Here is a 144,179-nt window from a genome sequence, read left to right as displayed (position 1 = left end):
TTTGATGGGATTCCTCACAGACTAAGACAGGACCTGGGCTGAAAGACCCCATGCTTTGGCTCTTCTACTTCAGATCTGGACTTCCCTCTCTGAATAATTACTTGAATATAATTGCATTTTGTTCGTAAAGACGAATTAACAGACTTACTTTTCTACTGATTTGAAAAAGAAGGAGATCTAGTCCTTTTAATCATGACACAAGAAAACACTGACTTTTTAGTTAGCCTTTTTCTTTAAACCATGAATAAAACATTTCAGAGCTAAGGCAAGACAGAATTATTAACATAATGTTATTTCTAGTTGTGAATTCAATGCATTTTTTAATTAACTGGAATTCTCAGCTTCTTGTCCAAGTGGCTAAATCTCTCCTTACTCCAGAGGTGAAACATACTAAAACAACAAATTGGTTTAAAATGTTTTTTTCCTAGTAACTGACTACATACACATTTTTTCCTCTGCTCAGTGTGGTTGAGTCTGAATGAATCTCATTCCAAGGGAAAAAACATTGCAGTTGTCCGGACATTGGCAGACTTTTAGTTGTGTTAAATGGAGTCTGCCTAGACTACTTGTTACATAAAAAAATGTTTAACTCAAACCCTCTAAAAAGAAGATTGCTATTTCTTTGCTTATGAACACTATAATACTATATATAATTCTTATAATACTGTAAATATCCCACTATAAAATATAAACTCTATGAGACTGAAAGTATTTCTCAGTGTTTTGGTTTTTGTGTCTCCTATCCTACTGTGGCTTCTTAGCATGTGTTGTGTTAAAACCTCTTCATTTTTATCATTATCTTTGTTAGAAATAAATTTTGTTAATAGACATATCATAATTAGTATTATAGCATATGGTACTAGTAGTTTATTTTCTTGTTAAAGATGCTATGTATTTTATAAACTGCCTCTATTAAAAAGATGAGTCTTTACCTGTTTTGCTTAGGATTTCAGAAATTTAGTGACTAAATTGGACTTTATATAATCCCTTGATTCCTGAGGAACAATTAGTTATTACTCCCATCACAAGCCCATCTCTCTGGTGCTGGTTACATTCATAAAATTAAAATGCCTCTTAGTCCATCTCAACACATCTGCCAAATAATAAAAATATTAGAGTAGCATTGTGCGCCTGTCAGCCTACTTTGACTTTGTATAATCACACATTTTTTTAAAAGGCAGTTTTATACTATTAAATTGATTACTTGGCTACTATTTCCATTAGGATTGCCCAGTTCTTGGTAAATTCCATGCTATTTTCCTTTGAGACTAATTATTTTTTGCACAGTGAACAACACAAGAAACACAGTGAAGAATACAAGAAATATAGGCAACATGAGGGATTCTGATAGCATGGAAAATGCTGTCAAGGTGCAGTTTTGATGTACTTTTTTGAAGATCAATTGAAGTACTACAAGTGGGAAAGAAGCAGATAAACTTTTAATTGTAACAGAATTCATTGTTGTTATAAAAAAACTTCCAAGCAGCTTGAGAAATAAAACCTTAATGTCATTTTATGATAGTAAAATAAGAAAAAATAATATAACATTTTAAAATCTTCTCTCCTTTTTGCATGTTTTTTCAGAAGTTCTTTATGACATAAGCCTTCACATTTTCCTGGAAGACCCTCATTGAGCTGTTTGTTAGTCTAAGTTGTTGCTCTATATTGTCTGCATATCCTCAGTCACAATTGTACTTGACACCAGCATGGTGTCAGATCCCTCTTAGCCTCACACAAGATGGTGCTGAGGCACCAAGTTGGTCTCTGACCACTGTAGTGTCTTGCTGAACCTTTTATTCCTTTATTTCCTGTATCTTTGTGCCCTTTTTTTTTTTATAATTCTGAGAGTCGTCCTCACTGTTACACAAAACCAAAACTCTTTTTTATATTCTCCAACCAGTTTAAATGTAAGCATATGGTCTTTGTTCATATAAATGCCAAAACTTAACTTGGTTGCACACTCTGAAGATAGGCAGCGCCCCTTACCCTCACCTTTGTTGGATACAAAACAAATACTGACGCCAGTCCTGATCTCTGTCACAAAGTGCGCCAAACATTCTTATTTTGTCCAAAAGTGATAGTTTGCTAAGACACATCATACAGGCTGACATAACCCTTCTGAAGTCGCATTAGGTAAATTAATAACCTTGAACAAGGTTACTAGTTAAGTCAGGAGACATGAAAAAGCCATTATGGGCTTCCAGCATGTTTTTGCTAGTTTTTAGGTTCCTCATTGACTGCAGCAAAGACCAAAGCTTAAATAAAGTCTTAGGGGGAACTAAGTCTGGGGTCATCACATTACACAGAAGGAGGTTTGAAAAATACCTAGGAAAGGGCTTTAAAGGAAGTTTAGGCCTGCAGGTATGGTTTCATCTCATGCTAAAACATGTTTCTAGACACGTTCACCTCTAGGGTGACAGAGGCAATCAGAGATACAGAGCTACAGCCAAGGTTTTTCAGGTTACAGTTCCACTGGGGATGAAAGGGTCTAATGGACAGAAATACTGTGGAATTTCTTTCTAACTCTTTTGCACTAAAGCATTAAACTCAGCATCTCCTAAGCAGTAGATTGAGTCTAAGCTTGAATTCTTCAGCCCAACAGGCACTTATGAATACTTCTTTTTCTGTAGTTTTCTTACATTCCCAAGATCCCAGACTCACTCCTACTTTGAGGTCCAGTTTAGTAACCCCTACACACAAAACCCCCACAAACATAAGAAGCATAAATCTTGACATCTACCTTGATTTCTTTAACATTTTTAGATAACTGCACCTCATATACTTTCCCCATTTTTAACTGTAACCACAATGAAATACCTGCCAAGTCCCTGTAATCACTATAGAACAAAACTGACACTAGAGTTTGACAAGCTCTTTCTTATAGTTTGTAAGTCTTAATTGCATGTATCAAAATTATATATCACAAATTAAATTACTTTTTTCCTGTTTTTTTAGTTTCAAAACCAAGTAGAATGGATAAATATCCCTGTTAGAGGGGGTTATTTAATGCAAATGATTTGCATTTCCAGTATTTCTTTAAATACATATTCAAAAGCACCTAACACTGGAAAAAAATTGTTTTAAACTGTGTTGGAGTGAATTAACTTGTTTTAGAAACACTGCTCCCACTAGATCTTCATGAACTATGTTTTGTGAAAATATATGGAAAATTTTTCGTATCAGAGGTTTTGAATGCTCAGCATAGGTTGTTCTGAGAAATCTGACTCATAAAGGCTTCTTATACTCTGTGAATGTTGGGCATATTAGGATGCTGGAAACAATATAAAAAATGTTAAATAATGTTTTAAAAAATGTAGCATTTGTAGGGTTTTCCTGCAATGAATTTTAAATGTAAAAATCTGTAGCAAAAGATCAAACTTTGGTCTTTATACATGGTCACTGCTGAAGACAGGAGACACAGCTACATGGATTTTTGGTTTAGCACAGTGTGGTCCTTTACAGATTCACATTAATTTGAATGAAATAGCTAGAGATTTAACTGTTCAATATTATTCTTCTAGTACATCACAAGTATTTTTTGTAGAAGAGTCTGTGTTGCAATAGTGGTATACACTAAGAAAAGAGATCTTATCCTGCAAAGTTTTAGAGTATTTGCTATAGGTGGGAGAACAGTACCTGCTAGAAGAGTGGCTTGCCCCACCAGCTGGCTCATATGCATAAGCTGAACACGATTGTTTGGCTACAAAGAGAGGAAAAGAATTAAGGAGTATAATAAGAAAGCAGTAAATGTAATATTGCAGCATTGCATGGTTTGCTGTTCTTTGTGAAATGGGGTGCAGCCACAAGAATCATTAATCCTCTCTAATTCTTTCCCAATCTTGATGTTACAGAAGTGGTGGGACTAGAACTAATGGAATCTGGGAATGGATATTAATTCTCCTTTTGTAATTTCCTTTTTAATTTGTCTTCAGTAAATTACTGTTGCATACAAAAGAGGAAATGAGACTTCTACAAGATCTAAAACAAACAACGATGTTAAAAACAGAGATTAAGCAGCTCATAAGAATGAAGAACTGTTCAAGCAGAAGTCATTTTATATCTCAAATGAGAAATGTCTCAGATTTATGTCAATCCAAGACAAAGAATTTTCTTTCCTTTATATATGCCTTTGTTGGTTCCTAAAGTGCCAGAAAACCACTACCATTTTTCCTCCTTTCTATTCACCCCAGTATTCTCCAATAAGCACAATGACCCTTATATCTACAACCAAATCTTTCCTCTCAGTCAATTTGCCAAAATTCAAAAAGATGACATGGAATAACTTGGTCTGAGTAGCTCTGTGATCTTTCTTTTAAGCTTTTGTCCCAAAAGACTACGTATCATCCAGTTCATTTGTTATGTTATGTTTAATTCAACCTTTTTCCTGGGAGTCAGCTCTGTTCTGAGAACTTTTGCCTGACCCAGCTAGCAGCTGGGGGTAGGCAGTCAGGGGTTAGAAGTTAGAAGAACAAGCCAAGAGGACGTCTGATCAGTGATGCCTTCACAGCTCCTTTCCTTTTTGCCATATCCAGCATCAGACAAGCAGAAGATATTGGATACAATAATGCGGATTATCAGGAGACTGATGCACTCTATGGTGGCCTTGAACAGCTATAAATGAGAGAGACAGAAGATTTCAGGTTCTGGTGGGCATGCTGTTACAGGATCTGGAGACAGCAGTGTGGATGCCAGCAGCTATTCTGAGTTTCTCAGCCACATTCTATCCCTTGTGTTCCTGGTGCCAGAATCCAGCAGACAGAATCCCACCAACAAATCATTCCCTTAGGTGCTGGCCCTTCCAGACAAACTAACCAAGGGCTCAGAGTAGTTGTGTTAGAGCTAATTTTCTTGGCACTTATGCTGAAGCTAGGGTTGCACCTAAGCAAGATAGGCTTTTTCATGTAGATGCATTGGCTTTGCAGGGTATATATTACTATTGCTTAAAAAAATGCATTTCTGCAATAAAAATGGGGACTGCAATAACTGGGATTGCATGGAGATTTACAGGTGTTTATAATATCTGGCCTTCCACCAGTCCCTTTCTCCAACTTCTAACTGGTGGTTGAATGGGCTCTTAGCTGGTGCAGCAGGCTGGCTGGGGCTCCCTAGGCTAGAAAGCAAATAGTGGGGTGGCAGCAGTGAGACTGACACTGCCACAGTGAGCATTAGTAGGCACAATAGTGAGTGGCAGTGTGCTTTTAACCTATGGGCTGGTGACTCAAGGTAGGAAGGAGAATGGTACCTGCTATTCAAATTCCTCTGTGTCTGAGACACACAGGAGAATGGTACAACACTGGGTTTAATCCAGAGAGTGAAGTTGAAGAAGATCCCAGTGCAGCTGATGCCTTTGATAGTGGTGCCAGTGAGTTCTCCCCAGTGGCCCTGTAGAGCTTGCAGGCCTGCAGAAAGGTAACACGTGTTTGCACAACATGTTCGATGAGGGATGGTCTTACTGCCTGGATATGAGCCAGCAGTAAGCACTCGCAGCCCAGAAAGCCAACTGAATCCTGGGCAGCATCAAAAGCAGGGCGGGCAGCAGGGTAATGAAGGTGATTCTGTCTCTGCTCTGCTCTCATGAGACCCCACCTGGAACACTGCATCCAGGTTTGGGGCCCCCAACCCAAGAAAGATGTGGAGCTGTTGGAGCAGGTCCAGAGGAGAGCCAGGACAATGATCAGAAGGCTGAGGCACCTTTCCTGCGAGGAAAGGCTGAGAGAACTGAGATTGTTCTGAAGAAGAGCCTGTAGCATTGGGAAAAGTGGTAGTGGTTTTAAATTAAAAGATGTTAGATTCAAATTAGACATAAGGAAGAAAGTGTTTACGAGGAGAGTGCTGAAGCACTGGCACAGGTTGCCCAGACAGTTGGGAGGTGCCCCACCCCTGGCAACATTCAAAGTCAGGGTGGATGGGGCTCTGAACAACCTGATCTACTTGGGACATGTCAGGGGGGTTGGGCTAGACGACCTTTAAAGGCCTTTCCAACCCAGACCAGTCTATGACTCTCTGATACTTTAATTCTATGCAAAGTTCTTAGAGCCATTTAGCTCTAGCTGGGGCTCAGATGATTTTGGAAGATTCAAACATCATTTTAATACCGAAAATTATGCATCTTTTGCATATTTCCAAGCCCACTTCTACCTTTTTCCTTTGATTAGGTGAGCTTTGTAGAAGAGATATGGTGGCTGTCCTCAGAGGCAGGCTATTCATGTCTTTTACCCATAAAGTTACGGGCTGCATTCTGTGTGCCTGGTCTCACAGACCCTATTAAATGGGAACCCTAGCCTGACTCTAAACGCAGAGGTCCTAGATGCCACAGTTATCCATAATGTTCTGATGAACTGTTTTCCCCATTTGTTTTCTAATACACATTTCTAATACGCTTTATACAAATAGCAATTATTTGCTTTATGTCACGTTATGCTTATGCTCATCAACTGTATTTAGTAAGAAGAATATGCAAGGGATGTACCTGGAGGAAGCCTAAAAGATAGCTGAGGAGGAATCATTTACAAGAGCATGTAGTGAGAGGACAAGGAGGAACGTTTTCAAACTGAAAGACAGTAGGTTTAGATTAGATAATAGGAAAAAATGCTTTAATGTGAGGGTGGTGGGGTACTGCAACAGGCTGCCCAGAGAAGTTGTGGATGTCTCATCACTGGAAGGGTTTAAGGCCAGGTTGGATGGAGCTTTGAGCAACCTGGTCTAGTGTAAAATGTCCCTGTCCACAGCAGAGGAGTTGGACTAAATGCTCTTTAAGGTCCCTGTCCACACAGGCCGTTCTATGATATATTTTGGGATTCTTTAAAATGTTGCTTGTGTCATTGCATTGATCATTCAGATCAGGGTTTCGTTGCACTGATCATTTAGATCAGGGTTTTCAACCAGAAAGTTCATGTCAAAAGAACAGGAGGATTTTGGAAATGTCAGTTTAGGGTTGTGGAAACGGAATACAAGGATTATAAAGGTGAAAATAATTGCGTCCTAGATAGCATAATTTCTTTCACTCTGAGAAAGCAAATTACAAAACATGCTTACACCTAAAGACTGAATCAATTAAAAAATGGAATTAAACACTGAAACAAGAGTTGTCACTCTGATAGTTCTATCGTATTTTGTCTTTAGTTGGAGGTTTAAAATATGCTTTTGTTCATGGAAAAAGCCCAGGGCCATGGCTCAAAAAGGCAGCTCTTTAATTAGATTTAATATGAGTGGACAAAATACACTGTAATGGCTTAGACAAGGTTCACATAGGTAGCAGAGATATTGAGAGGTCATAGACATGAAAAGGAATTAAAGAAGTTTTTACTTTAAATAAACCTGAAGAATTATTTAAAGAGTTTGTTGCTTAATCATTGATGTTTTGAAAATATTTGATAGAATATAAAATATTGTATCATGGACCCTAGTTCCTAAAAAGGTATCAACACCTTTGGTTGTGTTACAACTCCTTTTGTTTGTGTTATATCAGTTTCTGCTGTATGGAAGACTTGCTTCTTGATAGACATTTGCCTAACCACTGATAGAAGATTCTTACCCTTATTTCAGACTGATTTGAAGAATTCCGTAATAATTCTACTCTTTGTTACAACCGTGTGCACAGTTTCATGGGCTGCATTGATACTATCCCACCAAAATGGATGCTATCAAATTACTGAATACTAAGAAGATCTTTCTGACCAAGACACGAAATATTTAGTATAAAATAAAAAAGGAACAAAGTTTAATTTACTTTTTGAGTTCAGGTGAAACATAAATCATCTAATTATATTTGAAATCTCAAAGGTGTCAAAACCTATTTTCTATTAAGATTTCTCACATTTTTTTGTAGACTCATGAGATCTGAACATTTAATTGTTTTACCTGACTTTTGCATTTTCCCTTTCATAGATCCCTAAGATGCAGCTGCTTCTTTTAACTAGAAGATTCTACCAAAAGCAGGTAAGTGTGCCCTACTGGATAATTAGAAAAGTCAAAATGAATGCTACAATGCCAGTAAATGAAGAGATGTTAAAAAAAAACAACAAACAACCAAAAAACAAAACAAAAAAACAGCAGACAAGGAACAGAACAACCGAAATAACAATAATAAAGATTTTCCAGCTTGGGACTTTTTTCAAACTAAAAGCACCTATGTACATTTTAAAGACCCCTCATCTGAAAAAGAAACCCCGAATCAGTCAGATGTAATAGTCAATGAGTGTCAAAAGGACAAATAGATTTGTTGGACTACACAGTGAAGCATTAGAAAGCTGAATGTAATGTTACAGGTTAAAAAATCCGTTCTTAAGAATAAGGAGTTTGAATTTGTGTGGGCTTAGTAATGGGCAATTCTTTCAAAGTTTACTTATTGCATATTTATTTATTGCATATTTTCTGTTACTCTTTAGTATGCACAGTATTTTGGAAGTTGTGGAATTACTTTTTTTCTCAGTCCTTTATCTACTTAAGAATATCAATTCATACTAATAACCATTAAATCTTGCTCTTTTCCCTCTGTTGCCTTCAGGAGCAGCTCAGCAGGAACATGCATTTTTATGAATGTTCTTCTGTCTTTCACCTCTAGAAAAGAAAAGGGGAAATAAAGAAACTGCAATTACTTTGTACCAACTGTAGCAATGCCAGAAATCTTTGTAATCTAAATTACTTTCTTCTGTGTGTGAAAACAGTTAATAGCGACTCCCTGTAGCTAACAGCAGTATAAGCGCTGGAGCAGAATATTAAACAGTCATATCTCTTTGTGGAATACAGAGTTTTTTTAGTCCACAAAGCTAGCAGTACTGTACCTGTGACCCTCTGTCTCCCACGCACATGTCTGAAACTGTTGCCATATGCAGAGATGTCAAAATGGTGCCTTTTGGCTTTGCTTCATGCATGAGTCTGATTAATAAACTTACAAGTCTAACTAAAAAAGGCTTATTGCTATGAGAGCTGAGCTATAGGGTATCAGAACATCACCTACTTTTATCAGAAGAATTTGTTATTGATAGTTTCCTTACTGTGAACTCAGCAAGAAAATGAAGGTTAATATAAAAAACTACAGTGTTATAATTTTCTGGTTAACAGAAACAAACATGGTGTATAACCTGGTAAAACAGAGGACAAAGTCAGTAAATAATTTCATGGTTGTTACTGCATTTAGAGGTGGAGTTAATTGCTTTGCTAACAAAGTAAACAGAATCATAACCAGCAATATATTCGTCTAATTGCATCTCATGTGTTACTCATGACATACTTGGAAGGAGATCCTGAACCTTAATGATGCAATTTTGTCTAAATAACTGACATGATAGATTTAACAAAACTTCTTATCCTGTAATATAGTATTAGCACCCAGAATCCTCTGCATTTTGTTACACTACAGAGATTCATTCATTAAGATGTTGAAAATTCTTGAACAATTTGGAATATCTTTATTTCTTTTCCCTTGGAGAATTTTTTAACCATTTTTAAAAATGTTATTTGGTTGCTCCCTTCTGCATTGCAGTAGAGATGAGTTTTTCCCAGACAAAGGAATCTGAATATTGGAAAGGCACTTAGGAAGTGAGAAAAATTTTTCTTTTATCTTTATAATAAATTATAATAGGTGAATAAGTGGTTTTGTCATTTGGAGTCTGGAGATTATCAGTGGGGACAAGTAGCCTTCTAGATTATCAGTAGGAACAGCTATGTCAACTGAAAAATATCAGAAGAGAATGCATAAACACCACTAATGAAGAAGTCCAAGCAATCTGTTGCAACAGTGCTGCTGTCATTATCCACAAAATTTCATTGTTAATTGACCCCCTGGCTCTGTTTTGAACCACTAAAATGGCTTCCGTCACAGGTAATCTCTTCCACGGGTGGCAAGCGCTAAAACAGCATCAACACTGGCTTTAGCACCACTTGACACTTGGCTTCAGCACCACTGAGCAGTGCTGGTCCCTCTTTCATCTAGTGGTGTAGACATAACAAGAGACTTAGAGCTGCCCAAAGGTAAGCAGCCAGTGTCTTGATTTTCACCTAACCTCGGTGTTAGCCTCAAGCTTGTCCGAGCTTGCTCCTGCATCTTGTTCACAACACTTCAAGATGTACAGGTGAGAAGTGCTGTTCGAGTGCTAAATGTTGACTAATTACTATTACTACAAACATTGCAAGGCTTGCTTGGTGGGGGTGTTCAGTGTAAGGGCCCTAATCACAGATGATGAGAGATGAGTGGGAAATGACATGGATTCCTGTGGAGTGGTGTATTACAGTACAGAAAATGCTTTATTTTTCACCTCCTAAAAACCTAACTGGTCTGTGTTATCGTTTATCATCCTGTAATTGCAAGTCCTTTCAAAGGAAAATAGTTGCTCTTTTTGGATTGGTATGAAAGTGCGCGTTTAGAAAGGACCTAATGTGAAATTGCGATAACAGAGGAAAGTAGAAGGAAACCTGTTGGGGTTCCTCCCCCCTGGCGTGGGGTCCGGGGGGAGGGGACCCTGGAGTAGAGGCACGGTCTGCAGGGTTTCCCTACTCCCTGGTCAATCCTGTTCCCCATTGGTTGTTTCGTGTTTCCCAGCCCAGGAAGGACCCTGGTGGTCCCGTGATTAAGGGTTCTTCGGCTGGACCCCAGCCATGTGGCTAGAGAACAGAGATCTCTAAAACATCTACCAAGAATTGGTCCCTATTTCTTTTCTACAGGCCTTGCTGTCTATACATGTTGCAGAAATCCCCGCTGCAACAGAAACCCGAGTGACATACTCCCTTCTTAGAGAGCTTGAGCTTCCTATATGAAAATCAACATAACTAACCTTAACATGAGCTATACATACACTGTGCAGATGCTAGCATCCCAACTACAGAATGCTACTATGCAAACACAATTAATGACCATGCAATGTGCCTCCATATTGAATTGGGACTGAATTCCAGATGCAAAACAGAAAGAAAGTTTTAAATATGTCTTTGTATTTAACAAAGCTGCAGTTCTGGGATTGTCTGGAAAAAACAACAGAAAAGAGAGAGAGGCTTATAATGGAAGTACTTATATGTACATCGAAATAGTTTGCTCCAGAATCTAATGAAATGGAGAATTGTGCTAAATGTGTTTATGTTACTCTTCTCTCCACTTTCTCTCTGGTTGGTTTTGTATACATCAGTCTGTTGAGGAGCTGGTTTTCTTCACATAATATCTTAACAGTGACTTAATGAGCAACAATGGAAGGTGAGACACTGCAGAATTTAGGATAATTAGTGCTGCTGCTCCATGTCAGCATATCCTAAAACATGATAATCTGTTTATGTGAAGGTCTTAGAACAAAATATTTTTTAAGAATATGAACACCTACAGAAGAAAAGTATATTATAAAAGGCCCATTTTGAGTTCAAAAAGGCTAAGTGAAGAAATAAAGATATGTAAGTTCTCAAAAGTACTACCAAGAAAAGTCAGAAGGCTGATTACATATGCCAAAAATACAACCAAATAAAATAGAAGAGCGCATGCTGATGTTAAGGAAATAAATGTTTCCTTAGGGCAATGTAGGTAGAGATTGTTTAGTGCCAAATGGAAAAAAAAATCTCTACTTCTTTTGTTACTTTGTTCACTTCCCTGTAATTTTACATATTGAATTTAATGTTGTTAGACCTTGTGCTCTTGCCATAAGAGGTCTAATTGTGAATTAAAAGGCATGCCTGTAAGCATTTTGCAGAGGAGTATGCATTGAAATTCACAAACATGCATTCTCATTACTTTCAGTGTTGTATACTTATAGGAAACTGGGTCTTACACCCCCACCAAAACCAACCTGTATATTCTAATATTCTATTCCATATTCAATAGCGCTTAAGAGTGACACCAGAGCTGTAAAGGCAATATTTCTGTCTTTAGAAGCTGATGTTAGTAAAACTGGGAACTTTTACATGTAGAGAAAGTCTGTAGAGCCAGAACAACAATTTGTCCTTCTGACAGCTGCTGTCAATTCATGAGATGCGCAGTGTGCCTACAGCAGTCATGGAAAGCAGTGATGTCAGCAGGACCAAGCCAGCTCCCACCTGGCCTTCTCACACAGGCAGTCTATCACTTTTGGCAGTGGAGCAGAGAATCTGCTTGAAATTCCAAGCAGAAGGGAAATACCAGCCCAAAACATTTTCATTTTTGTAATTTTTTTTCTTCCTTGAAAGACAATTTATGGATAGGAGATGAGCACAGGCTATACTACAGATAAAGCTTTTATCTCACTTTTCCCAGATATTAGTATTCCTGGTGTATCCTGAAAGGGAACTCAGAAGTTTTTGACTGTTTCATCTGAGGCACCTCATAAACAAATTTAACAGTCCTTGCTGCGTAAGTAGGCAAATTGAAATGCTTGTCAATGTTTTTTAATAGATTTGTTTCAGTAGAAGAAAATGAACCTGAAAATCATCCATCAGTCCTTTTGATTTTCAGTCCTTTTGATTTCAGTCCTTGAATTCACTATGAATGAAAAGTGACAGGAGCTGCCACTCTAGGGACGCATTCCAGAAACTTCATTCTTAATTTTCCTCCCTTTACTGTGTTTCCTCTTGTTTAAATTTTGGTGGGAGGCTGAAGAGAGAAGAGGGGTGATTGGCTAAGGCAACAAGGATAAACCACATCTTAGGTCAGTACAAATCTTTATTAAAGGAAATTGTAACATAGTTGCTCTAAGTGGGGATGTCATTCCAGCCATATGGACTAACTTTCTGTGCTGTTCCATCTGTTCCTGCCCTTCAAATTGTATTCTTTCTCCCAAGATTCATACACATCTTTACATTTCCATACTAGAAATTAATATGTTTCACTTCAGCTCTTTTTTTTTCCCCTTAGAATTTTTTTTTTTTTTCACAAATGTGATGTCCAGTTTTCATTTGAAATATGTTGCTTTTTCCCCTAGAATTTTTGGTTTTTTGGTCATCAAACAATTTCTACTGTATTGTGCTGCCACTTTCAGTCTTCCTTACATCATGGTTTATTCTTCTTAAACATGGTCCATGGAGTTGTGGCTGGGTTTTCTGGCTGGGTTTTTGTCATCAGTTTATCATCACTACAGGCTGCTAAGAGCTTGTTCTTTGATTACAGAACTGCTTGCTCTTTGCCATGTGACTTCTCTAAGCATGGTTTCTTGACATAATTTTACTTCAGAAATACATATTCACTTGTTGTGCATCCCATTCTCCTATAAAAAGAGGACTTTTTGTACAACAGATGCTTTGCTAAGTGCTTCACTGTGCCTTTTCTGTTGCATTTTCATAGAATTTTCTGTTACAGATAATTGATGAGCTGAAACATACTTTATACTTTCATCTGAGGTGTCTAAGACTTGGCATGAGGAACAAAATAATTAATATTTATGGTACTAAAAAAACAATTCTAAGCAGTGCATTCAGAAATTTAGTTTGGCCCAGTACATTTACTAGGGAATGGGTCTAAAGAATTATGATGTGAAAATTTAATTTGGAGACCTTGATAAGGGTATGTTTCATCTCTGTCTAACTGCAAAGCTTTCTCACATAAAAATTGTTTTGATTTTATTAGGCAGATTATGACAGCTGCTGAGGTCAGCAGTGGTAGCAACTGAGTGTCTACAGCCAGAGAGTGTGATTGAATCCCTTCCCCAAGGAGCAGTGGAAATACAGTCTGCAGGCCAATCATCTTGATAGGTGCAGGCATTCTTCCAAGCACAAGAGAAATTTTGAAATACTAGGGGCTAGAGGTAAAGTAGGGAGATGATTAGAAGATAAATAGCCTTTAGATGAGATCAGGCAATTTTTTTTGGTATTGCTCTTGAAATCAACTGTTCCTCTGGACATATAAAATTAATTTCATCCTGAAATAGCACTGAACCCAGGTAAGTAGCTGAAATGTGTCATGCAAACTCTTTTACTTTGGTCCTATTCTCCCTCTTTTAAAAGATATTTTATCTACAGGTGAAATAGCATAACATAGATTCAATAGGCTGTCTAAGTGTAGAGTCCTCTGCCTTATGTATAGGAGTGGCTTAAGGCAAAAAATATCTGGCCATGGCTCAAACCCATGCTAACTGCTTTTATTAGAAGGCCGGTTTACCAAAATTGTAGGGCTACTCAAAGCAAATCCCTACAGAGCTGTATGAGAGGTGCACAGAAGCACTTATCCTGGCAGTATCAGAGTTTATCAGTGCTGGCCCTGGAAGAAAGGCAGAGGAGCCACCCATGGGCATGTGTGCGAGAATATTTTAACTGCTGCCATTCCTGTGCCAGATGGGTGTGCCCAGCCCTCTCTGGAAACTGGGTAGCCCATCTGGCTTTCTGAGGGAGAGAGTGTTTGTCACGGTCACAGTGTTATCAGCATATATTCGGTCACTGGTGTAGCTACACAGCCTCTGCACAAGGGCTGGCTTCAACCTGAGTACAGGTGGAACAGAATGTTCTCTTGACTACTGGGGGACCTATTCCTAAAACACCTACATATAACAAGCGGAAGACAAAGAAGTCTGAAATATAAGTAGCTTGTAAAACAGGAGAAGTAACCATAGCTTTCCAGTTATTTCATTTCCATTTTCTTCTGCTAGACATAACTTTTAATGTTTTTCTAAACCAATTTGCACACAAACTCTAAATAGCTGGGCTGTTACTGTCTGGTGGCTTCCATGAGACAAAAGGCTTGGTTCTTTTTGAAGTTACTTGGTGAAAGAGCTTTTTCTTGGAAATTAATGATCACCTATCAGGGCCCAGAAGCAACTTAGAGAAGAGAAATTTTCTTGAGTTTTGGAGGTTTGTGTGGTCCCCAGACATGGTCTAGACCATCACTCACAGTGCTACCAGACTCAGACTTGGTATTACTGTTAAAAGAAGTTTTGTACGATAATATTTGTACTGTCACAAAGCAGTTGAAAAGCAATCAGGCTTGATCACTGATAATTTTGTAAAAGCTGTGTATTCATTCACTTCTTTCCCACTTCCTCTCTGTAGCTAAATATTTTGACATAGAGATACCATATCTCTACCATTTTACTATGTCACTTTTTAGTCTTAGACTTGATTTCCATATGTCACAGAACAATCCAGCAATTACTCATTGTTATTTATATGTTAAGGTGTTGCATTACTCGCTACCACTCACATATTGGAAATAGAAACACCTCTGAGTACAGTTTAGTCTATGTTGTTAAGAGCAACCCACATTTTCATTTTGGACTTTAAGAATCTGGGGATTTCAGAAGTAATTTTCTTGATTGCCTGGGTTCTTTATAACAGTACTTTTCTCATACACAGATTTACACCTCTGTCATGATGGCTTTTTCTCTGAAGAAATTAAAAATTATACAGTTGTAGAGAGACCATTAAAGTAGACCTCCTCTTAAAGCTAAGTGGATATCTTTCTAAGTGGTTTGATTTTTCTACCATATACACCATGGTAGATATTTTACCAATGTGAGTTGACTTTATCAGCAGTAGCAGCTTGTAGTAGATAGTACTCTCTGCTTCCAGTGGAATAGTGAGAGTACAAAAACTCAGAAAGCCAGCAGATTCTTTCTCACTTTTTGCTCCTTTGGTGTCATCTGTTCCTTCTCTCTAGCTTTTAGCTAGCAGACAGGAAATCCTTGCATAGTGAGCAGAAGCACTTCCTGAATTTTTTTCCTCCTTCCTTTGTCCTCAGCTGAGAGGAAGTGCTGCTCTCAGGTAGATTCTCTACTCACCAGCTACTCTGGAATGGGAAATAACCTTACAGACATTTGTTTGATAGGCACATGAAACAGCAGGGAAGATTTATGAAACAGTAGATTAGCATATGAGTACCAAGTAAGGATATTATTTTGTTTTGCAAGTAATGTTCTTCTTACTGCTTCTGCCTCATTTTCGTCTTGAGGTAGTCCATATAAAAATCCAGGAAAATAAGTGTTTCAGATTCTGAGGCTGCACATAATAAAACTGTGACTCGATAGCCATCATTGCTATCAGTTACCTGCTGGCCATCACACAATGTTAAACATGTGACAGACCAAGAGAATGCTGAATTCTCGCTGTACAGTGTATTGACATGGAAGACTGTGACTTTCTTAAGGAGAAGACTTTTTTGCTGTGTTGAGGTTGTTAGATTCAAAGTAATGCTGATTCAGAACAATTGTCGTAGCTTCCTGGGCTCATTAGATCTCTTTAGGGTTGGTATTGAAGAGAAGGCTGTTTTGACAGTGGTTTTTGACAAGTTGTCCCTCTTTATTTTGAGGCACATTCCTCAGTTTTAGACCTCTGTTTCCTATTTTATATTTTTAACTCGTTAAAAGGGTTGTGGCTGCCCAGGAAGTGGTATTTAAAAGACCTGTGCTTAGGGACATTGACACTGATCATGCTGTAATTATGCCTCTCTGGAAGGGAGAGATCTTTTAAAGTCCTTGCCAGGAGTTCGAGAGACAAACGGGACTCTCAGCCTTTACTGCTTCTTGATAGTTGTTTATTAAGTGTTATCAGAGTCACTAGCATGATCCAGACATAGCACAAAGCAGAGAATACAGGAGAAAGCCAAATTATCAAGATTACATGGCCTTTTTAAAGGTAAATCAACCAATGGTTACTAAAAACGTACATTATTTTTACTTTTCTGCCAATTATTTAGTAACACAGCCAGGAACTGTGGAATTCTTTGCCCAGTCATCCCAAACTACTTTTACTGCAGAATATGGAGTAGTAGAAGAAGAAGGAGAAGGTTTGGAGAACAACAATAATCCTCCATTTTGATGTTTTTTGCTTTTGTCTATTTACTACATTAACAAACCCAAAACCTCTAAATTTTTCACCCTGTGACATAGTACCTCATACCTTACACAGTAGTCTGTCACCTAATTTACACTAGTGTAGTTTCTAGTTCTTCTCTAAGAGTAGGCAGTTTTTTCCAAGGACAGAGGTCAAAACCAGTGTTGTTCAAGAGGGTAAAATGCTTCAAAACAGGCAGAGAAATATTCTCTGCACTCTGGGTTCCCACAGGACATGATTTAGTGGTAGACTTGGCATTGTTAGGTGTATGGTTGCACTCAGTGATATTGTGTCCTTTCCAACATAAAGGATTCTGCAATTTTGTGATGCTAGGTTTTCATTTGTCTACCTCAATTTTCTTTGTAAATTGTTCAGGCTTCATAACTAAGGTTAATCTGAAAAACTGAATATGTATGTCTTCCTCTCCTTATAATCAATTACTAAGCTGAGTTTCCTGTCATCTGAATGAACAGTCAAGTGTTATACTGAGTTGCCTAGGCATTAATTGTAAGCACTAACAGTCCCATGGTATTCTGTTTTTTAACTATTAAGAAAAGCCGTATCACTGGCAACTGAAACTTCCATCGTTTTTGAATTCAACCATGCAACTCGGTTTTGTTGAATTTTCTTTTAAAACTGCTGGTCTGTGCAATCTACTAAAAAGCAATGAGGAAACTGCTTCAACATGGGACTTGAACATCTGCCTGAGAATAAGCATTCAGTAATTCCACTGATTACAATTAAAGGGTTCACATGTTTAAACACATTTTAAGTGCTCTTTTGAGGGGTACACATGTTTTAAACAGATATAACTCAACTACCAAGTATATAACAATAGGTCTAGAGATCCTTATAATTAGACTTATTAAAACAAATTAATTAAGTCTATTTTTGCCTAGGTGATGTAATTTCCCAGACTGTGTTTCTAGTCTTTTCCCCTTCAGTACAATAAAATCAGCATTGGATTTCCCCAGATTTCTCATGACAGCCTTATAGGGGTTTTGCTTTGTTAAATCCACTTTCTGACTTTACAGTGTTCAGGTGCTGCCTACTTGTCTTTCTACAAAAAGCCACAAGGAATTTAATTAACTTATTTAAATGTGCTTGTTATCTAGACTCAGAAAGGCCTCCTACTTGTTGCCAAAACCAGGTAATCATTTAGGATTTACCCTCCAAGTTGTCATGCAGGGCAGCCTACAACTGCAGAAACAAGCAGGGATTTCACTTAGAATGATTCATGTATGCCATATGCTACCTTTACTTGGAACTGCGATTTTTGGCATGGGGTGCTCTGTTTTTGTTCTTTAATGTCAGCTTCCCCATCTGCACACACCCCCAAATCCCAGGACATCTGAAGGCATTCCTACCTGTGTGATATTTTAAGAGGAAAATATGGAAGAAATAGGACATATGTCCGATTCATGGAAAATTGTAATATTTTAAAAGTGTATATACTTATTCCATCTGTACTTCTTGAGCTGAATACATTTTTCAGCTGAATACAATTCTCAGTCTTTCATATTTTTAAATTTAGGATGCTACTCAAACTATAACAATCAATGTCTGCAGAAATGTTGCTTATAAATGTCTATTATTTTTTAGTACCTAAACAATTTTCTAGTTTCAGAACATTGTTTATTACTATTTTAATTTGCATTCAGTGATCATAGAATAACCTCACAGAAGTCTATATCTAGTTAGAAAAATGTGCTACCCTTCTCAGCTACCTGCATAATTCATTTGCTGCCATTTGCTTCCTCTGGAGTGTGTTGGGCATGGCTAGAAACTGCAGAGGTGGGCTCTAGAAACATCTGTTTATTTTCACTGTCTCCATTTACATAAAATAGGTTGATGTTTCCTCTCATAAAACCCTGCTTTCTGGAGGCCTCTGCAGTTGCGAAATGTGCGCAAGTGGAGAGGCCAGGCTGAGATTCCCCAGCCCATGAGAGTCACTTCAACAAATTGTCTCCTGGGTGTTGTCTTCTGCTTGGGAGGCTGCAAATGCTACAAACTTGATGGGTGGTCTGATGAAATTTGATGACTACTTCTCAGTAAATGAGACCAGGTATCGACCTTGATCATTGAATGTGATTACTGGTGTCAGGTTCATATAGTTTCAAAGTACCTTCACCATATAAACCTGAAATTTTGCGAAGTTTTTTATTAAACCTGCCTCACTGAAAATGGAATCAGAGGGTAAATCACCTAGAGAGGGAAAAAAAATTTGTTTTTTCTTACTTCAAATAAAACACAAAAGGTTACAATTACATGCAATTATGAAAACTAAGCTGTACATAGCATGTGTAAAAGTGATTAATTAAAGGTCTGTAAGTTGCTGTACCAAGAAAAGCCCACACAAATAATTAGATATCAAGCTGCCTTTCCACAAAGAATGCGTGATACACAATCTCCTATTTTCCTCTTTTCTTCCACATCACCTTGGCTTAAGGTGTATTTTTTGAGGAAAGCATGAACAGAGCGGACAATTTTGGTTTTCATTGAATGATGACTTTCAGGTATTTTGCACTCTGTAGTTTTGATTAATATATTTAGCAAAAAACACCAACCAATAGAAGTTTACAATGAAACAGTGATAGAAACTGTTTGGAAATTAAGAAAGTGGCTCCATCAGGAAATTAGTCATAGTCAGAGTCTGGAAGGAAAAAAATTAAACGTCAAAAAGGTTTTAAAATTCAGGTGCTTTTGGTGTAACTTAAAACCCTCCTACATACTCACAGCAAGGCAAGTATCATAATGCAAGTAATTCATTTGGTTGGAAATAAAGCTGCTCTTGAATTATTTTAAATCACCTGAAAAAAATCAGTCTTGAAATAATCTGAAAGTCACTGGAAAACTCTTCTGGCCTCTCCAAACTCACCTGAGTCTGATATATAGAAGACGCAAGTATTAAACTCTCCAGGCTTAGAAGAAAGGTTTCTTTATAGAGTGAACACAGCCAGTAATAATTTGTGCAGTTGGATTCAAATTACAGCAGTTTTCACAGTTCAGTTGATTTTATACAAAGCCAAGGAGCTTGATCAAAATGGAATTTCTTTCCTGTCTTCACTAGGCAACGGCTTGACATTTGCTCCTTGCTTGCTTTTTTCTCACTGTTTTACACTGTCTTCTGCAGTTACATCTTTTGACTTCTCGCTATGTTTGTCTTCCTTATGTTTGTCTTCTGAGTGCATTTCATTTCTGGGTTTCTCTTTAATTTTAAAATCCTTTTAATTTTTTTTTTTTAAAGATGGGCTTCCTGGGGACATATATTCCCCTGGACTGCTTCAACTTTGAAGGACTTTCAGTTTCTTCATCAAAACTGCCCTTTTGAAATGCAGCATAACCTTCCATTCTTTTTTCTTTCTTAAATCTCATCCTCCTTTTTGTCATCAGATACTATATCTGGAGGCTCACACAAGCTGTCATGAGGTGGTGAAAGCTCAGTGGTGCTGTTCAATCCAGGGAATATTGTAGGACTGATTCCTTCAGAGCTGGGAGCACGAGCAGTGCTCCCATTGTTCCGACAGCGTTCACTAGGGCTGCTAGTGAGAAGCAGGAAGCACTAGGCCATTCTGGTTCCCTGATATAAAAGTGAAATCTTCTGCCACCTGTAAGTGACACTGCTGGAGTCCTGCTCTCGATGGCACAGTATCTCCCCTTCGGCCTGACACGTGGGGCGTTGCCTAACACCCCTTTCCACCTCCACTGCCTGGCTGTGAGGATGGTGAAGGGCCTTGAGGGGAAGCCGTGTGAGGAGTGGCTGAGGGCACCTGGTCTGTTCAGCCTGGAGGAGACTGAGGGGACACCTCATTCTTTGCGAGGGGAAGAGGTGGGGCAGGCACTGCTCTGTTCTCTGTGGTGAGCAGTGATAGGACCTGATGGAATGGCCGGAGGATGAATCAGGGGAGGTTCGGGTTGAATATCAGGAAAAAGTTCTTCACCCAGAGGGTGATTGGGCACTGGAACAGGCTCCCCAGGGAAGCGGTCACAACACCAAGCCTGACAGAGTTCAAGAGGCATTTGGACAATGATCTTGGGCACATGGTATGACTCTTGGGGATTGTTCTGTGCAGGGCCAGCAGTGGGGCTTGATGATCCTTGTGGGTCCCTTCTAACTCAGCTTATTGTGAGTAATTCTGAGATAATTTCTGCCAATCTCACCTCTTTATTTTTTCCTTGCTTGCTAGACACCTATTCATACTGTGTGTAATAACCCCACTGAATGTGTGGATCATACTTTCTAAATGTTTTGTAATAGCTTGAAGCCACCATCAGCTGAAGGGCAATTTACAGTAATTAGGTGTAGCAGTAGGGAGGAAATCTTCTTTGTGTGCAATCCACAGAGACAGGTTCTCAACAGGTCTAACTTCTTTCATTTGAAGCAGAATACATCCTGCAGTGAAAATCCTGAACATGTTAATCATTGCTTCTGACAATTTTTTTTCACCTACATTAAAACTAGAAATTAGCATTTTCCCATCAGCCTTCTAAAGTCACTGCTTTTTTACAAGGAACAGATTATGGTTTTATAAAATCATCCATAAAACCAAAATTCTGTTTGCACAGATTTTTTGGTTGAGTTGGACACTCAGTACTCTGAATTCTCAAAAAAGATGCAGGTTCACTTCTCATACACAGCCCTCATTGCCCTCGCATTGAAATATGGGTAGGCCTCTGCACAAAATAATCACTGACTTTTTACATTCTGGAAACAGTTGTCTCCTCTTTTTTCCTATTTTCCCTAAACAGTTATTATTTTGCAGGGTTGGGTAATAAGCTAAACAATAGTTTTGAATCTTTGCATTAACCAGCTTTTAGGGGAAAATCATCATGAATGAAAAGTACGCAAGACCTATTTTACTTTGAAAAAAACCCTATAAATGTTCATTTATATTTTAAACTTCAAAATAAAGGTAAATAAAGATTGATTTGTGGGGAAAAGAAATAGAAAAAAATTGTAGAAAGTGGAAAAAATTTTCTACGTACCTATAAGAATTTAAAACATAAGGTAGACTAAGATTTTATCTCACAATTTCTGTCTAAAACACAAAGAAAATAGTATTCTGAGGCACTTCACATGCCTTTTGGAGAACAGAAGATACATGTGGTGAGGTGAAATCCTTTTCTCTTGAAAATTTCCTTGAAAAATTGTGTACTTCCCGTATTTCCTACCTCATTTTATATTGATCATGAACGTTCCTGCATACCTGGGAAATAAGACACACATTTTTCATTTTAATCTGTGAATGAATTCTATTCTATTTGAGGGAAGCCAGTAAAGGACAATCACCTCATTACCATTACAAAGAACACTGTCTTTATTCTTCAGCAGTCTGACTCTGAACCTAAATCTTCTCTATACAAAGGAGCTTTGAAGAAATAGGTGGACATTTGGTTTTAGTTACACAACTATTTCAATAGCAGTAGAAAATGACTGGAATTTACTGAGCCAAAGAGAAGATACGATTTCTGAGGTAGACTTTAAAAAAGACTCAACAGGAGTTACACCATAGTCACATATGTTAGTAGTAAATATTTAATTAAGGAAAAATATTCTGCTCTCTGCCTTGTATTAAATTACCTTGCTCTAACAAGAGTACCAAACTGACTCTGAATAAAAACTCATAGAGAAAACTTCTAAAGAATTAAGGAAGGTATCCGTGGATTAATACAACTTTTTTCACTTATATAGTCCTGCCCTAACTTTGTAAAAGCAGCAGGCTAGATGGCCAGGCTGTGGTAATATGACTGTGCCCAGAGACTGAAATTTGTCTCCTGAAAACCTCAAAATGTTATGTAGGCCTGGGGCATCCCCAGAAAACACCCTCACTGATAAAAAACTCAGCTAGAAGTCAAATATTATATTATCTAGTATATCTACCTTTGATATTTTCTTGAGAATTCAATAAAACATGTAGAAATAATTTAAATCTATGGTTGTATTGGAGTGCTCCAGAAATATGAGATCTGGAACAAAAATTTCACTGGGGGCTACGGGCATAAGCTGCTGCCAGGTTACTTCACCAGTTTGAAGCCTTAGGAGAACAGTTCCAAATCTTGTGGAGGCTGAAAAGTAACAACAAATATGTCACAACACAGACATGACCTTTCTAGTAGGACATGACCTCAATGACATTCACAAGAATAGTTCTAGACTGAACTACAGTTTAAACATTACTGTCCTTATTTCTCCCTGTTTTTCAGGTCATCTCCACAGTGTAAAACACGGTTAATTCTTTGAATCAAAAAATACAACAAAGTCTTGATAAAACAACCCCTTATAAAATAAGTGAAACCAAAGTCTGCCAATTAGACATTACTAATATTTAGGTTGTTTAATGCCAGATTTTTCATTTTAAGCTCATTTCTATTTTTAATGCAATCTAATGACTACATGCTCACTGTTGCTCCTTTCTTGTATAAGTATTACATCTGCTAATGCTAATAAATATTGCATTCACTTACAACAATAAATGTGTCTTAGTGGACTAATTTACTCTCTGTTGGGGTATTTCCAAATTGATGATTTTTACTAACATTAATGAAATTGCTACATCCAGTGTCAGGGGAGGCCTTGACAAAAATGACAGCCTGAAGTAGTGTACATTTTCATCATGTAAATTTAAAATGTAAATTTAAGAATACAGCTCAAAGAGCTAACTAAATTAACCTTGGCATCTGCAAAATTCAAAAGTTGTATGAACCTCTTGACTTCTCTGCTACACAGTCACCACGTGAAACTCAGCCTTGCTGGTTTTCTTAGTTCCTCATGCTTTCGCATAACAAATTGTGCAAAATTAATCTACCTCTAGTTGCTAAAAACAAATTTTATCAATTCTGAAATGAACAGAATAGTCATCTGTACAGAAACAACATATAACAAGTATATATGTAGGCATTAAGGCATGAGGTTTCTCAGAGAATTATATTTAAGTTAGCAATAGCATATTTTGCTATACCTCATTGAGTTTTTATAGGTTGTTTGGTTTTTTTAAAGTTCGCAGTCTTCTGTCATCCAAATATGGTACATTAACTCCATAAATGTCACCAAAGAACTGCACTCGGGCAGGAACTGTGGTCCATGCAAGGTAGGTGTTCTGTGGGTCACTTCCTTTAATAATGCTTTGCTTCTATATCTCCATCTGCAATTTACAGAAGTCCTATATCTACACATACAAGTCTGGGAATAGCAGTCCCTTGCTGTTACTGAATTTCTGGGTGTCTTCAGTTGCTAAAAAAGACGGATTTATAAAGGTGTTTCTATCTATTGTATGAAATGCCGATGGAAATACCTTTAAAAGTCATGACAAAGACAATATATATAATACTAATGAGTTAATAGTCATATTGATTTTTTTTCAAAAATAAACATGGACAGTCTTTAATTTCTAAATAACTTTCATAACTCAACAGAAAGGTTTTGACTGAGAATCCTTGTTCTCTTTATACTTCTGTGAAAAATATTATCTGACAGACTCAAGAAACAATCATGCCCTGACATTTGAATAGAGTCTCTGATCTTCAAGCTATACCTCTGAAATCCTTAGTTTTCTTTAACCAATATATCATCTCTATGACTTATCACTATACACAATTTAGACCTGGTACATATATTTCTATATGTATATTATTGTATAATTGTAGAGTGTATAAGCATTTATGGTTTTCCTACACTATTGACATCTTTCTTTTGGAAAGAGATCATGGAAGTTTCACAATCTTTTTGTGTGTAAAAGTAGGGCTTTGAATTTACTGGCTCACGTGCACTGTCTATTTTTGCTGATGAATTGCAATGTATTACCATAAATAAAATTAGAAAAATCAAGACTCCAGAGATGAAAACTACCTACCAAATCAAAGAATACCTTTTTGCATCTGTACCTGGCTCTGCACAATTTGTTATCCAGTATTCTAGGATTTCTTTGGTTTTGAAGGTCTACCATTTTTCTTGGGACCACGTTCCTCATGCCAGGTGATGAATTGTCAAGAGCTATCCCTTGTATGTCTCATACCCTTATACCCTTGTTATTTGAGCTAATATTTTGGAATTATATTTCTCTATACCATCCTAATTTCATGTCCATTTTTTCAAGCTGAAAAATTCTCAGATAAGCAGATAGAGGAAGAAGGGCAACTTTGCCCATGAGAATTGTGAAAAACCCCTTATCTTTAAAATTCCTTGGGGCACAGATTCTTTTTGAATCTATGGTTATCAGTGGTAAGGGTCATGGGATCTAATCCACAACTGAGTTCCTATGTAATATTTCAGAACAAATTAAAAATTACCTAATAAAAGTAGCAGTGTGTAAGAACAACTTTCAAAGTGGAGAGGTGTGTTACATAAGGTAGGAATTTTCCACTAAAGTGATTTTTACACTTCAGTTTGACATTAGTGAGCGGTGCTCAACCTACAGTATGCATAGCAGATCTATAGCAGAGGCTGTGTATGTCTTGGTGTTATTATCCTGACTGTTCAGCTGCAGTGCACAGAAACCTACTCAGTGATGTTTTACTGGTGAAGAAAAAGTGGGCATGGAGAATTATCAAAGTTCTAAATTCTAAATCACAAAACCGTAAGAATTTTATTTTAAAGCAAACCTTTTGCCCAGTTCCTTGGTAATGCCTATAATTTGCTACTAAATATAAATTCACTATTTTCATGTGTTGTCTTTTGTAAAACCTTTATAGTTATAATTCGTAAGTGGTTGTCCTCTATATAACTTACTTGAATTCCTGTATTTTTAGAGTTAACAGTTATACTTTGACTCAGCAGTGATTCAGCTGAATGATTCCTTTGGAATAACAATGATCATATATATTAAGCATATTTAATGTGATATTTTTTATTATACACTTATATTAAAAAAACATAAACCATGACTATATGCTGGGGATAAATGTGTTGCACTTTAGAATTTCTGGACAAAATTAAATATTATTACTATTTGATCTCTGAGAAAAATTGTAGACAATTTTTCTTTTGTAATTCTTTTCACTAGTCACATCCAGAAAAGTATGTAGTTATGTAGGGGCATCTAACTATTCATATTACAATGCCACATTTACTGCAAAATTTCTCCAGTAGTTGCAGTGTAAACATGGTTGTGATGGCTTTTCCTGGTCCTAAAATCACGAGCCAGACACAGTTAGGAAAGTTAGGTGATAAAATGTGGTTATCTTTATAAAGGATCCTTTATGGTGCACGACACACGGAAATACACGCTGAAAATGCGCCGAAGATGCACACTGTAACATAAAGCAGCCACAACTTTATATGTTTAGCAAATTAGCATAACTGACAAGAATCCCCAATTAGAGACACATTTGATGAGGTAATTCCCCTTTGGTTCGGCTCTCCTCTGAAACTGCCACTTTAGATATTAACTGAACTTTGTTTATGAAAAGGTTCCTTGAGAAGCTGTTTTAACCTTGGTTCCCAGAGGAAGCAAGATTAGTATTGGAGCCTTTAGGAATGTGTTTTGCCTTTCTGTCTAACAGAGTAGGTGAAATGCTAGCTACAAATCCATTGTATTATACAATAATCGGCTACAGAGCTACAAACACATATAAAGAATATACAAAAGCAAAAAGGCAAAAATCAGTTTGGCACCAGTTGTACAGAATCAAATGGTGACTTATGAGATAAAACACATGGATAATCTGCTCCTCCACGTATCCTCTTAGGAGGTTATAGAGTAAAAATTAAAATGATACCTGAGCTCTTACAAAAAACTATGAAACACAAATTAAAATGCACCAGAGGCATCCAGGAGCAGGAGGACACAGAGTGAGTTCAAGAATGATTTCCTAGTCATATAAAGAGGTTCCATTCCCTGTCAAATCTGTCCTTTCCATTTGTGTGCTTGAGACCAAAATGAATAAGGAACCAGATGTCCCTTCCAAAATACATGGCTAAGAAAAAGGCTAACTGGTGAAAGAATCAGAAAGCTAAGATCCTGTTAGACCAAAAACATTGTTCTACTGCAACACATGTCTAATGTTCACTTGTGCCATCTGACAACCCTGCCTATTATACATATTACTTGGTTTGCTGTGTTTTCAGCAGCTAAAGCGATCTCCTTTCTTTTAAGAGAAGTGAAGTAACATGTATCTTTGCCAAATTTGGCACTTTGTTTAGTGTGGTTTTGGTACCCTGCTCAACACAAAGCACAGATGTGACATCTCCTTTTCGGCTCAAGTCTGGCTTGCTGCAACTACTGCTGTTCTTCCCTGTCCTGGAAGCACAGCCTCCATCAGTAGGCTGGGAATCCCACTGATGCCAGCAGTGGGTTTTAGTATCCCCTACAAAGGAAGGCTTAGCTGAAGCACCTGAGGAGAGAAACATGGATTTGTTTTGTAACAGAAAGGATGTGTTAGGGTCCCTCAGGTGAGAAAGAGAGAAAGAAATGGAATGTCTTATAGTTACTACAAGCAGAATAATTCACTGTCCTTGACGTGAAAACTAGTGATGTGAGACTTAGAGTATCCAAAATCCAAGTGAAACATCAGTGAACAAGTGAAACCCTGTGAACCTTATCTCCCTCAAAGAAACTGTCCCCATATGAAAGCTCTGTCTTTTTAACTTCCTTCAACTGAATTTTTTATAGCAAAATAGCAGTGGTTCTATGAAGTACAGTAGGGTATGTCCCCATGACACAAGTATAACCTTTTGAGTAGGATTTATTCACATAATACCTTGAAGCCTTTCTCATTTGGGAACAATCAGAGGAAAATCAGTGCAAAATGTCCAGCAGGCAATGGCTGTCTAATAGAAACCATTCAGTAACACCACCAAGGATGGTGTAGCACAGACTGCAGGCTCTTTCTCACTTCTCATTCAGCCAAGGAGCTACCTGCTCATGCTGCAGCGTTTCACTGGCATGGCAGAGCGGAGCACCGTGCCTCTCTGCTACAAGCTATGACCTGGTGAGATACAGACATACATTAAAGCACTTCCCCTCATCAAGTGCATAGCTAAGTTGAAATAGCAGTTTTTAATAGTATGAGAAAAATCTTTGAAAATAAAGAGTTTGTCAATATCTGGCTCATCCTTTATTTCTTCTCCCCTTTAATGACAAATGAAGGACAGCAGGGCTTTTTCTGCACTAAATATTTTTAATCTCCAGGTGATTTTTAAAGAAAGTTATATTACGAAGATAGCATTTTTAGGCAAAAATATTCTTTCTTTAAAAATGAATTTGTTATCGTCCACAATATTGCTTTTTAAATTTCCTGTGTACAGTAATAATATTAATCTCAAGATCTCCTTTTTTATTACAGTAAATTAATGGTTAAAATGTTCTAAAAATTTGCTTAAAAATTAATTCTGATTACAAAATGTGAAATTTATTTCAGTTTCTGCTTATACAATACAGTCTTGGAATTCATTTGCAGTATCTGGCCACCGGTTGTTTTTCAGTTAATTCATATCCGTTCTCATCTGCTTCTACATGAATGAACACTTATACACTTAAAATACCTGTAATATCACCAGAAATGTATCATCTGCTGTACTCTACTCTGATAAATATGGTGCCAAGAAGTCATGCCAACTTATCTTATTTTACCTTACCTTATCTGTTTATTTATCTATCCCTATACATATCTATGTATCTATCTCACTGCTGCCTTAATGGCAAGTATATTTCTCCGTAGAAGGGATGACAGTTAAGCACCTGTGTATTCAAGTAATTGCTTGCAACCAGAAGAGGCAGAAAGGGCCAGGATACAGCTGCTCATGAGTGAAAACAATGCTGAGTAAGCTCTAACTAATCACAGAGACTAGACTTCACTTTGTTCCTTATCCCACATCTATGAGGAAAAATCAAGGGCAAATGCCAGGATTAGTTTCTGACAGCAATTTTCAGTAATGCATGAATATCTAGCGTCCTATCAAAGTGCAAAAACACTTCTGAGTGAATGGCTAAAAATTATAATTAATGTGCTTTATTTTACCACTGTAAGTATAAAGCATATTTTTACATCTAGAGATATAGAATTGTTCAGTACAGCTGTATCACACTAAAGTCTTCTTTATGATGAGGAAATGACTTCTTACACTTCTGTTATGTTATTTTTAGGTCTCTACTATGATACAGTGGAGAAGAAAAAAAAGACATATTTTTTCTTTCTTATGGAATGATGCAAATTTGAGAGACAGAAGCCTACCTGGCTTATGTCTATTTAAAATAATTCTTCTAGTAGTTGTGGTTAATGGATCTACTCAATTCTGGAAGCATGTGGTTAAATATGATTAACCTCCACAGCTCTCAGGTTTTCAGTGTCTGAGAGAGATAATTCTCAAACATTCAGGAAATTTTTGTTCCTTTTTCTCAGGTGGGTAAAAGAATTTCATTCTGAGTCTGCAATATCTTTATAAAACTGCTCTCTTGATATCTTGAATTATCATTTGCATCTTAAGCAGCAAAATTCTGACAGATGGAGACTTAACTTATAGTCATAACTTCTGAAAACAAAGTAGTTAAGAAAAATATGCCTTTTATTCCCCCATAATTTAAGATCTAAAATAACAAAAATACCTAATTTATTAATCTCCTGTCTGACTAGGATGTTATGGTTTGCTTCATAAATGTATGAATGAAGATTTTTGAAAAATATATTCCTTTGACCTAGCAGAGAAAAAAACAAAGACTTTTTGCTCTTTCCTAGCTATTTACACTACAGGGGTAGATAAGATAATCAAAATATTATGTGCTGTAAGGATAGGAGAGGCTAGTGCACAAAAAATTCTTTAAAGAGGATGTTTGATAATTGAGGCTTTTCAAGATTCCTATGCTTGTCCTTGAACCTGCTATAAGAAGACAATTTTCCTGTGTAATCTATATACTAGCTGGAGGTTTGCAGGTTTCTCATTTGACTGCTGACAACACTGGATCAGGAGTAACAGTCTCCATAGAAAGTCATCTGAATATCTTGAGGGATTGTGATTGCAGGCACGGAGCCTGTGGTCCATGTGCCATGCATTGCTGTGTAGTGCCAGCCTGTGCCCCTCAGTCTGCTGAGATAAACCTCTGTAGGAGACAGAGCTCATCTGGCAGGCAGTGGAGCTCACACTTGCCTTCAAGTAACAAGTAGCTGTGGCTGTGTACTAGGAATTGTCCTTAAATGCAGTGAACACAAGATTTTGGGGTCTTTACAAAAATAGTTGTAGATGTGATACAGTCTTGAAGAGGAAATGAAGAAACTATGCTGTGGACTTCTCTTAAGTGCAAAGATAAGCTTTAATGGCAGATTGCTAAAACACTCCCATCACAGAGGTTTTCAGCATGAAAGTGGCATAGTTATTTTCCCAGTAGAAATGACCTCAGAAACAAAATGCTGAAAGATTCCTAATGGCAGTTAGTCTGCCGTGGAAAATGTATGTGGAATATATGTTTTACTGCCAGCCTTGCAAGACAAGTCTTGTTGGGTATCCAGGAGTGTCTTTCTGAGTCTGGTGCAAGCTCACACATTGACTCCTAGCATAACAATCTCTCTCTCAGTCTTTTCTTTAAAAATGTTGAGGGCATTACTCTCAGCTTTAACTAGGGCTTAATTGATCAAACATTATTCTCTTTCCAGCATACAAAGCTAAAGCTTCAAATTTACTTATTTCCTTCAGGATATTACATTAAAAATTTTTTTGTCATGTAACTTAGAAGCAAAATATAAATGACTGTTGCCTTTTTCTCTGATGACTTCCTCCTGTGTTGAGGATTTCTTTGAATTCCCTGGTGACATGAAACCAGCAACAGGACACTGGTTATGTAGCAATAGGCATCCTAAGCCTATTCCATTTTTTCCCAGTTTGTTGTATAGCCTGTTGAGCACACTAAGGACTAGGTCCTTGAAAAACAGATCAAAAGATAATAGCAACTTCAGGAGAAAGATTTTAGAAGTCATTTAGTTTATTACTCTGGCAGTACAAATTTTTTCCCAAAGTTTTTTAGAAGTGTTGTGTGCAACCCAATTTTAAATCCTAACCACAGAATAACACATTCCTCTTTTATTGCTGTATGACTTGGGATATGGACACCATCAGTTGTCACTCCTATGGTCCAATGTTTCATTATATAAAGAAAAATAATAAATAAGGAAAACCCTCCTTATTTGAAGGGAAACTTCTACATATCAATGATACACAGAAACATGTTTTTACATGGATCCCCTTGTGCTAGAAGTCAGCTATAGTCTTCTCAGTCTCTCAAAATTACTAATAGTAGTATGGTAAGTCCTCAGGAAGAGGCACAATACTGAATGATGTGGGCTGTGGTTTGGGCAATCCTTTCAGAGATGCTGGAGCCTTGGAGCAGGACAGGACCCTTCTCCATCCTGAATCTTGAAATCTCTGCAGCTGTCAGACCTTCCTTGAGTTTTCTGTATGTGCTTTTCCACATATTCCCTACTCCAAGCAGCTGGATGCTTTTCTTGTTCCTCACCCCAGACCTGAGCTCTGCCTGGCTGTGCTAATGGAGGGGCCCAGGTTGGTGGCTGCGCTCACATTGCCCACAACTGGCATGAAGGTACAGAGAGAAGCAAACTATTCTGTGGACAGCTTGAGCATTTCTAGAAAACAAGGGGGCAAAAGAAGGAGGTGTAAGGTGTTAGCCATGTATGAGTGTTTCATACATAGGACTGCCTGCAACATGAGAAGTAGGATGAAAACTGATATGCTGAAGAAGATGCTAACAGTAGCTAAATTCATGAGAAGAAGGAGTCTGCACAAATGAGAGAGAATATGGAGGAGGAGAGAGCAGCCGAATAGGTCACTCAGGCCTGAGCATGTGATGTAACCTGTGGGACAAGATAGCCAAGAATTGTGTGTTTCCTCCATCCTGCCTCCCTGTCTGAGCACTGAGTCCTGAACTCTTTGCTGTAGCAGCTGCCAAGGAAATGACAATGCAGAACAGAAACCTGGGTGCTTCTCAGTTTTGTTACAATAGTACTCTTTAAAAAAGGGTGGAAGGAAAGTGGTAGAGAAATGTGGGTTTTTTTAGCAGTGTGACTGATTCTGAAGCCTGCACCCTGTATCAATATCTGTATTATCGGACATAAATATTTCTGGATCAGCAGCTCTTTCTCATTTTGCTGTTAGATCAACTTTGTCCAAATTTTTGTTAAACCTGTGCTTTTATTTTTCTTCCTTATTTGCTCCAGATTGTCTCTATTTCCCTATAAGGCAATATCCATCAATGTATATTGCCCATAAAGCAATATCAAATAAATGCTCTATTTTGCATACATCCAAGGTAAATCTGCTTAGGCAGAATTGTGATTTCTTTTTCCTCTGTATAGAAATGCAAACTGTGCTGCTCCTGTTGTAATAACCCATGGCTTTGCACGTGCATGCATTTGCAATTTACCATTGCTGACACAATAAATCTTTTAGCTGCTTAACTGCTCAGGTTCTTCTGACTTTTCAACATCTTTTTCCTGTACCTTATCAATAAAATTATTCTTATTGTGAGTAGCAAGGAAAACAATTTTATGCTTGTAGACTTTATAATTTATAGAGTGTTTTCTTCTTCTTCCATTATTTCTTAGGCTTCAGCCTGTTAAGTCTTCCAGAACCATCCACAGATAGCATCACTATTTTATAATTCATATTTTCTGCCTTCCCAGTTTTTACGGATATGTGACTTGACTAAATACATTAAAAAATTGAGACAAACTTCTGAACATTTTCTTCATGGATGTGTCTCTAGATTTTACAGTAATCTTTATATGTGAATGAATGCCCGATTGTTTTTAAAAAGTAAATAAAATACCTTTATGTCCCATCCTCCTTTGTACTCCTTGTTTCTATGTGGTGAAGACTTCTTAACTCAGTAATCCTGTGCATTTCCCTTTTTTACTTGTTCATATGCTCTCAGAGTTTAATCTTCTTTTTATGCGGCCAAAGGTAAGTATCCTGAAGATCTTCATGGATATCCATGAGCATTTCCTATTGCTTATGGATTTAAGCAAAGTCTTAAAGGAATCATATTCTACAGTAATACAAACAGTTTGAATTTTTTTGTTACATCAGGAATCTGTTTCTCTACAGTGTTGTCCTGTTAAGCATTGCTTAAGATATTGAGTCTTTATGGATCCAGAATCCAGAGTTCCAGGAACAAAACAACACAAGGCTTTTATAGCAAAGCTATGAGATATGATTACAAATAAGATCAGTATATGAGCTGCTGTCTTAGTAGATAAGGTAAGTGTTACACTTTTATAATAGGACTTTGTGATGGTTTGTGGGCTGGTGTCATAAGCAAAGGACATATTGGGTCACTAGGTCATCAAGGTGATGCCTCTAAGCATCTCACCAAGAAAGGGTTTAAGTCTTTACATATGAGAAAAAAGGGGCTGTAAGGGCTGTGGAAAAATCCTTCTAGATTCTATGTGAGCACTATAAATAGCAGGACAACTCCTTTCTGAGATTTGTATCATATATGAATAAAAGTATGGCCTTAAAGTAATCACTTAAACCAGATGATCCAGCAGGGCATATAAAAACATTTTTCCTCACATATGCCCTATGAAACAGCAAATTTAAAGTGAAGTAAAAATTTAAGTTAGCCTGTTACTCAGCTAGACAGTGTCAGGGATAGGATGTTGTTGATGCATGGGGCAGAAGAGAAGCTGACCAAAGAGGAAAGTGACTTGGAATTAAGTAGCTTGATTGTAGCTTGAGGAACTGTCACCTCCAGCTGGCTGCAGCTAATGGCCAATACAAGTCCTCTCAGGCAAGTGTTCAATGCAAATGGATGGCCAAAGCCCTTCAGGAACACACAGGAACAGTTTTCAAGACCTTAACTCATGGATGCAGAGCCAGCTTGCATAAGTGAAGATCTGAATGAGCTGAAGAGCCGGAAGGTTACAACAGTAGGTGTTGAGAAGGCCTCAGTATACCTTTTAAATAAGCAGCATCGTCTGTGGGACCATCTAGCTCCTTCTGTACCTCCCTTGCATCTTGAAGATGTGAATGGAAAAAAGAATATCTTCTCATGTTGGGTGCTGGTGTATTTCTGACATGTTCATTTTATCGTTATGCACAAATGTCAAGAAGACATTTCTCAGATCTTCCTACAATCCCTGTATGGCGGTTGAGCCATGAGGATGAATCCTACAATTTCAGCTCTTAAGTGCTGGGTCCTAAATTTCAGTGCTGTTGTTTCCTAACCTGTACCTTATGGTGAGCTTTAAAGGAAATTCAACTCTTATGTGGATAAAAATAATACTGTGGTACAAGATAGAAGAAAAAGAAAAAGGAAGGATGTCTTTTGGTCTGGGGAGTTCTGAATCACCCACCTAGCCTCTTGCCTTCCTGAAGGGAGAGATAGGAAAGGCAATTCTCTTAATTTCATGTTCATTGAAGTATCAAAATGCAACTTTATCACAGCCATTTCTTGTTGCTGCCTGTTTTGAGCTTCCCCTCCCCCCTCCCAAAGACATGTGCTCATAGCTCCTTTGTTCCAAGCGCGGGCAAAGCCAAATGTAACTCAGACTCTTCAGCAGTGTCTGATTGGCCGCTCACCCCAGGTCCGCCCCCAGTCCTCCCCTTTCCCCTTCTCCTAATAGAAGATGGTCGAGGGGAGGCAAAGGCTCTCTCTCAGCTCAGCTACTTTCCTGTAAACATCTCTGGTCGTCTGTCTCATTTGAAGGCTTCTAACTGCAGGGAATTGAGCGAGCAGGGAGCTATATTTCTCCCTCTTTGCTTCTGCTGATGGTATTTGCTCTGCAGCTGATTCAGGTACCGATTTTAGAGCTACTGAAGTGCTAGATTGCCCGTGCTACCTCTCAAGGCTGCTCGAGGCTTTCTAAGGCATTGAAATACAAGCGCTAGCCGGTATAAAGCTGAAAAGATACCTTCCGCATTTGGCGCCCAGCGTGCTATCTCTGAACTCCGGTTCTGAGAGATTTTCAGGGTGTCCCGGCAGCTGTGTCTGCTGGAGTTAGCTCTGCACGTCCTGCTGTGCCAGCTCTGTGTGGCGAGGTGTTACTTTTTGTGTAACATCGAGCCCAGAGCCTCAGCCTGTACCCTCCCCCACGCCACGTGGCGAGGGAACGGCTGGAAAGCAGAAGACCCTTCTCGCGTTTTTTTTTTCTCCGGACCTGCTTTCCTGTGATAAATCCAGAATTCTGGTGAGTATTTCCCTGCTGGTTTAGGGGCTCCTGTCTTAAGCTGGTGCCGGTGCAAACTTTCTCTTTTTTTTTCCTCCTTTTTGGCGAGTTGGGGTTGAGGTTTGGTGGTGCATTTATAATGGGATCTGAAGTTTCTGCACACCATAGAGAAATATACCACCAAGTTCAAAGTTACCTTTCTTTAACTGGGCATAAATACCCTAAAAATCTAGTTCAATCTTTTGTACAATGGCTTTTTCAGTACTTTCCTAATCTGACCTCCGAAGACATAAGATCTGCTGAATTTTGGGATAAGGTGGGGAGAAAACTCTCCTCTCTGAGGCGTGCAGGAGATGAAACAGTTTCAAAATTCTTTCCTCTCCTGTTACTAAGTTATACTTTGCCGGATAAAAAGGCAGTACATGAAAAGCCATTGCAAAACCCCCCTGTTAATTCCCTTATACCCTCTTCCAACCCCTGTGTCCCGGACCCCTCTTCCCCTACGCTGGAAAACACAGCTAGAGCAGACTGCTTCTCAGCACAGGAGAGCTATCGTCCTCCTGGCTCACCCGTGTTTCCTCAGCACCCTGCCTTGGATGGGAATCCGGAGCCCATCCCAGGACCTTCCCGACCCCTTTTCTCCACTCCCTTTTCCCCAGTTTCTAGCCCTCATGTTTCAAGCGCGCGTAAAAACCCCTTCTCCCCCGATCTCTTTGTTCCCAGGGACGGCCATTGCCACGTGCTCGCAGGCCAGGAAAAAACCCCTCCCCCCAACCGCGTTTCTCCCAGTTTGTTTGTCTCCAGTAATGGCGGACGCAATGGTCCTTCCTCTCCAAACTACACCTCCCACAATCCCTTTCTCCCCCATCCCACAAATCCCTTCTTGTCCCCATCCCCTCCCACTCCTGCGTCACAACCTGACCCCGCCCCCGACCCCGCCCCCACAGCGTCGTGTTTCACCCCTCCTTCTGTTCCCGCCCACGGCTCAAGTGCCGCCCCTGCCTCCCACAACCCCGCCCCCAACCCCTCCCCTCCTCCGGCCGTGTCCCCGCCTCCACTCCCCGCCCCTGCCCCTCCACTCCCCGCCCCTGCTTTCCATTGTGCCGCCCCAGGTTCCCACAGTCCTGTGACTGCCCCTCTGAATCCGGGAGCCCATGGCTACCAGGAAGTAACTCCAACTGCTTCTACTACACTCTCTTGTACTAGCAATGGAGCTAACCCTGACTGGAAACCCCTTTCTTATTCTGATATTAAGGATTTGTGCAAGGCAATTAAGGAGTTTGGAATGCATAGTAATTATTTTAAGAGCCTTTTAAGTGCTACTTTTGCAACTCACTTACTTGTACCTCATGATTTACTTACATTAATGCAAACTCTTCTCACACCTGGTGATTTTATGGTGTGGAAAAAGCAATGGAAAATAATTTTATCTGATTTATTAAAAATTTTGTGGCAAACTCCAGATAATTACCTGGATTTTGAAAACAATTATATCACATTAGACCTTTTATCTGGTGACAATAATATGGCAAATCCTCAAAAACAAGCAATGCTTATCCCTCGTCCAGTTCTTACTGAAATCACACGTGCTGCTGAAAAGGCCTTGACATTATTACCATCTCAAACTCCTCATTCTCATTATACCACCATCAAGCAATCGCCAAATGAAAATATTATTCACTTTTATAACCGTTTGTACGAAGCTGTCTCTTCCCAGGTCCCTAATCCTGACCTCCAACAAGCACTCCTACTCGAACTTCTCCAAGTTAATACAAATGATGCTTGCAAACAAGTCATTCTCACTCTCCCGCTGTATCCTCCTCCTACTGTTGAATCCATCCTCGAAGTCTGTACAAAGAAGGTGCAGCTGAACACAGCTGCTCCCTTTTTGAAAAAAGTGGGGATGGTTGGGGAGGTTGTGGAGAATGTTACAGGTACAGGAGAAACTCAATCGCGCGGTAACTTTGTATGCTATCGTTGTCAGAAAAAGGGACATGTAGCTCGCAATTGCAGAGCAATTATAACTGCTGATAAAAACTCTCCAAAGACTGTTTCCCCAGGTCAACAGCAGGGAAACTAGCGACTCAACGCGTCCTAACAGCTCCGCGTTCAGACATAAATAGGGCTGCAGACAAAGCAACTTGGACTTCTGGACTCAGGTTTAAGGTAACCTGTGATAAAGCACACCATTTCAACAACAACAAACAGACTGTAATACCCATTTCATTCCAGAATGTGGACCACATGCCAGAATTTACATACCTTTTTGTTATTGGGGACACTCGGGAAACACCTGCTGGGATAGAGGTTACACCCACACTGATGAAAGTGGATCAGAACGGGTGTTCTAACCTAATGGTACAATGTATATATCCACCGTATTTTATGCCTAAAGGTCAAGTCATTGCTCAGGCCTTTCCACTGCCCAAATACCTGCCCACAGATGGTCATATCCCAGCCATCTGTTGGACTGAGGTTTTGGGAAACAACAAACCTGTAATAGAATGTAAGCTCCGTTACAAATCACATAAAATCAGTATAATGGGAATGTTAGACACAGGTGCTGATGTGTCTGTCATTCCATTTGATAAGTGGCCTACGCAATGGGAATTGCAATCTCAGGGCATCATACAAGGGATTGGAGGTACCCAAATTGCAAAGCAGTCCAAACACACCATCCAAATTGAAGGTCCTGAAGGACAAATAGCGACACTTCGTCCGTATGTCCTAGACACCAAATTCACCCTGTGGGGAAGGGATGCCATGTCTCAGTGGGGAACAAAAATTGATATCACGCCTAGGCATCAAAATTTTCCCTTGCAGGCCACTGAAGCAGAGTGCCATCCACATAAATTAACTTGGAAAACAGATGAACCCGTGTGGGTTAACCAGTGGTCGTTAAAAAAAGAAAACTTAGAGGCACTCAAAACATTAGTGGCTGAACAATTGGCTAAAGGAAATATAGTTCCAACTAACAGCCCATGGAACACACCCGTGTTTGTAATACGAAAACCGGGAAAGAACAAATATAGGCTACTCCAAGATCTTAGAGAAGTTAATAAGGTTATTGAAGACATGGGACCCCTTCAACCAGGTATGCCATCACCTTCAATGCTCCCGCAACATTGGCATTTAGCTGTTCTTGACATTAAAGATTGCTTCTTTCATATTCCGCTCCACCCTGCAGATGCCCCCCGATTTGCATTTTCTGTACCATCTCTTAATCGCGAAACTCCCATGGAACGTTATCATTGGCTTGTGCTTCCCCAAGGTATGAAAAATTCCCCAACTCTCTGCCAAGAGTATATTGCTAAAATTCTATCTCCCATCCGTGCCAAAGCAGAGAAGGCCATCATCCTGCATTACATGGATGATGTGCTGGTGTGTGCTCCCAATAATCAGTATCTCGAGCAGACACTTAACATGGTGGTTGAGGCCCTAGAGGCCAAGGGCTTTGAATTACAACCTGAAAAGATGCAGAGAACAAGCCCTTGGAAATACCTCGGACTCAAAATCACAGAAACCTCTATCACCCCAACACCTGTCACCATTAATAATAACCCAAAAACATTAGAGGAAGTGCAACAGATCTGTGGGACACTGAAGTATTTAAGGTCCTGGTTAGGACTCACCACAGAGGATGTAGCTCCTATTGCAAACCTGTTAAAAGGGGAGGGCGGTCCAGCATCCCCTAGATCCCTGACAGAAGAGGCAAGGCAGTCTCTCAAAAAGATACAAGAGCTCATTTCCACCAGACAAGCGCACAGGTATCAGCCCTCCCTACCCTTTAAGCTTGTCATTCTAGGGAAGGTACCACGCTTTCATGGCCTCATATTTCAGTGGGAGAAAGAGCAGAAGGAACCCCTCATCATAATTGAATGGGTATTCCTTCCACTCCAACCTCCTAAAACCATCACACAGCCACAAGAACTAATGGCAAAAATTATCATGAAGGGTAGAGCAAGGCTCCGCACCCTGGCAGGATGTGACTTTGCAAGCATCTATTTACCTGTAACAACTGACGCGTTAGATCACCTACTCCAAAATAATATAAATTTACAATTTGCATTAGATAGTTACTCAGGCCAAATCTCAAATCATTACCCAAAACATGACATGTTTAATCTACCATTTTCTTTCATCCCTCGAGAGATTCAAAGTAGAAAACCCCTTGATGCGATTACCGTTTTTACTGATGCCTCAGGAAAAAGTAAAAAGTCCGCAGTCACATGGAAAAATCCAAAGACGCAAAAGTGGGAATCTGACATTGAGGTAATCCAGGGATCACCACAAGTAGCTGAACTAGCAGCTGTCGTTAGAGCATTTGAGAGGTTCAAAGAACCCTTTAATTTGGTCACAGACTCAGCATATGTAGCTGGAGTAACTGTTAGAGCTGAGCATGCTCTCCTAAAAGAAATCTCAAACAAGAAAATTTATGATTTACTCTCAAAATTAATTTATCTGGTTTCCCACAGAGAGCATCCCTATTTTGTCATGCATGTGAGGTCACATACAAACCTGCCAGGATTTATTGCGGAAGGTAATCGTAGAGCTGATGCTCTGGCTATGCCAGCAGACATAGTTCTATCAGCCGACTTACCAAAGCTCCCCCAAGTTTTTGAACAAGCAAAATTGAGCCATGCCATGTACCATCAAAATATTCCTGCTCTTATCCGCATGTTCCATCTGTCGCGGACACAAGCAAAAGCAATAGTGGCAACATGTCCCAACTGCCAGAAGCTACAGCTTCCATCACTGGGCATGGGGGTCAATCCCAGAGGCATTAATAGTGGTGAAGTGTGGCAAATGGACGTCACACATTTCCCTGAATTTGGGAGATTAAAATACGTTCATGTTTCTATTGATACCTTCTCTGGTGCTATGTATGCCTCTGCACATGCAGGTGAAAAGGCTAAGGATGTTGAAAAACATCTTGTCCAAGCTTTTGCTGTGCTCGGTATACCTGAGGAGATAAAAACTGATAATGGACCTGCCTACACCTCCCAGGAGTTTAAAAACTTTCGTCAGCAGTGGGGATTTCGACATGTTACAGGTATTCCTCACTCCCCAACTGGACAAGGCATTGTTGAACGTGCCCATCAAACCCTCAAGCGAATGCTGCTACAACAATCAGGGACCACCAAACTCAACTCACCTGTCCTCAGACTCAGCAAAGCACTGTTTACCATAAACTTCCTGAATGGCACCTTTGAGGATCCAAACCCTCCCATCTATCGTCATTTCCAGAACACCAGGAGACAGAAACTGCAGGAAAATCCAGAAGTCCTGATCCGAGACCCAGAGACTCAAAAAATCCAAGGACCGTACAAACTTGTAACTTGGGGACGTGGGTATGCCAGTGTATCTACCCCTCAAGGACTGAGATGGATCCCAGGGAAGTGGGTAAAACCTTATGTCACTTCCTCAAAAGTTAAGGAGGTTAAAACTGCCTCCTGGAAGAGACGCCGTAAAAAGAATCCTGATTTTGCACCTTCATGTAAACCCCCTACTGCAGATCTTTATGTCAATCCCTTAAGTTAAGTTGCACTGTTTTGCACTCAGGTTTTTGCACTGTATTTTGTAAATCTTTGTCCTGATACTCCATACCATAGATGTCCTGACTAAACCCCTGAGTTTTGACTGGGGAACTAGTTTAAAGGCATCCTAGGTACTGTTGAGTTGTAGGGACGATAGATTACAATTATATTTTGCACTGTTGTTTTGTTACTGTTCTATGCACTTTTAAGTTACTAAGAGTTACAACCCAGCTTTAAAGAAAAAAAAATAGGGAATTGTTGCTGCCTGTTTTGAGCTTCCCCTCCCCCCTCCCAAAGACATGTGCTCATAGCTCCTTTGTTCCAAGCGCGGGCAAAGCCAAATGTAACTCAGACTCTTCAGCAGTGTCTGATTGGCCGCTCACCCCAGGTCCGCCCCCAGTCCTCCCCTTTCCCCTTCTCCTAATAGAAGATGGTCGAGGGGAGGCAAAGGCTCTCTCTCAGCTCAGCTACTTTCCTGTAAACATCTCTGGTCGTCTGTCTCATTTGAAGGCTTCTAACTGCAGGGAATTGAGCGAGCAGGGAGCTATATTTCTCCCTCTTTGCTTCTGCTGATGGTATTTGCTCTGCAGCTGATTCAGGTACCGATTTTAGAGCTACTGAAGTGCTAGATTGCCCGTGCTACCTCTCAAGGCTGCTCGAGGCTTTCTAAGGCATTGAAATACAAGCGCTAGCCGGTATAAAGCTGAAAAGATACCTTCCGCAATTTCTCCAAAATAATGCACAGTTATTTTAATAACTTACTGAATAAAAAAAATAAAAATTTGCTCACAGAACTATTGCATAATTGAATTGTTTACTGTGATAAAAAACAGGATAGAAGTCATAGAGGTGTAATCAATTCTGTACTGAATGCTTTGGAAAAGCTGGTTAGTATCACTTTCTGCAGCCCCTAGCTTGCTTTTCAAGCACTGACTAGTCTTGAGACTACTGAGTATTCTATGAGACAAGATCAGCGGTACTGGTGACTTGGTCGCCATGGAAAGAAGAGTAACCCCCCAAGAGATAATAATGAAACATTGGAAATCAGCAAAAATTGTTTAAGCATTGTGAGAAAATTTCTAGAAGCACTAAATGAACACTTACAACTGAAGAGACTTACTTAAATATGAATTTGCTGTCATATTTGAATGGTGCTCATTGTCAGGCTACGGCACTTGAAAAATTAGAGACATTCAAGATACCTGAATTAGTATTTGCCTTTGTAGTACCTGAATTTACAGTATGCTGAGTGTCATAACATCCAATAGCAAATTGTTGTCAGAGAGGTTGAAAACTGTCATCACCATTCAGTATGCTGTAGGAAAAATCCAGAGATTTGGTGTTCACTATGAAAAAAGTTAACTGGGAACCATGTAATTATTCTTGTCTCTAGGTGACTGTCAGTTTCCAATTAGAGAGCAAAAAGATTTCACACAAAAATATTTTGTTATCTCCCTAACTAGAAAAAATTAACTTTACATAGTCTACTACTACTGTTATAAGTAGTGTGAAATGCTAATTTACTGAGAATTTCTAATAAAAAGAGATAATCTCCCCTGAGACTCCCGAAACATAGATTAAAAAGGCACCAGAAGGACACAATCTAAAAGCTAAAAATAGATGAAATAAAACAAGAACCACTGCTTAACTCCAGGGTAGAAGAGGAGATTGAAAAGTCTAGGATATCATCAGGGAGCTAACACTCTTTTAAGAGCCAGGACCAAGCGCTGAGGATGTTGAGAAGGTTGGCAGGACTATGCCTGCATTAGCCCTCATACAGACCCAATACATCCCAATGAACAGAATAGTATAGGGCTGGGAAGAGGGATCAGCGGTGGCCAAGGAATATGTGGCCACCACAGCAGCACCACTGAGGAGGAAGGCCCAGGCACAGCCAGGAAGCCAAGTCAGCAGGTCAGAGATGGCCAGGGGCTGCCTGAGCTGTCATGCAGTTCCCAAGCCAGGGAGGGCGAGGTGGTCAGCAAGTCATTGCCCAGTTCACTCTTATTTCTTTCTGGGAAAACACAGTGTTTTCCCAGCAGCTCCATTCAAGGTTGCACCACGGCAGAGATGACCTTGAACACAGGCACTTGAGAGATATTTAATGACGATGGTAGAGTTGTTTATGTCCCAATAACTTTGCATGTGCTGCACATGGAGCAGAATTTACTCAGAAGTGTAAGGCTCATGGTCTTATAAACTTCCCTTCCATTTTCAACTGCTGCTTCCACAATCATAAAACAGAAGGGACAGAGTACTAACTCAAGTCACTCATGGATGAAAATCTGAATTGTGCATGGCATGGGACCAGAATTCTGTAGAACTTGTCAAATGATGTGGTAAAGAAAATAGAACAGGCAAAATAATTTCATTTATTAGATAGGATAAAACTAGTCCAAAGCCTGTTTATGCAAAACTTTTTGTGAGAAAGTGATCTACCCAAAATGGTTTATACCGTGGCAGGACTGCGCACTTCATGGCTGCAACTTCTACTGGTCCAGCACTGGGAGTTCAAGAGATAAAGGCATTGTGTTCCTAGCATTGTGGTGTAAAGGCCTTTGTTATCCATGGCTTCAATGCCACCAGAATCTCATCTAGATCATCTCTCTCAAACCTAACGTTTACACATGAATTTTATCCCACCTTGAAAGAGAAGATGTATTGTCTCTTGTGTGTGCAAATGGGAAGTGTATTTAGAAAAGAGGTGGAATTTTGGTTTCACGGAGTTATAAATTTAACTGTATCTTATTCACTAATGTGAATTTATTTTTAAAGAATGCATTTCTTTAATTCTTTAATTTTATTTTAAAATGTTCTCCGAATTGTGTAAGATTGCAAAACTCTTTGAAACTCTTAATCTAAAAGAATGATGCAGGATGATTTCCTGATGTGATCCATGAACCTAACGTAACACGTTTGGTCTTTACAATGATGACTTAATCTCAGTGTGAAACATACCTTGTATTTGAGCTATTCTTACACATTTTATGTAGGCTGCAAGCAATGTAGCATGCAGTAATAAAGACACCTTTCAGAGTGGAGTTGAAAACTGTGCTCATAATCTAAGTAGCCTTCAAGCACAGCAGAAGCCCAGGCCCAGAAAAGACCTGTTGATTTTCATACTCCTGAAGGTAGTGAGCAGGAAATATCCTGCAGTGCTGGGTTCTTCTACGCTGGCATTTATACCTCTGTAGCGGCGCATTCCCCCTCCTCCCTGCCTCCCCTCTGCTTTCCAGGCTGCGGTGTGATCTGAGAAATGCTTGTTAGGCCTTGGCCTTGAAACAGCACCTGGGCTCGGCTCTTTCTGAGCTTATCAGAAACACTGTCTGTTTCCGGGAATTGCTAAGAAGCTTCTGTTTTCCTTATGACCAGCCTTGGAAAATATTACTCTGGCCTGAATGGCATAACGTTCTCACCCTTTCAAAGAAAGTGCTGACCCAAACTGTGGCCAGGATGAAATATTGTTGTGACTGAAGCCCACTCTCTTGCGGGCCTATAAACAGTGGTCCAAAATGGGGCACTTTGAGCTCTCCTGGACCACAGCAAGCCTGCAACCAGCATCTCCCTCTGAGTGGGACGCCTCTCAGAGCCAGCAGACCCTGAGGTTTGCTATACCTGGAGGATCGCTGAATCACGACGTGTCCTGGGCCGATACCTTCTCTCTTCGAGGCCTGATCCTTCACCCATCAGGAGATACAAAAGCATCCAAAGTGAGTATTTTCACTGACCTCTGAGGGGAATTTTTCCCAGGCACCTTGCTTGCACAACCTGTTTCTGTCTGTGCGTTCTCTGGTGCGCATGTTATAGCAAATCTGAGAGAAATGATGCTTTCTTAGATGCTTAAGTACCTTGGGATATCAAAGTAAGTTAGGCCTGTAAGTAAGGTTAAGTTATAATCTTAAATGCTGCTAACTATTCTTTTGCTAAATTGTTAAACATAAGTTATAAGCTAAACTAAGTGTTGCTGAGTGTTGTTAAGTGCCCTTATGTTAAGTTCGACATCGAAGTTATAACAGGTTAAATGATGTTAGCTGTTATTCCTCTGTTAGATTGTTAAGGTTAAGCTACAAATTAAGTAATATGGTAAGTTGGGTATAAGTTAAGTGGTTTTCCTACGTTAAATTGCTAGGCTCAGGATGTAAGTTAAACTAAAGTACTGTTAAGTTTGAGTGTTGTTAAGCTTTTAGGCCGTGTTCCTTTTTATCCTTGCCTGCACTGTCTTTTGACACACACACCCACACACACGCACATCCCCTCCCCCCCCAAACAAACATACACTACCCCTAGATAGTTCTCAGTTCATTCCTTTTTTGATTGCCTGGATATTGTTTAGTTTTGCTGTTGCTTGCTTTCCCTTGTTGTGTCTTAGCTGTCCTCTAAGTAGTAGAGTGAATCTTGCCAGCGAACTTGTCATGCTCTGTAACTTAATATTAAATCTGACTTTCGCTCATACTCTTGCTGATGATTTTTTAAGTGATCTCAAACACTATCATTCGTAACAATTTCTAAGCCTAACTCTGGCTGTATTCAGTCTAGTATGGGAAAAGACAAATGTTTGAATATCAAGTCACATCAGTTTTAACATCTTAACATCTGGGAGGTCTATAAGCAATTCTGAACAATTTTTCAGCACAGACTAGAAACTGAACTGGGAAAAGATCTAATCTCTGGCAAGGGTGAATCTGTATCAGACTGTGAAGATGAGCAGCAGGAGGCTGTTTGTATACAGATGTATGTTAAGGACCCAGGACTCGGGCTTGTTTCCTGTTAAATGGTTGAAACTCAGCATGGGGATTGCTTTTACCTAGCATTAAGTACGAATAGCCTCCTTGGGGCATGAGCCTGAGCATCTCTGCAGAAAGTAGGAAACCGAAAGGAACTCCATGTGCATGCACAGACTTAGGTCTTTGTGTTCCTCCACTGCTTTCTACCACTGGTTTGCTATTGTTTAACATTCAGTGTCCATATGCTATTTCTACCCTTTACCGGTGTCAGGTGTTGAACTACAGAGGCACATTTGCTGTTGCACAACCAGGTATTTGGAGGTAAATACAAATAGAAATTAGCCCATCCTTATGTGCTACTGAATAGGAACAAAATGAGAAGGCCCTTGTTATGAAAATTATGAAGGAAATTGCCTTGGCTAAAATATCTCTTAGGCAAAGTAAGTTCCTCAAACAATATCAGAATTTTGCATGCTTCCATGTACCTTCACACTCAGCTGTATACCTTGCTTGTAACTTTGGTGGAGGACTGCAGACATATAAATAAAAATGTCAAGAGAAAATTATCAGCTAACCATTATTTTGCTTCCCTTTTTGACTAGTCGTTCCCAGTCCCCCTTTTGGCAAGTGTCTCTTATCATTTACGATGCTGGCAGGAGATGAAACACCCTAGTAGCATAACTAGATGAGAAAATTAATGTGGAATCATAATGATGCACCTCAGACTTCTGGCATCTTTATAAATTTCACCCAACAACTTTGGTAATTAAATGTTCAATTTTCCAAAATTAAATGCTAAGGACAGGAAAAAACTTATTTGGTAAATTTTTGAATTAGGTAAGTGGAGATAAATTGTGCCTAATTAAGTTGCTGTTGCAGGTTTTTTCATCTGAAAAACAAAAGCAGCCTTCTGTTCTTAGTAGTAAAATTTACCACCATATCATATAATTACTCTTCCCATTTTCTCATTCCCTGTCTCCTAGAGAATTTTGTTCTTAAAAGGCAGTAGTAGCTTCTGATAGAAATCACAGTAGTGCATTATAATTACAAAGGAGAAGAGTAGTGGATATGCCAAAAAACAAGCAGTAACTATATATACAGGTGTGGAAAAAAGTGTGTCTGAATTGTTTCTTCTTTTTCTTTTTTTTTCCTTTGGGTTTTTTTTTCTTGTTTGTTTCTGGGCTTTTTTTAAAATTTTTTTCTGCTGGGGAAGAGGATTGATTGTGGCAGATTTCAAAGTTAAAGGGTATATCTTCAAGGAAAAATATATATGTCTGCCTTATTTGCATGTAGAAATCCTTTTCCTACAAGCTTACAAGTGCCTGAATCCTTTCAGCATATATTTCCACATGTATTCCATGTCTGACCAGAAAAGTAGACTCTCAGTCGTTCTGAGGCTCTGCATAATCCAGGAAATCTGTAGAAAGTTCTGGAAAAATGCCCCACTGTTGCCCCAGTAGTTTGCTCTCTGCAATCACACTCTACATGCAGTTCTTGAAGAAAAAACCAAAACTGAAACGAAAAAAAATACACAAACAACAACAGCATCAAAACAACAATAAAAAAATCCCTGGCTCTTATATGTCTCCTTTGTTTTTTAAAGCATAGGTTGAGGGAGGGAAGAGAAAAATCTTTCTTAAATGCTTGTTTCCTTCAGACTTTTTCATGCTATATTCAAATTTGCTTTATTTGCATGTTGAATAAACTTTATCAGTAGTTTTAATTCTAGATGTTATTTATCTTGCCTTACTATGAAAGTTTTGGGCTAATTAAAGTGAGGAAAGGCAATGCTTTAAAGTAATAGAGGGATAATATTTGATTTAGTTCAGCAGCCATTCAACTAACCTTAGATTGCAACAAAAATTTTCAGAATGAGTTTGAGAAGAATATGTAACAAATATGCTCATCAATATTAAAAACATGAGAATTTTCTGGTTGCTGTCTTGGCCTTTTGGGGGATTTATTTAATGGATCTGATCTCATGTTTCTGAGTTTCTATGAGGCTGGAATATGCAGCCTTGCAAAATCCTCATGACAACTTGGAAACCCATCCAAGAAGATAATTTTTTAGCTACAAAGGTTTGGACCAGGAGCAATGCCAAAGTCGCTTGCTCTGTAATCACTGTGATGATTTAAAAACATCTGCAGAGTAACTCTTGCTTATCAAAGAAAAATTAATAACTAGTATCCAGTCATGTTCAATACAGCATGTGGAAGAGTTTATTCCAGTGGCAGTGGTGAGGAAAGGCAGTTTTGGTTAATTTTTGCAGAAGTGTAGTGGGTGTTTTCTAGAGCAATTTGTTGAGAATGCAGGTCAGTTGGGGCAGAGTATGGTATGAGAGTAGATGAGATGGCTTTGTTAAAGGAAAATGGATATGACAGTGTGGGAAAGAACACAGAAACTGTCAAACTAAGGACTGTCTTTAGTAACACTGAGTGACTTCTGGATAAGGTACAGTAGTGCCAGGCCTGAGGCTCCAGTGCTGCTGCCAGCTGGATTCCTGTCTATATACATCAGATTTTGAAAACAGAATCTTGCCCAAAGCATGTGAAAAATTTGATATATATGACGGAACAGGACTGTAACATGTGTACTATTAAACTAGTATAACCCTACCAGCTGTTTTCTTCTGGAATGCAAGTGGGAGTGGTGTGCGGACAACTCACTGTTTATACACAAAGGGCTGCATTGCTTGAAAGTTTAGTGTTGCATGGTAAAAGATTATATTCCTGAAGGAAATTAGAGTAAAATAGAAGGTTTAATTTGAAAGATGAGATAGGTCAGAGTAGCGGCATTTATATGCCAGCAACTTGCAGAAATTTGTGTATTATAAAATACAGTGCCACATTTTTCATAAGAAAAAACTAAATGCTTGCTATGGAAAGCTTTTTGTTCCATAGTTCACATGTTAAAATGACATATGGCAACTTGCTGAAGAAAATCTCACCAACTGGAGATGTGATATTATATATTTGTAAAGATTTTGTGGAGACTTTTTACAGAAGTAATTCCCAGTATCTAAATACAGCTGTTGGACGAAAGAAGAGGAATGAGGGTTTTCTATTCCTCCTATTCAGCAAAAAATTATTTCTTCATATCACAACAAAGGGGCAAAGAACCTGTGTCCCAAGTAGCATTTGACTTTTCTCTTGTGCTTTATGAAAGTGAACAGCGAAGCAGCAAGTGCCTGATCCAAATCAACAGCACTTGGAAAGTGCTCCAGATTAGCCTAATCCTCCTTACCAGACAAACCTCAGAAACGGGTTTGAAGAAATGAAAGTCTCCAAATGGGCACTTAATTCACTGGAATAATTGTAAGCTTTTCTCAGCGAGTGTGTTCAGAGATTTCTGACAAGTTCTGAAACCAGAACTGAAATTACAATAATTTGATGCCTAGGGGCTGCAGTGCAGCAGAGCTGAATAAATATGTGAGAAGGAGTACCCCTTCCCTGGAGCAGATATAATTTGTGAATTATACATCCTCCAATATGTCCCAGTTTCTGATTTTGAGTACCCCTGAGATCCCATGCAGGCTTCACAGGATGACTGGCATGCAGTTTTACAGGGTGAGTGAGAAATATGCTCTTCATGGATTTCTCCACCTGCCACCCCCACTTAAACATGAACAAATTCTGAAGGAATACACCACGCTTTCCTGCTTCCTGCCCCTGGCACACTGGCTTAGTCTTGTGAAAGAAAATAGGCAGGGAGAGCAGGAGAGCAGCTGCTCAGGGTGTTCTGGGGTGGGCATCCCTGAAAGGAAGCAGAAAATCAACTGCAGAAGTGGTAGCTTAGTACATCCTCCAGATAAGTTTGTGATGCTAATACTTGATACATCTCTGGTTCAAAAGTTGTTTTGTTTTTAAAACAGTCTTTGTCAGGCACAAGCTGCTCCCTGCTGACAAGTGCAGGGGCCAAGGATGAGAGGCGGGCAGAGGGAAGTGTGTATTTGCACGAAGGCTCCAGCAGCGACCAAGGAGATTTAATGATCCCGAGCTTTAATGTATCTCCTGAGCCAAGGGGTAAGGGGTGCTACAAGGATCACCACACAGCTCTTTCTCACAACAAAGTTGTTAACTCAGGAGTCTCACCCCAGGCTGCATGGCTGCACTGTGGCAGAGCCAACCATGAACATAGGCAGCTAAATCCTGAGAAGCAGCATGGAAGTGTCCCCTCCTTACAGGGCCCTGACATCCTACAGCATTTAAAAAAACCTTTGTCTCATTTAATTTTTAAATTTAAATAGCTCCAAGCTCTTGGAACTCATAATAAGATATTTCATGGGTTGTCTTTTACAATCATCTTTCCACCAATTGGACTTTAGGTTATGGAACAGGAAAACATACTGCACATAGCAGTGTATCAGGCAGGCTATTAAAATTTATGTCTTCCAAATGCTCAGTTAGAAGTAAGCAGAATAAACACATGTTACGAAACTACATTCTCAACAGAACATTACAACTGCAGAAAGTATTAGAAATTGAAAACTCTTAACCTTGTCTTGGCTGACTGCCTTGATCCCAGTATAAAATGCCACCAGTGAAGATCTGTGATTCCCTGTCCCCGTTCCTGTTGAGTCTGTTCTCCAGTTCCAAAAATGAATGTGGCAGCCACACAGTCTTCCTCTGAAACCTTCCCTTTCAGACCTCCTTCTAGCAGTACTTCTGGCAAACCAAACAACAGAAAGGGATGGAACAGAGCAGCTGCAGTAATGGGGGTGGAGGTTTTATGTGGGTATGTGAAAGAGGCAATGCTTTCCCTTGGCCCTAAAGCTGTGCTATCATATTAATTCAGTTTGGTACCGTGTGAGTTTGAGATGCCTGCATTGGCAGAAAAGTGCAATATTGTGAGAACTGAGTGTGAAGTGCTGTGAACTGTTCAGATGAGACATTTTGTAAATGGGGAAAACACCTCTCAAGTTATACTCAAATGATCTTGACAGTTTCCAAGGGTTAACTCCCAACTTTCAGTTTCCTCTCTCCTTCTCTCCCTTTTTGACCTCCAAAATGACCAAGAAAGTAGAAAAGTCAGTGTTTAGAAGCATACTACACTGGCTGCTCTGGGTTTGTAGGGATGAACTCAGATTTGACTTGAACCAGTCAAGAAAAAATATCCCTCTTTTCCTTTGCAAATGTGAACCTATTATTATTTGATTGTTATTTTTTTAGCTTTGGGTTCTGTGGTGAAACAAATCTGGGTTCTGACAGACCTGTCTAAGTGACATCTTCCCATAAATCCACCCAGGAGCAGATGCAGCTCTCATGTTGGTGAGCCAGCCCTTGTCCTGTTGTGTCTTGTGACAAATGACAGGTCTGAGACTGCCAGTACGGCTGCAGACAGCAGGCCAGCCTCTTCTCTGAGGAGTGCCACAGGTCCATTTGGGTACCCTCCTTCTGACTGGAGGGACAAAAAGGCTGGGGAGTTTATGTGAGATGCAGGGAGAGAGCTAAGCATCCTCACAGTGTTTCTGTGCTCCCCATTCCAATTGTGAGCTGCAGTTTTAAGTTACAAGCTGGAAAAGAGTAGAGGAAGGATTAATACTAGAGTCATGGCGGCTGGGCAGACCTATGGCAGTTTGTTCATATTCCTTTTAAATGCTATCGTCTTGTACACACCGAACTGGGGTTGGGCCCAAAACTGCCAATTTGCTGTACCCAAACACAGCTAAACCCACTTTTACAAATATTGCAAAATTTGTGCAGTCCTTTTATGCTCACATGACATTTTTTTTGCTGCACAAAAATTTGTTGCTTGGGCCCTAGATGGCTTTTTATTCTCTGGGTATTTTTTTAAAATAGGTTATGCGTCTTGACTTGCTCTATATGTGCCAGTAGTTACAGAAGAGAGAAGCTGTGTCAGATGAGCTAGCTGCTGTTCAGAGTGCAACAGCTGCTCTTGGGTGGTTCTTCCTGAGATCTGGGTGCATTGTGTCTCTGCAGATGTCTTATTAAGAGTTCTGACCTCCTTTCCTCCTTCCTCCAGTTTAGATTTTGAACACTTCTTTATAAAAGTGAATTTCTCGCCAGTACTACAAAGCCAGTATTATGGTCTATGAGTAAAAAAATTCCCTACTTGTATTAATCACACATCTGAAAACTTCTGAAAAGTAATGTGTCCTGTGATTCTGTGTGAATCTTTTGTGGCAGCAACCAGTAAAAAAATGCCAGGAATTTGGCAATCCTTTTGCAATGTTTATAGTTGCCTGTTTTCCACTCATTGGGGAAAAGCAACGCTTAGGGAACTTCTTGACTCTATCCTCTGTAGCAGAGGGAATGGAATACAAGGTGGTTAAACTTGCATTGTAAGCAATCCTAGATTTTTAAAAATAGATCAAGTGTTGTCTCCCTGATAGTTACTGAATTGGCTGCTCCAGTCACTTACCAGTGAGAGGGAGGCTATCAGTGCTTGAAAGTCTGGTGGGTTAGCAAGAAATCAAGAGACAAATGAGCTCTCTGACCCAGAAAGTTTTAAAAATTCCCCTGACCCTTATATCAAGAGAATTCATTCTTGAGCCTGGAAAAAGCTCTCTACAAGGAGCTGGCAGTTTAAAAACACTGAAGCTGAGCTCCTCAGACACAGCTGCTCATTACTGGCTATTTTGTTTCACAGTCTTCCCTCCAATACAGTTCAAGTTTCATGATGGTTTCAACAAGCCCTTGGAAACAGCTGCTGCATTTTAACAGAAGACTCCTGCTTTCTTATGCTGCTGAGCTTTCCCTTAGAGCAATTGACAGAATGGCTAATTTAAAAAAAAAACCCAAACAACATGGTGTTTCATCATTTCATTTTCAGAATATGATTTTGGGACCAGTCTAAGCTAATTGAACTTCCTCTTATGACACTGGGATTGACAGTATTTATAGCAACCTAATTTAAGTTTTCCCTCCCCCAAATGGATATGCTGTTAGTACTAGAGTTTAAAGAAGTACTTGGATCTCCCACCAGGCTGTTATCTGGTCTAGAAGTGGTTTTCAGGCACCTGCTGGAAGACAACCTTGTACTCTCAATAATAAGTTTGCTCATCTTCAACTGCTCTGGAATTTCAGTCTATTGGTAGAAATTAATGTGTGCTGCAGGACTATGGATTTGTGAAGTTAAAAGTTATTTTTAGGTGCTTCTCGTGGCTCTGCTGTGAGTAGCAGGGAAAGTTTTTGCACCTTATTATTATGAACATCCCTCCACTACTCATATCCACCTGCTGCTCCCCAAACTTCATTAAAAATGAGTTAGGCTTCCTTGGTGTAGGTGTTTTCAGACTCCATGTTTGTATTCTCAAGTCTTTCATGGTACCCAACACAAAACTTGCTTGTAGGTAAAAAAAAAAGATAAAACAATACTTGGTCAACAGGATTTCCTGTCATAGATTGAAACAGTTCAGAAGATGGTCACAGTATCATCATCTGCATTTTGTTAATGAGCCTCTTCATCTCCCTCATCTTTTCAACAACGTTTTACCATCCACCTGTGACTGTAGTTTCAGAAGAATAAGTCCTGCTGACATTTTATGACCTTAATCATAAAACAGGAGATTTTCATGGACTCTTCACAAACCTATAGAAGAACTTCTAGATGGTAAAACAAAATAATTCCAAATTGTTCAGTATTTTGTGTACAAAACCACAGAATTTTATTTAAAAAATGTCTTTATAACTCCTCAGTTTTCTGACTGAAAGCAACAGTCATGCTGTTTTATTCACTTTTCTTGAATGCTTCCACATTCACAAAGGAGAGTGAAATGGCTGCTATCAATGGTGTAATAGTAGCCAGCAAAATCTTTATACTCTAAAAAATTTCCACTAACTGTCCGGCCAAATAGTCCTTAATTCTACTTCCGTGGCTTTTGAGGAAAATGATGCTGAGAGCTGTAGCCACAACAAAACTTACATGTCTTGTCTAAGCTTCATGACATGGCCAGAGGTAAAGGATCAATATTTATTACTCACTCCTGAGGTCTGCTATTCAGTTGGTTTCCTTGTTGTTGTACAGCTTACATCAGTACAAGGTAGTTCACCCATATGGAAGCCATGTTTTAGCCATCACCCATTAGGTAATCCCAGCACCAGAATCTGTATTGCTCAACAGGGGTATACACTGAAATCCCACATCTGTGGAGAACTGCTGAGTCTTCCTGTGAAGATGCAGATCATGCCAGAAACACTGCTATTGTCCAAGACAACAAAATCCAGTTACATACTTCATTAGTCCCTCCCACATACCCAGTTGTTATTGGGCACATGTTTGTAAGTGGCAGACAGTATTCCTGCAGCCTGCTGAACATTTTCTTTATGACAGCAATAAGTCTAAACCAAAGCCCTTAGCTGCATCAGGCTCTGATCAGGACTGTAAAGCAGCAAGATAGAATTGCACAGGGCTGAGACTGTTTCTGCTTTGTGCTAAGAAAGAGCAGACCCAGTGTGTGTTTCTTACTCTAGCTGCCTGTCGTGAAGCTATGGAAGGCTTAATTCTTCTCAAGGATCTCTCCACTATTTAGTGGTACTGGGAAAAAAAAAAGTCTAGTTTATGCCAGAAGATAGTTCCCAAAGGAACTCACTGCCAGTGTAGCCAGAAATGAATTTTATTCCAGTGTAATCATAGCCAGAATTATCACTGCTTGAACAAGTTTAGACTAAGGCAGTTATTTGTTTAGGAAGATAGAATAGCATTCAGTAATAAGTATATCTTTTAAAATATGTGATTTTTGCACCTGCCTAAGAAATACACTATTTCTGACCTACACTTTTTGAGGTGCAATTTTGGAATTGTAGTGTCAAGATGAACGTCCTTTGGTTTTGCTCTCCGCCTTCTCCCTGCCTCCTCCTTCACCAAGGTCTCATGTCTGAAAGCACTCCGTTACCTTTTTCTTCCTTATCTCATACAGGAAGCACAGAGAAAAAGGAAGATATCCTTAAAGATTTTGGTCCATATCTCATCTGAAGCAAAGGGTTTAGGAGCTAAAAATGCACTGCTTTTGATTCTAAATGGTATTCCATTAAATTTAAAAGAAGTTTTTTGTTGAATTCACACAATTTTGAAAGAAATATGTCTGGAATGTTGTATACTACACTGGTGTCAGACGCTAAAGAGCACAAGCTGAATGTCTTTAGATATGTGTGATACTGGCTGAGGCTGCCTGTGACACCGATGTACCAGGGAATAGGAGGCCACAAGAGAAACAAGCACAGTTGTTCCATGTTTTGTTTGCCATCACTGGATCTTCACATTAATTCTTGGTTGTAGTCAGACTTGCATCTTGCTCTACAGCTGCCAAAGTAATGCTTCATATGAGAAGTAGAGGACTGCTCTCTACAAGGAAGACTGCAGCTAATATTTATTTAGCAGTATGATACTTGAATTTGCTTTGCAACAGGATACTTAACATTCTTACTGAGTATGTACTTAATATGAACTACATATTTTCCTTTCAGCATTAACTTATTTCAAAAAAACCCAATTCTGCAACACAAGTGGATTTGATTATACCATCTTGGCTTTCAATCACATTTGAGAGAAACGCCATTTCACTGTCAGAGAATACAGTTATTAAGGCATAACTATTTATTTTCATGTCTAATTTCACCTTATCACTAAGGGCTGATTTTTTCCTTTTGTTCTCTGTTATTGTTCACCTAGGTGTTTACCTCCAAGATTTATTCAAGTGACTGGAAGGACAGATGACCTTTCCTCTTTCTGCAAGTTATTTTGATAGCAGACAAAAGAAGGCTCCCATTTCAAGACGTCATGCAAGAGGATGTCTGTCTTCTTTATGAGTTGTACTACTAAGCAACTATGCCTCTTGCAGTGCTGGATGTCTTGGATTTGTTTTGGAGAAAAAAATAACAACAAACCACCATCCACCCTATCCCTTCCTATTTTCTTCACTAAATCTCTGTGAAATGAGATGCTTACAGTGCCTCAAGTAAAATGTGACATATTTAAGAGAATGGGGAATCAGTATCTGCAAAAAGAATAGCAGATGATTCAAATACAGTTCAATTTTAGTTATTTATGGGGTGTCAATTGTGTTGAAGTTGAAGCTGATCAAATTAGACAATAGTATTTTTGCCTACACCACAGGCAGCAGTTTCACTTGTTCACAGACTACATATAATAATTAAACAGACAGTATGTTCAGAATTCAGGGGGGTGTGCTGTTACTTAGGGAAGCAAAGTACTTAACAAATATTACAATATGTGAACTATCAGGAAATTTGATAGAAGCTAATGCATTCTCCAAGCTCTAAAATTAAGCTGCCTATTTATGTACTGGCATATAGATTTAGGAGCTATATCTGGAGTCTTTTAAGGCCAACATAAAGAAGTCAAGATTTATCCACAAACTTACACCCAGAAATGTGCAACCACCTAACTGTGTATGAAGACTAATACTAACTCCTGCTAACAGCATTGAAACTTTGAAGTTTATTTACTGTGTTTAGGAAAATCAGGGTGTACTTTATATTCACCAAGAATTTGGTTTATTTATTGGCATCCGTTTTTTCTACAATTATTTTTCACACAGCATCATCCAGTCAATTTTTTTTTTCAATCCATGGCAAATAAAGACTAGACAGGTGTTCAGATTTAATGAACTGGTGTCTTAAATAAAAGCTGTTGTGGAAAGAAAGTCGTAAAGAGGAAATTTTATAACTGATCTGCCAAAGTAATATTTACAAGATTTTTATTTCCAGTGAAGAACTAATGCTAACTGTTTTTTGGGAGAAGAATTTTGGTCTGTTTTAGTTCCTGCATCTATGAATGTAATGTACATCCTATGGATTGGAGTAACACAGGAGTAGTGACTACAGAACTGTGGAGTTATGCTGCAAAATAGTAAGTCACAGACCTGACTGCCAAGATGTGCACAAAAGGTTGAGAATTGGTAGTAATACCTGTACATTTTTTTTTCTTCAGTTATGTGTGTGCAGTAAAATATCTGACAACATAGTTATTGAAGAAGTGTTTATTGAATATAAGTGTCTGGGAGGGCACTACTATGGTGTGGGTTTTCTTCTACTATGAAACCACACATTTGGGGTATTTGGTAGCGTGGAGACGAGGGAGGAAGAAATGAAAATCTTTGACTTTCTTGTTGTCAGGCTAGAGACAGCTGCACAGTTTATATCCCTTTCATTACCTAGCCTTCAAATCTTCTGTGGTTCTGTGATCTCTAGACAGGATAGGTTGAGGTGTCCTACCATTACAGTGAACATACATATACTGAAAAACAGAATGGATAGCTAATATCATATTATGTGGAGAAGAAATCAAAGCATCAGTGATAAAAGTGGGCTGAGAGCAGAAAGTAGGCTTCTTTATGTGTACATGAGCAAATGTTGGTTTGCTTTAGTGTTTATGTGGATAGGTAACTGGCCTGAAAAGCTGTGTTATAAGGTAGTCAGGGTCTGCTTATTCCTTGCAAGAGCTGGATCCTCAGGCATTTTCTGTTGAGCAACCAATTTTGTGGTTCCTCCACTCAAGGAAATGCTTATCTGTCAGTCCTTGTGAATTATGTGGAAGGTGTTGAGTGATGTGCTTGGAGAAATGTGGAGGGGTTTGAGTTTGGGGTTTTGTTGACCATTTTTTAATTGGCTTGGTAGAGAGTTTGGGATTTTTTTGTTTGTTTGTTTGTTTGTTTGTTTGACTTTATCATCCTGACTGTTTTGGAATATTACACCAACTTTCTTGCAACAGAAGACACATTTTAGTCTTTTAGACCAGTTTGTAACAACCAACCTAAAACCAACTCTCTGAAGCTTGGTAAAGTTACCAGCTGTGCAGATCCAGCTACACATGAGCCGAAAGGGTGCTGAGGTTTAGAAGCTTCCATGAGAGCTCCCATTTGATTAAGTTGACATTCAGCACCTATTCATCTTCAAGACTGACCTATGGCCAGAAACCCCCCCTCTTTTTTCTCTCACATCTATACTAAAACTTGCAAGTACTTGTAAAGAAAGTCCAGATATCACAAAAGGATTTCCCAATATTATTCTCATCTTACTGGCAACGTACTTTTAATCAACATAGACTCCTCTTTTTCCTTTTCCAGCTTCATCTGTTGCTACAAGCATTTTTGTATTGGGTTCTGTGGAACTCTCCAGGGAAGTTTGCCACTTGTTCGGTCTCTGGCTGCCTTCTCTCAGGGGGAAATAACTGTGCAGGGCTGTAAGAACTGGAGCTCTTGGGTGAGAGTTCCAAAGCAAATAGAGAAATTGCAGAAACTCTCAGGAATTTAAGAACAGAAGAAAAATAGCAAAGGTTAACTAGTCAGGTAAATTCATTTTAGAAATATATTTTTTTCATCTTAAATCTTGCAGACAAGTTGTCTACCGTCTTAGCTTTTTATTTATCTTTCTCAATGCTAGATAAAGAATGGTCTTCAAATTCTTATGGTATTTGGTACCCATACAGGTCAGTTGCTGTGGCCAAGGAAGTTACAGCGGATGTATATAGAGACCTCAAACCTTGAAACCTACATAATATGGAAAGTGAAAGGAAAACTCCAGGGCACAGAAGAGCACAGAAATCCAAAGCCTTAATAAAGGTTTTCAGATTTTTTGCACTATAACTTGATGGAGTCAAAGAGGTTACTTTGGACAAAAGATAGCTTGGGCCAAAGGCACTATCTCAGTATAGTGTAAAAATTGTACTAATAAAATTAATACACTGACATATCAGCCTTTTTAATTTAAAAAACCCAACCCAACCCCCCCTCCCCAGAAAAACCTCCAAAACCCAAACAAGAAAAAAAGGCAGGAACTGTCATGACAAAAGCTTTGGCTATGTGAGAGTTGTGCACTTCCTTGTTTATCCTGTGTGACCCTGACTGCCAAGGTTAGGTGTCAAGGATTTGCAGGCAATGTATCTGAAAGGTTGTCTTTTTGATATGCAGATTCCATGCGCTTAGCAGAGAGCTGCCAAGAGATTGCTGGTAGAAATACTGGTAGAGCAGCAGATGGCCTATGAGCTTAGGGGTCCAGTCTAGATTGAAACCTTGAAATTCCATGATAGTTTCACAGGGCAAACTTTGTGGATGAGTTTCCCCCACGCTTTTAAAGTTCTATAGACTGAAATGCATTTGAGAGAGAGTAGGAATTGTCTAACCAGAGTAAACTTACTTTGCCTTATTGTCATTACAGATCATCCACAATACTAGTAATAAAGAAAACAGAGAAGAGTGTACTGCATCTGATGTTCACATCTATTGATTTCAAGAGCCTGTTGCTTTATTATGCTGCTTTCTGTTTAGTTCTCTGGCAGATGTCACATAGTTTGAAGCAGAGTGAGCAAGGTAACTGCAAAGATGAATAGATTTGTGTAAATAAATGTGATTTTGTATACCTCAAACAAAATCCAGAGAAGTAGTCTTCTGTTACTGAAGGAAAAGAACTAATAAAATAATAAATACCTTACATTAAGTTAAAAAAAACCTTAAGGGAAAAAAAGAAGTTGTACATAACTATCAGAAAGCAAAAGTGCGGAACCTGAAAGGGCAACTGGTGAAACTGCCTATCTTCAATTCTGGCTCCTCATGGGACTAGTCTTGAAAGTGCAGAATCATTCTACTATTCCTGGAAAAAAAAAATTTGTGTTCATTCTTTCTGTTATAGAAGAACTTTTAAAGTAATTATCCTTTTGCTTCCTCTTTTAAAAATGCTATAGGCTTTTTTTTTAACATCTCTTTCTTTCCCACAAAACCAGACTGGGGACAGGAAGAGCTCAGGACTAACTTCAAATGAGGTATTTAACAATGGCATTAGTTCTCAAACTGTTTCTGGCACTTGCATCATTGACCTGCTTGCTCTCTGTCTGGTTTGCTTTCAAACCTCACCAGAAACAGCTTTGTATTTTTTTTGTAATGTTACACTTGCACAATGTTGCCTGATTGCAGAAGTTCAGACTGTCTCTGACTCACAGAGGAAGGAGCTTAGCACCAAGCCGCCCAGGGCTCTTCCCAGAAAATAAGGCAAGAAAGAGGGTGTAGGAAAATATGTACTTGCTACTTTCTACAGGGACCTGAGCCCAGTTTTCCTGTTTTCTGAGAGAGAGCATCCTGCTACTGAAAAAATGAAGTTGATGAATGGGTAGCTATTATAGCATGTACTCAGAAAGGAGCAAGAGAAGAAATCTGTTTGCTGGGGCTTGCTCTAAGTATCTTTTTATTTCAATCCTCTGAGGGCACAGAGAAAATTAGGCAGCTAAACATTTCAGAAATGAAAAATACTTTTTTCCTACAAATGTCATTGCTACCCTGCTTTGGGGTTAATTCAAATGTTCCTCCCCCCATCACCTGCCTGAAAAAACAAAAGGACATGTCTGTTTACAGGTGTGGGTGATGTTCATCCATACCTGATAGGGTAGAAATCAAATCTCAGTGAAAAAGAGTGGTATTCCCTATAAATTACTTCGGATAAATACTTCATTTTTCTCAGAAACTTCCCTTCCATATGAGAGTTATCTAGCAGAAATTCCAGGGCTTACAACATAAAAAATTTATTGCTATCAAGTTTTTCTGACAGTCATCTTGGAAGTTATTTGGAACAATAATACACATGGAGCTTCAGGGAAGCTTCTGGCTCTGTTTAAGTGAATTAAACAGAGTAGTGGGAAAATGTTTCTTCATTCACAAAATCAAATCACCACATTCTTTGCTGGGCTCCTTTGTGCAGCTGCTTTGTACCTAGCCTTGTTGCTCAGCCTTTTGCACTTGTCCGTCACTCAGCTGAACTGAGCCAGAACTGTTCAAATAACTGTGGAACATGAGAAATGAGAGGTGTGCTACTCTGTAGCTCCTTGCAGGGCAAATAGCATGAGTCACAGGAGGTAGAACTTCCTATCATGAATCATGCATCCAAATGCCACCAGTGAGTATCTGGCTGTTTCGTACATGTGTAAGAAATATTTTCTCCACCAATGATTTTTTTTTGTCTAGTCCTTTTTGAATACCATATACTACAGCTGCAGATCCTTGAGCAGAAAGCTGATGGGGAAGTAGAGGTTCGCATGAGTGAAAAGTGGGCAACAAAGAGATGCCCTCATGCTGCTACCAGACACCAGACTTTGTTGCACTGTCTGCAGATATGGCCTATATTCCTCTCCATGGCAGATGTGGACGTAGCCTGCAAGGAAAAACTCAGATGTATCCACAGTCCACTAATAGAGAGGCTGAGGATCAAACCCTCTCTGTCCTATTTTTACCTCTCTGAAATTAATTGCAAAAATTATTTGAAAAGCCTACCTGCTTTTTGCCCATCTCTCTTCTGTTTCCCTTCAACTGAAAAAAGTATCTGCAATTCTGGAAATGCACATATTCATGCTGCTGTATCACAGTAATTGCTTCAAATTGAAAATAAGTATAGCTGAATTACTAAATGCATTTTATAGGCGGAAGAAAACAGGGTAAAAAGGTAGGAAATATAATCCTAAATATATAAGATCTGTAAAAGCAATCTATTTCTTATGTTCAATTTTTGTGTTCATTTTTATGCACCTGATAACTGAAAAAAACATGACCTAAATTCCTGCCACTGTTCTTTCGATAACTGAACAGCCTCCACTGCATATAGATTGCAACTAAAATGTCTGAAAGGACAGAAGCTCTTCCACATGTTCTTCCATTATTTTCCAAAGTATCTTGGGAAATCATGGGAAAGCCTCTTCTCTCCAGACCTGACTGGGGATCATGTCCTGAGCTCAAGTGGAAGGTGTTATAGTATGGCTGACCAGGTGAATTCAATGGGCATAGATATTTTCTGTCATGTCTGTGGAACTGGCTGGGCAGCAGTGCCAGCTGAGCAGCCTCAAATCAGTGCAAGGGTACTGAATCTTGTAGCAAGAAGTGCTTTCAAACATGTTGAAAACACCAGAATTGTGATGTGTTTGATCCACCATTACTAGCCATACTGACTGAAAGCTCTGTTTCAAAGAAATCCAGTGAAACAAGGCGGTTTGCAAGCACATTTCAACCTGGGGACTGTTTTCTGAACTTGTGTGGTTAGGAGTCAATCTACAAGTCTTTTGTCTCATCATCATGCAGTACAAGTGAGACTCTGAACTCCAGCCAACACAGACTGGGCTAATTGACAGCTCTTCTTCTGCCATTTATTTATTTATTTATTTATTAAAGTAGATGTAATGTTTAACCACCTAGAAGCCAAGTTCCTAAATCTCATTGCCAAGCCAGAACACTTTCCTAAGGTTTATCCCCCTTGCATCCTGGTAATTGGTGCTGGTGGAGTGTTGCTGGTTTCTATCTTGAAAGCAAGTTGTTCTCTGAAAGAGTCCTACTGAGTGGTACAGCATTGTCCTTGCCCCCAGTGGAGAAGCAGACCCCGTGCTTTCTTCACAGCAGTAGCACAGCCTGTCATAATGGGTGACATCACGTTTCAGATGTGATAAGAAAAGCATATTTCAGTCTATAACACCATTTAAGAAACAGAAGAATGTAGCGATACAGTGGTGTGGGAGGAAGAACAGAGGTTATATGCTGCTGCCCCATTGAGGGGCCTTGGCCACCTTCAGGTTGGGTCTTGCTCTCTCCAGTAACAGGCACTGGGCCAGTGGCCTCTCAGTGGCCCCAGGGTCACCTCCTACCAGATCAGTCCCAGCAGCTGCATACCAGAGATGCTGACAGAGGCAACCACAGTTCCCAGTGCTCAGCAGCTGCTGGAGGAAAATGCATAGAGCAAAGGGTTGAGGCTGGGTTGGTACAACAGAGGGAGTGGCATGTACCCATGCCTCTTATCCTACGTGCGCTCATTTGTGCTAAGTGGTGTTTGCAAAAAAAAAAAAAAATTGAGCTCTGATTGTTACTATTTTATTACCTAGGGTGCCATATTATTTGAAACTGCAGGTTAAGTTAAAGGGTGGCCCCAAGATAGATTTCTTTTTCTCCTACATGCATGTCAAGTTCATGTGCTTATCACGACAGTTCTTCCTCCATCAGGAAAACTGATCTGCCACACCTCATTTTGTGCAGATTTGTGGTACTGAGCACACAGTGATGTGTTTTAAGTTCCAAACTGCTCCTGAGATATATTTTTGATTTTTGTGTGAGACCACTTGAAACCTCATCTCTTGCAATTTATATTAGCCTGTGGAGGCTAAGGACCTGTCTTTTGAGAGAATAATCTAGCATAATCTCTTCCAGGCCTTCTCCACATTTCTATTAGAGTTTGGAGTCCTTTGTTAAAAGAAACTTGCTTTATTTCTGTGTGATGATCAGCCTTCATATTACTCTCACATTTTGAGAACTTCTCATATAAGGTGATAAGCTAGTATTAAACACATACAGTTTGCCCCTATAATTCATTGTCAGAAAGTGTAATTGCACAGTCTCTTACACTTCATTGCTCCCCATGAATTTTACATCTGGAGCGAGGCTTCACTTAAACCTTTCCTAAGCTCTGAAGCCTCTGGCTTGTCAATTTGTCTACTCGAACATTTTAACTCCATTATTATTCCTAGTGCTATATGATGTTTGGTCATTTATCTGGACTGGAGCTGCTTTTTTGTTAAGAGACCTGCTTTGCTGTAATCCACATAGGAGAATATGCATCTCCTCTTTAGACTCAAGGTACTTTGAAATTCAGGTTAGAAAGGGAACAGTAGGTCAGAATAGGCATACTCTTAAAGTAGAACCTCTTAATCTAACTAAAAGCTTGTAGCTCGCTTCATGTATAATTGAAAACAGTATAGATTCTCCTAAATACTTGAAGATACTAATGGGCTTAAGCGAATCTGACTGAAAGGGAAGTCAGCATAAAGCTTCATTCTCCATCTGATTTTGTTACTTGCCATGCTAGTTTGCAACAGGTTCAAGATCTTGGCTTATGTTTTTTCTTTCACTGACACCACGTTGCATATCCTTCAATGTGCAGAAAAGCTTTGAAGTCCTCTGCAAGAGAATCTTCTTCATATAAAGGCCTGAAAATTATTGATCTAATAGAGCTTCAGCTATATCACTGTAACGAAGTCTAATATATGGCAGTATGTTGATGCTAATTCTGGTAACTGCCTCCATTTCAGCATGTCAACATACACTAGTCCAGACCACTCCGCACCTGCTCCGTCCATGTGCTGTACTGTCCAGCTGTAAGCAATTCTTGGCAGGGAATCAAGTGTCTGCACTGGGCTTGATGCTGTGCTAAGCCGTAAGTCTTGAGCAGAGTTGGACAAATTAACACAATCTTCCTCTCCTATTCATTATTATGAATAGGAGATCATCTTGCACACCAGGCTGCTCTTGAGAGATGGGACTTTTTGCTCAGTGCTGTGCTAAGTCCCCCGATAGTGAGAGAAACCTGTTCTTTCTGGAGTGAATAAAACTCCATGATTTCTGGACCAAAGCTGATGTGCAGTGAGGCACTCAGGCAAGTCAGAGCCAAACCTATGCACGCCTGACAGGAAAGAATCTTTTAAGTGTCTCTTTTTCTTTATTCTCTCAGACATGGAGAGAGTCGAGATCTTAAGGATACCCCTTAAAAGGTTTATAATAAAAAGGCTAACATACATTATAGCTTAGTTTTCTTTGAATTTGTGCTAACAGATACAGGACCACATTCATAAGCCCTAATCGACAGATGTAGGTTAATTTTATTATGCACATATAAAGTTCTGTGTACATAAATTTCCACACACATAAATGTTGGCTTTGAGTGTGTGTCAGCTCCACCTCAGGACTGTTCAGACATGGCAGTGCTCTTCCCAGGCTAGGGCTGGCTCGTACCTGGGTAGCCAGGAGTGCTGGTTAAAATTTGTGTCCGTTTCTACCTGAGCATTTAGATATGCTGATGCAGAGGTGGAATTCTGAAAGTAACACACATGAGTGTTAGCTCCTTCCTACCTTCCCCTCTATTTCGTTGCTTGTCACCCCTTAATAATTACTTTGAGTGTGGACTAAAAGGGCAAAAAGACTTTAAGGACTTTGATTTAAAAAAAGAATGGATATGACCAAAAAGCATGGCAGATGGAGAGCACACACTTACTAACCAGAAAACCTCCCATGGATAAAACTTACAAAGAATTTTTCATAACTTTTAGTTAGGGGAAAAGAGTTTTCAAACAATTTTAATTTTTAGTACTGATAAGGGTTACAGATTTTATTCTGAACTTTAGACACATTGAACACCTTTTATTCTTTTATGCTTAGATATGCTTTTAGTGTGCGGCATATCAATTTGAATGTTTACATATGATCTGACATGGAAAGAGTCTTACAATTTGTAAAACAGTATGCTTACCACTTATCTTTGCTCTAATGATGACAGTGATTCCAACCCAGTCTGGGGAGCCAGAGTTTTGAAATAGCTCATAAGGTATGGACCTCCAGAAGGCTTTTAGAGCTCCTAAGATGGATGCCAAACTTTTAGATAGTAAATCTCTTTCCGTATTAGATAGATCCTTATGGAGCAGCAGGAGGTAAAGAAAAGCTGAGTTGCACAAGTCCATCTGGAAAGATATGCAGGCTTAAAATCCATAATGATTTACAGAATCAAGAATTGCAGAGCATTTGCAAGCATAAATCATATGAATGTATTATTCTGATTCTGCAAAAAACCTAAATGTAAGTAAAAAGTACTATTTAAATCAATGCATTTAATCTTAAGCGTCATGAACAGGTCTATTTGTGATGTTAATTTCAGTCCTTCCGAGCAAGATATCTCTGCTCGGTGTCTTTAAAAAAGCAGACTAGCAATAAGACTCCCAAGAAACTGACAAATGGAATCAGTGTCTGGAATGTAGTGAAAAGGAGGAGTTTAATAGCAACTGAAAGCAGAATTTTCCTACTGGTGAAACTAAGGCAAGAGGTGCATGAAGCTTTACAGTTGTAACATGGTAAATATGCCATATGCTTCGAGAAAGACTCTTTGTAAACAATCTTTCAAAGAAAAGTCTACATTTAAATATACAGTTTCCAAGATATCATAATGATATGTTTTCCTTTTGATGATCATATCTGTTGACAATGATAGAGCTAAAATTTTGGAAATAAAAAGTCAGTAAGGTTGTGGTACTACAAAAGTCAGACGAGGGAAGACTAAAAGGAGTTTAGTGTCAGGAGTAAGAAAATCAAACCAAGAGTGCTTTGTGCTCTCCTGAATAGAAGTTTATATCTGTCCTTTCATATAGTGTATCCCCATGCAGCACCTTAGTGCTGAAATCAGGTATTTCGAGAAAAAAATCATTTGTGCTGAAAATGCAGATAAAATATCTGTAGTGAGCTTGAAGGTAAATTAAGATGTAGAACTGGAGTATTACATGGTGACATCATTTGTTTTTTGCTTTAAAAAGAAAGAAAGGAATCCAAAATAATTTGGCAGGTTGTTACAGAATGCTACTGATGGAAATAATCCTGATGCATCTCACCATTGCAAAAAGCTGTGGCAATAATATTAAGTTTAGGCTCCTGAGTCCTAGTGAGTAAAAGAATTGGAGAGGTCAAAGATGACAGCTGCTCTTTCACAACAGAAATAGCTAGCTCAACACTTACAGCTAGATCTTAATTCAAATTGACAGATTGACAAGAATTTTCAAAGTGTAGCTACAGTTCTTAAAAAACCCAGTTGTGCAAAAAATGGGTGTTATACATATATTAAAAAGATGTAAACAATGAAAGAGCTACTTCAAGCTGACAGGAGAAAAAGGAATGTATTCAAGCTACAGAAAGTGTATTTCACATTCAATGTCAAGAAAAGTATTCTAAACTAAATGCAAAAAAGGAGAAAAAAAGAATTCTAAAACTTGACTATTTAATTCCAATATTATTAATCACTACTGGCCTTATGACCACTCACAATCTCATGTAGTTAAGGACTGCACTAGAAAAGTATTAGCACTATATAATATCCCCCTTTTCCTTTGGAAATGAACTCCATAAAAACAAAAGCAGAACTGCAAATACTATGCATACTGCTTGTTATTTCCAGTCACAAAATACCAGTCTGCAAATAAGGCACGCCAAAGGCATGCAACTGTCCTGCTCTAGGGGGAAAAATACGCAAACTCATCATTTTTCTCAAGGACATAAAAAGTTGGAGAAATTCTTGACCTTTTAATAAGCATGCAATACCTCTGGATGTCACTTATACATTCATCATTTATACATTCGTAACACCAGAAAAGAAGATCCTTTAATTTAAATAGGCCTAAAGTATCTGCTGTTTTTCAGATTATGTATTTGGTTTGGGGAATTCTGGTTACTGGAAAGAACAGTTTTTCTGTCTTGCCCAGCAGGGCTCTGCCCTGACTTCTTGCATTACTCTTTCCTGCCTGTCCTTGTTGACCAGAAGTCACAGTGTTTCATGGAGCAATGTGCATTTCCTTCAACGTGCAAGTTGGTTACTTCTAGGCAGACATAATATTACTTAGAAACAGTCAGCCATGTCTACTTGTTTAGCTACAGATGTCACCCTTGTCTGTAAACTGGGGGAGAGGCAGACTGGACTGGCATATTTCGTAAATAGCAAGTACTAAAAAATACCTCATAAAGTCAAATAATTTCCTGTTTATAACTAGGAATTGTGAATGTAAGTTGCATCTTCTGAGCATTTAAACTTACCTAGTTTTGCTACTCTGGAGCATAAACCAGGAGAAATGTCAGTCAAAACCTTTTCACCAGTGCCTACTGGTGACTATGCTTTCTGATTTGTTTTCAGGGTTTTTTTACTTTTTTTTGTTTGTGTTTTTTTTTTTTTTTGGTTTTTTTTTGGTTTTTTTTGTTTTTTTTTAATAAAGTAGGAGACCTTATTTTTATGCACGAAAATAAAGTACTATAGATACCCTACTGTTGTAACTCCAGTCTACAGCTGGCTTTTTACAGATTTTGGAAATATTGCTAGAAGTGTTTTGCTAAGCTTGACTGCATAGCAGGAAACATGGGGATTACCCAAACATAATGTATACAGAACACTGTGCTGCCATCACACAACCGTGTATACTATGTGTGTCAGTCATTCACTCCAGAAACACAATGAAAGGAGTGGAGAAAGTAGCAACCTAACACTTTCAAAACCCAAATAGCATTATTAGGAGACTTCCGGCTGAAAGTGATGCTTTCGATCTGGACAAACTTACCTGGCATAGTTATGAGACTCCGAATAAGTAAACAGGACTTTGCCTGTAGTTTTTGAATGCCAGTAGCTTTACAAATAGTCAGTTTAAAAGATCATTGCCATGGGCATTGCATAAATAATTTTATATACATAAATACATATGTATATAGATATTATCTATGTGCATGTGTGTACCAATGCATGTTAAATAAAAGCCCTAAGAATATTTTAAAAACCCATAGCTTACTCCAAGACTTATATTCTAGGATAAACTATATTTTTAATTAATCACTTCAGAAATTGAAGCTGTCAGTGACCTTTTAAAATGACTATACATATACAGCACACTGTTAGATTAATATCAATTTTTTTTCCCCCTCCACTGCAAGCGAAGTTTAGACAGTTAGCTTTCATACTGAGAAATTATTATTAAGCTTCAATTTAGCTTCTTAAAAGTTCACAATTAGGTCTTTTGATTGTGATTTTTTTTTGGTCATTAGGTCCAAGTAATCAAGTAACTATGTGCAGAAATTAACCTTTTTATTATACTAGATTATGTATTGTAGTAGTAAAGCTTGTTTGAAGTGCATGAATAAAAAGTGAAATTACAGGAAGAACAATCTAATATAGCAATAATAGGTGCATTCACTGTGCATTTGAGAGGAGGAGGGGGGAAAAAAAGAAGAGTTTTCACTCATTTTGGCCTAAAATCTGTTCAGGTTTCCAGGATTCTGACATCAGAACCCAGATAACACTGGCTAGAACCATAGGGCTTTACAATAAAAGCTAAAATATTGACCATATGATGGCAAAAAGTCTTTATTTTGCGGTTAACTTATTCTCTTCTAGCTACTCTCTGATGAAGTTGGTGGTGCTGTGGAGGATGATCTCCTTCTTCTTGACAAAGATCGTGACCGTTCAGCACTGTAGGCAACATGCTTATCGTAATTTTGTATCTGAGCCTCGAGGAATTCCCTCTGTTGCTGGCTGATTGTCTGGCTAATCACTCCAGGAAGAGCTTGAATGCTACCAATTAAAGTTTCCAGTTTAGTTTCCAGAGTAACAATTCTCTTCTCAAAATCTTCACTTCTTTCATTTAAGTCAGAAATCATGTCATACATGATGTTTTGAGTCTGAAAGCAGAAGGATGTAAGTAAAGGTTTAGAGAGACCTTACAAGTATTGTAACAAGTAGCACAACTCTACAAGGGTTTGTAAAAGAGGATATGAGTATTATTACAATAGATAGTCTTGTGAAATAATTTTCCCTGTAGATTAAATTACAGTAGACTAAGCTTTCTACTAGATTTCTTGAGCAGAAATGTAATGCCTTTTAGTAGCACTTCAGATGTCAAAGTTGAAATCAATTAAAAACCAGACCTTTTGTGGAAATTCAGGTGCTTGGGAGTGCACCAGGTGAAGCTTTTTGAACAGTCAGTGGAAGCCACCAGGGGACTGAAGGCTCCAGTGATGTGCTCCATCCTTAACTGTTCTTGATTCTTAAACACCTTCGTTCTTGAAAGCAGAGCACAAATGTTGTTCACTGGCTTTCTCCCTAAACTGAGCAGGTTTTCTTGGATTGGCAGTAAGAGGAATCCAGTGCATTGTTTTTGAAAAGTAGTGCAAGGAGTAAAAACTCAATTGTATGCTTTTCTACTTCTGCATTTCCAATCTATCTGGCCTCTACAAAACACTGTTTGGATACAGCAAATATATACAGTGTACTTTAAAATGACACAATGGTCAGTAAAAATGTAATCTGAAATGTGTTATTTCATAGGGACTTGGAACTGGTTAAAAAAAATGGCTAAATGTCTGCCTCCTACAGACTGAGACTTCAGATTATTTAAACTAGAGTAAAAACTGGATGTAATTCAGTAGAAAAAATGGTTGAAATTTATGAACCATCCAAAGGAAAGGAAAATTAATTGAATGACTACCTGAAGTGTAAACCACTTCAGTATCAGGTGAGTGTTACAACCCATTTCTCTGCCTCCTGTTTCAGGGTGCTAGCATCATCCTTGAATAGTCTTGTATCCTACACAAAATAGTATCTTAAAAGTCCTTATTAGCTGCCAGAAGCATTAGACTGAACTGTATTTTCACCTGAAGTTGTCAGGTGGTTCTGTAAAGCAAGAGGGGAATGAACACTGAAGAGTTTAATCATTGCTTTGATGCACTTGAAATCGAGGAGGATTTTGAGGTAAATGAAGAGGTGTACAAGAAACCCTTAGGAAGAGCCCATTAATGCTTCTAATGTTGCCTCAAACTAAGCTCACAGTAACTCTTAAATATTAAGATCTAATGAGAAATCCAAAATGCTATCAGCTCAGACCTCTAGCTTCCTAGTTATTATATATTTATGAAAAATTCTAACAACAATAAACAAGCAGTTTGCAACTGAATAGCCTCTTTTACCTCAACTCAAATGGTTTAAAAAAGATTTTAAAAGCCTTATGATATACTGGCAAAGTAGGCAGCTATTATTCATTATAAAAACTTAAATAAATCCAGATCTAAATTGACTTATCTAAAGTTACTGCTGCATAAGACAACAGGAACAGAAAACCAGATCCTCTAATTCCAGTCAAGAGGCCATGTACTATGGTCTGTGATGGCACAGTCACTGTCACCACATGGCGTATCTCCTTACTACACAGCACTACACCACTACGGCCCACTCACAGTTCAGCATTTACCATGACCACTGCAGTCACTTCAGGAGCTCTCAGGATCAGTCTCTTATTGTGACGTCTTTTTCAAATGTACAAAAAAATAAATAAATATGGCACATTCAAACTTTCATCAGGATGTTTCTTTCAGTAGGTACTACCACAAAACACACACATATTTTCACTTGCTACAAATAACAACCTTGTTAACAAGATTTGCACATATAATGCACACCATTTTCACTTAAAAGTGCTTCATTTTGAAAGAATGAATGTTGAAACAACAGTAACTGCCTACTAACCTTTGCCAGGTCCACCAAAGTGTTGGCTTGATCATTCAGTTTCCTTTGTTCCATTTTTACACTTCTTAATCTAAAAAGTGGAATTTTAAGTCAGATTTTTTTTTTGTATGAGGTCATACTAGGATTTCTAAAGAGCATGCACAAAACTTAGAAGAGCAAATAACTGCATGGACAATGCCTTGACTACTTTGTGTAGAGTCATAATCGGTCATGTGCCTGCTACAATGAGAAGCATGCTTCTTCAACACCGCAAAAAAGGAAAGAGCAAGGAAATGTGATGTCCTCAAGAATACCATTTGCCATGGTCAAAGTTGAATTCAAAAAGGAAGATAACAATTTATCCAGACTACATGAAAGAAAGCCAAAACATTCCTCAAAGCCTCAGTATCGTGACAAGTAGATATAGGAAGAAACATAAACCAGAAGTTTTTTGTCATTATTATTGTAGTAATCAAGAATCTTCCCATGCCTACATGACTAGATACAGGTATTAGCCCTGTTCTGTCGGAAATGGATTGGGTTAGCAGTGTTGGAACCTGATGAACATACAGTGATAAGTGAGTTTCTCCTTACTTTAAACAGAACTTCCATCTGACCAGCAGCTAAATGACCAACATGCTTGCCAATACATTTGGTTTTCTTAGATAACGTGTGAATCTTAATATGATTACATTTTAAATTTACATCAGACATTCTTTTTCAAAGCACTATTTAAACTACAGCATTGAAAAACTATGAAAGAAGCAGCAAGGGTATATTTTTTTTTTTGATGCATACCTATCGACGTTATTATTAGATATGCACATTCCTTACAAGATATAAACATGACCTTTCTTATATATTCCCTGATACAAAGCCCATGTTTTCCAGATTAACTGCTAGAGGAGTGGTTTGTAGATCTGATTTTCACAAACAGGCAACTTCTACCATGAATAATTTTTTCAACATCTCATAGTAGACCCATACTCGAGCTTTCAATGACTTTTCTGGCTGTTCTAGAGCAGGAAATAGGGTTTTACAAAACCAAGGTATCAATTTATAAACAATGTGTGACAAGATACCACTTCAGTCTATCAGTATGTCAAGGGCCAACCAAAATAACAATTTGGTTAGCTGTTAAATGGAACTAAGTTCGGCAGCATTTTGTGGAAGGTGGCTTGCTAATGCATTCTCTGCCCATTTCTCAGTGATGGTATTACTTAGAAAGTTAGTTTAAAGAAAGCCTTCTAGAAGGTATTTCAAAATCAGAAAGTTTCTTTCATATCTTTAGTTTACAAGCATTTCCTTTCATATCTAGGTTAACTGCCATGAGGAAGTAAGTTGTGGAGAGTGAAATATCATTTAAAAATATCTTTAAAATATAAATGGCAATAACTCTGTTAAGGTAGAAATTAATTGACCACATAAAACTGGCATTCCAGCAGCTTGTTACTGGAATGTCATGTGCTCTTCTTCCACTGCAAGCTTCTTTCAGAGCATGACATAAATGCAGACTTTTGGAATGGTGTTTCCAGAGGCTGTGAGCTGGAGTTTTTCTAAAGCGAAAAATATGAAGGAGTCTCCAAGTTACAGAATTATATAATTACAGTCTCAGAACAGAATAATTATTCAAAAGTAATGATTTCACTGGAGAAGGACAACCCCAGTGTTTTGGTGACCATTCTCTCAAATAATCTGTAGAATATGTGTTTTCTGCTTTTCTTAAGATTCAATGACTCATCTGTTTGAACGTCAGTATTTTAATTTTAAAATTCCAGGAAGTCCATTGTTATTGTAGTAGTACCAGTACCAGTTGACACCAACACAATAATTCTTCATGATAACCAACCCAACACCTACCACAGGCTGTAAGAATGTATAGGTATGGCAAGTCTTTAGCTGCAGCAGCCGGATTTAAAGTAAACCAAAAGACTTTAATTGTTTAATTCATTAAAATAAAATTTTGATTTTATGAACTTCACTTATCACAGAAAAAGATCATGATTCTGGATCACGTTTCCATGGCAGCAATCAGACCACTGAAGTTCACAAATAAAAACTCTATTTTTTTGCATGCAGACAGTGGTAAATTCTTCAAGTTTAGAAAGGAACAGCTTGTACAACTTACTTCCGAGCTCTATTTTCATTTTGTTGAAAAAAAGACAAAACAAAAGAAAACAAAATGTAAAATATACTAAAACAACCAAATGAGCACAGTGGGCTTGATTCAGCAGGTGGAAAGTCCTAGGGAGTTGCTACTTCTTTCGATTAGTAGCTGCCTGAGGAGGAGTCTAACTCACTTGCATTCATGATGACGGAATCTGCAATATCTTCAAGCCTTCCCATTAACTATCATCTGTAGATTTTCTTATTCATACAATACATAACATGCCTTTTAATGATTTCGCCTTCATCTTACGTATCATCTGCATGAGCAGCAGAACACACAGATCAGGTGAAGGCATTTTAGAGCTGTGACCATGACTGTTATCATGATCTAGTCTGGTTTCTTTTATGAAATTGGCCCTGAAATGCCACTCCTTTTATTTTTGTCTCCAGTGAAATGGTTGGAAGGTGAAGGAGGGGTACCAAACAAAATTTAAGAATCCAGAAAGATGGAAAACTGTAAGTCACTTGAGAAAAGCTCAAATATGTAAAAGGATGAAAAATTCATTTGCATCCATCTACCCAGCTACAGGAAGAAAGCAAACTGCTAGTGCAATGTTTTCATCTATGGCACATTCTTCAGCATATTGAAAAAATTATCTTTTGTCTGTTTCTTAAATACAAAAGTTCTGGGGCGGTAGTGTAAAGTGGTAAAGGATAGAGAGAAATGACTAACACAGCTGTGCAGTGTAGCTGTCACAGCTAGGAAAAAATTACTACTGCCACCTTCTTCACCCCACCCGATTAATTCATTTTTAAGGGAGGTGCAGAACACACTTTATATCCTGCAAAGGTCTTCTGAGTTTGAGTGATATATAAAGCTGGAGATCGAGCCTGCTGTGCTTTTTAGATTATTTTCTGAACATATGTGCTCATACACACACAGACACATACACACATACACACAAAATAAATAGCAAAGTTAAAATGTTAAGGAACAACCTTTGCAATCAAGGATTCAAGTCCAGCAAGGATGCACATGACATGCCATCCTCTCCCCAGAACCCCTGCCACTCCCCTCCACCTCCCAATCCTTTAAGCTAAGACAGATGACCAAACTGGTATATAAAAATATACTTTTTATATTCACATAAAAATGCCACAACTTCTGTTGTCTTTTTATTCCTCAAAGTATTTCCACAATGACACAGTAACATTTAATCCTGCAAATTTGCTAAATATAATACAGTAATCAAGGTTTACAGAATACTTCGTATCTTAAGCTTAGCTACCTACTGCTTTAAAACACTGCTACGAAAGAGAGAAAGAATGATTGTCAGTCTAAATTTACTAATAGGACATGAATTAACCTGGCCTTCCCTTCCTGTCTTTCCTGCAAGATGCTACATAGATGTTCTTTTCGTCATGGATACTTCCTTCACATCTCTTCACTGCTTGGCTCAGACACAGACCTACACTCAAACCATCAGTTTGAAACTAAACTTATCTATTTACCTTTTCCCTATAACTAATGGGAACTATTTTCATAGGCTGTACAAATGGCTGCCTCAGGCTGGATGGGGATAACAAATAGAACAGACAAACAGGTCCTGACCATTCCTCAAAAGAATTCTGGTTCCCGCGGACAAAACTCTGGGGTTTTTTCCTCCCATTTAGTTCAAGAAATAGCAACCATTGTGCAATTCTGCTTGTTTTGATGTGCTTTATGATAAACGCATACCGCAAATTTTAGGAAAATACTTATAGTGTGGCAATACCATGGTACAGCTTAATCCTACTACTGGTTTTAAGTCACAGGCTTGTTTTCAGACCCTCAAGTTAGAGGGGAAGAACTCATTTGAGTAATTCCAGAGGTGCTCAAAGGTCTCAACTATTGGCATACACTCCAGTTTTCTAGAAGAGATGTCAGGGGTCATAGCTGACATACCAACATTTGATATTATGCACTGAGAATATACAGTGGAAAGAGGCAACTAAATGCTGGTAGACCATGCCATGATACTTAATGAATATTCTTTTCATTAACTACTCTCTTTTATCACATCATTCTGATTTTAAAGTATTAAAACATCTACTACAAAGCAAAATTTTTTGAAAAAATTTTCTTCTGTCTATGGTACTTTGCATCTTACTGCTTGGAAGCAAATGCATAAAAACAAAGGATAGTCTCAGTGGCAAAGAACAAAAAAGTCTTAGATAATTCAAGAAGCACTGGAAACTTCTAAAAAACATTAACGAGTTTATATGGACATAAACTGCCTGCATACCCTTTTATTTTATTGTAAACAGATAATACAGTAAAACCTTATATTTACTTTACTCTGAAAGAAAATCAACCTCAAGAACAATCTTCTATGAAGGGAAGGGAATGGTGGACGAAGAGAAGGGAGAGGACAGGATGGGACTAAGAGTGACTGAGGGAGAAGGAAACTCATAGAGAGAACACCTTGAGAGGAAAAACAAAGCAAAATAGTACTTACTGATGAATAGCTTGCAAGAATTTGCGTTGATGTTTCCTTACTTTTGCATGGTCTATTTTTTTAACCAGCTTTGTGTTTTTATAAATTAACCATGTTTCCCTGAGTACATTGGCCGCTGCATTTTTCACCTGTTTAATAAAAGAAAAACACCAGGCTGACAAAAGTAGTATTATGTTATGTTTTCACTTTTCTGGTCCTAACTCATCCTAAAGCTTTTAAAATGCTGTCTTAACTATGGGAAGTGGGTACCTCAAGAAACTGCAGCACTGAGGGGAGAAAGCAACAACTGGACTAAGGGGACTGCTGAGCAATTTCCTTTTTATATAGATGTGAAATTGGGATCAAATATTTTTGCATCCAGGAATAATTTTCCCTCTTCAAAGAGTTGGAACTGTTTGTTGTTTATGGCAATACAAATTACAGCGAGGAAATACTCATGCATTATCTGTACGTTAATTAAGTGTATTTAATAGTATGATGACATTTCTCGCTTCTTCTGTGGTTAGAACCTCTTAATTCTCTTAGCAATTTAACAGTCTTTTAAGCTTCCAGAGCCATTTGAACACTTTTTCCCTTTCCTTTTTTTTTGGGGGGTGGTTATTTTTTATATTTGTTTCTTTTTTAACATTCTCCAAGAAGATGAAAAAATATGTTGTCAATTAACATGGGCAGAGTTCTATTTAAAAAGTGCTTTGCCTTTTTTTTCAATGAGGCTTTCCATAAAATATTGAAGGTAAGAGTACCTAGAGTTCTCTTTTTAAGTCATACAGAAGTTTCAAGAGTGCTTAAAAACATACAAATAATTTGAATGCAATGTTGATTAATGATGGAATGACTAGGTTACTTACAAATAAAAACTGGCCTAACTATTCACCTTTATTTTCCGTCCCTCCAGCTTTATGTCATGCCAGTAACTGCAGTGTTAGAGCTAAGTCAAGGGCTAAGACATTGCAGGAATGTCATGCAATAGCTCTGCCCAGCAACAGGTCACCCCCAACCTGGCACCTGTAAGTGTTGGAGAACCTTGTCCTGTCTTCAGTGAAAGCACAACCACATAGTGAGGATGTTTAGAGACCTCCTCACAATCCCTAAGCAGCCCTTGCACTTCCACAAGGTATCGCTGTCTCCAGGCCGTGAGGAAAGCTCCCCATCACCTGCATGATTTGTGACCTGCTGTGCATCTTGGATTTCTTTGCTTGGTTTGCTTTTCATGTGCTGTGAGTTTCATGAGCTTGAAGGTATGAAAGTACCACTTGGATAAAGTATTAGACTAACACTGAGATTTATATGAAGGTGAACAAAATAAACTTCAGAAGGCATAAATAAATAAACACCAGACTCAAAATCTGGCCAATCTCTGCAAGACATTTTGGGCTTAGCTCTCAGATAACCCTAGAAAAGTAACTGTGTTAGGAAGGGACAAATTGTTTTCTGTGGTCTAGTATCAACAAGACTGTAACTGACTGCAATAGGAGTGTTAACCAACAAGCTCAGAAAGCCACTTTGTGTCAGAGACCCTTTATACCTATATAAGAACTGTCTTCCCACGCATCCTTAGTCTTTCCCCACTGTGACTGCTTAGAGGAGATACAGGCTGTTAGTGGTGAGCAGCACAGAAATGAGAGAGCCAGCACAGACAGAGCAGTGTTTTGAGAAACACAGCATGTCGGGATAGGACAGGGCTCTCTGCTGCAGAGCTCCCTGGAAGTGCAGCGCTGCAACGCTGCATGGAGCTGTACCAGGGCAGTCACCCTCCTCCTTGCCGGGAGCAGAACTACTGTCTCCATCTTAGGCATTGACATCCCTCTGAACACATTGGTAAGGAGAAACTCTGCTGAACTCCTGTTGTGATTAAAAGGACCTTTGTCCCCACATTGGCTCTTCTCAATAATGAAGACTAAACAAGTTGAGTGGACTGTACAGCTACTACTCACTTGTTCCCTCAACACTGACCTGCTTCATTTCAGCATTCATTTCTACTTCTTTGTTTGCTGCATTTTCTTTCATTTAAAATATTTCTTTGAATACCAATGATTTCTATTTTTTCAGTAACAATCTCTTCTAAAAATAATATAAACAAACATCTTTCAGAACCCTTCAGCACTGTGTGCTGCTAAAAATAAACCATGCGTTGTGTACAAAAAGCAATTGGAAAGACTGCCTCACTCACAAACCCTGAAACGTTGTTTTCCTAAGAACATCTCTCATAGCTTGAAATTCTTGTTTTTAACTGTTATTTCACCTATTTTAGCTAAAAAAATTGTATTTTCATATGCCACATAGCTTTTGGTTTAATACAGTAGTCTAGTTTCACAGCAGGTAAGTGCTGTGAAACTAGACTATTAACTAATTAACACCAACTACCTTCCAGTTACAAGAACCCTCTATACAATATTGAAATCCTCAAAATTTTTAACACCTTGCAGTTGCCCTCAATTTAGAGATGAACTTAAGGCATTCAATCTCTAATCTTTCAAAATCACACCCATGATAATGTTCAGCAGGGGTACCGAGAAGGACACTACTTAAAAAGAAATGCAGAAATAAATACACAGTATTCCTTTTCAGTTGTGAATATAAAGTGTGACTTACTCTTTTAGTTAGCTGGGTGTCCATCATGAAATTATGCACATGTTTTTCAGCTTTGGTAAGTTCTAACTTCCTTGCCACCACAGCTACCACCAGTGCAGTGCACCCAGCACCCTGAAAACAATAAAACAAACCCCCAAGATGTTACTACTGCATTTTGCAGAGTTTTTAGAGGAAGTTTCTCCTTTCCTGTAGAAGTATGGCAGGCATCAGGTGATTCATCTCAGGTAAATACAGTCAACATGCTACAGCTATTTAATTTCAGAGTAATATGAAAAGTCAATATTTACAGGTTGGTAAACTGTCAAGGCACCAAAATAATTAGTGAGCATCATTATTTCAAAGTTCTGCTTTTCCTTTTCTTTCCTGCAGGCGTTAAAAATTTGAACATGTCCCATTTCTAATGCGTAAATAAAGGGGGTGATAAAAATAACTTTTTAAACCCAGAATGTTAGTAACAGAGCACCCTGTTCTTAAAAATTTTCTCAAGGTTATAGCAACTGCTAAAGAGAAAATAAGATTAGATTAGTATTTGGCAACACACACACACAAAAGAAAAGTTTCTTAGGATTTTCTGTAGGGCCTAAAAATAATAGCAGAATTAGTATTTACTCACTTTAGTATATTTTCCTGTTGTTTTGAGTCCTTCAGTGATGTTTTCCTATATTATTTCTGCTTATCTTATTACCATATAAAATAGAACACACACACAGGACCATGTCTTCAAACCTTGGAGAAAATACCAATTTTCTAATTTGTGCTGTGTATATGTCTGCACATGCATGTATATACATGGACACACATGTCCACAACAGGCTAATGCCAGAAGGTTTCTGTCTCTTTCAAATGACAGTGCCTTTATCAGCATCACAAATTTAAACACTATTGTATGGGCCGGGTGAAACGGAAAGGAGGCTAAAATGAGCCAAGTAATAAGAAGCACTGTCAATTATACACATCTAGAGGTATCATTTACTTTACATTATTTATAAATTCTGCTGCCTTAGTATTTTGTTTTTATAAACAAATTTTTACAGGTTCTTTTTAAAAAAAGTATAGCTATCTCATTAAATACATGAGGGTGTGTTTAACTTGCAATTCCAATCTAATTCCAATCTGTTTAACATCATTTCAATCTAGTTCTTATTGCATTTGTGTCAGTTACTCTCCAATATAAAGCAATCTCTCATTGTCCATTGAAGCTTAACACATTTTCATTCACAGAGCTTTCTCCTACTCATTCTGTATTTCTCTCATAAATTTATTCTCTCTCTATCCCCCACATCTATAACTGCCTTACCAACTCCAGAAAATCCAGAAGAAATCTCAGAATTTAGCTTTCGAAATACAAAATCCATTAACAAACACATAGAGACTGCAAAATGATTAACTCATTGGAAACCCCTTTTCACACAATGTCCTTAAAAACCTGAATTTTTTCTCTCTGTGTACTTACTGAGGCACACAATGAATTTTGTGAAAGCCTTTGTTTCTTCATTTCCCTGGTAGATTGCTCCAAGAAATCCATCCAATTCCTTTCAAGCACCTAATTTTCTACAATTAGTTCTCATCTTCCATCCTCAACAGCTCTCAGAATTCCTTCAAATGAGTTGCTCATAACTTTGCTGCATTTCCTGCTTCTCTCCTGTCCTCAATACTAAGCTTTTGCTGTTCTCTATCTCTCTTTTCTCCAGTCCTGTGATGATGGAAGTTCATGGGAAATTACTTGAAGTTTTGCTCTCACCATGAGTCAAAATGGTGCTAAAAATTCCCTTGCTTCTCCAGACCCCATTTACAGTTAAAAAGGAAGAAGACAGGCCATACTGTCTTAAGCCATGCAGCTTAAGACTAAATACTCCAGGAGTCCACTGAGCCTTCTGAGAAGAGGACTAGACAGGAGATGCTCTAACATGTCCTACCTCCCCAGAAAACAGACAGCACTCTTTAAGTCTTCTTCCTGTCAAGGGAGATGCTAATATGCAGAAGACTTCTCTGTAGGCAAATAAATTAATAAATTACCCCATATAATACCAAGGAAATGAAGATAAAAGCAGACATCTTTTGGTTCAGTATGTCAGGAAAACCAGAGGCCAGATCTTGATATAATGACATAACTGGAGTTCTGCTTGCTAACAGCAAGAAAGCTAGAATGGAAATGAGCTTTTTAATACAGACGCCACTGGCACAAAACACCTGTTTAAGCCAATTTACTGGGGGAGAGAAATACTAGACCATTCTTTCCCAGTTCCCCTCAAAAATACTAGAGGAATGGTGGCAGGCAAAAGAGTTTGGTTTGAGGCAAAATCATTCCAGCCTTTGTGATTAAGTCTCATGCTTTTTCAAAGTGGCACAGCAGCTGTAAGGGCCAAGTGCTGTTAAAACCAGCAGTTTTAAGTCTCACATAAAATATACTGCCTGCAGCATCACAATGCTGTCACTGGCAAACTGTGACAACCACCTCTATGATGAACATAGGCTCTTTTAGTATTTCTCCAGAAGTAGGAAGTATTATACTACCTGCCTGTTTACACTTCACAGTACTTTGAAGAAAAAAAATCACTCATAACAGCTTACAACAATGACTAAAATGCCACTTAAACTACATGATGCTAATTAATACTTTATGTTACGGTGATCTGCAGTATTACGTGACTCCCCTAAAAAGCTCAACATCCTTAAAAATACTAATAAAGTGAGAATGACTCAAAATTGTAGAAATTAAATAGAGGCAATACAGTTACTTTAAAAAATGGTAGCATTGTATGTATGATACTTGCCACAGTTTTTGAATATGCTGATTGATAGGAAAATCAGTAGGTCAGCTTATATGCTGTTTATTTGTTATATCAATACTATGCAACGCAGCAGCTATTTATATATTAAAATTACTCAATCTAAGTAAAAGATTGAGTAATAATTATTTCAACTGCAGGAGGGGTTTTCTAGAGAATAAAATTCTACAACGTCTTATATTTGATTACTGCATTTTATAACTTTCAACATCATTGTTTTTATCCTGTTTTAAAGTAAATAATTAAGTAAATCATTGCTTCAAGCTCTTGTTCAGGAGAATTATATATAAGATGAAGTAAATGAAAAAGGCAGGAATGTATATATTTTCAAGTATCAAAGCACCAATCAATTCTATTTGGAATTCACACTCCTTAGTCAGCTGCCTGACCATCTCCTGCATTACAGAGTTATTGCAGTGTATTTTGGCTTGGTAAGCAGCCTGACTTTAAGGGCACTTAGGACAGAAATTATTACAACACATGCAGACAGTGTAAGCAAATTGATCAAGCCAAAGTTAAGGTTTGACTACATCGTTCATTTGCTCCACTTAATGGAAACAGGCAATAACAGAATTAATTATCCATTAATTTGATGGTGTTCAAGTATTCTATGATCAAGCATTTGCCGGCAACCACCAGTTTTAAAAGCTGATGTACCTGAATGTTTCTATTTTTCAGAGAGCATGTACTAGCTGAATGAAATTATCTACTAAAGCATGAGAAGATTTAAGAACTGTGATCTAAAACAACAAGATCAGGACTCTGCTGATGAGCTGAGCAATGCCTATTTCCTGTTTGAAAGGATTGGAAGTTGAAGCACATGAATTTCATCCTGAATGCACAGTATTTCTTGCTTGATATGAAGTGTAGCATATTAGTCTACAGTAAAAGCAAGAAGTCTGGAAATAAACATATCCTCAGTCTTCAACTGAGCAAATCAACAAACTCTGGCCTCCACAGTGGCATGAGATCTCTGATGGTGATGTAGAATTTGCATTTGTGAGCAGTACCACCTTTAGCATAAGGTTCATAACCCTTTACATTGGATAGAACTCGTCTTGATTGTCAATCTGTCTAGCTGTTGTCCCTTATGAAAACACTTTGATTTGACTGCAAACAACTTGAGGACATTCTTTGTATCTTTAATGCTAAATGTGGTGTTCCTGTTAAGGACAAAGAATGATGCCTAAAGTTCAAATGCTCATGCAGGCAAGCAACAGTCTGTGAAAGCCATTCTCCAGTACCTTCTTTGATGCCTAGAATCCAAAATGAGTTTCCCTGACAGAAATGTAAGTAGAAGTCTATATTGGCATTTGTCATAGGTTAGCAAGCATAGTCCCGGAAGGGATGTCCTTGCTAAGGGGTGCTTACAGTTTCCTCTGGGAACTGATAGAACCTATCAGCTGGCCAGTTTGAATATGGACAATTCTTTAAGCCACTTAAAGTTGTGACCACCTCTGTAATCCACATTTAAGAATAGGCAAACTCCCCCTCCAAGCTCTCTCTCGTTTCCAGTGCTGGGACAGGTGGCTGCGGGCCCTGAGTGGGGGCCAGCGGGCCCAGCCAGGCCCTGCTTGGGCCAGGCCGGGCCGGGCCACGGCCATCCTGGAGCCGATGGACCTGTTCCAGCCGTGGAACCCCCCCCCACTGCCTTGCCGTGGGCAGCCGGAGCGGCTCGGCTCTCCCCCCTCTCCACTGCGATGAGAAAAATTCAACATTCCAGCTGCAAAGCTGCAAGGCCGAGGTGAGATTAACCCTTTTACTGCTGTGAAGAGCTGAAAACCTGAGGGAAGAGAGAGAGGAGATGCTTAAAGCTGAAATTCTGTTGTGAAGCTATGATATATCAGAGTATCCTGTTGTAATTCCATGAAGATATGGGGGGTGGAGTGTTCAACTCGTAAGCAAAAGCACCTGCGTTGAGATGGGCAGATGCTGATGCAGCTGTAATTTCATGAGAAGTTTGGACAGGGAGAGATGGACCAGATGAGGACTTTTGCTCCAAACGGGAAAGGAGAAAACCTCAGTTCCTAGAGATGCTCCCAGAGACAGTCCTAACAATGAAGATGAGGAAGACCCTTTGCTCCCAGGGAAGGAGAAGGGCCTCTGTTTTTGTTTCTGAACGGCTCAACCTTAAAATTGTACCCCAAAAAACTTCAAGAGTGGACCCTCGAAAGCAGTTGCGGGAAAAGCTGCAAGTCGGGGGAAGGGACTCACATGCGAGCAGAGAGACTCCTCTTCCTAAAGGGACTGAACAATATTTGGAAGTGGGCGGCTGTCTCGTTGTGATACTGTTTTCATAGCATGAGCAAGAAGAGACTTCTCTTTCTAAATGGACTAAACAAGGTTATTATGGAAGTGGTAAACAGACTGAACATCTTAAGGGTTGTCTTTGAACATTGTCAGTGGGAGAAGGGAGGAAGGTGAGGGGAGGAGGAGAGTTCTGAAGGTGGTATAATTTTTTTTTTTCTTTTTTTCCCTCTTTTAGGTCTGTTAATAAACTGCTTTATATTCTTTCAAGTTTGGTGCCTGCTTTGCATTTCTCCTAATTCTTATCTCACAGCAGATAAACAGTAATGAGTATTTTGGACCAAACCACTACACTAAATTGGTGTTTCCGCCCGGTTACAAACCGAACCCGCGACAGCATTTTACTCATATATACTTAGGCACTTGTTAAACACTAGCAGGATAATAATTTTCTCAGTTACATAAGCCTAAATGATGACTGATACTCCTTAAAAAAATGAATGGAAGGCTGGACTAAATTGAGGGGGGAACAAATAATGTCATCAGGCACTGATGTCAAGCCCATGCTATTTGAAAAGGGAAAGAGAAGAAAGGTGAAATTAATTGTATTTTAAGTTATACTTTAAGCTTAGCAACTGAACAAAACGCTTAAACATGACTTTCAGATAAAAGCATGATTATTACTTGGTGTTATCTTTCACTTTACCCTCAGGCATCATAAATTGCAACTTTTCCTATCTTCTGCACAGTGTCTCCTCTTGGCACTTAGTCCTGAATTATTGCAAGCCTCCTTTCAACTGGTTCAACAAAGCCAACTATGTCTTAGACACATCAGAGATTGCTGCAATGGTTATTTTCTTTGCCTGTCATTCTTATGATGTTATTTTGCTCTGTGTTGATGTAGTCCCTTCTCCATGGCATCGTATACAGAACATGTGCCCTCAGTTGCAATTATTTTATGACTCCTCATGGATTTTAGCTCTAATAACCTCTTCCAGACAAGATTCTTTGCATCACCTATTTACTTAGTAAAAGCTCTCTAGAAACACATATAAATCTAAAATACAGTTTTCTTTTAAAAGCTTCTCCTTTTTTGTTTAGGATTTTACTTACTACAAAGCCTAGCAAAACTAGTGAAGGTACGTCAGATTCTGGTACGCCAAGACCATTTGTTCTGACCCTACATAATTCTTCCATTCTGTTTGCTCTACGGGAATGGTAAACTGTTCAGTAATTTGGACTATTTATTTCTATTCTCTTTATACAGTACTGGTATCAACAGGATCAGGTGTTAAGAGTCCTGAAGTGCTACAGGAATACAAATAAGAATAAAGGTTGTAGGTCTGTATTATCCAGCTACAGTGTGCACATCATACTAGACCTGACTTTGCCTTTTCCTCCTTGTCAAAGTTATTCATCAATATACTTACTACATACCAGCTGAGATGCCTTTTGCAGTCCAATCACAATCCTCTGTCCTCCTCACTCATGCAACCCACCCTGAGCTTTCTGCTGTCAGCACAACCACCATATCAAAGCTGACTAACTGAAAGTTACTACAGAGAATTTCACATTATGGTAAACCACAGCTGACACAGCCATAGCAGCTGGAGTGAAAAAGCTGGCATATCCCAAAGCACAGAATGAAAATGTGCTTATGGAATCCAGATCAAGACCATGCCTTTACTACCACTCACAAGTGCTGAGACTGAGGGTTCACACTGCTGCAATAAGAATGATTGCAAAACTGCAGGGTTCAGACTTCAAGTAAAGTCTAGCAGGTACTCGCATCTAACATTCTCATCAAGGTTCAGTTTTACTGATAGCCAGAGAGGTGTATTCAATTCTTCAATCAGAGTTTATCTAAGGCAAATAAAGCCTTAGCAATGGCTGCATTTTCAGTTAGCATTGAAAGCAGCATTTAGTCAGTAGAGAAACCCTGTTGTCTTCTAAGTACATGCCTCTGGCATTGTCACTTGGTTCTTTTTTTGGTAAGGTTTCAAAACACCTTTACAAGACAACAGTGAATTGAGTCACTCCTGCAACCACCTGAAGGTTATATACATGCCTGGACAGTGCTATCAGTGAGAAGGGAAGCAACACTGCATCAATGCCTCAGCTGAAAGTCTCCTGGCATCTCTGGTTTACTGGACTGGAAGTGAAGTGCAATCTTTAGTGGTGTAGGTGTCACAAAAATGTCCTGCTATACTTGCCTGTAGCTGAAAGAAGGAAGTTGCCACATTTCTTGCTCACTTCCCTTGGGATCCACTGAGGGAGAGAGAAGGTGCGCTTTGCAGACATATGGTTCTGGTGGGAAATTTAGCTCTGCACCAGAAAAGGCACAATATTCCTCCTGCTGCTCTGCATAAAATGAAAATCCTGTAAGAATTTAAACAGGTATTTTGTTCATTTGGCTCTCTCAGAGGTGGACATACCAGGACCACCAGGGAAGGGAAAAAAAATTTAAAAAAAAATGTTGCTTGAAGTAAAAAAAAAAACAAAACACCTCTCCAAAACAAGACAGACAGAGGCTAGGGAAATGGTGCTGTATAAATGTGAGTTTGCATTTGTCACTGTTTACTGGGAGAGATGTGTAACCTTGCAAGACTGAAACAAAATAAGATGAGTAATAGGACAACAACTATGCCATCTCAGCCAAAAGGGTGATCCAAAATATCTTTGCATTATTTATACTTTCATGTATTCAGTATTTGCCTGGCTACTACTGTCTTCATTGGAGTTTGTCTGCACCACATCTAGAACTTTACTGCAACACTTAAACTTCTGATCCATACAAGAGTAGACAAGCAGATTTGTTTAATTCTAATTAGTCCATAAGGTTTTTAGCAATGTTGCAAAAATAAAAATTATGAAGACCATTAAATGTTATGTAAAAATGTGAAATTGATTAAATACTGCCACATATAATAATGGGTAGTCACAGGTGAGGGTGAAGTAAACTTTTTGAGTAATGAAAGCTGGGTACTAGGAGAGACATCTGGGACAGCACGGGACATAATGATTTACACCATGAAGACAATATCTCTTCTACAGGGGAATGTATAAATGATTGTAATGTTAACTCAGAGAAGCCCAACAATTGAACATGCCCTGGTGACTGGCGCTCTGGTAAACCTTCAGTGGTCATAACAGCTAAAACACCCCTGGACTGTTTATCCCAATAAGCATAAAAAGCTTTATGCTGACTAAGGGTTGAAGTCCAATTTCATTAAATGAGCAGGCTTAACAGGCTATAAGACTGATGGGAAATATCACTTTAATAATTCCGGGTGAAAGCTACCAGCGTTGCTCTTGTTCATCACCTGTGTTGTAAATACAAAAGTTTCATGACAATATGTGTAAAAGTATACGAAAACTGCTGCATTAAATTTGAAGTTATTGCAGATGAAATTACATTTTCTCAGAACAAAGAAATTTTGTCGCAACAGTCATCATCTCCAGTGATACCTACATAAACAAAGACAGCATGAGACAACTGCTGCTCATTCTAGCCAGGAACTAACTGCCTTTGAATTTGCTGAAAGGCATCCATAACTAGATCTAAGTGAGAAACAGTTCCTGTGCCCTCTGAAACTTCAAGAACGTCCCTGGTCTACTGGTACAAACTAAAGACCTTCTGCAGAATCTTTTTTTCCCTTCATTTTTCTAATTTTGAAAGATGGTGAAACCCTTCAAGAGATGTTGTTTACTCAAATGGAGTAGAGCCTCTGCCATTGTCTCACTTTTCAGATTACTGCCCTCTCAACCACTACTTCAGGGATCATGTATTGAAGCTTCTCAACTTGATTTTGATAATTTATTTTTCTTTGCTTCAGTTAAAAGTTTCCAACAAGCCACAGTCATAAAATAATCCCAAACTATGTTCTTTTCCTACAAAAGTTTCTATTTTTGCAATTTTTTGTGCTGCAACAACAGTAGAGGAGATGACAAGTTTCTCAGCAGCCCAACTTTTAATAGCTGTATCCCTAAGAATTCAGGCATCATTAACTGTCTTCTCCATATAAAATTTCTGCTCAATACATTGTCTGCTTAGGTTGTACTATGCTAGAAGGAACAAACGATCTCTTCTAAATCCTGATGTCACTTGTATTAATTACTGAATTATAAGAACCAACTGAATTAAACTCTAGCATATATCTGAGACATGGACCCAAGATGCTATCAATTCATATGAAAAGCTTTTCATATTTTCTGCACTCTCACGGAAGTAAAAACTGAGCAGTGTTCTAGATTTTTGAAATATCCTCTTATCCACAGATAGCACAGCAGTTAGTGCTCTAACTAGAACTGATCATACCTTTTCAGCTTTTAGAGTGTAATTCAAAATACACTTCTGTGTTTCATAAACCATTATGTTTCTCCAACACACTACACAATTAAACAATGTGAACAAAAGTTTTCAGAAAATCACACAATGTTTTAGACATTATTCTGCACAGTAATTTACAACCTTTTTTGTACATTATCCATAAAGTTATATAAAATAATTTTCGTATTTGATTGCTCAAATCTGATGTTTATGTTATTTTTCTCTTTTTCAGGACTCATCCCAGAAGACATGCAGACAATGTTAACTCCGCAGTTAGGATCTATTTGTTTTCTCCCTCTTTTTCTTACAGTCTAGCAACAATTAAATTTCAAAGATTTTGCTACCAAGAAAAAATAAGACAGTTATAAGACAGTAGCAGTAGAAATTGCTACTCCAAGTGCCATGTTCCTCTTTTAGATAGTTTTCTGTATTTATTGGTAAGACCCGGCTGTCTATAATTACCATTTGCACAAACATCAAAATTTAGCCTTAGATGAAGAGTCCTCTATTCTCACAGCAGAAACACCTCATCCTCATCACTTTTTTAATGATTCATAGGAAAGAAACTGTGATTGTTTAGAACTAAATGCATACTTTCAAAGGACATTAAAACCTTCAGCATGAGAAGATTTAAAATGAGATCTTATTAATTTTTGATTCACAATTTGGAACTAATAAAAACTATCGTCCCTAAAGCCAGATTGTAAGCAATGACTGCATTGTAACTACTCTAATAAGAATTCATCTACATTGAGTGGTCTTCAAATACTGTAGCTAAAAGATGACACTTAAAATTTTTGCAAGAAAAAATGCTAATCTTTCCCACATCTATTGTACAAATTTAAGAAACTTATTTATTTTTTCCTTTCATAGGCCTAACAATCTCTTTGAAGTTCATTTCAACAACAGAAGCAACTAAATTGTAATTTCCACATTAACAAACAAATACTTTGAAACAACATATATTTCATTTAAAGCAAACTTCATCAAGCTATACCCAACCAACTGCATCCTGTGACAGGACAATTGCATTTCATCTATTCCTCTCTATCCTGTTCTGAGAACAGTGACACCAGCTGTATTTTTATCCATCCATCACACTCTTGTAGACCTGCCTAATGTATACAGAGGGCAGAGGATACATTTGCCATCGATTTATAGTCCACCTGGCCCACAGTCTACTACTGCTGCCTAGTGAAGTCTCATTGGAAGAACACTGGTAATTGAGTTGAGGCATCCAGTTCAGTTTCACTTGCTTGTCTCTAAAACATCTCTGCATTGACCCATCTTTGTATCACTCTGTGTCAGTATTTTCAGAAAAGTTTCATATATTTAAGTGCTTTGCAAGATCAAACTGTAAATTGTTCATATTTTTTCACCGCTTGCCTTCTTTGTTCACAGGGTTTTTTGAGGGTTTTTTTCCCCAATTTCTCTAATACATTAAAGAGACTTCTTTGCTATCTTACTCTCAAGAATTCTCAAGGCATTTTTCTTTTTGTTATAATTTGAATATGTGTAAACATTTTCCTATTTTCCAGCAGTGTGCATTTGTAGAATTTAAAAGATGTTACTTGATACCAGTGACTCCAGACAGCAGTAGTTACAACTTCAATAGCCAACACAGCTTGGTGCCACCAGCACACTGCACAAAGTCCACTTCCCAGGCTGGACTACAAGGCAGTTCAGCCTGAGCACTCCCATTTCCATTGCACAGAAAGCAATTCCTACGGCAGAAGTGGGAGGACAGACAGGGCACCCGGGCCCTTCCTTCATAGGGATCAAGACACCAAAGGAGGCTTCCATGGGCACCAGTTCCACAAAGCCAATCTTAACTCTTCAGTGGTCTGTATAACTACTCTGGTATTCGCAAGTACTTCTATTTATTCCCCCTTCCATCCTGAGCAAATACTCAGTGGTATTTGGTATTGATCACACAATCCAGCAACGTATTTGCTGCTTCAGATGCTAGGGAATTACACTTTACCTCTCAAAATCAAATATACACTTTTATTTTACTACATCCATTCAACCATTACCCTTGTGTATCTTTCAATTAGACCATCAATTGGTCCTACTGAAATAAAAATCACTAGGTCTGCTCTTTTAGGATCTATATTTTCCACAACAAACATTAATTAGTTACTGTACAAGTTTCAGAACAGTAATTGGTTTTAAAGAATGATATTCAAGACCTGTAAGTTTTTTGGTATTGCAGGTTAGGCTAGAAGAGAGTTCATTATTATATTCACTGTGTCATACTCCATAATGCGCAGATCCTTTACAAAAACAAAACAAAACAAAACAAAAGCAAACCCCCCCAAACCCAGAGTAATTTCAGCATCTGACTTTTCCCCATTGTTCCATTTTTCTTCTCAAAGATGACATAAATGTGAGCAGTGGTGAGGCTTTCACTATTGTTTTATCTATCGTAACACAGCAGCTAACTGGCTCATTTTTTTGTTAAAAATGCTTTCTGTCTCTGGAAATGTTTATCCCAAATTCATTACCACGACATCCTGATTGGAGCCTTTGTTCTTCCAAAGCAGCTGCAGAATTTATAATCACTAAAAAAACCCAATTAGAGACATGAAGGTATCATCCACACATTTTACAAGTCTACCAGTTGTGAAAAAGAGATGCCAATGTGGGAAAATGATGTGTATAAATTCATGCTTGAGTTTTTCAAGGAAGCAATGGAAGCGACTCTATATCAGGATTCTGTCCTCATTCTACAATCCCTGCACTGCAAGGTGGCAATAAACACGGATCTCCATCTCTTTCCCTAGTGAATTTATGACCACATTTCATTCTCTCTGGCATCAATACCCAACACAAGAAGAGGAGCAAAGGCAAATACCCCAGAAGACGGCAGATTTGCGCTCACCCAACAGCTTCTAAAAAAGCCTTCTGAGTCATTCCTCTGCTTTTAGCCTGTACCTTCCAACTCCACTCCAAACTCTGTATTTAAGGAGATATGCATTTGCCACCTTTTGCAAAATTTATTGGAAGCCTTTATCAATAAAGGTCAAAGACCTGAAATCTATCAGGTGTTTTTAATTTTTTTTTTTTTTAAACATTTGTAAAAAAATCCTTAAACATTACAAAAAAAAGTCCATTTTACTCTCTGGACATAAAATATACACTGATTATAAATTAAGATTTTACCAACATATCTACTCAAAAAGGGCAATGATTTGATAGCATTTGCTTTCAGCCATAATCCCAATATAGCTGTTTTAACACAGGTACATATTGGAACTGCACGACTTATAATCAATGGCAAAAATTCAGAAGCAAGTATGTATCTTGTTGTTACATACAGTACACATATGACAATCATTCAGCCTTTCTCATTCACAGGGGCATTTACACAGAAGTTGATAGAGATAAGAGTGGCAGAATCCAGAACTTGTCTACATCTAATTTGCTGTAGATCTGTGTAAATTTCCCCAGCATTACAATTCATTGCCTTACTCCCTACCCAACTTTGATCAAATGGTGCAGTACAAAAAAATTAAAACCAGACATGAAATACACTTAATAAATATATACTGAGTATGCATGACCTAACAATTCCTGCAAAAAAAAGAGCAAAAGCTCTTACTGCGCAAATTGCACAACATAACTCCAATTAAAGTAATGGAATGCTATAAATAATAGGTTATTAGACTTGTAAGAAATAGAGTAGAAAACTATGCTCAAACAAAATACTTTCAAGAGTTTAGCCACCATCATGTCTCTTTGTGAATAACTTAATTTTAAGAAACAAAAGTAAGAACTGAAGATCCATTATTAGTACTGGTCCAATTACACATGCTCAAAGATGATTAAGATGGTACGATACTTTAACATTTAATGAAAGACTTTACTGAGATTTCTGAAGCTATGAATTATGTTGGGGTGGAATTTGTTTCTCTGTATTTGCTTACACTGCTACTAAATTTTTGCCTAAAAAACCCAAAAACTCCATTTCATTACCATGAGTGAAGGACTATGGGGATGGTCTGATTAAGCATACACTCTGCAAGCCAGCAGATAAATATTTGTTTATGACTACCAAAAGTTTTGAGATTAATTGCAAACGAATAACAGCAAACGTAATCTCATATCCAATTAATAAATTCACTCACCATGATTCCAGTAAGTAAACAGACTCCTTTTCCACAGTATGTATTTGGTACCATATCCCCATATCCAATGGATAGAAAAGTTATTGAAATCAACCACATTGCTCCAAGGAAGTTGCTAGTAACATCCTGTTGGTCATGGTATCTGAAAATAAGAAGAAAACAATTTCTTTATCATGAAAACATTTGTTAAACTATTGTGCTCTCAGAAAAAAATTGCATTAACTGGTCATACAACCATTTTTGCATACAATCTCATTTTAAAAGCAGCTGTAAGGAATTAAACATAACTCAAATACAATTACATCAGCAGTAAAGAATCAGTAGGTATAAAAATAGCCCCACCAGTAGAGACACTCGTGATGGTTTATAATACAGTATTTTGTTATTATCAGTAAAATAGCAGAAATCTCTTTGTTTTTAGTAGAATCTCTTCACCGGGGCTACAGATCCTGGTAATACTCTGCAGTAGCATACAACACCAGTCTACTGGTGTCTGCTGCGGTCTGAGGCAAATATGAGAGTCAGAAAAGGTTGTGTGCAGAACCAGACAGCAGAGTACATCTTTATCTCCTTGTCCTAAACACAAGTCTGTGACCAGAAATCCAGTCCTGAGCTAACATGTAAATGCTGACTTAGACAACCTATGGTCTTCCCTCTCCTTCTTCAAGTTAAAGGTGAATAAAAAAGAATGCCATTGTATTTCTCACCATCAAAAGATATTTACCGTAAATCTAGCAAAAACTCCCTTTAGTGTTAAGTCAGCTATTATGTGAATTTCATGATGTGCCATTTGTTGACTTAGTTTCAGTATTTTAGAGGAATATGTTAATTTTTTCCCTTCAAAACCCCCCCAAGTTCAGATTAATAATATTGTCCTCACATGACATATATACCTAATAGAATGTGAAGATATATTTTAGGTCTAAAAACCTGTTGTCACTATTTACTCTGTGGTGGGAAAAGAAATGCCTAACAGCCTAAAGTAGGTGGAATTTTGCTCCCTGGACAGAGCAGCTCTGCCACAGAGACTAATTGCAGCAGCCACTGCAGACTCAAGGTTGCCATCACCCCTGCAGCCTCTGTGAAGCCTCAAGCTAACTATATGCTCTAAGATTACCCAAGGGTATTATTTTAGCCAGTCCTTAAATCCGTTTCTCACAGGGGGTCACAGAGGGCCATATATGAATTTGTTCACAAATCCGTAAACAACCGACTTCCCACAACTGAAATAACTGCTTCTGTTTCCCTCCTTTCCGGACCTCAGTCTCCGTGACGGAGCAAGAATGCAGAGCAAGCACGCAGGCACTCTCAGGAAATTCCCTATTCTCTCACTTGTAAGATATTCACTACAAATGTCTGTAAAATGCTATCTTCAAAGTCCCACCTATGCTCCGATGATTACAACAACATAAAAGCTCTTTGACTGCCAGAAACTACAGCAATCACTCTAATCAAGTCTGTTCCACACTTCACCTGTATTTTCCTCTCTCCTGGTGTCAGTGTTGTCTCTCACATACTTTATGTATGCCTTTGAAGTTTTTTTGTTCTGCCTAGAACAAAGCCTGGAACAATTTAGTAAAAGCCCATATATGGAGGTCCTAAGGGCACAAAAAATGATAACCACAACAGCAAAAAGAGTAAAAAAAACCAAACAGCAGACTTGATTTAACTCATGACCACAGAGCTTTGCATAGCAAAACACAGTCTGACATTGTTTTTTTTCTAGACTGCCCTACGTATTATGGATTTTAGTCTCCACTTAACAAACATAGCAAGTAACAGCTGTGAAATATAGGGACACAGAGAGACAGACACAGTCGTTCCATCCAGGAAGCAAGAAGAAAGCCTGCGTACCTATCATGCTAATCCCTACAGAGTATCAAGTAAGAGATATGATCCATAGGGTCTGGATGAGCTTCACAGAGGGGCACTAAGCCACAATACATTCTAAGGTTAGCAACTCAGCTAAATACTAATAAATGCTCACATAAATATTTTTAATACATTTCTTTAATGCCTCTCTTTGGATTTTGAACCTGGCCATTTCCATGCTTCATACAAATCACTAAGTTGCAGAAATAACTAACCCATCGGGAATGCCAAAACTTCTTTCTTAAGCCTTGAACAATGTGGGGAAGAGATAATATCCTCCTTCACCTATGTCAGAAAACATACAAGCCAACCTACAAAAAGATTCTTTAAAGAAGGTGACATAAAGTTAAATTTTAAAAAGCTCATCAGAAGTTTTTCAAGCTTCATTGGAGACATGGAGACAATTAAGGTTCCTTAGATGAACTTTTCATTAAAGCCATCTGCATCAATATGTGTCAGCACAAATCAAGGACCTGTTTAAATGTTTCCATCTTGTTAGCTCAGGCCTGCTGGATTTCCTACTCTGAATATTTCACCCAGTTATGATTTTAAGATTATAGTTCAGCAATCAAATGTTGCATGCTTAATTTAAAAATCATCACCAGTACTTACGAATGAACTTACCGTGGCTAAAAAACAAAGGCTATTTCATGTCCTCCCTATTGCTGCAACTGCTCAAGCACAGTAAAGCATGCTTAATTTACCTAATTTAATCTTTCAAAAAACCTAAAAACTTTTTCTCTTGCAACTGTACATGGAAAGTTGAAGGGCTGACTTCTCAAGTTAAAAATCTGTAAGTAAAATTGAGACAATATAAAAGGGTATCACACTCATGATAATCCTACCATTTCTTTGCCAGATTTTTAGGAAGGTGGTTTAATCTTGTCTCATATTTTTGCAACCTCACTTAAGATTTTTGAATCTCTGTGGTTAGCAGTTTTAGTACATGTCTATACTCTGTGGATTTTCATAAGATTACAGTTGTGTCAGCATAGATTTCCAAGTACTATACTAAGTCACTAGGCACCACTATCAACTGGGATTCAAGCCTGAGCCAGCAAAGCCAGGGGAGTCTTCTGCTACCCTGTGTTCACAATCAGGTAGAAAATTATTACATCTGCATCAAAGGAGGAAAAGCAGTATCTTAGGAGAGTAGTATTGCAGCATCTTATTTATACAGCCATGTTAATGGCTTAAAATTAACACTAGAGGCACTTAAATTGCTTTGGGTTTTTTTTTTGGGGGGGGTGGGGGGTGGAAGGAATCAATCTACTGCCTTTTGGCCTGCGTTCAGAGTTATCCCAGCATTAAAGACTGAACTTTCCATTTATGCACGGAATGGCAAAATGGACACAGCAGAAGTTAAACTTTCCCATGTTTTTCTGTAAGTGCAGCTCTAATGTGTGGCACTAGAAGCCCTGATAAAAGCCATTCCTAGCACTGTATCTTTCACTTCACAATTGGGATTATCCCCAGTAGAGCCAATTGCAATGGACATTATAAGGAGGAGAAAAGCCAACCACACCAGCACTGGAGCAGAGCTGTCTCACTCACTGTCAGTCATCATAAGCCACTGCAAACATCTCCTCATCCCAGCTGGACTGTGAAAGACAGCTCGGATGTAACACATTCCAATATTCAACTGTAGTTTTCCTAAACTATCCATTCACTCTATAGCTGAGACTTCCGAAATCTGACAGGAAAACACTTTACCATGAACCACTAGGAAACCTGAAAGCTCAGAAAATAAAGAAAAGGAAACAAAGATTTCCTTTCAGTGACAAGTTTCACACAAAACAGAATTTTGTCATTACCAACCAAATTCCAAAACAGAAGATTTGTCGCCATTAATTTTTATTTTGATAAAGGTTTTAATTTTTATAAATATTTTTATTTTTAAAATTAGAGTCACTAAAAATACAGTCATGTAAATATTTAAAGCCCACTATTCTTAGTCAGTAAAAACTTGCACTAGAAAGATAATGAGTCATTTGAAGATAAGAACTAGTATTTAACTGTATTAAAACTGCATCTGTATACAGTTTGACTTTCTTGATTACTCCCAGCCTCACAAGGCAGCAGGATAAAGGGTCATTTAGAAAAGCTATGTATTCCTGCAGTGTACAAAAATCATTGGCTGAAGTCACACAGGCGTAAGAATTATTTATCACGCTCCTTTTCTAATAAGGAATATGTCAGCAGGCAGGCAGCTGGAACACACTATTCACCAGGCAATCATCATCCTGTGAAACACCACCATCCAGTTCTCACCATTCAGCATATATAATTCTTGAAACCACTCTAATTTAAACCAAAAACAGCTGAATGATTATATTTGTGAAAAAATAGCATGGCTCAATTCCTTCTCAAGCTAAACTGGGTGGGAGTTTTACAACTCATCTCAGAAAAATATAAATACATTCCTCAGGCGACAATACTTCAGTGGCTTTGTTTGTCAAAGAAATATTTCAGATTCTTTATCAAACAGCAGTCCCTTTCTTCTGCTTTCACTATTGGTATGAAGATTTTCAGTACTGCTTCCCTTTCCTGTTTGTATGTGATGAAGTTTCATGTCATTGGTAGAACATCTGCTTTTTAGCTGCACATAATTATCACACATTCACATCTGGACATCTAAGACATTCATCTTAAAAAGAGATTAATAAGAAGTAATCAAGTATAACATTAAGCTTGACCACTGGTGCATTAATTCACAGTTAGCAGCTTCAATTCAGTTTCTCTTGCCTCCATGAACAGCCTCTGATAACTTTGCTATCTTTGGTTTTGCCTTCTTGAACAAGTCAAGGAAAGAACTAAAAATGATTGAAAAGATGACCCGTTCTGTAGGGAAGAAAATGGCCTGCTTTTACCATAATCATGAAGAAACTCCTGGCAATGGCAATTCAGGCTGAGTTTTTTCCTGTCAAACCTTAAAATCTTTTAGACTATTAATAGCTGGAAAGAGGCTCATCCTATTAAATCAGAAACTTGTCAAGACTGTTGAGACTCTGATTGATCTAACCAGCTACTAGAGCTCCCCCACAGTATCAGACCATTCTGTTACTAAATGCCGTTTTAGTCTTAGTTAGATAGTTAGTACTGCCAGCTTTTTATCTCTGATGATAACAGACATGTCTTTGTATTCCTTCTCCCTTCCTCCTGTTTAAAAGAAAGGAAAAAAGAAATCCATAATGACACATGGAACAGTGGGGCTGACTCCAAATATAATGAAGTCAATGGAAGAAATTTTGCGTGCCCTAATGGGCTTAGGATCAGAAAGGCAGCTTGGAAAAATGTATGCCAATCCTTATCTTTTTTCTAACACATCTGTTGATGTCCCCCAAATATTTATGAAGAGCAGCAAAAATGTTCTTGTCACAATAACTGCTTAATGAAAGTACAAATACCACACCAAATGCCTGCATTTCAAACAGACTGCCTCACAACAGTAGCAGTTGTGAACCCTATCAAAAATAATTGGTTAGAGTCAGCTGACTGGATTGCTTCTACCATGGCCAAAAATGTTAATGATTTTTCTGCTAAGTGCATTTTCAGGCTATTTACAGAAAGCTAATAAAACCAAGAAAAGTGAAGTATTCCATGTAATTAGCCTAAGTTATTATGTTAGCTAAAATGGATGCAAAATATAAACTAAAAGAAAACAACAGGACAGAGGAGAGAGAAATCAACACAAAATGAGAAGGGTGAGATAGTATGTTTTAAGAAATTTTATCACTATTTTTGAATACAAATTACGGTTTAAGAGTAAGAGTGAAGACAGAAAATTACTAAAACCCCTAGCTGCTATCATATACCCACCCATCAATGCTTGAGCAACAGATACCCTACCAGTACAGAAATAAGGACTAGTTGTCTTTTATAATAAGGGTGTCAAGCTTTTATTTGTCCCTCACTGATGGAGGCCTGGTGCTGTAGAGGATTGATGCTGTGCTAAATCAGTATACTTCTCTGCAGCTGGAGTAGATGGGAGGATTTTCCATCTTTCCAAGAGAAGCCATTGACCTACAAGCAAAAAGGTTGCTGAAGCTTCTTAGAAGTACCTGACTTTTTTTTTTTTTTTAATGTGCTTTCAATAACAGTGTAAGAGTGTTAAGGAGAATCTGTTGAATAAATTCTGTAAGCATTGGGAAATTGGGAAAGCCTTAAATTTGTGACAGACAACAATCCACTAAAAAGATCAGAAGTAAAGACAGGAGAGTTCAGTATCAACGTATCAAAAAGTAATCCTGAGAATAAAGTGGTAGCTACTGCTTCAGAAGATCTTAGACTATATGAAAACAATAATGTGTCTTATCAAAGTTTTCAGAGAGTTTAAGGAGAAATTTTTCTCGCCTCAATTAAGAAACACATCCACCTCTCTTCAAGCCCCAGTTTTGGTACTTATCCCGCAGTACAGTAAGTATTCTTACTCCCACTGTGTTCTTTTCAGCACTTTCAAGCTATTTTGTTCCTGCAGAGGCATAACTGAAGTTGTGACTTGTTGTGACTCAGCAGAATAATGAATATTCCTAAAGCTCTTGGAAGGCTGCACAAAAAGTCCTAAAACAAACCCTTAACTCCTAGAGACCTGAATGAGCTTTGCCTACAGACATGTTTTTTAAACATATAATCTGACAGTTTTGAAATACAATCAGGTTCACCATGCCTAAACATGGCTCATTTTAATAAAATGTACCCAACAGAACAGAAAGTATGGCAAGTAGAAGCACCTTTGTGTCTCTCAGAGGTGAAAGCTGAGACTAACAGTAGCAGCTGTTACAAAGGTTCCATGACTGATTCTTCTAATTTGAAAAAACTTACATTAATTATTCTTTGTGCAAAATTTTGCTTTATCTTAAGTATTTGGACAAACACATTTTACTGTGTTCAGACGATCTTTTTCAGAAAGATCTATCTTCGTCACATTTTAGAGCATGCTCAGGAATTCAGCTTTTCTCAGCTCTGTTTCTTTACATTTGATAATATTCTGTCACCAATAAAAAAAGTTTGCACATTTCAAAGGAATGCCTTTATATTTTAAAAACTCAACTCCCTAGCCTTTCCCGGTTCCTATACACACACACCCAGACTCTGCAGAAAAACTAAGCACGCTTCATATAGCTCAAGCGCTAAGAGGCAAAATCAGGCTCTAATGGTTGGTATTAGTTGTTGGATCAGGAGCAGCAATCAGCACCAAAACAGTATGTTACGAATAAGGATGCTTATTCACAGACTTTGGCACGTGTATTACAACGTGCTCCACAATTCCATGATCATATGTCACATTTTGTCTTCACAAAAAACATACTAGTACCTTTTCCAATGCAAACCACAACTGCTCACAGCATAAAACACCTTATTGGCATACCATTTTTAGCCTCATGTTTTTGGAAATGAAATATCATGTTTTAATTTTTCACAGCTCTCTGACAGACTCTTTCAATGAAGTTAAGTTTTTTGATACAGCTGATGATTATTTTGGTGGTCTTCACCTTCTGAGCTCTCAGCTCCCAACTTGACAGTTTGATTAGCCTGTATGCCCAAAGCTCTGGCTAAAACCCAATCAACTCAAACTCCTCTATAATGACTCACGTTTAAAAATAATTCTCTTAAATTAGACATCCAAAAATTGCGTAGTACCAAAATTTTTCATTTTACCAGAAGAGGCATGTCCCGAAGAAGCAAAACAGCCTCTTAAACGCATCAGTATCCATACAATGAAGCAACACAGAAAAAATTCTTAGTGAACAAGCAATACATCAGGCTTTCCAAAAAGCACAGGACAAATGAGCAGTTGATACTCCTTTGTTAGTTTAGCAGCTTAGTGAGGAGAGCACTGACCATGGGGAGTGAATTTGTTGTCAGGCTCTTCTCAAGCACAAAGCTGATTCACACCAGTATCTTCATGTCCCTGTTCTACCTGTTAGGATACGGGCTGTCAAAGTACCTCAGAATATGTTTTTGAAGCTACTTGAATTAAAAATTAAATTAAAAATGACTCTTTAATCCAGTGGAGAGACATGTTGTCTGAAAGGCTTAGGACAGGAGCTGAAAAAAGGAGTATGTTTGTTAAAATCCTTTACAAACCACACTTTGAACAAACATTAACTCTGCTTTGAAAGCAAAATTCAACTAATAATCCAGAAAGGACAGTGACTGCAAACACACTGACTATTAGAAATAAAATCTGAAATATCCAAGAGCTGCTCCTTCTGTAGTTCTGTATATTATCTTTATCAGAAATTGTTCTGTAAAAGAAGCTACTATAAATACGCTGTTAATGTGATATTAAATATATGAAAACAAAAGAAGGAAACTGAAGTGACATCAGTAAGCTTGAAGGAAAACTCCTGTTTCTCTGTAGTTTTTTATCTTTTAAAATAAGAAACGCATGCATACTTCCTTTCTGCAGCCATTATTTTTTACACAGTCTAATTTCTAAAATTTGTCAATACAATAAGAAGGAATTTTATTTCTAAAATTTGCTTTAAGTTTTTGAGGTCTGCAACAGCACTGGCTAAAGCTGTGTTATGATAGAAACATGAATCATTCAAATTCAAAGAGTTTCTTAATGAGCTCTACTGTGAATCATTCATTATATTCACTGGCAACTAACTCTAACCCTTCTAAAATTTTCCCTTATCTTGCACTTTGCATTTCCTCTGGAGATATCCCGTTACTATTTTATACCTAAGCCCCTCTCAGACGGAGGAAATATTTTTGAGATTATCTGAATCAACTGATATCTAAAGATTCATAAGCAGTTTTCTGAAGAAAAACTTTAGAAATAGAAGTTTTAGAAAGTAGAAATAGAATTTATCATGATAGACTTTAAATGAAACCTACCTTTATTTTTCTGATATAAAACGGCAGAACTAGGTAAAAGTTAGCCTTTTATGCAGGGAGAAGACAGGAGGAGGTGAAATTATAGAGCAAAGATTATGCTGAATTCTTCAAGAGGACTTTCTGTCAAACGGAGAACTCTGCAGGTATTTTTCTCTTACGGAACTAATTTCATTTATCATCACAAAACTTACTAGTTCTGTAGCTGATGTATTGCTTTCTATAAAAAGGAATGAAGTACATGCTCATGGTCATAAAGCCTGCTGGTTTGGCATTTTTTGTCCAAATTTCATTAGGATACCAGCAATTTTACCAACATATGCAAGTTCTCTAATGTAATGGACATTGGGAACAGATGACTAAAATAAAATAAAATAAAATAAAACAAAACAAAACAAAACAAAATAAAATAAAAGTAAAATGCCTATGACAATTCTCTTTCCTTTAGAACTGAAAAACAAAATACCGGATTCATCAAAATGTATGTTCTGGATAAACTGGAGAATAAAACTGGTTTAGATAGGACAGCACCTTACAAGTAAACATTTTTTTAAAATCTAGACAGAATTTACTAAGTTTGGATCAGAGCAGAAAGCTGCGGTCAGTGCAAGTTTTATTGAGTTCCTCAGAATTGGGGACCAGTTTAACATTCTGTATTGGGAACACTGCTGGAGCTATATGCTTAACTTGAATCAGACAAATTGAACTTATTGTTGATTATATTTTCATTTCTTTTATAAAAAGGAAAGACTGTATTTACAGTTTAGCTTCTGTAAGTTACACTGCTTGAAACAGATTTTACTGAGTATTTCTAAAGCCAATTCCAAACCCAAAGTCTGTGTACTTTTGAGAGTCAGCTGAAAGTTGTACCAGATCCCACTAACAGTTACTTAGTGAAGTACTGGGGACTACATTTAATGTTATGAAACATGAAGTCTAAAAATGTAACTATATATTGCTATACAGGAAATGAAACAAAGAAAGAACTTGTAACATAAATATTTTCCACTTACTTTTTATGTATGAAACTTCAGCATGAGACTGTCAATATTTAAGAAAAAAACCCAGGGTTATCCCTTTTTAATTATTGTTCTCTTCATCAAACCAATCAGAAGGCTAGAAGAATACTTTGGAGTAAATTTTTGTGATTGATGTAGAGATGTTAATTTACAGGGATTGAGAAAGGTTATCTACACAGAAGACATTCTTGTGACTCTTGTTACCGTATGTCTTACAGAGGAGTGAGTTTACATGGACCAGCTACAGGATGGACTTCTGCCACAAGGTTCTCAAGGCAAATCCAAGTGGAGAGAATACCATAAATTCATACAGGCTAGAAAAAATGTAATAGAGCTACATGTAGTACTTTACTCTGGCGATGGGAATAAAGGAACATCATCCTCATTTGCTTATACAGACCTCTGCAGTGTCACATTTGAAGACAGATGTGTTGCCCACCTAAATGTAACCAAAAAGAAAAGGCTTAGGAGACCTTCACCAAAATATATTAAATATGCTAGATGCAATTATGGTTTTCTTTGCTCTATTTTAGACATTGTCAAAATGACATTGTCCAAAATGCCTTGATATATTGTCACCAAATTCTGTAATACTGTGAATGTGAGATTATATGAAGTCTGAACCTTGTACTTTTCTCCCCCCTTTTCTCATTAAAAAGAGTAAAATCAGTTTTTCGCTTGTGATAATTTGGTGTTTTCAGTTTGTTTGCCATTTGCTTTCAGGACAGCTAACTTTTGTAGGGATCATCTCATATTAATGGCAAACATTTACCAAAAACAAAGGATCTTGTACTATTTTCTCTAAAGACCATGAACATGACAGAATCCTTTCTACTGATAAGTTTTTTTTTTACCAAAACCATTTTGTTGCCTGATATCTTGGCCCTCATTCAAGATTTTCTGACTGCATTTTGACTGATTTCAATGAAACACTGAAGAAATAATGAAATTCTGTGCTCTGAAGGAACTTGAGCAGACAACATTTTCAGAAAAAAAAACCCTGTTACATATTTTCACTCTGTTTTTAATGGAGGGGAGTACTCTGGATGGTGTGCCAACAGAACTTACCTTTTGCACTATCTACAGTTGAAGCATGTGTCTTACAGTCTATATGTAGAACAAGCTGGAAAAGTCCTTTAATAAACCTGAAGTTATCTAATGCCTATTGTTTAGACTACTGGCAAATTCTATGTGAATCATAGATCAGATATGTGAGTTATCTATGTGACTTTCATGTTTCAACTCAGTTCTTTGGTCAAGATTTAGACAGGCAAGCACATAATCAGGGGTCATGCTTAACTAAGGATGTACACAATGGGAACAACAGCTTGGTTTCAGCATGTTTGGTTTCGAAAAGAAAGACTAAAACTAGACACTGAACTGTAAATGTTTGTCTCATTTACGTAGAGTATGGGCCCTTTATACCGAAGCATTATCTCTGAGCTACAAAACTTTAATTAAAAAAATTTATAAACAAGCAAATGTTGTAGATAGATAGACGATAGATAGATAAGATAGATAGATAGATAGATAGACAGATAGATAGATGTATACACAGCAAAATATTCCTTTAAGAGTTCAACTACATTTGAGTGTAACCTTTTGGAGAACTCAGAAAATGATGCGACTAAAGGAAAAACAACATTTCATATTTAAAAGAAAAACCCCTTGATTTTCTCTAGATTGCATCCTCTGAGTTCCAGAAAGTCAGTCATGCCTCCCCTAAAGGGGTAGAGGAGAAAGAATTCCAACTATATGGATTAAAGATCCTTGGAAAATGCAAGAGATCTATAGTCTTTCTTTTCCAGAATGTACAGCTTCAGTCAATTTGTCCTCCAGATTCTGAAGTCCTGACTGGAGACTTATGTGTGGAGGTGTGGTACAGCCACAAAGACTTCAGCAGGCTTATGTATTCTGAATACCTTTCCCAAAAGAATGAGAAAGAAAAATGCAAGCATGCAGAATTAACAACATTTCCTCTATTTTCATATCTCTCACCTCATTTCTCAGAATGAGTATTTCTAGATTGCGTCTCTACCTGTGCAATAATTTGAAACAATATAAAACATCATTACTGCCATCACACTATAGTAGAATCCTTTGCTCATTAAGTTCAAATAAATTTTGTTATTCAGAATAAGGACATCACACCAAACAATAGCAGTAAACATAATTCTCTGCATGACGTAGACACAAATAGCTTAAATGACTTTGGTCAAGGTCACAACAGATGCAAGTTGGATTCTCTAGCTCATGCTATTTTCAACACGCAGAATACTTCTATGTAATTAAATAATGCAATCTGCCTCTAAAACAAAATTGCACTGTTTATTGCTTTTGTGACTTCACAAATTGTTTGTATATATTTAGCATACTTTTGTTGGTATAATAAAAACTTCACTCCAGTGTTCTGTACTATTAAAAATGCTACTGCCACTACCTCAATAACAGAAGAGTGCTAGGGTTGATCCTACTAAAACCATACTAACATTATTCTAGTCTAAATTTTAAATTTCCTTTGAAAAGAAGTGAAAATAAACTGATAGAATGTGTAGCTCCTGGTACAGATTGTTGTGTCTCCTGCAGACACTAGATCACAGGACACGGCATCTGCTTCTTGGTCTATTATCTGTGCTAGATCTCATTTTCTAAAAATCAAGAGAAATCATACTCCACAACATCAGAAATACAATCACTGAAGGACACCAGTGTCCTGCTGAGGTACACAGACTGCGTCAGCAGGTCTTCTGCCTCCCAGCACACAAGGAACGAGCAAGGCAACTGATGTGATCTGCTTGCAAGGAACAAATACCACCCTAAAAGCAGTATTACCAAGAATTATCATGCACATTTTTTGTTAAATCCTTGTAGGCTTGGGAAAGGAAGAAATTTGATGCAGAAGGTATTACTGAGAGCTGACAAGCATCTTTGGTGTTCAATTAACTAAATGTAACATATAATTTGCCTTTGAACACCTTGGAAAGAATCTACTGCAAAAGACTGCAATTTAACATCAAAGTTTTAACAGTCAAGGTTACAATTTTAGAAGCTCATTAGTCTGAAGGTGTATCATGATTTTCTGAAACGATGAATGATTAAAAACAGAGTTAAAAAGAAAAGACATTTGGGCATGAATACTTGATCTGAAATCTCTGTTCAGTTTCAGGGAATGTTGTATCTCTGATTTCAGATTGTGAGCAGCTTTGCCAATTACATCTACTGCACTCTTTTTAGTATAAAATAATAAGAGGTCACCTTTAACTCAAGGAATTAGAACACCAAGTCTCTTCTTTCTCAAATTCAGTGAAGATACATTGTTTTTATTAGAAGGCTATTACTTAATGTGAATACTTTGCAGAGTTGTTTTCCACATGTACTACTGCCTGCCCAAAAATGTGTAGTCCAGCTCCTGAATTGACACTAAGGTCATATATATATCTTCCGGACAATTCTCAGGTCAAGCCAATTAAACTAGAGTGTCTACAAACTCGTAAATTCAGGTTATTCAATAACAACAGAGAATGCAGTGACTGAAAGACATGAAATATAGATTAATGTCATCCTGAAATTAGCTACTGAAAGCAAGCCTGAAGCTTGATGGTTGCACTTCAAACAGCACCTGCACCAAAGTAAACTCCACATTCTCCCACCCCACTGCACACCCAGCAGTTGGTGTGCCATGTGCTACAAACCCACAGCCAATTTCTCCCTCAGGTGTACTGCAGACAACTACTGAATTGAAAACAAAGCAACTGACCCTGCTGACACAACCAATTATAGACAAAATACTTTCCAAGCTTGGCCGTACTTTTTGCCAGAGCTGACCAAGGGAGCAGCTTCTCCCTTTTAGAACTCTTGTCTTACATCCACCCTATATGTACTAGAGAGGTGACAGCCAAAAAAGGAAAACATGCTCAGCCAAAATCCTCTTCTCCCCTCAATCAGCATTAGGTTGCAATGGGACTAAAATATTGTTTCTTCTTTCTACATAAAATTCTTCCTTTTAGCTTTTTTACAGCAGCCAAGGAAACAATGTATTTTGACTCTTTGATGCTTTGTTCCATTAAAAAAATATCCAGACCATACGGGACAGCTGAGACACAGACTGGCTCATGGTTCTTTCTGTAAACTAAGACAAAGTACTCCTGCTAAGTGTCTCCTGTGTTTATTAAAAAGATAATAGATTTTACAGATAATAATTAGGCACTGGTTAAAGTCTTATAATAAAAAGACACTTTCATATCACAGAACTGTTAACTCCTAAATAATTTAGTAAGAGTTATTCAACCAGCACCCCTTCCTAAACTTAGATTTTTATGGCAGAAGCTAACAACTTATGAGATCAGCAGGTTACAGGTTGAACCATTTAGCTTTTGATAGCTGAGTCCCAAACTGTTAAAGACTTTTAGTCACATTTGTGTTTAACTGTTTGCTCTACTGTGCAATGATCAGAAGCTCATTACTTTGAAACTGTGCCCTGTATATCTTTCCTAGTCTGCTGTTGGGTGTTTCCTATGAAAGATACACACCAACCAAAGACACCAGAATGAAACAAAATCGAAGTTCAGCTACTGTGCTCAAGCAGCAAGATGCAAGTGTTTCATCCTATTCCAAAATGGATATGCATGAGTTAGCAATGCCTTGGGTAATAATCAATAATTTTTGCTTTAAATAAAAGGAACTATATCCCCTCTTCTTGAGAGGTATGGTCCATAGCTCAAGGATTTGAGGTCATTCCCAGTGTGGAAAGCTAAAGTCCTAAAGGACAAAAAACCAAAAAACGGAGGGCCAGTCAAGCTGGTTGTTCTCACTGCAGGCTGGGAGGATCATCCATCCATATCTGGAGAAAACATATCCAGAGAAAATACCACAGAAGCATGGCAAGAGGTGGGAATGCAGCAGCACATACGGAGCTGTGGAGAACAGACCTTCACTGCCTAGCTCACTCTTGCATGGCCAGCGAAGTCTCTTTTGGTCTTTTACTGGGCTAGTGTCCGAATCTTTAGTCTAGTAGTCCACTAAATTCCAGCTTAACTTTTGGGTGTATTACCTACTAGTAAGTAAAAATTGCTTTGCACTCTCAAGCTGCATATACCTTGCTTGTAGAGTGTCTTTGCCCCTGCTGAAGATGCACGAATAACCTGCTGTGAGGGATCACAGCACTACATGCAAGGAAATTGAAGCACAGGTGTAATAAGTGAAAGCCCTTGGATTGCAGAGCTGCTTGTGGAAAAGCCAGGCTTTAGTATTCCAGCCTTATAGAACATCCTGATCTTTGAAAAAAAAAAAGTTCATTTATTCAGTCTTACACACAACTTTCAAATCCCAGGTTTTTAAAATCTTTCTGCCTCGTACTCCAAAGCTGCCTACAGCTCAAGATATTTCTAATGCAGCCAGTCAAAGCAGGCAAAACAAATGCTATGAAACTACATTTGTATCTGCTCAAGTTTGTAAGTATCAAGATATTTTTAACGTGATCAATGGCCTACTTTATAATGTCATCAAACAAAATAAGCACCGGTGAACAATGTATCATTGCACTCCTATGCCTGGAACACACAATCTTGAAGTGTGTCATACCCACAATATAAATCCCATTCACTTTAGATTAAATGAATACTTTGTTTACACATCCAGCTGATCATGTTTGTTATAGAAGAATACATTAACATTAATATTAATAAAAATCTTCTGTTCAGCAGTTACAGATTTGATAATTCTTGTTTACGTATTACAATGTTTTTATTGTTTTAAAGACAACATACACTGTTTTTTACTGCTATTTTCACCTGTTCAGTAGTTATTAGTAAATATTTAGTTAATTCATGGAATAAATAAAACTTTTAAAAGCACCCCCGTCACCCCCCCCCCCCCCCCCCAAAAAAAAAAAAAGCATTGCAAAACCTATTTTTAGGCCTGTATACAATTCCTGATACTGAAACTTCAGTTCATACCCAAGGCTCATTTTAAGCTAATGCAAGCCCACCGGCTCCCACAGATTCTGCACCAGGTTTCAAACCAGGTTGTAGCCCCATGGCACTGACATCCTCTGTTTCTGTGTGTTCTTACCTATTCAGGTACCTGCTACTCTGCAACATTTGGAGTACTTTTTACCTTCATTGCACCTTATCAGTAATTAGGGACTGGTCTCTTTTTCTGTCAAGCGTGGCAACAGAAGATACACTTAAGCCCTGTGTCACAAGCACCGTACACAAAGTACAGTACAGAGACTCAATGTTCAGTGCCAGGCTGTTCCAACCCAGCCTGAGGTGAGACTGCAGCACAGTGCTGAGCACGGTGCCTGCACACACCCGGCAGGAGCACAACTTCACTGACCCTACCAGATAGGGGACTTGGAGGTCCCACCACCAAACTGATATGAACATATATATTACCCTTTGCAAGTGAAACCACAGAGGCTCTTGCCTCAGGCTTCTCCACTTGAGGCAGAGAGTACACAGGGAAAACAAGTCAGCTAGCAGAGTGTAATTCCTGCCTGGGCAGTGTTCTTAGCACAAGCTGTCAGCACAGCCAGCATCCATCAAAACTGAACAGGCTTAAACTGCTGTATCAACACATGAAGGCATCACCTTCATCTGAACACCACTAGCCTTCAGAACTGTTTAGCTCCCTTTTCTCCTCACTAGAAGTTACTACATTTATTAGTACTGCAGTATCACATATGTAAGTGTTATTCTTGGACAGCACTGTGCTAAGCAGTGTGCAAACACAGTTCAAAGACAACCCCTGACCCAGAAGCTTGCAAACCTAAATAATCCAAGATACTTGTCCAATTCACATTGCACTGATGCCTTCAATTCTCAATTAACATACTTCAATTCAGTGAACCACTCTTGTGGAAAGCCACAGGAATTTTGCCAGTGGATTTCATTTATCACAGAACAAGGCTCAAAAAGAAATATTAGATATCAATCTGGTTTAGAGAAAAAACAACTGCAAGTAGACTCACGTTCTATTTTTTCAACCAGAAATGTTCTAGACTGATCAGCTTAAACTCTGAACTAGTACAGTACCACTGTTTCGGGAAACACAAGTGTAAATGATGACACACACCAACATTTACTACTTCTAAGAGATGTTGCAAATCACTTACTATCTCAAGAATAGCTGTACTAAAAACTATACCTGATTTTGAACTTTTCAAGAAAAAACCTACCCCAGCAAGAAAAGCCTTTTTATGGAGACAACAAATTAAAAGGGGGAAAACACAGAAAAGGAAAATAAAGAACACATAAAATATTGAAAAGAACCTTCTCATGTTTCCCTCCATAAAACCACTAATTCCCTTAACTGTGCAATTTCACAACACTATCTATATCCTCTTACTGACCTTATAAATCTGAATTTTTAGGACTGAATTGTAAATTCCTAATAGAAGCCATCCTTCAATATCTAAGGCTAGAGTTCAGTCAGCATACTGGCTGTTTATTAGCAATGAAGTAACAGCCATGGTCTATACTCCTCACTTTGCCCAAGAAGCAAAAGAAAACCAGCAGAAAAGCTTAAATTCACACTTCAGAGCGCATTTTTCAAAGACATTAAACTATTGGAGCAACAAATTCTATTTTGAAGTGAGAAGACATTGATTTTTGCTTCAGTATGACCCTATTTTATAGGGATTGCTTTTGGTGTACTGTGGCAAATAGTTTTTACTCATTTTGAAGCAAAATATTCTGAGTAGTTCAAAATGTTGGTCAAAATGGGGAAGAAAAAAAAATTATCACATTTAAAAATACGAGGACCAGATAATGTAACTTTCGATCCAGTAATGAAATAATGATAAAAAAAATTCCATAAATTGCTTTCTTATCTGAAAGAATTTGGAGTACGTACAACCATTCTTACTGACCAGAACAAAGACTGTTCTCTTAATTATGTTTTATAGATTCAAGATTAATGAAAAAGAAAAATCTTTTTGTCCTTGAAAGCAGGTAAGTACTCATCTGTAAGTATTTTAATTCTCTTTAGACCTTTCTGTTTAGAGAAATAGTTTTCATTTTGCTCACCATTCTTGAACTATACATGAACTTTTCCACTTCATTCTCTTCTACAACTGTTATACATATAAGTCCTTTGTAAATAAAAGGGAATTTAACCTAAAAACAAGTTTTCTTCCTCTAGTTAGATTAATCTGAAGGACAGATTTTTTTTTTCTCTTTCATTAAGCAAGTAGATTTTTTTTTGCTTGTTTTTAAAATTTTTGTCTTTTGCACTCCCTTTCTCAAAGATGGGTTTGCTATTTTTGGACTAGAGAAATCCTGATCTACTTTGGCTTGATATATTTTTGTGAAGGAATGACTATATCCACTGACACCTCACCAGTTATTGCTACTTTCCATATTTATAAGGATAATTCTAATAACCTAAACAAACTGAAGAGTATATTCTTACTTATATTCTCAAAGTTCTTGTGCTGAGAATACACAAACAGCACTTTCAAAGGGAAGGAAGATATGAATTTAAAAGAACAGCAAACTCTACATGCATTAGAATAGGTGCATCTGCTTCTTCCCTTAAATGTACGTAACTGTTTTGTTTTCAAGCAGCAAAAGAACATATGATTTAGCTATTAATCCTTCTGGATACACCTAGAAAAGGAATATTTTATTTAGATCAATTGCTCTTTTTTGGATCTGGGTTATGCATATAAGACACTTCCCAATGTACTTCTGTGAATAAACTCCCTTGTTGCCTTCAGTGTATGATAAAATAATGGATCTGATGGTCTATTTGTAACTTTTTCAACAAAAATGGAAGCAGTTACATGTAGTTTTAGTTATGAATTGCTTTGAGATGTAAGTATTATAAAACAGCAACCCATCATTTACAGTTAATCTACACTCAGTGTGCAAAAACAGGAATTAAGACTGGTAGGCAGAGAACCATTCATTCACAGCACAGGTGCACGTCAGGATGATGACAGGTCATCATTGCTTATTGTTGTTTTGAATATTTAACTTTTAACATTTACCACCACTGGAGAAACCTGACTGCCAGTAGCACATTCTACTTTCAGTGAGCCGTGAGCCAAGGGAAGGTAAAGAACCACGATAAACAGCCAGCACTGTCCATACACAAACACTATTTGATCAGTTGACAGTCACGAGACTGAAAAAAATAAAAATGATATGTCATTGTTTCTGACCTTCTGAGCCTAAAAATAGGCTTAAAATTAAATATGCAGGCATGGTTTGTTGTTGTTGGGTTTTGTTTGCTTGTTTGTTGGGGTTTATGTGGGGTTTTCTGGTTGCTTTTTTTTAAACTAAGAACAAGAATCTTCCCACTGGCACTGCAGAGAATGCTAAAAGCAATTTCCATTGGAAGGTGGCCTTGTGAATATGCATGCAACGTGTGTCAGATAAGGTCCTCAAGACAAGCAAGAACTGGAATACATACCAAGAGGAAATTAGATAGCTAAGAAACATTTTTTCCTTCATGAATGACAACTGAAAGTGTCAGTGTATCCACTTGCTTGTATCAAATGAACCCTTAACATTTGCCTCCCAGTTGTCATGTGTGAGCTGCTTACTGGAAACTTTGTAATGGTATCATACTTCCAAGAAATAAGACAGACATTTATTTGTAGAAAACAAAAATGAGCAGAAAGCAGAAAAGGATTTCACCATCACACACAGATGGGATTTTGTGTGTGTGTGTGTGTGCTTTTTGTTTGAGTTTGTTTTTGTTAAAACAAGGAGAGAATACAGAGTAGAAACTGACAAGAGGAAGAAATGCTTACTAAAACAAACTGCTCAAACAGAACTTACTTCATTGCCAGAAGTTAAAGAGAGGAACAAATAGAACCAGAAATTGTGCCAAAAATGTGCTCTCTGCAGAAGAAGAAAATTCAGTTCTGTTCTCAGTTCTCCTCTGCAAGAAATGCCAGGCACATGATACGATCCGTTCTGGACATACAACAGTGCAATGTGGGCATTTGTGGTTCATATTGCTTGGTACATGGGCACTTTATACCCATGTTTGTATTCAGAAGAAAATATTGTTTCTCCCTTTGTATAAAAAAAAAAAAAAAAACCAGATAATAACAGTGGCTACCTTCCACACAACCTAGAAAAGCAGCCCACTTCTCACAGAAGAGACATTCATTCTACAGAAGAGTGAAGCAAACTTGTCAGATTCTTCAATGACTTAATGCAAAACATACTAACTTCCTTTTTTGTGAGAAGCCAAACTTTTTTTATTTTAACTGATATAAACAACTGACAACCATGCACAAATCTATTTTCAGTAACAATATATGAATGGGAAACTGCAAAAATTAATCTGCTTGTAGGGCTCATAATTCAAATATGAAAGTAACATATTCATAAGTGTTCTAGATCACGTACCTCAGAGTTATAAACACAAACATCTTTTGAGTTAGACCCAATAAAAAATTTAGATTTTCATTATGAAGCCTACATATGACAAACTGCAATATACTGCCACTGGCAATGAGAAGGCAGATGTTGAAACCTACGCAATGCAATCTTCCCCTCTAAACAGCCATTATGCACACAGCAACACTTCATGCTTTTCCCACCTTTACCTTCCAAATTCCCTCCTCTAGATTACTCTGCAGCCCTAGCTACCCATTTATACCCAGCTGGCTGTCCACCACCATTATCTGTACCACGTTCTGCCCTCATACATGACCTTAAACTGCAATCCTGGAAAATACCTTGCTCACCAACCCAAAGTGTCACTTGCTATAATTAGCATTCTGGGAGCTAACTATACAGCCATTAAGGCACTGAGAAAGACACGTCCTGTCTTAGTTCAGTGTATATCAAGCGATCAGTCAGATGACCATTAAAGCAGTGAAGTCTTTATTCAGACAGTCAACTTGGCTGGCTCAACCTATGACCTGTCTCTACAGGTTATCTTTAGGGAAATGGATAATAAGGCTCTTTCATGTAACCTTCCTCACTATGAAATGTGGGGCTTCCAAATATCTCTTCCTATTCCCAGGACTGCCTGCAAAAGTAAAAACCTAACTTTGAATAGAAGAACAATCTGAGTATCAGGCTGTCATTCAGCAGCAACAGCTTTTGCTGAGCACACACAACTCCACAATGAAGGACACTGCCTACTGCCACCTCCCTCTTCACTGAGAACATAGAACAGAATGAGAATCTTTCCCCCCAGTTTAAAAATCTCAGTATTTTAATCTACTATATCTTATCACCATCATCTTGTTCCAATTTGGATGATCAGTTAAATGATATAATACACCACAGAAATTCTGCTAATGCAAACCCTTATGTAGTGCTACTATGTAACAGAAATTAGAGCACGGTGCCAGAGAGATGCAAAGAAATAGTTAACACCATTAAATTTTACTAATATAAATCACCCCTTATCAAAAAAAAGCTACCAGGCTGCTGCCTAATTCCCAGTTTCTATCCAATGTATCAACATTCATTATGTTTTCATATATAGTGTCAAGTGGGATAGCAAGAACTCCTAACCATAGGATTTATTTTCAGGATCATTTTGTGTACATATAACAGTCTACTTAAAAAAAAAAAGATTTCTTTAAGTTAAAACTAAGAAAAAAACCAAGAGCAGTTTGGAAAAAATGAACTTTATTTGTGTAAACTAAACTTTTAACTACTAAGCAATTCCAAAGCCATAAAGACCTTGGGAGACATCTTCTGAGGACTATGACTTCTACACAGAACAGAAATGATTCAGTGGCCATATTTGTCCTTTCTCATGATAAATGGCTATTGTGTCTGTCTTCAGCTATGCAAAAAAGGGGATGTTTAACTTCAGACGGCAGAATGTTGAGAGCATTCCTGTGTGGGGGGTTTTGAGGTTTTCTTCTGAGAACTCTTCCTTACCATGTACTTCTATACAGGCTATGGATGTAAATGGTTTTGATGGGCCAGCTAGTAACCGGAATCCAGAGTCAGTATAATTTGTTTGGTAAAACACTTACACATTCCCTCAAGGGAAAACTGGAGGTAAAACACATAAAAAACCCCAAAATATATCTCTTTTAGTGTTTCTGAACCATAAAATTTACTTTTTTTTTTTAATATGAATCTTGGACTGGGTTCCAGTGACAGAAGGTTATTATGCTGGAGATATATTAACCTAGTACTCACTTCTATATTTAATTTGCTTTTAGTTGTGTTGTGGTTTGTTTCAGTTTTATGAGTCTGTGGCTGTACAGCCTACTGTCCAAACTATTACTGTCAATTCAAGGACAGCAACTTCAATTCAAGGACAGCAATTAAAACATGGGAAATCCATTTCTAATTTAAGAGACAGTTGAAGAAAATTCAGTTTTTTCCAACCCTGATTTCAGTGTTCCTGACTGAAAAAAAAATTTTCTTTGCAGGATAACAGTGATAGAGAAATGTGTCACTTTTCAAATATAAATAAGCAAACTCAGAAAATCAAAACTTTATGAGAGTGTTGTCTTCACTCTCCCTGACTGGCAAATGGGTGAGGTGGTCTTTGTTTCTTTTATGTTACTATACATTTTTGTCCTGCAATCTTTTTACTAACAAATAAATATGTTTTACAAACGTGTGTATCAGACAGTAGCAAGTATTTTTCACTAATTTTCATTGAGTTGTATAAGATTATTTTAAATGCATTTGTATAAAAAAGTTAAAAACAAAATTATTATTTCATCATGATCATCATCAACCAGTTATATGTAGTTACATGATAGCAATGGATGCTGAAGTTATTCACAAGTGACAGTTTGGGAAATGCCTGAGTCGACACTCAAAATTCCTGAACAGCAATTCTACTGAAAGAAAACCGGTGGGAACAGAAGTGAAGAATATGAGATAAAGAGGAGAGACTTTGCAGAAATCAGTTACATCTGAAATAAGAACATGCTTATGAAAATACAGCTACTACAGACTGAGTCAAAATCTAGGGTACTCCTCCACTGACACTATGGGGAATACTCTGAAAATGTAATACGTCATTCTTAACATGGCATTTTCAGAATATTCTTAAACTATTAGTCTACCTGCAATATGAGGAAACAATATTGATACAGAGCAATTTTAACAATAAAACTACAAGAACATGATTTCTACAGTCATTTTATAAGATCAGATATTTTTCCTTGTAACAAGTTGAAAAGTAAGGCAAGGAGTAACTTAAAAAAAGTGTAACGGTGTTTGATTTAACTGCTGACTTGAATCATCTATCTGTCACAAATAACTCCCCTAAACTGATTCTAAAATGGATGGACATGGAAAGGAATAGGAAAAACAAAATGGTCAACACACAGCAGCAGAAATGCCTTAAATATGTTGATAATTTTCCAGCTTAGGAAAGGAGAAATAAATTCCAGGATTTAAGAGCTGTCCAAGGCATTAAATCTTTTCTAGTGAATCCTTCTGTCTTCTTAGAGTTAATCTATCTCATATTCCTAAGCAATCCTATCCAATCAGAAGCTCATTTCTTTTTTTGTTAAAGCTATGTTTGAGAAATTCAGTTTCAAGGTGTCAGCGCTGATAGCCATTTATTGTGCACCTACACTGAAGTGTGTGGTAAAGGGAGGCTGGAAAACTAGCTGAAATTGAAAGTCGTACTCTCAAATGCCCTTCTGCTTTTCAGGGAAGGAAGGAAGGAAGGAAGGAATTCGGAAGGAAGGAAGGAATTCGGAAGGAATTCGGAAGGAATTCGGAAGGAAGGAAGGAAGGAAGGAAGGAAGGAAGGAAGGAAGGAAGGAAGGAAGGAAGGAAGGAAGGAAGGAAGGAATTCGGAAGGAAGGAATTCGGAAGGAAGGAATTCGGAAGGAAGGAAGGAAGGAAGGAAGGAAGGAAGGAAGGAAGGAAGGAAGGAAGGAAGGAAGGAAGGAAGGTTGGTTATATTACTTTAAGTGTTCTGTCTGTTCCCCTTCACTGATCTTACCAACTCTTCAACAGCATTTTGCACCCTATTTTTTTCCAGCACAATAAAACTCAAATTACACATCCCCCCCAAACATTTTCACTGGCTCTTTTTTCTACCTTATCCTCACTACATTTGTATGACAAAGAAAACAAATGAAAAATTGTATCAATGCAGAATATTAACTACTATTCTTAAAGGCATTTTGTGGTATCTGTCCACTGTGTTAATTATATCAACACACTGAAATCAAATTGTAGTGCTACAGTAGACAGTGGGGCACAGATCTCCTTGCAGAAGTCCTTCACATTTAAAGGAAGATCATTCTGACAATCTCTGTCACAGAACACAACCCAACCAACCCTCAAATTATCAAGGACTAGGGACTCCATTCTAATAAATTTTTGGATCCCCTGAACTCAAAATTTAAGTGACAAAGCAGGAGTGAAAAACAGAAAGACAAAAAGAAAGAACTGAACAAAAAAACCAACCTTACCTTTCACAAGCTCGGACAGTCCATGCAGCAATTATCCATAATGAGATACTAAAAACCAACAGTACAGTTCCTGGACATATTGTCATTAGAGTCTTCATAACAAAACGGGTATTGAAGTTTATCTTATTTAATGCTCCAATGCTTCTAGATGAGGCATCAGTGAAAAGTTTGCTATGCAAAAGCATAACTCTGGCAATAAGATATAGTCTTAAGAACATTGGTATAGATAAAATAATATCCACATCAGCTGTTGTTGTGGATGGAGCGTAAGAAAAGGCGAGCCGGGCTGTCCATGTGAATGTGTAATTCCCAGGTATGGGATGTATAGCACACACCAGTATTTCCAAGCAGATAAAGAAAATACGCTCATAAGTCATGGCTATTCTCCAGTCATCTGCTCCATTGTCCACCATGAACAACTGAAATAATAAAATATAAGGTTAACTTTAGTACATCATTAACAAAATTGTTATAATTCCATTTCAAATTACCATAGTTTTCTATGCTGCCAAAGACCACTAAAAAAAGAAAAAATATGCCATGAAAATGACCTTACATCACTATGAAAGGAAACATAACTCGTTAAGACAAAAAGAATTTTTTAATACACTATTTTTAAAACTGCACATGAAACAGAATTTTTATCCATTATTTACTAAGAATGCCTCTCATTTTTTTTTTTTAATTGTAATCTTTGATTAAAAAAAATTCTGGACCCATTAAGTCTTGTCTGTTCAAAATCAATTGTTTACCCTAAGTTCATAAAGCTGAGAAGTATTTAAGTGTTTTTGGAATAGATACCTAAATTACAAATTAAAAATATTTCCTAAGATTCCTGTTAAGCTTCAGCCAAGGTGATACTCTGTAGAACTCTCAAGCTTTCTTCAAGGCACCAATACCAATCAATGTAAGATGCAAAACTACAGGAGAAACTGCACAAAGACTCAAGAAGATATCTCATGGTAAAAACATAGAAGTGATAGCCAGCAAATATCAGAATAGCCCAGGCAGCCAGGTGATCTCCACTAGTAGTTGAAAATTAAATGCAGATGTTGGCTGCTGCACAATCAAGGCCTTCAACTTGCCACCCAGGAGGAAAGGTACTGAAACATTTCACACTGTTTAGCAAATTACGTGCCTGATGATTTAATAAATAAATAGCTAATCAAGCAGTACTTGTCACTAGTTGAGAGTGGAGATACGCAAGACCTTGCAAATAGACTTTTTTTAGAGAGGAACATAATCCATATGTACAAAGAAGATACAATTTCAGTGACAGAAGGCCTTCCCATCACTTCAACTACAGTTTGAATCTAAAAAAGGCTGTTCAGTAAACAGGTAAGAGGAAAAAAAATACTTTTGCAGAATTTTTAAAATTAGATTATTCAAAAATAATGGGTGAGAAGGCAAAGTACACAATGTGTCCTTAATGTAAGAAAGGTATTTTCAGCATACTAAACACTCTATACACACCAAAAACCCACTCATCCGCACTGCTTTTCTCCCCCTTCCTTCTTTCAAGAGTTTAAATATACAAGCTTGATTTCCCTGTATGTGTTTTTTAGTGAGCAAAAAACCACTCTACATACTCCTCAAAATACCTTCAGTTTGTCTTTCAGAAAATGGCCCTATCAAATTAGAAAAGTGATAACCTCAAATTAACTTCATTGTAGTTGAACTGATACTAAAAGAAATAAAGAAGTTAACCATAGTAAGGAGCACAACAAACCAAAATAAATTTCTGTCTTTGCGGATCTGATTTTTATCCCTTTTGTTCTTTTTCTCCATCTTATTACACTGGGTGTAGGGGACAAGGTTTTGGCTCTGGGGTGGCTGCAGGGATGGTGTCAGCAAGAAGCAGTCAGGGTTGCCCTGCAAAGTACCCACTGCAGGACACAGCTGAGTGCACCAGTGAAGCAGGCGGTGCTTCTGTGAAAGCATAGTTAAGAAAGGGCAAAGCATGGCCCAGGCAGTGAGGAGTGGAAGAAAAAAATGTGAGAAATAACAATGGAAATTCTAAGGTCAGAGAAGAGGAAGAGGAAGGAGGTGCTCCAGCCACTGGAACAGAGACAAACCCATGGAGAGGACGGACTATGATAAAGGAGGCAATTCCCTGAAGCCCAGGAGGCGACCACTCCAGAGCAAGCTGGATATTTCCTAAAAAAACTCTCAGCTGCAGAAAGCTCACACCACAGCAGATTCTCCTTAGAATAGCTAATGCCCATGGAAGTTCCATGCTGGAGCAGATTTCTCCTGAAGGGCTGCAGACCACGGAGAGGACCCACACAGCAGCACAGAAACAGTGTGAGGAGAAAGGAGCGGCAGGGCGGAACTATTGTGGACAGACTGCCATTCCCATGCTCCCTGCACAGAGAGGAGAAGATAGAGGAATGAAGTTAGGGGAATGAAGTTGTTGATCCTCAGGACAGGGGGGTGGGGCAGAATACTTCTTGCCATCCTATTCTACTTTTAAATGTCAATAAATTAAATTAATTTTCCCCAAATTGTGCCTGTTTTCCCAGTAACTGGTAAGAGATCTCCCCATCTTTATTTCAACTCACAAGCCTTTTCATGTTATTTTCTCTCCTGCTGCTGAAGAGGGAGAGCAAAAGCATGGCTGGGTGGGGGTCTGAGAGCTGGCCAAGGTCAAACCACCACATTTACATAGTTCTTATCTCCACTGCAATATTATTGAAGACAAAGTCATACACTGTTGAATTAATCTAATGAAACACTCAGTGATTCAATGTATGCACCATGAGCACATACAGTTTCTTTTACCTGTGGTCAATCTGCAAACTACAGATACTAGATATGTGAATTGATATGAGAAGGCCAATTTATGTCTGTCTGTCTTACCAAAACAGTGCAGGTTTGCACTTAGCAAATGCACTATTTGGTTTGAAGGGCCAAACTTTTAAAGTACTGGAAAGCTCTGATGCATTTGATTCTTGTGATTAGCCTGCAAATGCTGTCAGTCAGACCACAGAAGTGTTACATCAGTTATTAAGAAATCCAGGTATATAGAACACCCAGAATGCAGATTAATAGTAACCAGAATGACTGAAAAAAATACAGATAATATCAGATCTCTCAAATGCTGTGTGGGTTTACAAAGAAATGACTAAATTTACAACAGATTTAAATACTTCAATTGTAAGATACATATCAAATACGTGTCAAAGTGGCAGTGCTACAAAGTTTCAAAATCGGCTGAAAAAAGCAAAGGTCTTTTCTCCTCCCTTTTTACATAGACTCTTCATAGATTTCAAAAAGAATTCTATATGCAGAAAGGAAATTCAAGAAAAATTATACCTTCAGAACTGATTCAATTTAAAAGATGAGAATATAAGAATGTTGAGTTAAATACAGGCACTAAAATTTGATCTTACCATTTTCATAGCAGATAATGTTATTTTATGACTGACTTTTTTAAAAACATTGAGACGTCATTACGGAACACATACTTGATAACACAGTCACCTGTCAGCTGAAGAAATCCTAAAATGCTGCATAGAGAGAAATTTCTCTCAGTGGAATGGGTTATGCTTACAGACATAGATGATCCTTATCAACCTCCCCTGACCTCAACTGTGACAATTTCTTCTAAGAAAACTAGTATTTTAAAGTGATAGTATCTTAAGCTGTCATATAATGAGATTTAGGAGGTAAAAACATGAAAGGCAGAAAACATCAGAAGTCACAAAGGACCACAGATCCAGTACAAACATTTCTATTTCATAACAATATTAACATTTCAAAATCACATTTATGAGGATGACTTCATTACAATTCTTCATCTACGTTCAAACCATGATGGACATCAAACACTCCAGAACATGAACAGGCCTCAACCACACGCTGTGAATAACAATTAAGTTTGGACATAAAAAATGACACAGAAATTAGTACAGGATTTCACATACGTTTTATATACTTGCAATTATGCAATCTACTGAATGCAAGCTTCATTTCTAATTTGGAAGATACAGAGGTATTTGTGCATGCCTGTGTGCTTGGCTATGCACATTTCCACTTCAGCAAGTGAGAAACACGAATGGAGAAGAGAAAGGACAACTGAACAGCACAATTCAAAGGGCATGTATGCACACTCTTAGCTGATTTCAGTCAATCTGGCTACAATAAGCATCCATTAATTTCAAGATACTACTCCTCAACTGAATGGGAATGATGCTAGCAATAAAAGAGAATGTAATAAGAGAGTGATCGAACCTTCCTGTAGATTTGAGTCCTGCACTTCACAGAGAAGGACAAACTTCAGTCAAGGTCACAGATGTTATGCCTATTCATCGTTTTTTTCTAATTTTTTGTAATTATTCCATGTTAGAATCTAATGCAAGTACTTCATCAGTGTACTGCAAGGTTCTTCAAATAGAGAACTCTCATATAACTTCACTACATCTCCACTTTGTGTGAAGTTTTTTTCACCTGGAATTATGTAATACACTTCTAGCTTGTTGTGTGTGAATGTAAGACACAGAATCAATCTTCAAATAAACTTGATATTTGTAATGCCAAACATTAAAAACGTAAAAATAAATATGACAGATATTTATATAGATAGGTATGTGTATGCCTACATAACACTTACGTGTTACACACTGTTACATTCATGTAACACCAGAGGAAAAAACAGAAAGGCATTCTAAATAGATTGCAGCAACAAATTGGATCAGAGACTCCCTGAAGGAGAGAAACAAAAGGAGAGAAGTTAATTTGCTAAATGTTGGTGAGTGCAAAGAACAAGGAAATTAGTCATGTTTAAAAAAAGCCTTTACAGGCAAAAGAACAAATCTGTGAACTGTATCACTACCCTGATGTAACACTGTGGGGATGCATTAATACAGGAGTAAAAATGAAGCAATAAACAGTGATAAAGTGGCATCAGCTGTAGCGCTAGAAGCATTCCTTGGAAAAAATAAATCAACTTTACTTACAAGCAAATTGTTGCAATTGTTTAATTTAAGAATCCAAATTAAAAACGGTTGAATACTGGAGTCACTTAAATCTTATAAAAGAACTGATAGGACTATGATTTAAAGTAGCAAAATACAGCCTCTGGGATTGATGACTTACCAGAATGTTTGACCTTATGTTTTTCTATGGTGTGTAGTATGCAAAATATCAATTACACAACCAAAAAAAAGAAAAACATTATGGTAAATGAAGAAGATACTGGTTTTGCCTCACTACTCCAAAAAGCCAAGTTACTGTCCCACAGCACCTCATTAAGTAAAAATGATTTAAAGCCATTTTCAAGTCATGATGGGAGATTGCTATCTTATGCCTTTAGCACAGGTGCCTCTAACTAGGAGATGGTAATTACTTTCTTACATCATTGGAAGGCATGTAATCAAATAGTCTGTAAGTTACCCAAAGGCATGTTGACCTTGGAGAGCCTACAGGAGTTCCTGGAAGCTGCTGTACTCCTGACCCTACGCACAATGCCCCGATCAGAGACATTAGTGGGTTTAATACACATGAAGTCATGAGGCATCAAACTCCTTCTGCACATACAAAGCACAGAAGGTAAAGATTATGTTTTTTCACAAAATGACATGAGGGATTGGCTATCCTATCTTTGCCAGAATGTTTCCCACATCCAGAATTAAAAGCAAACTTTCTAGTAGGTCACTAGAAATTGATCCACAAGGTCTTGCGGGCATAGCTATCTACCAACTGAGACATGCTTAGTTCATTCAAATGAGGAAGCCAGACTGCTCTATTACTTAGACATGTACACATGCATACATATTCCCCTCCCAACTATAAACATCCCAATTTAAACAGAAGATTTTAAAAGTCTGGTACTTAGTTTCAGCATAAAAATTATTACTTGCATAGTACATTTAAATTTGACATCTCTGTGCAAAATTAGTTTTTTATAATGATTAATATTTTCCTATAAATAAATCATGTATGTAAAGCAAACTTCATGTTAATGTGTCCTGGTAGCTAAACAGGCCCAAAATACTTCTCTCAAATACTGCATTTAAATGTTACCATCTCAGGAAGGGATGCATAAAAGAGGCTCAGAGCATTTATAGTCTTTGTGAACTATATCTTCAGAAGTGCAGTACCAAAACCTTCACATTAAAATAATCTGAACAGTACATCTTGGTTCCTCTGACAGGTCACATGTAACCACAGCCATTTCAAAATACAGATGCGTGTTAAACAATGCTCTTGCCAGGTTCGTCTGTGTCTTTTTTTAGTATCTATCCCTCAGATCATTATAAAAAATACAGAGATTTTTTAGAAAGAAAGGAATTTAAAATCAAATTAATGACATAGGGTTAAATCCTGCATGAGCCCACAAAGTTAAATTCCACCTACCCATATTTCCCTTCTGGTTTAATCCACAAGCTGACACTATTCTTTTTAGCTTTCTCTCTCTAAAGATAATCAGAAACATTCCTCAATATTCTTAAATGGTACTGGACAGATTTTCAGCTGTACTCTTCATCCCAAACTATGAAACAGCTTAACACCCCCTCCTCCCCCCCCCAACAACCTACAATGCCAAAAGATCATTATAGCACTAGCAATTGCTGGGATGTACATAATTTCTTTTCATATAGGTCTCTCCATATCCATGTATGAGCTCCAGGCACCCAAAGAAGGTGAGGCCCTCCTGAACTTCTGTGCAGGTAATAGTATTAAGAATCAAAATCCAAGCACTACGAAGAAAAAAAAAAATAGAAAAGACATTCCAAGATATCAGGATTTCTTTCTCAATGCTACAGAGAAGAAGAAACCCCTGAGAAAAGCACAATTATGGATTGAACTAAGAAGTCATCAAAAGCTCATAAATATATAAAAAAATCGAAGTAATTAGATAATGAGCTTGCTATTACTAATAGATTGTAAGCAAAATTAATATAAAGCCGATTTTTTTTTCACTTTTATTATTAAAAAAAATATTTCACAAGAAAACTTCCTAGTATAATTGAATTTGGAGTCTTGCTTGAAAAATCACAGCTGAGCTTCCTCAGATCTGTAATCAACAGAGAGATACAGAGTTACACAAATTTTTACGAACCTTTGAACGAATCCGAGCTCCATAAATAAAAGTCCACCACTCAGGGTGACTATATTCATTTGAGATATTCAGCAGAATAACTACTATGTGACTCAACTGAATTGACCAAAACAGGAATTTCTACTAGTTAATGTCTATGAAGGGTATTTCTTCATTTTAACAATATTCTTAATTTAACAGCTATTTCACTATACCAAAGCTTCAGATCCTACCCCCTTGGCTGCTTAAAGCAGTAAGAAAAAGCTTGTTAAGCTCATGTAGAAGGCTTCCACCCAGTGTCAGAAGTTTCCAAAAGCTCTTGTGCCTGGCTTTGAGAATCAATAATGTCCTCCAGACAGATACAGAAGCAGCCTAATTTAACAAAGCTCTGAACATCACTCAAGTGCAAGAAAAATAACCCCAAGTACCAGCACAGGTTGGGGGATGACCTACTGGAGAGCAGCTGTGTGGAGATGAGCCTGGGAGTCTTGGTGGATGACAAGTGGACCGTGAGCTGGCAGTGCCCTTGTGGCCAAGAGGGCCAGTGGCATCCTGGGCTGCATTGGGAAGAGTGTGGCCAGCAGGTCGTCAGGGATGTGATCCTGCCCCTCTACTCGGCCCTAGGGAGGCCACATCTGGAGTGCTCTGTTCAGTTCAGTTCCTCAGTACAAGAGAGACAAGCAGCTACTGGAGAAGGTCCAGAGGAGGCCACAAGATGATGAGGAGTCAGGAGCATCTCTAAGGACTGAGGAAGGTTATTTGGATGTAGCCAGCCCTTAAGAAACCTACCAGCACGTAACCTAGCCACAACACATCTTGTTCTGAGTTCAGCTTCCACCAGCTGCCAACTTGCATGCCCTGTGCTTTAGCTGGCCTGCCCTGGCGCACTCTCCCTGCTAAAAGAGTGCACCAGAACATCAACTGTGCCAGCTTTATTACATCTAAAAGGGAAGGTTGCAAAGTAAATGGATTGCTTAGGTCTACTTCCACAAATATAAAAAAATGACCACCCTGAATAAACAACCATGCTAATAAAACAATCTCTAGCAACAAAAATCTCTTCAAAAATCAAACAAAATCTCTTAAAACATTTCTTCTGGTCTTTTAGGTCTGCTTCAACTACTACACTGAACTTGGTAGTACAAGGATTGAAACATTGGTATCAAAATAAGGGATGATTTTAGCTTTGCACTGGAGCAGCAGTTGCAAAACTTCATATATGAAGAACACAGCACATCTTCCTACAAAGTAACTGTGCAATATTGCAGAACTAACTTTTAGAATGTATTTATCAAGAAACATAGCAGTCTGTGCTATGTTTTTCTCATTTCAAGTACCTCAGAAATAAAGTAATTCTATTCTACATTCTACGTTTTTCCTGCAGATGCAAAAGTCGCTGGGAAGAAATCTACACTTCAATATATTTATGTTATTAATTTTAAATAATTATTTTACAATTATTAATTTAGGAATTGTTTTTATTCATTCAGTACTAAAAATAATTTGCTCTATGGATCACTGCATGAAGAAAACACCATCTCCCAAAACGACTGCCATCTGCCACTGTGAGAGAAGCCTCACTCTCTCCAGGGATGATCAGCTTCATTACTACTAGGAAAACTGGAACCAATTAAAAAAAAGGATATATTTTCTGAAGAAATTGGCAATATATTTTCAGTGGAGACAGAAGTTAAAGGAAGAAACACTGAATCTGAGGCTAAATAAGATGAGCTATCTTATTCATTCTGCCAAAGGAGTACAACAGTGACTCTAAACTTAGGAACTTGTTTTTAGGAAATGATGGGTACCAACACGTCATATACACAAGAATCTGTCTTTTCAGTTCCTCCTCTAGCATTTACTTATTACATAAATACTTCAAGTATGTGAGAAAGTTTGAATGTTTGTGTTTTTTTTAAATGGATTAAATTTTTATTTAAATGAAAATGGGTGAGTACACATCAGCACCAAAGGAATCATGAAGTCCCTGTAAGTTTTTTTACTGTCTTAACCCAGAATTTCTGTTTAACCCAGAATTTCATTCAAGTGAATGTTAAAATCAACTCTAAATATAGAAATATAAAATCCAAGTATTGTCCTAAAGCATGACTACTAAAATAAGTGGAAGTATATTGTGCAGAAAGAAAAGCAGAATGGAGTTAGAAGTACTTGTATATTTAAAAATCCTAATAAACATAGTCATGCACTAATTCCAAGTGTTTAGACGCATTTGGTTCTATTCAAATGTCTCTGTAACTCATCCTGGCAAGTAAAATTTTGAGGGGGCAGCAATAAAGAAGGTATGTCCTTAGTACCTTTTACTCAAGAAGGTCTAAAGTGGGCTGCTAAACCATATAGCTGATAAAGTCTTCAAACTGCTTCAAAGATCAACTTAAAATATCTTTAAGTAGCGCAGTTATTAACATCAGGCTAAATAAACATAGGCATGAGTTTTTTTACAGGTACCTGTATTTCTTAATAGGTAAAATACCGTTTTACTTGATCAATACTAATCATGAGTGCACCTGCTTCCTCAGGAAAAAAAATCATCTCAGCATATGTCTTAGTACATGAAGTTCTTTTTGCTGCCCAATAATTTTTTCAATGTTACAGCTTCATCAAATCTGTCTGCTCTACAGCAGATCTCAGGTAGAAGATGCTCTGTCCTCAAAGCAACTGGTGTTTTTTTAACATCTCTGGAAACCAAATACATGAAACACGTTCGCATTGACTGCAGTCAACCCCCTTATTGTCCACAATTTAAACATAAAATTGCCATTAGAAGTGTTTCAGAAAGCTTTCTTTCCACAACCATTATGCTCAATGGGACATACCATAGCAGCAAAAATTCTGATGTCCAGCAGTTAATATAGGATGTTATCAGCCACAACATACATACAAAAGGCACAGGTGAAATGCAAGAATTAATAATTTTGGATGAGCTGACATCTCTGATTGCAGGCTGCATATAAAAAAAAACCCTGTCCCCTCTTTTCCTTCCAAGTGCCAAATGGTGGGAGAGAAGAATGGCCTGTCCGCTGACAGCCACACTGTTAAGTTTCTCATCTGACTCCACTGCAGCCCATTCTGTTGCTGGGAGGTAGACAAACGTCTGTTCATATACGGCTGCACATAAAGAGGACCAAACACCTTCCTATCTGACAATCAAATCTGAAAATCAGACTGGCCATGGGTAGTCTTATCTCAATACCTACTTTAAACATTGTGCTATTAAACTGTCTTCTTACTGAAACTGAACTGGCAATACATCAGGTCTAGCACTTGTCTATCTTAACACATTGAGTTTTAATTATTCTAAACTATCATACTGCAAAAATTGCAACAGAATGCAAATTATTCGCTTTTACCATGAAGTCTAACCCTGAATGAGGGCAAAAGAATGACGTGGTCTTAGTGTGAAGCCACTTTACCCATGACACAATTCAGATAAGGATCATGTTCTGTAGCAGCTGCCATAGGGTACCTTTTCAGTTATACTTGAATTTGGACGGATGAGAATTTCTGCTATATCAGCCAACTCCTTATGTAGAGCCCAAGAAAAACTCATGGGTAGTATACTACAGAGGAATTTACAAAAAAAGGAACCCGCTATAATCTGGCTATAGTAGCTGCATGGTCAAAACTGAATTTTATTGCTACTGCAGAGAAATAGCCAAAGGGAAGTGGGTTAAGAGAACCTTAGCTTATTCATAAATCAGTTTCTGTTCAAGAGCTTTCAAGTCTTCCTGAGAAAATATTTTAATGATAACAAAGGTGTTGAGGATCAAATCGCTAACACATAATAAGGATGCTCTAAACTGAATTGCTCTAAAGATCCCACTAATTTAGATACTCACAAATACAGATCCTCTTCTGAAGTCAAAACACTGCTCAACTGCACATGACTGGTGTAAAAATGCTAACTAATACTGTATCAGAAATGCAGTGAGAAAAATTTTGATGAAAACATCTTTAAACTTAAATGTTATCAGTGAATGCTCAGGATCATTATTTCTAGTAATTTTTGCTATTTGTTTAGGTAGGAGGTAATTTATTTTGTATGTCAAGCCACACCTGGACATTCAGCCTTCCTGCAGGTACCAGACGGAATTCAGATTTCTTATGTATGTGGATTTTATGGATGCTATGGTGCAGACTGAATCAAAGTTACTGTGCCATTTTTATTTTTAATTAAAGACATGCCTTGTTCTCTGGCTGCAACAGATCATATCCTTAAAAGTGTAACAAACCATCACAAAACAAGAAATACCTATCACCGACTAGAATGAATCTTTATTTTGTTAAGTGACTGAAGACGAAGCATTGCTTCCTAATGGATTACTCTAGAGAAAGACACTACCATAAGAGGTCAGTTATAGGGCAGGTGCGAATGACTGGGTACACCTGTAGTAATGCTACAGAACTTGCAGAGCTATGAAAGATGGAATAAACTATTTTAATAGCAATAAAATGCTTCATAAAGAATAGTATCTCATTAGAACATACTGTGGACCACTGCATTCATTTTACATTGCAGTTTTTGGGACATCTGCTAAAGTAGGCATATAATTCTTGAAAATTATAGGCATAGATGGATGGCAATTACAGTGTCTTTATTTACATGACAAATGACTGATCTGAGCATAAGACCACAAGATAGGCAAGCCTGAGCTTCACATCTTGCTAGGAAGCCATCCCCAGATTACGTCCACAGCACTTGAACTCTTAGTCTCAATGTCTCCTTTTGTAAAAACATCCTTTAAGTGACAGAAAAAATGTGAGGACTTGTCCAGGTAATTGCCTTTTATAATACAATACTTTTATACAATACAAATACTTGTTATAAAAGCTTTTCCTTCTTTTCAGGCTATCTTATACCTACTCATTGAACCACAGAACTGATGCATAAGTGCTTATGGAAGACACACAGTTACACGCTGAAATACTACAAGGAACATTATTTTTTGCAGAATACAGATAAGAAAGCTCAGGAAGCTCTTTATCCACAGGTGAAAATAAAATCTGTGGATATCAGCCCACATATATTTACTTCTCAATTATTTTTAATTTCAAATATACCCTTTTACAAACAGGGGTTTTGCAAGATGAATTATACTTAAGAGCTACACCTATACAGCCTCTTAACTCTCTATTTTTTGACCCTTATGGCTCCTGCAGCTTTCAGTAACTTTGTGATTGTATTCAATTAGTATTCCATAAACAGTTCTGTTGGTCAGTCAAATAACACAGAACCAGCTCTCCCCTATACATCAAGATAACTGTATAGTATTAGTATGCATGGAAGTTTAGAAGCTGCTACTTCATCACAAGATTTTGTTTTAATTTGTTTCTGCAGAGGAAAAAAAACAAACCCAGAGCACATTACTCTTGAAAAGACTAAGAGCAGGACTTTAAAATATAAAGTTATTTGAGGCTTACCCTTTTGCTTTACTTTATATGGAACACACAGGAGCATTTCCATCTGTCACAAAAAGGTTTAGAATTTCCTTAAAAGGAATTTAATTCCAAAAGATTGGTCTGTCTCCAACAAAATGAAAGTGAATAGGAATCACCTTAGAAGATGCAAACATTGCTTGTCAGAACTCATTCCTCTCACTCCTTCATGAAATATATAATATTCACACCCATTTAAAAAATGTCAGTAAAACCTAAGCTTATTAAGGACGGTTTTCACACAGATGAAGGGAACAATTGCAGGGACTGTTCAAGAAGGAAGAAGTAAATGAATCAGTAACTAACAAATGTGTGATACTCTGCAATTATGAAAATATTTATGCACGATATTAACTGAACACTTTTGTTTGCAAAAGCTTGGGTTCAGACATGCCAGCTTAAAGTATAAATGTTCATGTTTGACTGCTGCCTTTACAAAAGAATTATTTCTTAGCTGTAAAGCATGTTCTCATGACAGTCTCTTCTGATCTTTTGATAGACACATGAAGAAATTTCTTAATGTGTCTTTCATTAAAGTAATGGTACAAGGTCAATTTACACACCTGAATCTAGAATACATCATGATATTTCTCTACGAAGAATAATCACACTAAGGGATCTATATTTGTGAGTACCTAAAGTAATTGAATCTTTAGAGCACTTCAATTTAGAGCACTCATTATGTGTTAAGAATCTGATCCTCAAATATTTCACTGTGTATTTCTTATATCACATTTATTGAACAGAAGTTTTTCCATTCACATTTTTCAATGTAATGTATTTTATGTTATTAAATTTAAAAAAGCATGAAAAAAATTAAATTCTATTTGTGTTTGTGTGTCATCATGATATGCAACTTTTCTCATTTCAGTAGAACAGAGCTGTGAAAACTTTCTCACAAAATTCCTGAATACTTTATAGTTTATTCTCAGCTCATAAAAGAAAACTTTTACAGTGACCGATATTCCCAGCTTACCTGAAGGCTAATTACAAGACCAATTACAGCCTCTTCTCTTAGTTGTAATCTTAAAAGGAGCTTCACAGGCTCAAAGCAGTACTTTATCCTTCAGTAAGGCAAGGTGACAACTTTCATCATCAAGGGTGAAAACAGCTGATTGAAAGAGAACATTTTAATTCTCCAAAGTCCTAAAGAGCAGCCATTCTTGTTCTGATCTTCTCTCAAAACAGATGTCCAATACATTCAAATCAAACTGAAAGCCCAAGATACTACATTTAGTAGATCACATACAAACCAGAACCAAAACCAAAAAAGCACTAATGTACACTTGTCAGTGTTGGCACACTTTCACTTAGTCAGGCAAAAAAGAGCTATAGTCAAGTACCTGATAGAATTTCCTAACCTGAAGGTCCCACAGCTGAATGATCTGACATGTCCAATAGTTTCACATTAGGATGGGCATGCAGAATGCCTCTAATACTGCAGACAACAATATCTGTTCATTTCAGCTAAGATACACAATTTATACAAATCCAGAATCTGATCTCTGGTTACAAATGTTCTCTATGCTCTCTCTCCTCCAACAGGGGCAATGACGTACCTTCTCACACCTCATAATGCACTGCTGTATTTTGATAAACTTCTAACAGCCTCATTAAAAAATGCTCAGAAGAACGCCAGATATAAATAGATAATCCTAGGTATGGCCGGACCAATCACTCAGTGCACTGACTACCAGGTACCACCTCCTCCTAGGATCTAATGAAGCCTGTTGGAAATACAGGCATAATGTATGATTAACTTTATTGCCCCTTCCAAGGCTGACCACCATTAAAGGATTTTCGAGCCTGCCTTCCATGCCATATGCATTGCAGTGCTGCATTTCAGAGACAGTGGGCACCCACAGTGTTTCCTACATCAACAGGATCTGCACATGTAAACTACCAAAAATGTACTGAACAGAACTGAAACCAAGTATTTTCATGAAAATACTCTAAAGTGTTAACTTGACAGATATGGTGTTAATTTGTCAAATACAGTGTCCTTGGACTCCTATGTGATTTTCTGCTGCTCATTACAGATGTGAAATGTGTATTAAACTTAATTGGTAGAGGGGAATTTTTGAATCTGCACATGAAATTACTGTATCTTTGGTCAACTGCCACACAATGATTTTTTTTTGTTGCCTGACTCAAAATCTATTAGAATAAGTAGAAAAAAAAAGACTGGTTCTCAAGAGACTTCAGATCAGGCTAAGTAACACTCTACGTTTACTTCTTGATTTGCACCAGTTTTTCATCAGACTTGCTCTCTGTGCTCTTAGTCTAACTCATTCATTTCTTCAGCAGAAGACTTACAGGCTGTGTGAGCAATCCCTGATGCATCAATATACCTAAGCAAAGACAAGCCAGACTCCACACAAAGTCAAAAGGTTGCCAGCAAGACAAGGGAATGCACATGTACCACTCCAGTGAAGGCAAAATGATAACATGGATAGAAACAAATAAATAACAAATAAAAAATAAGTAAGTTAGACTGTAGAATAAGCATTACTTCTTATGACAAGAAACCGTAAGGGGGCTTAACTGTTCACAAGTGCAAATTTTTTACCACAAAACTTTCCACTGATGCCAGTAAGATAATGAAACTCCCATAAACTGTGTTTATTACCATCATGCATTATGGGATGTATTTGCACAATAAACAGGTATTACGTATTTACTACCATTCTTTTCTGTTACCTGGTACTGCTTGTTCCATTTTTTCAAGTTTTCAGGCACAGGGAAAAGAAGATTCTTGATTCTTCAGCAAGACATTTGGGCTCTCAGCTGTGGTAACTTCATAGAAAGCTAATGAAGACTGAAAATATTTCACTCTAAATCTATCAGTAGCATGTTATTTTCCCATCACTTCAGAACCATCTAGGGACTGACAGTGGATTTTCCCCGTAGCCCTGGGAGGCTCTGCTGTGAAAGCAATGGCTTAACCTTAACCTCGGAGTTTGCAAGCCTTTCCATGGGTGTTCTATCAAAGTATGACCTAGCAATACATTTTAAAAGTGGTTAGAAACCTCAGCTGATGCACACACATATACACATGAAAGATTTCTATTTGCTTTAACAAATACCAATACCTTTCATGTTTCTGCATGAGTGACAGCATCTGTCTCAGGGAGGCTCAGATGCTGTCCGGGACAGCACAGGTTAGCAATACCCAGGTTACTATTATTCAGGACAGGCAGTATGTTTATTTACAGAAGGGATACACTAAGCAGTCCAGCATTAAAGTGTTCCAGTGGATATATTCTTCCACTGACCACCATCTCTCTGGAAATACTGGGCTATAGCTATTAAAGATCTCCGACTGGCAGTCTCACAGAATTTTGATTTCAAACCTTTTGCTCTTAGTAATACAAGCAAGTGCTAGTAGAAGTTCAGGTGTGCATAGTTAGAAAGCATTTCTATCTCCAACAGTACTAGAGATAGGCAGAGAGGTCAATTTTTAAATAGAAGTAGAAAAACTGCGGGTTTGCAATATAAATTGCCACCCTAAACTTTCTTAAATTCTGTTTTATTTATGGATCAAATTCCACTAGAGAAATGTGGAATGGAACAGTAAGTTCTAAGGAATACAATTTTAATTATGTTACATGCTGCCTCTGCTTTAATTATGTAAAATAGTATTAAGTAACAAACTGTTTATGCATGAAGTGGATAATTAATATATCAAAAATTATTATGGTAATTGGATAATGTTGTCTTTTTAGCTCTTCCCTCCTTCACCTCTTCAAACTCTCAACTGGAGTAACAGTCAGAGAAAATACCTGTTCTAGTCCGGGATAATGATGAATTACGTTTTTCCCATTGATCTTTCAAACACAAAGCACTTGTTCTGAAGAACTGAATCAACAAAAACATAGGCCTGGAGAGAGAGCGATGCATATTTCATTATCTCCCAAGCGTAATGTTTTTAAGAGAATTACAGGCATGACAAAAGTGGAACAAAAAGTGAACACACATTTTGGGTTTATCACTATTCTCAACTCCAACTCTGTTACTGTTGTCCAGCAGGATTTTTTTTCTAGAAAGGGAAAGGATGTGAAGCAAACTTGCTCACAATTTTTATCCTCTTTTCTAGAAATGATAATGTAATCTATGAATTAACATTTGAACCCAACTGTTTTCAACTGACTTTCAATGTATTCTTAACACTAACTCACATTTATTAAAATTCATAACAGCTCACATTTTCATTCCTAGAATTATACAGAATAACACAGTGCCATCACTGAAAACTTATTTGTTGAAACATTTTATATTTAAATATTTAATTACTTAAATTTAAATTTAAATATTAAATACTGATATTTAAACATTATCAGTATCTCACAAGACTACTCAGCATCCCTACAGTTAGCCTTGTCTAGTTACTGCAGTTCCCACCCGTCTGGAGACTTTGGTCTGCCAGATGTGGAGCTCTGTGCAAGTTCCTGGGAAGCCCCAGACAAAGCCGTGCAGGTAGCAGGTTTTCACGGCGAGGCTGACACCGCGCCCGGCGGGATGCGCCCGGTGGGATGCGCCTGGTAGGATGTGCCCGGCGGGATGTGCCCCGCGGGATGCGCCCGGCGGGATGTGCCTGGTGGGATGTGCCCGGCGGGATGTGCCCCGCGGGATGCGCCCGGCGGGATGCGCCGCCCGGGCCAGGCGCTCCGCGCGGAGCTGTCTGCGGTGCTGAACAGGCGGCCGCTACACCGCCCCAGCCGCACCCGAGGTGCTCCAGCTCCCCACCGCACATCCACCACGGTCAGACCCCGGGGAAAGACGAAAAGAGAACTCAGTCGTCTTACGTTGCTTCTTACGTATCACTTCTCGGCTTGGGAAGAATCTTGGCAAACCTTTATAAACTTCCCTTCCAACTGCCTTAAAAAAAGCAGCAAGTCTGGGGCAGGCAAACTCTAGAGACTGGTTTAACTGACTGTTTTCAAAACGAAACATACAAGCAATGTCATTTCAATAGGAAGACTAAAGCCACCTGCTATGCTGCTAGGCACTGACCCATGGACATCCTTGCAGCATGGTTGTTTGATCTTCCTACCAATAAATCAAGGTCAAAGACTAATGAAAAGAACAAAAAAGCTAACTGCCACTTGCCAGCATTTTAGGTCACCGGGAGTTTCTCCGTATTCATCCTACAATCAGTAATAACTACTAGACTGTCAGTTCCTTATTTCCCAGCATTTTTTTGCCTCATGCTTTGTAGAAAAATCTACTTATGCTTTGGCTGGTTTTCTCCCACCAGACTATGAAAGACACGACAGCCACAAGCTGAATACAGCCACCTTCTTCTGCTCTATGGAACAAATTCCCCTCTCTCAATAACTTCCTGCTTATTAACAGTACAACAAATATTTAACTATGTTTCAGATAATAATCAGAAAGGAATGTTCCAATGGGATCAGGAGGACTGACATACAGCTAGTGCAAAAAGTCTTCCAGGACACAACCAAGCATCTGTGGCCTCTGTTCTACAGACCTTATTCAGTCTTCTGCACAGAGCAGAACATTTGCTTGAATTAAAGACATGTCTGCCTTCAGAAAACAGGCAGCTTTAAAGGTTATTTAAAAAACATTACATTATTATTTTCTTTTGCCTGGAGAACACTATGTACACCACTAAGCCAAAGGATTTTAAAGGCACTTTTTTTTTTCAGGTGTCTAGTGCAACATAAATTTTATGATCGTAGAATTGACATAGCCTTTGCCCTGCATTGTCATCATCCTAGTTTTTAAAAGTCAAGTGTGTGGAGAAAAACATACTATGCTTAAATTCAAAAGTAAGCTGATATCTAATAGCTACGGAGGGTACTTCGCCCTTTCCTTCTAACAAACTCCTTGAAACGGAGAACTTTTCATTTTTGATGTGAATGACAGAACCCCTTGAAGCTGCATCTCCTCCAGGCACTGTCATGACTACTGCAGTTTCTGGTGTCTCTCATTCCAAAACATGGGGTACTGCTGTTTTACAGGCAGGTATACTTGTGTTCTGCACTGTAAGGCAGCACTGAAAACTACATTAACCGTGACTAAGTCATAAGATTGCATAACTCCTTAAAAGTAGTTGCAAATATGAGGATGTTCTTTAAAACAATCGGTTAAAAAAGCAACCAAAATGGAATGACAATTTTTAAATTTTTTTTTTCCTCATCCATCTGATTCCCAGGACAATGAAAATTTCTAACTCTTTACCTGAAAAAACCCAACAAACAATCGAATCTTGGAGTAACTATTTAGTATAAGCTGGGGACCTGCACAGACCTACAATTATTTAACTTTCATAAAACTTTCCATTTAAAGTTTCTGGAAAATGCATAGAATATTTTAAACATTTAGAGAGGGCTTGTTTTCAGCTTTGCTTTTCATGCCTGAAAAAAACATTTGTGGGAAGATACACCAGAGAAGTCTCCCACGCTGCAGGAGTGCTACTTATTTATTTTTATACTGATAAAGAAACCTGTTCATCAGTACTCCCATAGCTTATAAATTTGTTCTCTCTCCAGAACACTTGTTTACTCAATACAATACCATTAAACGGCTTTCAATATCCTTGACATTCATGCAGAGAAACCGGGTTCTGAGCCAGGAAAAGAAGTTTTGCATGTGCAAAGACTGTACAACAGGATTCAATTTGCCATAAAGTCTTCAGCAACACAGTACTTCTCTAACACTACCCTAAGTAGGAGACTATGTACCATTTCATGTTGAAACTACAGCTTTCATTTGCACAGAAGCAGCATACTATACAATTCTTCTTTTTTTTTTTTTAATTATTTATTTAACTGACTGGTACCAGTGGAAAATTCTTCATTGCACTTGAAATCTGACATTTCAGTCTTCAGCTCAAGCAGTCTCTAATCTGAAAAAGCAAAAGCACTGTATCTATGAGTAAGGTATTTTTCCCTTCAAAACTTCAGCTGAGCTGAAATGCTACATTTTAATTTCTTATTCAAAAAAATTACAACTGAAATTAGGACCTAAGTCACTTGGACAGAACCTGTGACAGTATCTGTGAGATTTATTCTATAGTTTTGACCATTATGTTCCTCGTACCTTTAGCCCTATCCTTCCTGACACTTTTCTCAGGTCACATTCCTAGATGCTGTGCAGCATTAAATAAAAAAGTCAAGCATGAATCTTCCCCCTCCTCCTAAGCACTCTCCTAGAGTATACTCCTATCTGAGACAGCAGGGTGAAGATTACATACCTTGCACAGTGAAGACCATTAACCTTGCCGTCAAGAGAAAACGCATAGCATGAAATTTAGTCATTGGGAAATAAAAGACTATTGCTGTACAGCTGCTACAGGAGATAACAGGCACATCACCTAGAAAGCATGTTATAACCTCGGGGCTAAGCAATCCTATAGCATAACTGCAGGCGACAGTCCCTAGCAGGCAGAATTCCCCAGCAGGCAGAGGTTCCTGGCTCCTCTCTGCCCGTTGTATGGTGCCCGTCTCCAGGGCTGAGGTCCATTCACCAACTTCGGCAGGCTTGCAGAGACCACGTTTGCTTTCTGAAGCAGCAGGACGCGCCCAGTACTTACCACCATTGCTCCCCCGGACAAACCGCCTCGCACCCCTACCTAAGCCAGCAATTCTCCCTGTCCCACTGAAGGAAACGTTACCTGGATTTCTCTTGCATGGTACACGATGATGAGCCCGAGCAGGATAATCGTGGAGAGGCTAATAAGGCATTTCAGAGCGAGGGAATACAGAGACTCCTGCAAGAAAAAGACAGCACCGTTCCTCAGAGACCCACGCGGGGGGCTGCTCCTCCCCACCGCCACCCCGGCTCGAGCAGGCGGCCGGCGGCACCGCGCCACCGGCGAGCGGGGACACCGCGGGACGGGGACGGGGCGGGGGGCCGCGGGCGGCGGGACCGGCTGCCGCCCGAGCTGGTACCTTGGTGTAGGCGCCCCAGGAGAGTTCCGTCTCGATGACCATGACGACGATGCCGAACATGCCGAAGATGAGCGCGTAGTCGCTGAGGCGCTTGCGCTTCTCGAAGAGAGCCCGGCGGTGTCCCAACTTGTAGCCGATGTTCTGGTTCTTCTTCTTGCTGGACTTGCCCCCGCCGTTGTTGCTGCTGCCCGTGGCGGGGCCGGGTCCGGAGGAGCTGTAGAGCGCCAGGTTGTTGGAGTTGTTGTGTTCGGGCTTGGAGACCACGATCTCCGGGGCGGTGGGGCTGCCGGCGGCGGGGGCAGAGCCGGCAGCGGCGGCGGGGCTGGCGAGCGGCGCCTGGAGCGGCTGCGACTCGGAGTCTAGGTCGTGCAGGTTCCTGCGGGACGAGCTCAGGTTGCTGAGCGGCCGCATGACGCCGCCGTTGTACCTGCAGCTGCTCATGGCTATTTCGGTGAAGGGGTTGCTCTCCCGGCGCTGCTGCTGCTGGTGATGGTGGTGGTGATGATGATGGTGATGATGATGGTGAGTGCTGCTGCTGCTGACACTGCTGCTGGGGCTGGCTGCCTGCTGCTGCTGCAGGCTATGGCACTGGTGGTACTGGGAATATTGGTGAGGCTGCCTGGACGCGCCAGCATGGCTGGACGGGGTGAACTCGCTGACGTTCAGCTGGCTGCCGTGCCGGGAGGAGGCGGCGGAAGACAGCGGCGAGGAGTGCGTCCGAAAGGCGCCCGAAAGCGGCGAGGAGGCGCGGAGCAGCAGGGGCAGGTTATCCCCCGCGGCTGCCGCAGCAGCCCCGTAGTAGGCGCAGTTGTTGCACTGGAGGCACGGGCTCTGCTGCTGCTGCTGCTGCTGCTGCTGCTGGAGGAGGCTCTGCTTGTCCTGGCCGTGCTGCTGGCAGTGCGGCGGCGCCGGCGGGCGCTGCTGCTGCTGCTGCTGCTGCTGCTGCTGCTGCTGTTGTTGCTGTTGCTGCTGCTGCTGCTGCTCGGGGCCGAAGCCCGCCGGGAAGTGGCGCGGCGGGTCCATGCCGGGGCCGTTAAAGCCGCAGGAGGACCGGGCGGTGGTGCACCCTGCGCAATGCGTGACGGTCGGCAGGGGAGCGTCCTGCTGCCGCCACGACGGGCCCATCCCGGCTCCCGTAGAATCCAGCCGCCGCGTGCGATTGGTCGGGCGCACCAAAACAACGGGCATCACGTCACCTGCCGGGGCGGACCGGCCGCGCCGTCAGCGGGGGGGCGCGGGGCCGCCGCCCGCGGGGATCCCGCCCCCCGCCCCCCGCAGGTGAGGGCTGCCCTCGCCCCCCGCCCGCGCCGCCCGCGCCGCGGAAACCCGGGGCTTCCCGGGGGCGGGGAGCGCGCTCGCTCCCGGGATCGCCCCCGCCTGTCGGCGAAGGGGCTCCGCCGCGGCTCTCCCCGGCGGCTCTCCCCGGCTCCCCACTCACATCTGCGCCGTCTCCGGAACATGGGCGCCGCTCCGGAGCTGTCCAGCAGCGCCGCCGCCTCCGCCCTGCAAAACACAGCGTCGGGCTCGCTCCCGTCCCGCCGTCCCGGGCCGCAGGGAGCTGGAAGGGGCCGCGGCGGCGGCGGGGAGCGGGGAGCGGGGAGCCCTCCCCAGCACATGCCGGGCCTGTCACGGAGGACGGGTGGGGGCACGCACGGCTTCTGCCGGCTGCTTCTTCTTCCCTCAGACGGAGGAGGGAGAGGCGCAGCCGGGGTGTGAGGCCGGCGGCAGCCGGGGGTGGTTCGGGGCTGGAGAGCCGCTCCGCCGGGTCGGCAGGAGCTGTGCCGTGAGACGGGACCGGTGTCACTGAGTAGTTCCACTCCGGCTCCGGTTCCCTGTCATGCACTGCCGGCACAGTCCTGAAGCCGGTTGTCTGCTACCATTTTGCCTTTTCCCTTTTCTTTGCCTCCCAAGCCCCCACTGAGTAATCAACTCTGGCAGCTCCATTAGGCAGAGCAATGTCTGGACCAGGTAAATTCTCCTTTCTGCATTTATTTAAGGGAAGATTCCTTAAGGAAAGAATGATGAAGATGAAAAGTGATTTACCTTGTTACAGCTGTGTCATTCCTGTCAACTAGGCAAGACTATAAGAGGGGTTCCTTCCTTTATTATTTTTTTTTCCCCCAGTCAATATTTGATAGCCTGGAAGGTTTTCTTACATCTTTAATGTCTCAACAATGTTAAGGACAAAACCCACCAAGCGTTTCTAAGATAAAAGCCTGCGTTCTTGTAATTTCTGTGTCTCCCATGACATTCAATTTCCTTTGAAACCCTTAGATGAGTTGTAGTTCAGAAAGATGAGTGAGGCACTGTCATTAAAAAAATTTTAAAATATGCTCTGTTATAAAATTTAAAATAGTTAATTCCTAATCAAGATGTACCTTTTAAAGCAAGCACACGTCACCCACACAATGAAACAACCCTCACTAATGTAGTAAATATCATGGTTTGCAACTTAGATAAATTATTTAGAGACAGACTAAAATTTGAGTATGTTTACATAGCATGTTATTTTGTAAATGCACTCATAAGTAGGCATATATATGATACACAGCATCATAATCCTTTGTGATAAATAAAAATTCATCTTACACCAAGTTTTGAATAAAAATACACGCTTCATTGCATGAATGATAAAATACTTCAGTTTTTAAGTTACACTAAAGTGTATCTGGATGCTCAATATCACACTAGTTTCCCTGAACACCAATGACCAAGAGAGAAGGTGCTTTTATTTTTAAGAACAAGCAGGCTGTTTAACACAGCTTCAGATATTCCATTTTCTTTGAAAAAACATGGTGCTATAATTCTGTCTCACTGGTCCCATCTCGCCTGTGTTTTGAAACACACATGAATCTCGGGAATCTTTGAAAATTAAAATCCCTGGGGACCTGGGCTTCTACTGTTCTGTAAATAAAAGTCATGCTGAAGCATGCTTTCAAAATACATGTTTTGTGAACTATAAAGATTAGATAGGTGAGGTTTCATCATTCCTTTTCTATTCATGCTGTGTCCTTAATTTTGCTTAAAGGTACTTCCTCCTAAGCTTTCATTTTAACAGAAGATAAATTCCTCATGACCTAGTTTACCTTGAAAAGCCTTTTATGAAATTCGTAAATCTCCATGTTTTATTTAGAAGTCACCAAGACTCTGTCCTGTAACTTCATCTGCTTTCATCATGGAAGCTTATATTAGAATTGTGAAGAAGAAAAAAATATTTTTAAAGTCTTGTTACACCAAAATATTTGGTATCTTTTTTCTCTGTGGGGAAATCATTGCCTTTATTTTTCTAATTCATGTATAGAAGTCACAAGTCCCAAATTTTATACCTCTACTCCTGCTATCTTGTTTATTTGTTGAAATGCAAGGACAGTGCTGTTACTAGCTTTTAGATATTTTGTCTAGTTGCTTGGTTGTTTCATTGTGTGAATAAAAAAATGAATATTCCCATGTCTAACACAAGAGGTCATACTCATCACACAGCTTGTTAGAAAACTGGTCAGCTAGGGTTTCACTTTAGTTTCATTGTGCAGTCTGGGATGTCTCACCACAATTCCAAGAATTGTGGAGAGTTTGCATTTTCAGAGCTAAACAGGTAAACTTTCTCTGTGGCATGATTAATGACAAAGAACAGAAAGATGCTATTTATTCTGTCTTCCATTCCTAAATAATTTTGAAGTTCATTTTCAAAAATGAGTGTATTTGTTTTCAGAAATAAAATCTATTCTTTATGCGAACTGAATTGTTACATTCTTTTGTACCACACATTAATTCGTGTGGCAGCTCAGAACTGCTAAATCGTGCTAACATGGTAACAGTGAACCCCTATGAAAGAAACATTATCTGTTTGGGATAAAGCTTTGGTTTTTTCCTACCTTTTCATTTTTTACTGGACAGAACTGCTCTTACTGATTGTTACAGGTCCTGTTTCTGCTGTGCCAAAAAGGTTGATTGTACACGAGTGTGTCTACACACATGTGCATGCACACTTTAATATAAAGTAAGAGAGAAACAGTTACTGAGTTACTGCAGATCTCACTTGATAATTATGATTAATGAAGATATTTGAAAAACGGGTTTTTTTCTAACCTCTCTAATTGCAAGAACAAGATAAATACTGCTGAGCAGTATTGAGCAAAACTGTATTAACATCAGGACAGGAAACACAACAGACACAAGAAAAATTAGATTTTTGAGAGGAGAAAAACCATGATGAAATATTTGAAGTGACATGTATTGGCTGGTCATTTGAAAAGCTCACATAGCAACATGCAACGGAGATACTACACTTACAGACTACAATAAAAGATGTTAGAAAGCTACTTTGGCTGTTACCCTATTGCCCCTGCTAATGCCAAACTCCTGTTAAAATAACTGAGAATTCTGTGCTCATAAAAAGGTCAAAAATATAGAAAGTAATAAAAAGGAAACTAAATACAGAAAAAAAAAAAAGCCTTGGAAGTTCCATTCTTAAAGCATATTCTGCCCAACACCTAGGGTATTTTAGAAAGCAGTAAAGGAAAAAGCCTTGTCCAATTTGTAAAAAAAAGCAAGTGTTGCCGAGCTCAGTATTACACTGAAAAATGGCATTCAGTGAAAGCAGAGCCACATTAATAAAAACAGAGGTGACACCAGCAGCAATAGGGTAATGTAAGATCATGTAAGGGTATCTATACAGTTATAAAAATGCTTTGTGAGACCGCACCAAATGACTGCAGTATAGCTGCTGAGATGATGGGCGTGGAAACTAACCATATGAACCACGTGTGTAAATTGCCTTTTCCATACCATCTGTCAGGGCTTTTACCCACCAGACTCTTCTAATATTCACCCCAGCAGCTTCTGGTGTCATGTAATTATATACTCTAACTGGAATCCCACCTCTGCTGGACCTATGCTTATTTCAAAGACCTTTTGATAATGTTCCACAGTAATTGGGCAAGGAAAATACTGTGACTCCATACAGATAATGCAATTATGTATTAGGAGGATGCATGCTTTGCTGTTTCTACTTTTGATTTTATACAATTTTACTAATCTGCACTTTCTTTGGCTTCTCCAGCAACATCACCAATGAAAATGCACGTTCATTTGTAATCTGGAATATGTAGGATGTGACGCATAAGGACACTGGATTGACAACAGCTCTAAAATAGTAACGAAAGTTTTCAAAACTGGGGATGTCTTCATTCATAGGGATGTAGCTTAAGAAATATCTAGAGTTGCTGCATGCCCTTTGTCCAGTCAAGGGGTATTAAGGGATGGGTTTGTTTGTTTTTTTTTTTTTTTTTTTTTTTTTTACTAAAAACATTTTTTATTTTTATTATACATAGTGGAAATATTGAATGTGGCCCAAAAAATACCTGGTGAAGTATTTCTTTACTTAATTAACTTTCCCATCTTTCCTGGATATTTTTATGGTACTTGAAGGTCACATAAATCTAATGACTTCCTTTCTTGCCTCTACTTTTTTGTCATTGTCAAGGGATATTGCCACCTTCAAAGAATTTCTTAGCTAGCTAATTACATCAACATTAATACTGTTTCAGCCAGCTGATATAGGTGCTCAGCAGGTGACTGTTACAGTATGTTTAATCAGACTGCCTTTTATTCTCACAAATTGGTGCAGTTTTGTAACAGAACTCAGATAACTCAGTGCAATTACTGAAATGATAACTTCATGGAGTTTTTTTCTATTTCAGCCTATGCAAGAGCACAGAGTGACTTTTAGTGTGTATGGGATTATCAAGTGTGAGAATTTATTTTTAACTGTGCAGAATGTAGTTTTTGAAGCATTTTGACCAGTCAAATGCAGTGAGACAGCACTTAATCTAAGATTATACCTTGCAAAGGTGGATGCTAGCAGTGCTTTTTCTCTCAATAAAATGTGTCATTTGTGATTCATGTAGCAATTGATTCTAAATAATTAAGTTTGCCCATGTTTTGAAAATAAGGGTTTGTTCTTCATAGGTACTTTATCATCAGTGCTTCCATTTTACTGTGAGAACAGAGTTGCTATAGATTTGCACTGTCTTTGTTGTATTTGGAAAATTCCTTCAAGGTTACTTAATAACAGGTTTCCTTATTAGGCTGTCAAATGTGAAAAATGCTTTTATCAGGTGTGTGAGAGTGCTTTCAAATCTCTAACGGTAGGTTCTTCCAGTCGGTAACCCTCCCAATTCAAAACACATATAAAATGTAAGGTTGCTTCTTTGGTTGTGTTTACTGGGAGATTTTTTATTTATTTCTGCAGTCATGATACCCCGAAGGACTGCAATTTCCACAGCACATTCAAATCTCTTGTCACAGAAGTTTTTTCATTTACTGCTGTCATCATCACACCTAAAGTTTTTTGGATGAGCTCATGTTAAACACAAAGGTCAATGAATGTTGGGGTCCTGCTCACAGAAATCATCTCTTTAACAAGTCTGGAAAGTTTGCGCACTAGCAGAACAAATGGAAGCAGGGAAAAGATGAAAGTAAACGTTCAATTTTATGTTGCACTTCCTACTCAATATACACTTAATTGTATTTGTGTACTTATGTTCCTAATTTATGAGATGGGTGGTTTGAGAAATGAGTTTGGGAAGAGGAGCAGGGCAGTTGCTGAGAGAAGAGCATCTCCTTCCTTCCTAGCTAGCTGTGTCTGCAGCACCTTCTTTTCTCCCCTCCTCTACCTTTCACATTACCCCTCCTTCTCACCCTTCCCTGCTGCACAGGAAACAGGACACTTAGGTTACTTGAGATCATCTCTGGGTCAGGTGTAGAAGACAGGGAAGCATTTATCAAAGTAGGGAGTTACTCAACTCTCAGTAAGCAGTTACCTCTGCTTCAAGCTGACTCTAGCCGGATAAGCTGTACAACTAAACAAATATTTGAAATTGTATTTCAGAACTTGATGGGAAGTTTTATAAGATTTTCATTCCCTGAAGTATAATTCTTCTCACTTCTCTACACCTTATTTCCTCAACCAAAACTTTGCTGTGTTCTTGAGGAAAAGACTAGACAGTTTTAATTACCAAACTAATTTTAGAGTGAAAGGGCTTAAGACTTTCAGACTGGTTTCAACTGGGATGGAGTTAATATTCTTCACAGCAGCTGTTATTTTGGATTTGTGCTGAATACAGGGTTGATAACACAGAGATGTTTTTGTTTTGCTGAGCAGGGCTTACACAGAGCCAAGGCCTTTTCTGCTGTTTGTACTTCCACACTGGTGAGGAAGTTGGGGCTGCATGGGAGGCTGGGAGGAGACACAGCTGGGACAGGTGACACCAACTGACCAAAAGGATATTCCAGACCATCCAGACCATATGGCATTGTGCTCAATACATACAAAACTGCAGGGAAGAAAGAGGGAGGGGGAACATTTGGAGTGATGCCGTTTGTCTTCCCAAGCAAGCGTTACGCATGATGGGGCCCTGCTCTCCTGGAGATGGCTGAACACCTGCCTGCCATGGGAAGCAGTGAAATAATTCCTTGTTTTGGTTTGCTTGAGTGCACTGCTTTTGTTTTCCCTATTAAACTGTCTATATCTCAACCCATGAGTTTTCTGGCATTTACCCTTCCCATTCTCTCCCCGATCTCTCTGCTGGGGGAATGAGTGAGCAGCTGCCTGGGGCTTGTTGGCTGGCTCAGGTTAAACCACGACAATGTTTCACATGAAACCCTACCCTATTCAGAAGACCTTTCTATAGAATTAAACTTAATTTTTTCCAGAGAGGTAAAAGATATTTCTGCAGCCCAATATATGAGATTAGTATCTCTTGTATTAGCAAAGTGACATTTAAAAATATGTATAACACTGTAGACTGCTTTAAAAAGTTTGGATAACCAGACCATTTCTCAACAGAAAAACTACTTTTTAGAAACTATTATTCTATACATCTTCACACATTCAGAATATATTCTACATTAGACTAGTCTGATGATGCAAACATGCGAAGTATATTGACAGTGTAGTTTCTTCACCCTGACCAGTATTTTAGATTCTTTATCTTTTCAGAAGATCAAAACAAAGTTAAAAATGGAAAAGATCTTCTTGTTTTAATTATAAAATCTCTGCTGTTACTGTTACAAAGTATGACCTGAAAGTTCTTTCTCAGAAAATTTTTACTAATATTAAAAATTTAACAGTGTTCAAGCTGGTCTGAATAAAACTAGTTTTTTCTGTCTCACAGAAGCCTATCCTCTGGAGAGGAAAGCCCCTCATAGTAGGAATCTATTTTCCCCTTTGTGATCAATGCTGCAGAATGATCAAGGCACATAGAGATCTTCCTGTACCGTCTCAGGAAATAGCAGTGCAAGTGACAGTGTTGAGAGCAACAAGTCATCAAAGTGTTATGCACTTCTTGGCAATGAAAATTCTTTTCAAGGAGGGAATTCCAGTATTCAGTATTCAGCAAGCCGTGTTCTCTGAAGGGTGAAGAGGCAACATCTACCTGCACCTCCATGTACCTTGTTCCTAGGCACTTGATCCCTGCTTGTTAGGGGATGTGGATTACGGGGTTTAGAGACTCAGTGTGCAGAGCTTTGGCTATGAGCAGAGGACAGAGACACGATCACAAACCCAATGGTTCTCTGTTCATAACTCTCTCCAGATGGGGTAGGTGCCATTGTGTTCACCTCTTAAATGTAAGCTGGGTGTTCTTTGCTTAAATTCAGTAGGGAAGAAAAAGTGATTTTATTTTCTGCCAGGCTGGATGAACTCCATCTCAGAGAGCAGGTGCTAAAAATCAAGCTGTATTGTAGCTCAGGGAAGAAACAACAAATCTCCTCCCCTTACAATTGTCTACTCATGAAATTTGAGATGATTCATTGGGTCACTCAGCAGGAAAGTACACAAGACACATGCATCTAGACAAAAATCAATTACTCTCATCA

The 144,179-nt window shown here is 38.5% G+C and overlaps 1 protein-coding gene across 3 annotated transcripts; it reads right to left on the bottom strand.

The window, feature by feature from the left end:
• Positions 1 to 64,115: 64,115 nt before the first annotated feature.
• KCNN2 (potassium calcium-activated channel subfamily N member 2) lies at positions 64,116 to 136,798 on the bottom strand. Of its 3 annotated transcripts, none has more exons than XM_032095939.1 (10): positions 136,741 to 136,798; positions 135,303 to 136,498; positions 135,026 to 135,121; positions 114,891 to 115,309; positions 100,908 to 100,946; positions 90,774 to 90,915; positions 77,278 to 77,388; positions 74,686 to 74,813; positions 70,100 to 70,169; positions 64,116 to 68,259 (listed from the first exon to the last, which is right to left on the bottom strand). In XM_032095939.1, the coding sequence occupies exons 1-10, from the start codon at positions 136,760 to 136,762 to the stop codon at positions 67,972 to 67,974; spliced, it is 2,511 nt and encodes an 836-aa protein (XP_031951830.1). In that variant the 5' UTR covers positions 136,763 to 136,798; the 3' UTR covers positions 64,116 to 67,971. The 3 variants fall into 3 exon arrangements, with proteins under 3 accessions (XP_031951830.1, XP_031951831.1, XP_031951832.1); XM_032095940.1 differs by lacking the exon at positions 100,908 to 100,946 and adding an exon at positions 72,207 to 72,215 and having other exon boundaries at positions 136,741 to 136,797; XM_032095941.1 differs by lacking the exon at positions 100,908 to 100,946 and having other exon boundaries at positions 136,741 to 136,797.
• Positions 136,799 to 144,179: the final 7,381 nt, after the last annotated feature.

This window comes from Corvus moneduloides, chromosome Z (assembly GCF_009650955.1).
Source record: "Corvus moneduloides isolate bCorMon1 chromosome Z, bCorMon1.pri, whole genome shotgun sequence".
NCBI classification, from domain to species: domain Eukaryota; kingdom Metazoa; phylum Chordata; class Aves; order Passeriformes; family Corvidae; genus Corvus; species Corvus moneduloides.
The sequence above is the reverse complement of the archived record's forward strand: the minus strand, read 5'-3'. Positions and strand labels throughout refer to the sequence as shown.

What these genes read in the sequence shown, in the direction of transcription:
- KCNN2 (XM_032095939.1), bottom strand. Translation starts at nt 136,762, where the DNA reads ATGTTCCGGAGACGGCGCAGAT. An exon ending in ACTGTCCGAGCTTGTGAAAG is followed by an intron (nt 100,947 to 114,890) that starts GTAAGGTTGGTT and finishes GGTTACATTTAG; the next exon opens with GTGGGCAACACATCTGTCTT. An exon ending in CTTTGGTGGACCTGGCAAAG is followed by an intron (nt 68,260 to 70,099) that starts GTTAGTAGGCAG and finishes TTCTGCTTTCAG; the next exon opens with ACTCAAAACATCATGTATGA.